General features: G+C 50.0%; 9 protein-coding genes, 2 long non-coding RNA genes and 1 pseudogene across 15 annotated transcripts; 3 read left to right on the top strand and 9 right to left on the bottom strand.

The window, feature by feature from the left end:
- Positions 1–3,572: 3,572 nt before the first annotated feature.
- On the bottom strand, positions 3,573–4,783 carry LOC112878736. Its single transcript, XR_003225859.1, has 3 exons — positions 4,584–4,783; positions 4,418–4,489; positions 3,573–4,331 (listed from the first exon to the last, which is right to left on the bottom strand). It is a non-coding gene; the product is annotated as an uncharacterized LOC112878736 (long non-coding RNA).
- Positions 4,784–9,403: 4,620 nt separating this feature from the next.
- LOC112880419 lies at positions 9,404–9,840 on the bottom strand. Its single transcript, XR_003226320.1, has 3 exons — positions 9,764–9,840; positions 9,598–9,669; positions 9,404–9,510 (listed from the first exon to the last, which is right to left on the bottom strand). It is a non-coding gene; the product is annotated as an uncharacterized LOC112880419 (long non-coding RNA).
- Positions 9,841–10,955: 1,115 nt separating this feature from the next.
- Positions 10,956–34,615, bottom strand: LOC112880397. Of its 5 annotated transcripts, none has more exons than XM_025945016.1 (5): positions 34,358–34,615; positions 31,727–32,142; positions 11,475–11,538; positions 11,307–11,378; positions 10,956–11,219 (listed from the first exon to the last, which is right to left on the bottom strand). In XM_025945016.1, the coding sequence occupies exons 2-5, from the start codon at positions 32,093–32,095 to the stop codon at positions 11,152–11,154; spliced, it is 573 nt and encodes a 190-aa protein (XP_025800801.1). In that variant the 5' UTR covers positions 32,096–32,142; positions 34,358–34,615; the 3' UTR covers positions 10,956–11,151. The 5 variants fall into 5 exon arrangements, 4 of the variants coding, with proteins under 4 accessions (XP_025800801.1, XP_025800808.1, XP_025800793.1 ...); XM_025945023.1 differs by having other exon boundaries at positions 11,475–11,508; XR_003226311.1 differs by lacking the exons at positions 10,956–11,219; positions 11,307–11,378; positions 11,475–11,538 and adding exons at positions 30,533–31,030; positions 31,123–31,465.
- A 1,941-nt stretch (positions 34,616–36,556) lies between these two features.
- Positions 36,557–41,805, bottom strand: LOC112879481 (protein ECERIFERUM 3-like). Its single transcript, XM_025943743.1, has 9 exons — positions 41,626–41,805; positions 41,293–41,516; positions 40,474–40,712; positions 40,128–40,347; positions 39,355–39,745; positions 39,031–39,138; positions 37,433–37,639; positions 37,226–37,336; positions 36,557–37,140 (listed from the first exon to the last, which is right to left on the bottom strand). Exons 1-9 carry the CDS (start codon positions 41,674–41,676, stop codon positions 36,811–36,813), a joined length of 1,881 nt encoding a protein of 626 aa, XP_025799528.1. The 5' UTR covers positions 41,677–41,805; the 3' UTR covers positions 36,557–36,810.
- Positions 41,806–44,642: 2,837 nt separating this feature from the next.
- On the bottom strand, positions 44,643–45,465 carry LOC112884985 (annotated as a pseudogene).
- A 1,601-nt stretch (positions 45,466–47,066) lies between these two features.
- LOC112877556 (transcription factor IBH1-like 1) lies at positions 47,067–48,334 on the bottom strand. The gene is made up of 2 exons (XM_025941889.1): positions 47,711–48,334; positions 47,067–47,568 (listed from the first exon to the last, which is right to left on the bottom strand). The coding sequence occupies exon 1, from the start codon at positions 48,272–48,274 to the stop codon at positions 47,726–47,728; it is 549 nt and encodes a 182-aa protein (XP_025797674.1). The 5' UTR covers positions 48,275–48,334; the 3' UTR covers positions 47,067–47,568; positions 47,711–47,725.
- A 14,693-nt stretch (positions 48,335–63,027) lies between these two features.
- LOC112888942 (RING-H2 finger protein ATL56-like) lies at positions 63,028–64,345 on the top strand. Its single transcript, XM_025955353.1, has one exon. The coding sequence runs from the start codon at positions 63,239–63,241 to the stop codon at positions 63,818–63,820; it is 582 nt and encodes a 193-aa protein (XP_025811138.1). The 5' UTR covers positions 63,028–63,238; the 3' UTR covers positions 63,821–64,345.
- A 16,211-nt stretch (positions 64,346–80,556) lies between these two features.
- LOC112888935 (protein CYPRO4-like) lies at positions 80,557–84,041 on the top strand. The gene is made up of 2 exons (XM_025955340.1): positions 80,557–82,470; positions 83,526–84,041. Exons 1-2 carry the CDS (start codon positions 80,809–80,811, stop codon positions 83,805–83,807), a joined length of 1,944 nt encoding a protein of 647 aa, XP_025811125.1. The 5' UTR covers positions 80,557–80,808; the 3' UTR covers positions 83,808–84,041.
- A 240-nt stretch (positions 84,042–84,281) lies between these two features.
- On the bottom strand, positions 84,282–85,744 carry LOC112888951 (protein transport protein Sec61 subunit gamma). The gene is made up of 3 exons (XM_025955364.1): positions 85,515–85,744; positions 85,296–85,425; positions 84,282–84,517 (listed from the first exon to the last, which is right to left on the bottom strand). The coding sequence occupies exons 1-2, from the start codon at positions 85,606–85,608 to the stop codon at positions 85,310–85,312; spliced, it is 210 nt and encodes a 69-aa protein (XP_025811149.1). The 5' UTR covers positions 85,609–85,744; the 3' UTR covers positions 84,282–84,517; positions 85,296–85,309.
- An 8,999-nt stretch (positions 85,745–94,743) lies between these two features.
- Positions 94,744–95,717, top strand: LOC112873717 (protein GLUTAMINE DUMPER 4-like). The gene has a single exon (XM_025936745.1). The coding sequence runs from the start codon at positions 94,895–94,897 to the stop codon at positions 95,465–95,467; it is 573 nt and encodes a 190-aa protein (XP_025792530.1). The 5' UTR covers positions 94,744–94,894; the 3' UTR covers positions 95,468–95,717.
- Positions 95,718–98,091: 2,374 nt separating this feature from the next.
- Positions 98,092–99,888, bottom strand: LOC112895005 (zinc finger protein CONSTANS-like). Its single transcript, XM_025962898.1, has 3 exons — positions 99,251–99,888; positions 98,996–99,133; positions 98,092–98,875 (listed from the first exon to the last, which is right to left on the bottom strand). The coding sequence occupies exons 1-3, from the start codon at positions 99,770–99,772 to the stop codon at positions 98,498–98,500; spliced, it is 1,038 nt and encodes a 345-aa protein (XP_025818683.1). The 5' UTR covers positions 99,773–99,888; the 3' UTR covers positions 98,092–98,497.
- A 9,084-nt stretch (positions 99,889–108,972) lies between these two features.
- Positions 108,973–110,371, bottom strand: LOC112884977. Its single transcript, XM_025950639.1, has 2 exons — positions 110,136–110,371; positions 108,973–110,047 (listed from the first exon to the last, which is right to left on the bottom strand). Exons 1-2 carry the CDS (start codon positions 110,369–110,371, stop codon positions 108,973–108,975), a joined length of 1,311 nt encoding a protein of 436 aa, XP_025806424.1.
- Positions 110,372–122,707: the final 12,336 nt, after the last annotated feature.

The following is a 122,707-nucleotide window of genomic DNA, read 5'->3' as shown; positions in this document are numbered from 1 at the left end:
GGTAAAGTGCGTATCTAAATTCTAAAAGTTTGCGTTCTCATTCTGCGCGCCCAGTTTTGTTGCAAGCTACAACATAGTCAGCTCTGACTATACGTGAGCAAGGACGCTGACTCTAATACTAGTCGTGGTCAGTCTGGTCACCATCTTCCGGTCAGCTGTTGCCTGGAGGTATTCTTTTGCTTGTACTCAGATTTGTTCACTTCCAAGTCAGATGAACCGCCAGGCTGCTGCTCACCATTGAGCAAGCTAGATAGGCCTCTGCAGAAATTCTTATAGATCAAAGCATTGCATTGCTCATCGATGAAATGTGAATCCTATATTCTCACGGTAAGTTCGATTTGAGCTGAACCTGAAACAGAGCGTGGAATGAGCCTACCTCTCTATATGCTCTCAGATTCCACGTAAATGAAGACCTAGTGGAATGGCTAAACAAAAAGCGGAAGTGAAACGAAGGACACATGGCACAATAATGCCAATGGCACTGTACACGATTTCTACCTATGCTATTCAATACTGACAGATATGGCCATGCATTCAGAAAGTTAAAATACTATATGCAAAACAATTTTTTCCCCAACCCAACGGGCCAAGAGCCCTAATCTCATTACTTCAAGCAACAAATTCATAGGAGTTCAAAGCACAGAGGGCTGATATCACGTGGTGAACACCAGCACGCCTAACAGAAAAAAGAGTACGGAGAGCCACCACTAAAATCCAAGGAAAAACGATCAGACACCTAGAAAACTAGCAGGCTGTTCAGTTAGGCGAACTGTAAAATGCCTAGAAAATAAAAACTGTTTCTGCTAGCAAAGTAAACGGTCTTCAGAAAGCCAACACATAACTTCGCCAATGTAGGGGTCCTCTGCCATTGCTGTAAAACAAAATTATAATCGACATGTTTCTAATAACTCGTAACTGCCACTGGAATTCTAGAGCTATTTATTTACCAGTCACTCACCTGCTAGCAAGGAAAGGCATTCAAACATGGTGTAAGTTGTCAAAACTCCTCTTTCCGGGTCCTATGTGGTTTCTGATCATTATAAAATACAAGATTAGAATCAACAATTTTCTTATAAACCGTAACTACAAATGGAATTCTAAAACTTTATTCACCCGTCACTCACCTGGCAGCATGGGCATGTCCTCGAACTTGACGTACTCTACGGCGCCGCATCCAAGATAGGTGGGCTGTGAGAGGAAGTTCATCTCCAGCTCTGCGGTCCCCTCCACAAGGTTGTTGCGCATCTCAGTGAGGACATCACGCTTCATCCTCAGAACAGCCAGGTAGAACTCAGTAGCAGCCCTCTGCTCGAGCCGCTCACGGCGCTTCATATTACCTGCTGAGCGGCGTCCCCTGGTGGGGGGGCTGCCAGCGGATGTTTCGCGCATGAGAGCTCGGAGTGCGTCGATGTGCGCCTCAAGACCCCTCGTCTTCAATCTCTTGCGATCCCAAACCAATTCAACCCCCAATCCAAAACAAACACCAGAACAAATCCGAATTGCAACCCCCACCCCCTAATAGACCCCGATCACACCAATTTTACCTAAATTGCATGAATGTACCTCGTCTACATTGTCTAATATCTGCAACTTTACCGAAATTGCATGAATAGCAGAAAGCAGGCAAACAAGGTAAGATGACCGTTGTTACAGGAACGTGGAACCCAGAAGTTCGTGTCATGTTAATAAAGGGAGGAGGTGATAAACGCGTGCTATGTAAATGAATAAAGATATATTTCTGGGTAAAGTGCGTATCTAAATTCTAAAAGTTTGCATTCTCATTCTGCGCGCCCAGTTTTGTTGCAAGCTACAACATAGTCAGCTCTGACTATACGTGAGCAAGGACGCTGACTCTAATACTAGTCGTGGTCAGTCTGGTCACCATCTTCCGGTCAGCTGTTGCCTGGAGGTATTCTTTTGCTTGTACTCAGATTTGTTCACTTCCAAGTCAGATGAACCGCCAGGCTGCTGCTCACCATTGAGCAAGCTTGATAGTCCTCTGCAGAAATGCTTATAGATCAAAGCATTGCATTGCACATCGATGAAATGTGAATCCTATACTCTCACGGTAAGGTCGATTTGAGCTGAACCTGAAACAGAGCGTGGAATGAGCCTACCTGTCTATATGCTCTCAGATTCCACGTAAATGAAGACCTAGTGGAATGGCTAAACGAAAAGCGGAAGTGAAACGAAGGACACATGGCACAATAATGCCAATGGCACTGTACACGATTTCTACCTATGCTATTCAATACTGACACATATGGCCATGCATTCAGAAAGTTAAAATACTATATGCAAAACAATTTTTTCCCCAACCCAACGGGCCAAGAGCCGTAATCTCATTACTTGAAGCAACAAATTCATAGGAGTTCAAAGCACAGAGGGCTGATATCACGTGGTGAACACCAGCACGCCTAACAGAAAAAAGAGTACGGAGAGCCACCACTAAAATCCAAGGAAAAACGATCAGACACCTAGAAAACTAGCAGGTTGTTCAGTTAGGCGAACTGCAAAATGCCTAGAAAACAAAAACTGTTTCTGCTAGCGAAGTAAACGGTCTTCAGAAAGCCAACACATAACTTCGCCAATGTAGGGGTCCTTTGCCATTGCTGTAAAACAAAATTATAATCGACATGTTTCTAATAACTCGTAATTGCCACTGGAATTCTAGAGCTATTTATTTACCAGTCACTCACCTGCTAGCAAGGAAAGGCATTCAAACACGGTGTAAGTTGTCAAAACTCCTCTTTCCGGGTCCTCTGTGGTTTCTGGAATCAACAATTTTCTAATAAACCGTAACTACAAATGGAATTCTAAAACTTTATTCACCCGTCACTCACCTGGTAGCATGGGCATGTCCTCGAACTTGACGTACTCTACGGCGCCGCATCCAAGATAGGTGGGCTGTGAGAGGAAGTTCATCTCCAGCTCTGCGGTCCCCTCCACAAGGTTGTTGCGCATCTCAGTGAGGACATCACGCTTCATCCTCAGAACAGCCACGTAGAACTCAGTAGCAGCCCTCTGCTCGAGCCGCTCACGGCGCTTCATATTACCTGCTGAGCGGCGTCCCCTGGTGGGGGGCTGCCAGGGGATGTTTCGCGCATGAGAGCTCGGAGTGCGTCGATGTGCGCCTCAAGACCCCACGTCTTCAATCTCCTGCGATCCCAAACCAATTCAACCCCCAATCCGAAACAAACACCAGAACAAATCCGAATTGCAACCCCCACCCCCTAATAGACCCCGATCACACCAATTTTACCGAAATTGCATGAATGTACCTCGTCTACATTGTCTAACATCTGCAATTTTACCGAAATTGCATGAATAGCAGAAAGCAGGCAAACAAGGTAAGATGACCGTTGTTACAGGAACGTGGAACCCAGAAGTTCGTGTCATGTTAATAAAGGGAGGAGGTTGATAAACGCGTGCTATGTAAGTGAATAAAGATATATCTCTGGGTAAAGTGCGTATCTAAATTCTAAAAGTTTGCATTCTCATTCTGCGCGCCCAGTTTTGTTGCAAGCTACAACATAGTCAGCTCTGATTATACGTGAGCAAGGACGCTGACTCTAATACTAGTCGTGGTCAGTCTGGTCACCATCTTCCGGTCAGCTGTTGCCTGGAGGTATTCTTTTGCTTGTACTCAGATTTGTTCACTTCCAAGTCAGATGAACCGCCAGGCTGCTGCTCACCATTGAGCAAGCTTGTTAGGCCTCTGCAGAAATGCTTATAGATCAAAGCATTGCATTGCTCATCGATGAAATGTGAATCCTATATTCTCACGGTAAGGTCGATTTGAGCTGAACCTGAAACAGAGCGTGGAATGAGCCTACCTCTCTATATGCTCTCAGATTCCACGTAAATGAAGACCTAGTGGAATGGCTAAACGAAAAGCGGAAGTGAAACGAAGGACACATGGCACAATAATGCCAATGGCACTGTACACGATTTCTACCTATGCTATTCAATACTGACAGATATGGCCATGCATTCAGAAAGTTAAAATACTATATGCAAAACAATTTTTTCCCCAACCCAACGGGCCAAGAGCCCTAATCTCATTACTTGAAGCAACAAATTCATAGGAGTTCAAAGCATAGAGGGCTGATATCACGTGGTGAACACCAGCACGCCTAACAGAAAAAAGAGTACGGAGAGCCACCACTAAAATCCAAGGAAAAACGATCAGACACCTAGAAAACTAGCAGGCTGTTCAGTTAGGCGAACTGCAAAATGCCTAGAAAACAAAAACTGTTTCTGCTAGCAAAGTAAACGGTCTTCAGAAAGCCAACACATAACTTCGCCAATGTAGGGGTCCTCTGCCATTGCTGCAAAACAAAATTATAATCGACATGTTTCTAATAACTCGTAACTGCCACTGGAATTCTAGAGCTATTTATTTACCATCACTCACCTGCTAGCAAGGAAAGGCATTCAAACATGGTGTAAGTTGTCAAAACTCCTCCTTCCGGGTCCTATGTGGTTTCTGATCATTATAAAAAACAAGATTAGAATCAACAATTTTCTAATAAACCGTAACTACAAATGGAATTCTAAAACTTTATTCACCCGTCACTCACCTGGCAGCATGGGCATGTCCTCGAACTTGACGTACTCTACGGCGCCGCATCCAAGATAGGTGGGCTGTGAGAGGAAGTTCATCTCCAGCTCTGCGGTCCCCTCCACAAGGTTGTTGCGCATCTCAGTGAGGACATCACGCTTCATCCTCAGAACAGCCAGGTAGAACTCAGTAGCAGCCCTCTGCTCGAGCCGCTCACGGCGCTTCAGATTACCTGCTGAGTGGCGTCCCCTGGTGGGGGGCTACCAGGGGATGTTTCGCGCATGAGAGCTCGGAGTGCGTCGATGTGCGCCTCAAGACCCCACGTCTTCAATCTCCTGCGATCCCAGACCAATTCAACCCCCAATCCAAAACAAACACCAGAACAAATCCGAATTGCAACCCCCACCCCCTAATAGACCCCGATCACACCAATTTTACCGAAATTGCATGAATGTACCTCGTCTACATTGTCTAACATCTGCAATTTACCGAAATTGCATGAATGGCAGAAAGCAGGCAAACAAGGTAAGATGACCGTTGCTACAGGAACGTAGAACCCAGAAGTTCGTGTCATGTTAATAAAGGGAGGAGGTGATAAACGCGTGCTATGTAAATGAATAAAGATATATCTCTAGGTAAAGTGCGTATCTAAATTCTAAAAGTTTGCTTCTCATTCTGCGCGCCCAGTTTTGTTGCAAGCTACAACATAGTCAGCTCTGACTATACGTGAGCAAGGACGCTGACTCTAATACTAGTCGTGGTCAGTCTGGTCACCATCTTCCGGTCAGCTGTTGCCTGGAGGTATTCTTTTGCTTGTACTCAGATTTGTTCACTTCCAAGTCAGATGAACCGCCAGGCTGCTGCTCACCATTGAGCAAGCTGATAGGCCTCTGCAGAAATCTTATAGATCAAAGCATTGCATTGCTCATCGATGAAATGTGAATCCTATATCTCACGGTAAGTTCGATTTGAGCTGAACCTGAAACAGAGCGTGGAATGAGCCTACCTCTCTATATGCTCTCAGATTCCACGTAAATGAAGACCTAGTGGAATGGCTAAACAAAAGCGGAAGTGAAACGAAGGACACATGGCACAATAATGCCAATGGCACTGTACACGATTTCTACCTATGCTATTCAATACTGACAGATATGGCCATGCATTCAGAAAGTTAAAATACTATATGCAAAACAATTTTTTCCCCAACCCAACGGGCCAAGAGCCCTAATCTCATTACTTCAAGCAACAAATTCATAGGAGTTCAAAGCACAGAGGGCTGATATCACGTGGTGAACACCAGCACGCCTAACAGAAAAAAGAGTACGGAGAGCCACCACTAAAATCCAAGGAAAAACGATCAGACACCTAGAAAACTAGCAGGCTGTTCAGTTAGGCGAACTGTAAAATGCCTAGAAAAAAAAACTGTTTCTGCTAGCAAAGTAAACGGTCTTCAGAAAGCCAACACATAACTTCGCCAATGTAGGGGTCCTCTGCCATTGCTGTAAAACAAAATTATAATCGACATGTTTCTAATAACTCGTAACTGCCACTGGAATTCTAGAGCTATTTATTTACCAGTCACTCACCTGCTAGCAAGGAAAGGCATTCAAACATGGTGTAAGTTGTCAAAACTCCTCTTTCCGGGTCCTATGTGGTTTCTATCATTATAATACAGATTAGAATCAACAATTTTCTTATAAACCGTAACTACAAATGGAATTCTAAAACTTTATTCACCCGTCACTCACCTGGCAGCATGGGCATGTCCTCGAACTTGACGTACTCTACGGCGCCGCATCCAAGATAGGTGGGCTGTGAGAGGAAGTTCATCTCCAGCTCTGCGGTCCCCTCCACAAGGTTGTTGCGCATCTCAGTGAGGACATCACGCTTCATCCTCAGAACAGCCAGGTAGAACTCAGTAGCAGCCCTCTGCTCGAGCCGCTCACGGCGCTTCATATTACCTGCTGAGCGGCGTCCCCTGGTGGGGGGGCTGCCAGGGATGTTTCGCGCATGAGAGCTCGGAGTGCGTCGATGTGCGCCTCAAGACCCCCGTCTTCAATCTCCTGCGATCCCAAACCAATTCAACCCCCAATCCAAACAAACACCAGAACAAATCCGAATTGCAACCCCCACCCCCTAATAGACCCCGATCACACCAATTTTACCTAAATTGCATGAATGTACCTCGTCTACATTGTCTAATATCTGCAACTTTACCGAAATTGCATGAATAGCAGAAAGCAGGCAAACAAGGTAAGATGACCGTTGTTACAGGAACGTGGAACCCAGAAGTTCGTGTCATGTTAATAAAGGGAGGAGGTGATAAACGCGTGCTATGTAAATGAATAAAGATATATTCTGGGTAAAGTGCGTATCTAAATTCTAAAAGTTTGCATTCTCATTCTGCGCGCCCAGTTTTGTTGCAAGCTACAACATAGTCAGCTCTGATTATACGTGAGCAAGGACGCTGACTCTAATACTAGTCGTGGTCAGTCTGGTCACCATCTTCCGGTCAGCTGTTGCCTGGAGGTATTCTTTTGCTTGTACTCAGATTTGTTCACTTCCAAGTCAGATGAACCGCCAGGCTGCTGCTCACCATTGAGCAAGCTTGATAGCCTCTGCAGAAATGCTTATAGATCAAAGCATTGCATTGCCATCGATGAAATGTGAATCCTATATTCTCACGGTAAGGTCGATTTGAGCTGAACCTGAAACAGAGCGTGGAATGAGCCTACCTCTCTATATGCTCTCAGATTCCACGTAAATGAAGACCTAGTGGAATGGCTAAACGAAAAGCGGAAGTGAAACGAAGGACACATGGCACAATAATGCCAATGGCACTGTACACGATTTCTACCTATGCTATTCAATACTGACAGATATGGCCATGCATTCAGAAAGTTAAAATACTATATGCAAAACAATTTTTTCCCCAACCAACGGGCCAAGAGCCCTAATCTCATTACTTGAAGCAACAAATTCATAGGAGTTCAAAGCAAAGAGGGCTGATATCACGTGGTGAACACCAGCACGCCTAACAGAAAAAAGAGTACGGAGAGCCACCTCTAAAATCCAAGGAAAAACGATCAGACACCTAGAAAACTAGCAGGTGTTCAGTTAGGCGAACTGCAAAATGCCTAGAAAACAAAAACTGTTTCTGCTAGCAAAGTAAACGGTCTTCAGAAAGCCAACACATAACTTCGCCAATGTAGGGGTCCTCTGCCATTGCTGTAAAACAAAATTATAATCGACATGTTTCTAATAACTCGTAATGCCACTGGAATTCTAGAACTATTTATTTACCAGTCACTCACCTGCTAGCAAGGAAAGGCATTCAAACATGGTGTAAGTTGTCAAAACTCCTCTTTCCGGGTCCGCTGTGGTTTCATCGATAGAATCAACAATTTTCTAATAAACCGTAACTACAAATGGAATTCTAAAACTTTATTCACCCGTCACTCACCTGGCAGCATGGGCATGTCCTCGAACTTGACGTACTCTACGGCGCCGCATCCAAGATAGGTGGGCTGTGAGAGGAAGTTCATCTCCAGCTCTGCGGTCCCCTCCACAAGGTTGTTGCGCATCTCAGTGAGGACATCACGCTTCATCCTCAGAACAGCCAGGTAGAACTCAGTAGCAGCCCTCTGCTCGAGCCGCTCACGGCGCTTCAGATTACCTGCTGAGCGGCGTCCCCTGGTGGGGGGCTGCCAGGGGATGTTTCGCGCATCAGAGCTCGGGGTGCGTCGATGTGCGCCTCAAGACCCCACATCTTCAATCTCCTGCGATCCCAAACCAATTCAACCCCCAATCCAAAACAAACACCAGAACAAATCCGAATTGCAACCCCCACCGCCTAATTTACCCCGATCACACCAATTTTACCGAAATTGCATGAATGTACCTCGTCTACATTGTCTAACATCTGCAATTTTACCGGAATTGCATGAATGGGAGAAAGCAGGCCAACAAGGTAAGATGACCGTTGTTACAGGAACGTGGAACCCACAAGTTTGTGTCATGTTAATAAAGGGAGGAGGTTGATAAACGCGTGCTATGTAAATGAATAAAGATATATCTCTGGGTAAAGTGCGTATCTAAATTCTAAAAGTTTGCATTCTCATTCTGCGCGCCCAGTTGCAAGCTACAACATAGTCAGCTCTGACTATGCGTTAGCAAGGACGCTAACTCTAATACTAGTCGTGGTCAGTCTGGTCACCTTCTTCCGGTCAGCTGTTGCCTGGAGGCATTCATTTTCTTGTAGTCATATTTGTTCACTTCCAAGTCAGATGAACCGCCAGGCTGCTGCTCACCATTGAGCAAGCTTGATAGGCCTCTGCAGAAATGCTTATAGATCAAAGCATTGCATTGCTCATCGATGAAATGTGAATCCTATATTCTCACGGTAAGGTCGATTTGAGCTGAACCTGAAACAGAGCGTGGAATGAGCCTACCTCTCTATGTGCTCTCAGATTCCACGTAAATGAAGACCTAGTGGAATGGCTAAACGAAAAGCGGAAGTGAAACGAAGGACACATGGCACAATAATGCCAATGGCACTGTACACGATTTCTACCTATGCTATTCAATACTGACAGATATGGCCATGCATTCAGAAAGTTAAAATACTATATGCAAAACAGTTTTGTCCCCAACCCAGCGGGCCAAGAGCCCTAATCTCGTTACTTGAAGCAACAAATTCATAGGAGTTCAAATCACAGAGGGCTGATATCACGTGGTGAACACCAGCACACCTAACAGATAAAAGAGTACGGAGAGCCACCACTAAAATCCAAGGAAAATCGATCAGACACCTAGAAAACTAGCAGGCTGTTCAGTTAGGTGAATTGCAAAATGCCTAGAAAACAAAAACTGTTTCTGCTAGCAAAGTAAACGGTCTTCAGAAAGCCAACACATAACTTCGCCAATGTAGGGGTCCTCTGCCATTGCTGTAAAACAAAACTATAATCGACATGTTTCTAATAACTCGTAACTGCCACTGGAATTCTAGAGCTATTTATTTACCAGTCACTCACCTGCTAGCAAGGAAAGGCATTCAAACATGGTGTAAGTTGTCAAAACTCCTCTTTCCGGGTCCTCTGTGGTTTCTGATCATTATAAAAAACAAGATTAGAATCAACAATTTTCTAATAAACCGTAACTACAAATGGAATTCTAAAACTTTATTCACCCGTCACTCACCTGGCAGCATGGGCATGTCCTCGAACTTGACGTACTCTACGGCGCCGCATCCAAGATAGGTGGGTTGTGAGAGGAAGTTCATCTCCAACTCTGCGATCCACTCCACAAGGTTGTTGCGCATATCAGTGAGGACATCACGCTTCATCCTCAGATCAGCCAGGTAGAACTCAGTAGCTGCTCTCTGCTCGAGCCGCTCACGGCGCTTCAGATTACCTGCTGAGCGGCGTCCCCCGGTGGGGGGGCTGCCAGGGGATGTTTCGCGCATGAGAGCTCGGAGTGCGTCGATGTGCGCCTCAAGACCCCACGTCTTCAATCTCCTACGATCCCAAACCAATTCAACCCCCAATCCAAAACAAACACCAGAACAAATCCGAATTGCAACAACCACCCCCTAATAGACCCCGATCACACAAATTTTACCGAAATTGCATGAATGTACCTCGTCTACATTGTCTAACATCTGCAATTTTACCGAAATTGCATGAATGGGAGAAAGCAGGACAACAAGGTAAGATGACCGTTGTTACCGGAACGTGGAACCCACAAGTTCGTGTCATGTTAATAAAGGGAGGAGGTTGATAAAAGCGTGCTATGTAAATGAATAAAGATATATCTCTGGGTAAAGTGCGTATCTAAATTCTAAAAGTTTGCATTCTCATTCTGCGCGTCCAGTTTTGTTGCAAGCTACAACATAGTCAGCTCTGACTATGCATTAGCAAGGACGCTGACTCTAATACTTGTCGTGGTCAGTCTGGTCACCTTCTTCCGGTCAGCTGTTGCCTGGAGGCATTCTTTTGCTTGTAGTCAGATTTGTTCACTTCCAAGTCAGATGAACCGCCAGGCTGCTGCTCACCATTGAGCAAGCTTGATAGGCCTCTGCAGAAATGCTTATAGATCAAAGCATTGCATTGCTCATCGATGAAATGTGAATCCTATATTCTCACGGTAAGGTCGATTTGAGCTGAACCTGAAACAGAGCGTGGAATGAGCCTACTTCTCTATATGCTCTCAGATTCCACGTAAATGAAGACCTAGTGGAATGGCTAAACGAAATGCGGAAGTGAAACGAAGGACACATGGCACAATAATGCCAATGGCACTGTACACGATTTCTACCTATGCTATTCAATACTGACAGATATGGCCATGCATTCAGAAAGTTAAAATACTATATGCAAAACAATTTTTTCCCCAACGCAACGGGCCAAGAGCCCTAATCTCATTACTTGAAGCAACAAATTCATAGGAGTTCAAAGCACAGAGGGCTGATATCACGTGGTGAACACCAGCACACCTAACAGAAAAAAGAGTACGGAGAGCCACCACTAAAATCCAAGGAAAATCGATCAGACACCCAGAAAATGCCTAGAAAACAAAAACTGTTTCTGCTAGCGAAGTAAACGGTCTTCAGAAAGCCAACACATAACTTCGCCAATGTAGGGTTCCTCTGCCATTGCTGTAAAACAAAATTATAATCGACATGTTTCTAATAACTCGTAACTGCCACTGGAATTCTAGAACTATTTATTTACCAGTCACTCACCTGCTAGCAAGGAAAGGCATTCAAACATGGTGTAAGTTGTCAAAACTCCTCTTTCCGGGTCCTCTGTGGTTTCTGATCGTTATAAAAAACAAGATTAGAATCAACAATTTTCTAATAAACCGTAACTACAAATGGAATTCTAAAACTATTTATTCACCCGTCACTCACCTGGTAGCATGGGCATGTCCTCGAACTTGAGGTACTGTGCGGCGCCGCATCCAAGATAGGTGGACTGTGAGAGTGAAAGACATCTAGGCCCCTAAGTGGGTTTTGGTGATAAATGACAAAGCACATGTATATTCAATCGTGTTATTAAGCATGTTTGCAGGTGCTAAGGGTGACTGAGCAAAGCATATAACAAAGCATAAACCCTCAAAAAGGATATGAAAAGCGGTGTTCTCAAGAGTACTAATAGACTAGATTTTATTTTTGAAATTGGGTATAGGAACACCGTACTATCAAGAGAAACTTTGATCCACAAGCGTGGACGTGGTAGTTGTGCTCAAGAGAACCTACAAAAACCATGAGAAACAATCCTACCACTTAAAAAGGGACTTCCTGTGAAATTCATTATCTAACCCGGAGTGTCCGGGTTCCAGTCCGGAATGTCCAGACAGAATGTCCGGAGTATCCAGACGTATACCCGGAGTCTCCGGGTTACTGTTACCTGTCCGCAAAACCTTACTGGTCCGGAGTCTTCGGACACCTATATCCGGATACTCCGGACATATACCCGGAGTTTCCGGGTACCCCTCTCCCAACGGCTAGTTTCTGTGTGAGGGGGTATAAATACCCCCCAAACCCCTTCATTTCTCTCCCTCTTGCTCATTTTGACCAGAACTGCCTATAAGCAAAAGAGAGCCCTCTCACTTTCCATTTGCTCCATTCTTGAGTGATTTTCTTAGAGGATTGAAGTGAGATTGTCGCAAGAGCTAAGATTTGTGCAAGTAAGCCTTGATTCCATCTCTTGAGCACATCATCCCAGTCTAGCCCGTGGATTCTAGTTTGTTACTCTTGGAGCTTCAAGCTCCTAGACGGCTAGGTGTCGCTTGTGATTGCGAGATTGAGTTGTGAGCATCACAGCAAGTTTGTAATCATCATTCCTCTCCGAGGAATTTATAGTAAGTGACCTTGGGTTTCAGCGTTGGTCTCATCCTTGGGAGAGGAGCATAGGGTTTCTTGAGCACCGTCTCTTGAATTTTTCCTCAACGGAGATGTAGCTCCTTTGGAAGTGAACTTCGGGAAACAAATTTTGTCTCACTCTTGCAATTCTAGCTTATCATTGTGGTTGTTTGCTTGTGAGACTAACTTTCTAGGGTTTGACGTCGATCTACTATTACACAAGTCTCAGGAGTAAGACAACTGGTGAGAAATACTCCAAAGGTACCTCTAGTTCCTCTAAATTTACAGGATCTAATTTACAGCATCATTATCTTTATTTTTGTGTAGGTTGTTTCACATCCGGATATTTCGGACACTATCTCCGGAAACTCCGGACCTGATATCCAGAGTATCCGGACATATATCCGGACTATCCGGACATCTGTGTTACTAACCGTGTTCAAAGTGTTTTAAATTTCAGATTAGCCTATTCACCCCCTCTAGGCATCTTGAGGTCCTTTCAATTGGTATCAGAGCAAGGTTCTCCATCTTTGAAGCTTAACCGCTTGGAGAATCAAGATGTCAAGTGACACTTCATCCAAGGCTCAAGTCGATCCGATCGTTGAAGTTGAGAAGGAGAAGTCGTTTGAAAAACCTGAGGAGAAGAAAAAGAATAGGCAACAAGAAGAAGATTTGAAAACAACCGATGACGAGATGTTATTCCAAGAATGGAAGGCATGGAAGATGAAGAAGAAATTGCAAAGAAGGAAAGAAAAATCCAGCATCAAAATTATAATCAAGTCAAGTGATGACTCGGACACCGATTACAAGAGAAGATCCTCAAGCTCTTCAAAAGTGAAGAAAAGAGTCGACTATCACCAAGTGGCTCATGACTACACATTTCAAATCCCAAGTGATCATAATGATTCAATACACATGGGAAAGCCCCCTTATTTTGATGGAACGGGGTATAATCAATGAAAGATCAAAATATTTGGTTATTTGAGTGCAATTCACAAGGATCTTTGGAAGATCATTGAAGTAGGTTGTGAAATCCCGGAAGATGGAGAAGCCACAACGCCGGTGCAAGCATATGTTTTACAAAGAATTATCAAGCAATGAACGTTCTTCATTCTTCCGTGAGTCCGGAAGAGTTTGACAAGATAGAAAATTCTCCCACCGCCAAGGATGCTTGGGACACACTCCAAGTAAATCATCAAGGGTCAAGAAAAGTCCGAGAGTCAAGAATCAAGCATTTGGAAGATGAACTAAGCCTATTCTCCATGAAGAAAGATGAAACCGTCAAGGAGATGTATAACCGCATGAAAAAGATCACCAATCAAATCAAGTCTCTTGGTGGAAATAAATGGGGTGATCGTGAGATAGTGGACAAGCTCTTGACCGTCTACATGGCTAGGGATGTCACATTGCCTAGTTTGATAAGAGCGGAGAGGGGTTTCAAACATTTCACCGCCGAGAACGTTCATGGAAGAATTGAAGCTCATCATGATCAATTAAAGAGGGTCAAGATAAATCAAGATTTGGCCGACCTGCAAGAGCAAGCTCCAAAGAACAATGGGTTGGCTCTCCAAGCTAAGTTGAAGGGCAAGAAAAAGGCTACCCAATCTTCAAAGAATGATGACTCTACCAATAGTGAAGATGATGAGCTTGATGATGAGCAAATGGTCTTTTTCATCAAGAACTTTAGAAGAGTTCTAAGGAAGAGCAGCTTCCGAAACTTTGGCAAGAACAAGCATGAATCAAGAAGAAGATCAAGCAAGCCATGTTTTGGTTGCAACAAAATTGGGCATTTCATTGCAGATTGTTCGGAAGAAAAGAAGAAAAACTAGGACACGAAGGAGAACTCATTCAAGAGAGATAAGCCAAGATACAAAAAGCATGTCGGTGAAGCTCATCTTGGTCAAGAATAGGATTCAAATGAAGAAAGCAACTCCGACAATGAAGATGTTGCAACCATGGTATTCAAGATCTTATCCTCACATCAACCAAGCTTGTTTGAAGATCTCACTGATGATGAAGATCAAGGTCCAATCATGTGCTTGATGGAAAAGAACTCAAAGGTAATATCCCCAAACTCATCGGATGATGAAATAGATGAGGAAGATAAAATTGCTAATCTCATTAAATAATATAGCAAGAGTGCAGCAACTAAAATAATGAAGTTAATAATGAAACTAGATGACCTAGATGAGACTCTTGAATCACAAGAAGAATTATTTAGGCTTGAGAGAGAAAAATCCGAAGCTCTTAAAAAGCACCTTACCAATGAAAGGCAGGAAAATAAGAGACTTGAGGAATCTCTAAAAGCCAAGCATAGCATACTTCTTGAGTTAGAAGAGTCATTTACTAGTGAAAAGAGGAAAGTGAATATCTTAACTAAAAAACTCATCTTAGTTGAAGACACTCATGCTAACTTGAAGAGAGACAATGAGAAACTTCAAGAAAGCTTAACAAGCTTGCAAGCCATTCACACGGCACTTGAAGTTAACGTCAATACTCTCTTGGAAAGCTCCTCTAACACTTGTAAGTCATCAAAGTCATCTAGTCCTTCAACTAGTAATGGTTGTGCACGATGCTTTAATATTGATATTCAAACTTGTGCTACTAACCATGCCGAAATGCAAACCATGAAGAAAGAGATTAGTAGACTCACTCAATTAGTACAAGAAGAAGAAGCACCATCTTACAAGCAAGTACTCAAGACAAATCCCTCACCAAGGATAGGTGAGTTTGAGAAGCATACCAAGAGATTTGGATCAAAGTACTTGAGCAAATATGGATTTGAGAAAGCTAAGGGACTAGGAAAGAATGAAGATGGTGCATCTCAAACCATATCTTTTGTCAAGAATAACAAGAAGGCCGCCTTAGGGGCAAAAGGAGGTCTAGTGAACATGACTACTCCCATCCATAAGAGAATTGGTGAAAAATAAGGGATAAGTCATATCAAGTTTATCAAGAGAGGCACAACATGTGATCAAGGTGCCAACATTATTGCATCTTCATTAAAGCAAGACAAGTTCCAAGCACCTAAGACACAAAAATCATTATCTCAAATATCTTTTTATGCGGATTATGTCTTAACAAGGAACCACCATGGTAAAGTAGTTGCTATATTTGTGGGTCACCGCTCATGGAACACTAAGGTAAAAAGCCATGTGTGGTTACCCAAGGTACTTTTGACTAACACTCAAGGACCCAAATATTGTTGGGTACCTAAAAAGAAGGAATAATCTTGTTTTGTAGGAATACTTCTCCGGTGGATCAACATGGGTGATTGATAGCGGGTGTACAAATCATATGACCAGAGCAGGAAGTGCGGCAGAACCAACCTGAATTATACCGGCTCAAGTACGTGAGTCCATTCCTGAGGGCTCCAACGTGCTTCAAACGGTATAATCCCTTGGCCTGTCGGGTAACGTCCCGATAAACCACCGATACACAGGATCAAATAAGGTTACCTCACACGAAGGTGAGTCTAGAGATACAGTTACCATCATATTTTACATCATAGGGAATTACATTACAAAAGTTTCCAAAAGCAGTACGAAGTTTCAAATTTAGAGAAAACATTACAAACTGTTAGAGTTATGGTTTTTAGCAGCGGAAAAACATACACGATGATTACAGCACGTCGTCAAGACAGATGTCATGCTAAGCCCAGGCACGACATCACTCAAGGTCATCAGTGTTGACCGGGAACGGGTCCCATTCCAATGACCAACCATCTGGAAGAGCACAGGACCAAGGCAGGGGAAGAGTAGGGTCTTCAAAGACTTTACCTGAAAAACATATAACTAGTAAGACTGAGTATACTAATACTCAGTAAGGCTTACCGGGATTGGGTATACTTTAGCCCGTAACTAGACTCATGAAGGCATTTCAATGGTTCTGGGTTTATTTTTAGCTGAAAAGCAACAAAGAGTAGGTCCTTAATTTTGATTTTTAGCTTTCAAGTTCTATGTGATTATTCATTCTAGGTAGACACCTATAGCTATTCAGGCATGGTAAATACTTTAGCCAAACATCATCTTTGATAATCATGAAATTTCTCTTGTTACTCTATGTGGTAAAGGGATCAAGCAGTCTCAATCTTCGTGAGAAGCGGACGATTTTGAATCGAATTTAACCTTGCAAGGTAAACCTAACTCACACGCTTGGAACACCAAACGGTCGTTCCGAAACAACCGTTTGCCTTTCATTCCGACTCGTGGATCAGATCCACCACAAGCGACTGCAGGACCATACGCACTTCCAAAGTGCAGGACGTACGTCTGTAGCGCGACTACAAAACCCGTACTCCTGGTTGCCCTTGCAACACGTATTCCCACACGTCGAACTTAAGTAACCAGAAGAAGCAAGACGAGTGGTGGGAGGTATGTCCACTCCTCGGGCCGATTGGTTACTAGGCTTACCGCTTACCATATTTCGCGGCATGTGGTTAGTACTTTCAAACGCTTAACCCGCACTACCACACGCTGCGACCTTATTAAGTTCAACAACACAGATGGGGTATCATCTCAACCATGATACCTCACAAAACTTCCGTCCGTCATCCTTATAGTGATAACAGGAATGTAAACAATACAACTCCTATATCGCGCGAGTGACAGGAAATCACCCGACTTCTACCGGTCCTATTAGCATAGCAGCTAGTCGGACTCAAGTGCTAACATTCAATACATTGGTTCCTAGGAAAATGCAACTAGGGTTTTCATACAATTCCTAAGAACTTAATGCAGTGTAAATAAAGTAGGGTTTATGTCCGGGGCTTGCCTTTACTGGTGGGGCTGAAGTCAGAAATGTCAATATCTTCCGAAACTTGGTTCAGGGCTTCAGTTAATCCCTTGGTGACGTTCACTTAGTCTTTAGAAACATCCTCTGCAGACTTCTGGGAGATCTCGTAGGTACCGTTTGCAGAAGTAGTCGTATCTACATGCAATGCAGCATTACATTCAAGGTGTGCACATAAAACTATCTTACTTCACAATAAAGCTGCAATCCAACACTCATTTAACATACTACTCACATAACAACCAGAAAGATCTGAACTAAACTTAGACAGAGCTTTAGGAGGAAAACTAATTAGAATTGGCTACTTGTTGAAGATTACAACAGAGCCGATTGGAACAACAGGGGTTTAGCCGATAGAATTGGCAAAGGAGAGAACCATCTACACAGTACTAAGAGATCTGCTGATTTCTGTTTGAAAGAGAAATCAGTAGGAGCAATCTCGGTACATGAGTAGAAAAGATTAGCTGATTTGATTCACCTGAGGTTAAATCGGCTGATATGGAGAGGAACGTTGAAGGTATAATACTTCAAGGACAGAAAAAGGGAGGATTTTGCCGATTGGATTATCAGCATGTTTCTGGTCTATCTAACTGGTTGGTGTATCGGCTTGCCTTATTCGACGAGGGTGCATCAGATTTAGCCGATTGATGCGTTTAGGTCGTGCCTAACAGAGGTGTGTCTACTGTGCTATCTTGCTGATCCAGGGTTGTGTACTTTGGCCTATGTAGCCGATTTGATAGGTGCATCGAATTCCTAATTAATCGATGAAAGCATCGATTACGTTAGCAGAGGGTGATTCCTAAAGCAGCTGCGTCTTAATTGAGATGTACTTAAGTGTTATTCTAGGTAACTAGGTGTGGTTGTGTCGGCTCGATTACGTCAGCACAACAATTGAGTGACGTACAGCCGATTGGAGTGTGGTTGAGGGTATGTGACCGATAGATATATAGCCGATCTCTGTCGATAAATCGGCTGGTAGAAGTGTGTGGATAAGGATGGGAAAACTAAGGATTAATCGGCAATAACCGATATGGTAAACAACTAGAATCGGCTTGGATCAGTCGATAGCAAGAATCTTAAGATCGTGTGTGCATCTTCGATACATCGACTATGTGCAGCCGATGTAGGACAGAACAAAAGAATTGTATCGGCAGTAGCTGATATGAGAAAGATAACAACCGTATCAGCTAACCAGCCGATGGTAGAAGCATATCAAAAGAAATGCATCGGCTGACAGCTGTTACACAGAAACATCATAAACTCAAAGGAAACGGAAGCTTAGCGGCTGAGCTGATAGCTGACGCTGAAGCATAACTGCAAAGATGTATTAACTAAGCAGCAGATACACACGGACTAATAAGGATTCCTATACGAAAGTGCCTTAAGGAAACTGCAATCAAAACAAGGACAAAGTCTTGATGGCAGGGACATGAGCACTCATGGGAAACGATTAACTAAATATCACACATCTCTACTTAAGACATACATCCTATGATTTATCCTTTTAGCCACAACACATGCATATCATACAAGGTACAATAAAGCACTCATTCCCTAATACTTAACCTAGACCACACTTCAAAGACTTCAACTCAAGATCACAACATAAACTTGTGAACATTGACCTAAAGAATCAAATAAAACTGATTTTGTATTTTTATGAACTTCTTACTAAAATCTATGAAATGTAGTTGTTCACTGGTTTGAAATAAGGAAGGCTCTGGAAATTTTACAGAGAATACCCTAGAACTTTCTAAATCAAAGCAATTAAGTTCCTGGTCAGGGAAAACAGAGAACAGTAAGATAACGACGATGTTCCGGCAAAGGAGTCGCCGGCATTAGGAAGATTCAGTGAATCAGGGCAAACCTTGGGGTAGCCTTGGTTGAGGAGGAGAATAGGTGGAAAGTGAATTCCCGTGGCGAGTAGAATCAACGATAAAAAGAGCTCGACTGTGGCGAAGTTCCGTGGGTGACGAAGAAGCTTGCCAGGGAATTATAGTGGGTGGAGGATAACCGGAGAGGTATTCCTCACGGTGATACGTGATGATGGCGGTTGGCTTTGCCATGGCGATGATGTTTCAGCTAAGGGATCCGAAGAGGCTCGATAAGAGGGTCCAGGAGTTTCTTCGAGGTGTTGTGGTCTTGCTCGGTGATCAACGAGGGAAAGGTACTGCTGGATGTCGTGGACTCATGGAAGAAGCCGATAGGGCTGGATTGGCTCGCTATGCCGACTCCTTCGCGAACCTCAGGGTTTTCCTGCACACGGCTAAGCCTTCTCTGCTCACGCACGTGTGCCGCTGAAGCATGGCCGGTACACCCGCGTAGCTTCCTACAGCACCGCCGCGTCTGGTCGCATCTCCGGTGCGCCGCTTCTGCTCTGCTCTCACACCACTGGCCCTCAACTTGCTCGCGCGTGGTCTGTTGCTTTGCATACGCACGCACCTGCGGAAACGAATCGAGTCGGCCACTGGCAAAACACTTCCGCTCGCACTCGCGAACGCGCCGGTTCAATTCCGCTCGAACCTCCGGGTCCTGCAACTTCGCCGTCCTCTCCACCTGCTGTGATGCCATCAGGGCCGGCCTACCGCCGCCGCCGGTCTTGCGCTGCGCGTCAAATCTGCGCTGCGTTGCTCCTGCCTCGACCTCCGTATGGATGAAGGGGGCTCGTCGTGCCTGGCTGCACCGCATCTCCTCCGAGCTCATCACGCCCGACCGCCGCCTTCGCTTCGCCGCTTCTCCTTCCGGCTCGCTTCGCCATAACCGCTCCTCCGCCTCTGCTGCTCCTCTACTCTCTTGCGCGTGTCTCTGCTGCACGCACGTCCACTCCCTGCTACTTCTCTTCCTCCTCATCTGCTGGACCCGCGTTCACCTCGGCCTTGTTGCGCCGCACCTGCGCACTGTCGCATTCTTCAGCACCGCACGCGCCAGCATATCGTCAAACACCTTGGCTGCGTCCTCGATACGGCTAAACTTGCACCACCCAGAGATCACCGTGGCGTAATTAGGGTCGACGCCACCGCGTTCCCGCATCTCGCGCATGACCTCAAGAGCCGCCTGGACTTGGCCGTGCGCCTGCACCATCAGCCGCTCGCCCGCTCACGCGCGCCTGTCCGCGCTGCTACTGCTCCACCCGTGCGCCTAGGCTGCTTCGCTCCTGCACCGCCCGCGAGCCGCTCCTGCGCCGCCGCCGCCGCGCACGTCTGCTGCCTCACCCGCGCCAGCGCCGCGCACGCCTGCTGCCGCTCGAGCGCCCCGCTCTGGCGCTTGCGCCGCTCGTCCACAGCCGCGCGAGCCGCGCCCATGCGCCAGCGCTACGCTTCCCAGCCGAGCCGCCGCCGCGCGCCCCTCCATCACTGCGCTCCACGCCTGCGCATGCTACCGCCCGAGCCGAACTACAGCCGCGTCGCGCACGCCCTGCGCCAGCACGCTCGCCCGCGCCGGCGCCTGCTCGCGCCGCGCGCCGCCGCCTGGGGCAGGAGCGCCCCTGGGCGCCGCCCTGAGTGAACAGAGGGAGGGAGGGAGGAAGCAAATGAGCGCCGCCAGTGGAAAGGAAAAGAAAGCGCCCGGGAGAAGATAAACAGAGAGAGAAAGGAAAAACAGAGAAGAAGGAGGAATGGAATTCCCCAAGGACTTATGCGCAATTTCAGAAAACTGCAAGGGCCTTTCTGTAAAGCATAATTTCCCATCAATCTACAACCCTAATGAAGAAATGCCCAAAATGAAAGTTGGAGAGTTTTTCAAACTCTACAACATTGCTTTAGGGTCCATGTTCAAAAACTCAAAACTTGCATCTTTACACGTGAAATTTTGAACAAAAGTTGGATTTGAATTACTTTTGTCCTAAAGAGTGAAATTTTATAACATTTAGGACCTAAATGCAAGCATTTATGACACGTCATGATGACGGAATAGACACGTCATAATGATTGGATAGACATGTCATGATGACTTGCACCTTTTACACTTTAGTCTTAAGTAATTTTGAAAGTTACTTTTGTAAACCAAATACTTGCATAAAAGGACTTGTACTTTTATAAAATTACATAAATACCCCTATTTTCACAACTTTACCCAAATTTTTATACAATTCAACACATGCATTTCTAATGCAACTTTTGGATAAATATGTATTTTTTTACAAGACATAAAGTAAGAAAAACATATTTGCAAAACCACCCTTCACTTATTTTGAAGTTACCTTCTATCCAATTACATTTTACAAAAACAACCCTAGGTTTTTCTGTAATTACAAAAATACCCCTTTTATTTGCACTTTAATTTTTCAAAAGCTTCACATAAACACACACAAGCTTTACACTAACAAGCACATACTTCACACTAACAAATTATGTGCCTAGTTTACAAGTATTTGACTGTCACAGGAAGTATGTTTGAAACCTTGAAGGAATTCAATGATAATCATTACATTACTTTTGCCGAAAATCAAAAGGGAAAAGTGCTTGGCACCGGTAACATTGATCTAAACTTAAAATTTTCTGTTTCAAAGGTTTTCTTAGTTGAATCTCTTGGGTATAACTTGTTATCTATATCACAACTTTGTGCGTCGGGTTTTAATTGTCTATTCACTAACGAAGGTGTCACCGTCATTAGGAGAAGCGATGGCTCCGTTGCCTTTAAGGGTGTACTCAAGGGAAAGCTTTATCTAGTGAATTTTTCACAAGAAAAGGCTCAACTTGATACATGCTTGGTGGCAAAGTCTAGCTTGGGTTGGTTATGGCATCGCTGACTAGCCCATGTTGGGATGAGAAATCTCAACAAACTCCTAAAGGGGGATCACATCATAGGACTAACCAATGTTTCTTTTGAGAAAGATCGTATTTGTAGTGCTTGTCAAGCCGGAAAACAAGTTGGTGTTCCTCATCCATCAAAGAGCATCATCACCACCGTCAAGCCATTTGAACTACTACACATGGATCTCTTTGGCCCGATGGCTTACATAAGCATTGGTGGTAACAAATATGGCCTTGTCATTGTTGATGATTATTCTCGTTTCACGTGGGTATTTTTTTACATGATAAAAGTGTAGTGCAAGATACATTCAAGAAATTTGCAAAAAGGGCTCAAAATGAATTCGAGACCAAGATCAAAAAAGTGAGGAGTGACAGTGGCACCGAATTCAAGAACACCAACATTGAAGAATTCCTAGAAGAAAAGGGCGTTGGTCATGAGTTCTCCGTTCCATATACTCCACAACAAAACGGAATTGTTGAAAGGAAAAAATAGAACTCTCATTGAAGCCGCAAGAACAATGCTTGATGAGTACAAGGTCTCGGATCAATTTTGGACGGAAGCAATCAACACGGCGTGTCATGCCATCAACCGTCTTTATCTACACAAGATCTTCAACAAGACAGCCTACGAGCTTCTACTTGGTAAAAAGCCTAATGTGTCTTACTTTAGAGTTTTTGGAAGTAAGTGTTTCATTCTTAACAAGAAGCCTAAGAACTCTAAATTTGCACCTAAAGTTGATGAAGGTTTTCTTCTTGGTTAAGCCTCAAATACTTATGGCTATCGTGTCTTCAACAAAACCTCCGGTTGTGTTGAAGTTGCGTGTGAGGTGACATTTGATGACTCTAATGGCTCTCAAGCGGAGCAGGTTGATGATGTTGTAGGAATAGAACAATCTCCAAGCAAGGTGATAAAGAAGCTAGCCACTGGTGAAATAAAGCCACAAGAATAAGAGGATCAAGATGATGATGATGTGTTGATGTTCAAAGGGTCATCTACATCCACTTCCGCAGCGCAACCCGAAAACTCCGGTAATATGTCCGGAGACTCCGGATATCCTGTCCGGAGTATCCGGACAAAGGACCGGAGTATCCGGGTAACTAAAGATGAACCTTCATCTCCACATCAAGATCAATCTCAAGCTGAACAAAAAGTTGAGCCAATACAACATGAAGCTCAAGTTCCTCATCCAAGAATCCATCAAATTATTCAAAAGAATCATCCCGTAGATAACATCCTTGGAAGCATAAACAAAGAGGTAACTACTCGTTCTCGTTTGGCAACCTTTTGTGAACATTACTCGTTTGTTTCTTCCTTGGAATCACTTAAGGTAGAAGAAGCTCTGGATGATCCGAATTGGGTGATGGCCATGTAAGAAGAATTGAACAACTTCACATGGAATAAAGTCTGGTCCTTAGTAGAAAGACCTAAGTAAAATGTTATTGGAACAAAGTGGGTTTTTCGGAACAAACAAGATGAACATGGCGTGTTGATAAGAAACAAAGCAATGCTGGTTGCTCAAAACTTCACACAAATCGAAGGTTTGGATTTTGGTGAAACTTATGCACCCATAGATAGGCTTGAGTCAATTCGTATATTGCTTGCCTTTGCAACTCACCATGATTTCAAGCCATACCAAATGGATGTGAAGAGTACTTTTCTTAATGGACCAATCTCCGAATTGGTATATGTTGAGCAACCACCGGGCTTTGAAGATCCTAAGCTTCCTAATCACGTCTCCAAGCTCCATAAGGTGCTCTATGGGCTTAAGCAAGCTTCTAGAGTATGGTATGAATGCCTTAAGGATTTTCTCTTAAGGAAAGGTTTTGAGATAGGCAAAGCTGATCCTACTCTTTTCACTCGCAAAGTTAACAAAGAAATTTTTGTGTGCCAAATATATATCGATGACATTATATTTGGTTCTACTAATCAATCTTGGTGCGAGGATTTTAGTAGGATCATGGCGAAGAGATTTGAGATGTCCATGATGGGAGAGTTGACATTCTTTCTTGACTTTCAAATCAAGCAACTCAAGGAAGGAACTTTTATTTGTCAAACCAAGTATACAAAAGATATGTGAAGAAGTTTGACATGGACAATGCCAAGCCTATCAAGACACCTATGCCGACTAACGGATATCTCGATCTAAATGAAGATGGCAAGGCCATGGATCAAAAGGTATATCGCTCCATAATTGGATCCCTTCTTTACCTTTGTGCATCTAGGCCCAATATCATGCTTAGTGTGTACATGTGTGCAAGGTTTCAAGCTAATCCTAAGGAATGTCATCTTATGGCTGTTAAGAGAATTCTAAGATATTTGGTTTACACTCCAAACCTTGGCTTGTGGTATCCCAAGGGCTCCACTTTCAATCTACTTGGCTACTCCGATTCGGATTATGCCGGTTGCAAAGTAGATAGGAAGAGTACATCGGGGATTTGTCAATTCTTTGGCCGGTCCCTTGTGTCTTGGAGTTCTAAGAAACAAAATTTTGTTGCCTTATCCAATGCCGAAGCTGAATATGTTGCTGCAGGTGCTTGTTGTGCGCAACTACTTTGGATGAAATCCACCTTGAGCGATTTTGGTTGTAAGTTTAGTAAGATTCCACTCTTGTGTGACAACTAGAGTGCAATCTAGCTAGCTAACAACCCAGTAAACCACTCAAGAACCAAACACATTGATATAAGGCACCATTTCTTGAGAGACCATGAGACCAAAAGAGATATCGTTTTGAGTCATGTAAGCACCGATAAACAACTACCCGATATCTTCACTAAACCACTTGATGAGCAAAGGTTTTGTACCTTGAGGAGTGAGCTAAATATTTTGGATTCTCGTAACTTAGTTTGAGATCATGCACATGTTTGATTGTTATAGAGAAAACTCTTTTGAAAAACCTACTACAATTGTTAGGAGTGTGATTTTCAAAGTAATTTGAATCTTTTCTTGCTTACTTGAGACTATTGTTCCCATTCTTGATTGTTGGCTAGTCTCAAGTTAACTGAGCTTCTTACATCACTAGATTTCTCACATCGAAATTCAATCCTATCCTTCATCAAAATCCTTCTCTGATTTAGGGGGATCCGGATATTCCGAACATATGTCCGGATACTCCAGACACCCGGATACTCCGGACATATATCCGGATACTCCGGATGGTTAAACCATCCCATATATACCGTGGGGGGTCGGTCAAAACGCCAGCACATTCCCTTTTTCACCGCCACCGACCCCTTCTCCCTCTCCACTGCCTCCTTCTCGCCCAAGGGGCGATTTCCACCATCCTCGCCCATAAAGATTGCAAATCGGTGAAGGAAGAGCACTCTCCCGTCCGGAATCTCCGGAGAACGCATTGGATTTGAAGTTTCCCGCGTTTTCAACTCCATTAAGGTATTCAAACTTCAAATCGCCCGATCTCTCAATGTAGTTGATGAAATTGGATATCCTTTAGGGCATTATCTTCCCTCATGTCCAGCAGCTTGTACCTCAAATTTCATTCAAATCTCATGGTCGAATCTTTAGATTTCTTGAAAGTAGGTTTTAAAAATCGATGCCCGGAGACTCCGGATATTCTGTCCGGATACTCCGGACAGTGTGGCTGGAGTATCCGGCCATATACCCGGACTCTCCGGTTTCTCAAAATTCCAGCCTGCACATTCTTCTCTATTGTTTGTAGATTGATCCTAATCACTCCATCCTATGTCTAGGCAATGCGAAGAGACCGTGCATATGCTTCCACTAGGCAGAGCCGGCAAAAATGCCGACATGATCCACAAATTCAAGAGGAAGAAGTTTCACCTCCTAGTCCTCCTCCAAGGGAACTACGACCACGTCATCGTCCTGGCAAAGAGCCCGCAGGCAGTAGCTCCCACGCTCAACCACCTCGTCAAGCCCCATACATGATGGCTAGCATGCTAAATCCTCTAGCCCGGGCTAACCCTTCCAGACGGGGCATCGCAGCGGACATTTGCCCGCGGACTCCTCCCCGCCTGGAGGTTTCTTTCTCTGCTGATCAGACTCGGTATCCCTTCTGTCCCAAGCTTACCCGTCCTCAGATTTTGTCCGAGTTTACTGTTTCTTTGGGGACAAATTATTTCAAGCAAGCTGTGGCCCTCACAAGTGCTCGTACCGAAGACATATATCGGTATGAGAAGGCTGAAAACCTGGAAAGAAGAGTTTGGTGTCAGTTGCATTAAGATTTATATTGCTCTGTAGTTTTGCGCAAGGGCAAGGCACCAATTGTCCCCTGCAAATTTGTGGATTGGGCTTACTTTGAGAGACTCGATGACCCGTTCTTCAATGAAGCAATTGCAAAATGCCGAGAATTTAGTCTTTATGATATCATGGGTTTTCGGTATGATTGGAATGAAGAGATTCTTGCTCAATTTCATTCTTCTCTCTACTATGATGCAAGCAAGGTTGCCTTCTTTTGGACCACAGAAGGAGTTAAGTATGGTGTAGATTACATGACCTTCTCTCGGATTCTTGGACTTGGCTCACAGGATGAGAAGAGGAATCCAATTCATGTTGAGCATCAATTGAAGCCAAGTCAATTTCCGGCTCTTTTCTACAATCCTATCCTAGCCGAAGCCGGTAATGCAAGCACCCTCCAACCCTTCTACTACATGATGAATCAATTCTTTCGTGCCACCATTGATGCTAAGGATGGTGATGCTACTGCACTTAGATATTTTGCTTGCAATCTCGTTGCTCGTACTATGCCCGGAGGACAACCATTTTGCCTCATGGACTTTATTTGGAATGAGCTGCGAAGAACCATGAATGATCCCAAGAAGTTTCTGCCCTCAGCTCCTTATATTATGTATATGATTGAGAGGGTCACCAAGATCACCTTCCCTAAGGACTGCAAGCATGAGCCTCTTCGCATTCGTCCGCGCTCCGGCGATGCACCATGGGCACCTCCTCTTCATGCCGGCGCCACAAGGAACCCGGGGTTTGATCCAGCTCCATCTTATTCGGGTCCATCATCTTCCCACCGTGGTCACCATGACTCGTTCATCAAGAGGGCACTGAAGAGCATTTTCTGCATGTGCAAAACCGCCACTCAGGAAATTAATGAAAACCGCCGTGACATTATTGAGATCAAGAGTCACTTGGGGCTTCCGGCGGATCCCTACCATGAGTTGCCCGAGTTTGATGGGATGCTGCGGATGAGGCTGCCACTGCTGCTGCTCATGCTCCACTTCCTCGCCCACGTTGACGCACCCATACTCCTACTCGCTCTCGTCGCTCTCCTCCTCGTGGCCAAGAGATTTTTGATGAAGAGGAAGAGACCGAGGAAGAAGAACCCCCCAACTACTGAGAAATCCCCGATTCGGATGAAGATGAGGATACCTCCGATGAGGGCGCCCAAGATGATGATGAGTAGAAGACCTCCTTGCTCTTTTTCATTCCCTTTTTTGGCACTTGATGATAAAGGGAGAGTGAAAATGATCATTTATGTACTCATTTGGGTTTTCTATCAAACTTAATGTTGTCTTATCGTTTCGCTTGAACAATCTTCATGTAAGGACTATGTGGTGTGAGGAAACTTGTAATGTGTGCTACTCTGTGTTGATTATTAGTTTGAAATTTGTTTTTAAGGCTGAAGTGATAGTGTGACTCTTATTTAGATTGTGCTGCAATGTTATTTTTTCTGTGTTCTGTGCTGATGGTCCGGACCTCTTCACGGATGAAGTTCTGCCGCTCGATGGACCGCTTCCGTGGCTTCTGCCGAGACCGGCCTGGCGTCGGGGTGGATCTTCAGATGGTGCTCAATCACCTCCCTAGGGATCCCGGGCATCTGTGACGGTTCCCAGGCGAACACGTCAACATTTGCCCGGAAGGCGATGAGCGCGCTTTCCTATTTCTCTCCCAGATTCCCACCGATGTGGGTGGTTTGGGAGGCCTCCGCTCCGACCTGGACGGTCTTCATGGCTACATCGTCCGTATCAGACGGACGAACCTTGGGTGTCTTGGCCGGAGCCTTGGCACGCGAGGATGAGGGGTCGGACCCCTCGGCGCCGACTGCGGGGGCAAGTCCTGTTGCCAGCGCGTGGAGCTTTTCAACCGCCACGACGGCAGCAGCCCGATCGCTCTAAATGGTGAGGACGCCTGCTGGGGAAGGCATCTTCAGGACCAGGTACCCATAATAGGCAACGACCATGAACCGGTACAAAGCCGGTCTGCTAATGATGGTGTTGAAGGGGAGATTCACCTCCGTAACTTCGAACTGGACGTTCTCCGTGCATAAGTTCACCTCCGCCCCGAACGTAACCGGCAGGGTGATGGTCCCTACCGGGTAGACGGAATTCGGGCCCACTCCGGAGAATGGGCGCGAAGGAGCCAACTTGAACTCCAGGATCTGCAGGTGCTTGAACGTTGCATAGCTGATGACGCTGAGGCCTGCACCTCCGTCAATCAGCACGTCGTGGAGGCGGACGTTGGCGATGGTGGGTGCCGTGACGAGCGGCAGCACACCAGCGCCCGCCATGTTCTCCGGACAATCAGATGGCCCTAAGGAGATGGTGGTGCTCTTCCACCGCTGATGGGGCGCCGTCTTCGGCGTCCCCGGCTTCATCGAGAGGACCTCTCGGCGAAGAGTCTTGACGTCCCGCCGGGAGACGAGCTCCGAACTGCTGCCGTACATGATGTACAGCTTCTTGCGGCGCTAGTCACCGCTCGTCACCGCCGGACTCGGAGTCGAACTGGTGGAAAAGACCCTTGAGGTCTTTATTGGGGGTTTGATACCCCAACTCTCTCTCCGTCGCGGCCGCGTCGGCATCGGAGGCTTTCTCCTTACCGGACCGCCGCGGAGGAGAGCAGCCTTCCCTAGAGATTTGGTCGCGCCTCTTGCTAAGCTGCTCCGCGAGCTTCTGGATCTCGCGGCACTCGGTGGCGCTGTGGCGAGCCCCAGGATGAACAGGGCACGAGCCGGGGTCGGTGCGCTGTTGACGTGGGCGCTTGCCTCGGGAGTTCTGGCCCCCGGTCGTCGCAGCAGCAACGGCCGGACCCCCGACCCGTGATTTGTCAAAGCCACAGTTCTTCTTGTTCTTTTTCTTACCGCTGCCAGGGGCAGCGCCACTGGACCCGCTCGTCTGAGCGGGTCCTGCCTAAGTTGCAGAGTGCCACGCACGGCTTTCTGCAGCCCGGGCGTATTTGTTCGCCAAAGCGAACAAGGTGGTGACGGTTTCTACCTGATGAGTCGCCAGCTTCTCCAGCATCTTCTCGTCACGAACCCCCTGACGAAAAGCCGTGATGATAGACGCATCGGAGATACGTGGAATGGTTCCACGTACCTTGGTGATCTCACGTGGGGAACACCAGCACACCTAACAAAAAATAGAGTACGGAGAGCCACCACTGAAATCCAAGGAAAATGACCAGACACCTAGAAAACTAGCAGACTGTTCAGTTAGGCAAACTGCAAAATGCCTAGAAAACAAAAACTGTTTCTGCTACAAAGTAAACGGTCTTCAGAAAGCCAACCCATAACTTCGCCAATTTAGAGGTCCTCTGCTATTGCTGTAAAATAAAATTATAATCAACACGTTTCTAATAACTCGTAACTGCCACTGGAATTCTAGAACTATTTATTTACCGGTCACTCACCTGCTAGCAAGGAAAGACATTTGTCGGAGGAAATCTCCAACCGGGTGGTGGAATGCACCCGCCTAATTCTAGTTAAGGAAGAGTTTGGGGGAAATCTAGGAGCGCTTGATAGATAGGCGGATGAACACAGGAATAACACAAGGATTTTAGAGTGGTTCGAACCGCCGGAGCGTAATACCCTACGTCCACTTGGATGTTGTATTGATTGTGGAAGTCTGGATGGAACTTAAGATGGATCCTTTTCTAACAAGTACACTCTTTCTTTTATAGTCCAAGGGGTGTACTTACACTGTACGGGGCTCCGACAGATGGGCCCGGCCAACAGGAGCCTATTCTACGAAAGATATGAAGATCTTCATCTCCAGCTCCTCTTCGTAGTTCTCTCGATGGGGAAGTTGATGTGCGTATTTACAGCCAGGATATAGCCGTGTGCCACCATGCCGGCACAGTGACTGCTATCAGTGTTACCCAACAGTGGAAGCCGTGCTGCCACTGTTAGGTCAGGACCCTCTGACAGATGAAGAAGAAGCGCTGACCCTGCCGCGCCGTCGCCTCCGCGCGCACTGTTGCGGCGCACGCCTCAGCACAACTGCAGCAGACCATCATTACTCACGCGCGCGGCGCCGTGATGTGACTAGACACCATCTGCCCACGCATAGAGCACAGTGATGCGCCGTCTTGGTAACAGGCGGGCTTACCGTGGTGTCAGTTGGGCAGACCATGCTTTGACATGATCACGCACAGCCCACCTACCAGCATTTAACGTGGTTGTTGGGCTGGCGTCCCTCGGAGGGCCTTCTGCCACAGGCACGTGGCAAGGCCGGTCCTAGAGTCGCCACCTTGGTGGCATGTGGCGGCGCCGGACCCTTCCCGGAGGAAATAGGGGGGTCCGGACCCCCGAGGCCAGTTGGAGAGACAGGCCCATGGGGGTCTGGCTCCCACAGAGGGTCCGGGCCTGTGGAGGCAATCCCCAAGTACCTTGCCCTCCTGGGCACGTGGGGGCGCCAGACCTATATGAGCTCAGGGGAGAGGTCCGAAGACCACGATCCCAGCTGTGGTCCGGACCGTACACCCCGTCTCACAGAGAATAAGGGTGAGGCCTTGGAAAACCCTGTGCCCACCAGGGTGGACAGTCTGTCAGATAACTACATGGCGGGCTAGGCCCGCGGAGAGGCAGATCTCCTTATAGTGGACTATTACGACCTTCTGGTCGTTGAGCAGTTCCTTGGAGACGATGGAGGATAGACGGTCGAGCAAGTGGTAGCGTGCGTTCACCACGATACGCTTGGCGCACACGCCGGAGCCTGACACCATCGCGCCCTCCTGTGAGGCAACAGCGAGACGCTAAGGGTCTGGACACCCTAGCAGGAGGTACTCCTGTCCGTATGTACCGACAGCATTCAAACATGGTGTAATTGTCAAAACTCCTCTTTCCGGGTCCTCTGTGGTTTCTGATCATTATAAAAAAAATTAGAATCAACAATTTTCTAATAAACCGAACTGCAAATGGAATTCTAAAACTATATATTCACCCGTCACTCACCTGGCAGCATGGGCATGTCCTCGAACTTGACGTACTCTGCGGCGCCGCATCCAAGATAGGTGGGCTGTGAGAGGAAGTTCATCTCCAGCTCTGCGATCCCCTCCACAAGGTTGTTGTGCGCAACTCAATGATGAAGGTTGTTGCGCATCTCAATGAGGATATCACGCTTCATCCTCAGAACAGCCAAGTTGAACTCAGTAGTAGCCCTCTGCTCGAGCCGCTCACGGCGCTTCAGATTACCTGCTGAGCGGCGTCCCCTGGTGGGGGGGTTGCCAGGGGATGTTTCGCGCATGAGAGCTCGGAGTACGTCGATGTGCACCTCAAGACCCACATCTTCAATCTCCTGCGATCCCAAACCAATTCAACCCCCAATCCAAAACAAATCCCAGAACAAATCCGAATTGCAACCCCCACCCCTAATAGACCCCAATCACACCAATTTTACCGAAATTGCATGAATGTACCTTGTCTACATTGTCTAACATCTGTGTTTCCAAACCAATTCAACCCCCAAACCAGTTCAACCCCTACTCATCCCAAAACAAAACCAACCGAGTTGCAAGCCATCACCCCAATCGACTCCGATCGCACCAAATTTACATACCTGGTCCACGTCCATGTAGGGGTTAGCCCCGCAATAGGCCTTGGGGTCGTACGAGGAGGGGAGTCCAGGGCCGCCGGCTCCCAACACGGCCTCCAAGCGGTCCACCACGGCCACGAGCTCGCCAATCCTCTTGTCTGAACCCACCACCAGGCGACGAAGCTCCTCGAGCTTCTGCTGCACGAAGTGGAAAGACTCGTCCTTACCGGCGAGCAAGTCGACGTCGAGGAAGACACCATGGCCTCCGGTGTTGCTTACGATCCGCCATAGCTGGCGCGCGTCGTTGCGGGCGGTCTCCTCGTAGGTCTCGGCATCCTTGATGATGCGGCGGACCTCACAGATGGAGCCGATTTTGTGGGCCTTCGCGGCCATGGCTGCTGGGGTAGGCGACGGGGAGGTCTGGAGGAGATGTGAAAGCTCTGGAGGATATAACTATACATGGTTAACATTTCTACAATTCTACTGAAAACAAATAGAAAACATAACATGCACACAAGATTTAGGCAAAAGAAAATAGGAACTACCGATAACTTTGTGATATATTTTAACAATCCCCCATGCATTAGCTTTCTTCTTTACTAGATAGACCACATAAAGTACAATGGGAAGGCATCTGGTCTTGTATGCCTGAAAGAAAGGAAGTTCATGCAAATATAATCTATGTACTGCAGGAAAGTAGTGTATATTCTCGTAGTATGATTCTCATGTAGAACATTGAAGCCAATACAGCTATTTTTTTTTACTTAATGCTGAAGCCGATACAACATGCTAGTATACTATTTGTTAGGGAAAACAGTCCCCCTAACAAATTAGACCCAAATTCAAAATAACATTACAAGCAATTCACTCTAGTAAAACATTCACCTACATATAAACAAAAATCAAGTCGTGCTCATACGATTTCAATGGCAAATGCAGCTACCCTCCAATTCCATATAGACTGATCACTGATCAGTTACTGAAACAGTATACAACTTCCATGCCCAAAATTGTTATACCTAGGTCCTCACATAGGTTAAAAAATACCTCCGAGCTCTTGCTACAAGAACCAGTATATCTTGATCGTGCACTCTAGGGCCAAAACAGAAGAACACGATGTTGCATTTGTATCTAATTATCAGAAAGCAACCACAGGCAAACATGGAAGGACAGCACGCTGAACCCATTTGACCAAATTTAGAATGGTACTACATGCAAATTCAATCAGACAAAATTAAATGGCAAATCAGAGATTTAAATGGCAAATGCAGCTTACTCTCCTATCCCACAAAGACTGATCAGATACCCGGTCATATGTATCGAACTAACTTCGGAATTGGGCACCATTAGAAATATTGCGAAAGAAAGTGAAATGTCCTATCGTCGTCCCAATTTTGTTACACCTAGCTCCTCTCATGGGGGAAAAGGACCCTAAGTTGTTGCTACAATAAGAGTATATCTTGGTCACACGGCCATAGGGCCGAAAAATAAGAACACGGAGTTGCATTTGGATCTAACTAAGTAATTATCATTATGCAAACCCCAAGCAAACACCAAGGATATCACACTGAACCTGTTTGACCAAATTTTTAATACCACTACAAGCAAATTCAATCAGAAGAAACATGTTCAACTGCATAAAGTAAACAAACAGTCATTGAGTCAATCCACCTTCACCCATCCAAACCGTGACGCCCGACCTTTGACATGAAGTCCTAAACTGGGAAATGGCGAGCCAAAAATTGCAGCAGAACAACCACTAGACCTCCCTGTAATCTCAGCCGATAATAATCCAAAAATAACCACAAATTTACGCGTGGGATTTCAAACCAGCAGATACCACACCAACAATATTTGGGGGAAAAACGAGCGGTAGGCAACTGAATTTCGATGAAACCAAGCGCTTCCTAGCACGCAACAATGCGCGATCGAATCTCCGTACCGCGACTGAGGACCCAACAAAACAACAGGATAGTTTCCCCCCGAAATCTGATCAAAGCAGCACTCAAAAATCACAAATAAACACTCGCAAAATTGGGATGCTGCTCGAACAAAAAAAACGCCGGCAAGTTTGAAGGGGGATTCAAAATGTTCCTTCAAAACAGAGAAATGAAAATCCTCAGAAAAGGCTTCCCCACGAATCGCCAGACGCCGCTGATTAATTTGGGAGCAGAGAGCCGCAGGTGCGGCTCGGTAAAGGACGAGAAGGAAGCTCGATCGAGCTTCTAGAAGCTCCCCTCCCCGGTTCCCACCAGCATTTCCGGAAACCAAACCGCAAACAAAAAAAAGTATAACAAAAAATAGCGAGAAAATCCTGGATGAAGGGTCACCCAACGAATCGCTGGTCGCCACAGATTTTGGAGCAGAGAGGCGCAGGGTGAGGTCCGATATGGCCACGAACAGCACCTCCTAGAGCCCGCTCCGCTTCGAGAAGGAGGCTCAATCGAGCTTCTAGAAGCTTCCCCAGCTTTTCCCCACCCACATTCCCGGAAACCACATCAAAACCCCAGCAAAACCCCCGCAAAACCACCCAAAAAATACCCCCAACGAGAAGGTCCGAAACGGCACGGCGCGGCACGGATTCGGAAGCGGACCGAGGACGGACGATTCGGGGCAAGCGAGCGGGGAGATCGGGCAGGAGACGAGGCCTCTCACCTTGAGCTTCTTCCTCCAGGGTCCAGAGGCCTCCCGAGTGGTTGAGGGGAGGGAGGGAGGGAGGAGCGAGTGGGGGAAAAAGGCGATGCGGCGCGGGGCGGCCGGGCCGTGTGTATATTGATAGAAGGTGGGCAGGCGGCCTCCGACCTCCGTCTCCCCAGTCTTCTCCCCTTCCTCTCTCTCGCGCGCACGCCGCAAGGGGCAAGTGGCGGCGTTGGCCTGGACGGACGGGGACTGGTTCTGACGGCCTGAGCTTTGGGCCCGGATGCTAAAACGTTGCCAAATTTTGTTTTGTGGGAGTAAAACATATAGAACTATCCTGAACACCTGGTCTAAGACAACTTCCGTCTTAAATATATTAAATATATGATACTATTAAATTTTTATCAAACTTTGGCTAACAATATTTATTTAGTCAACTAGTTAGCTAAAGTAAAATGATTGAAATATCATTAATGGTACTTTATATTTAACTTGTATATTTATCTATTTGCATAAAATAAAAAAATTAATGATGTTATATATTTAAGGGCGGAGGTAGTATTTGTTAATTATTACTATTGACCTAGTATACATTCTTGCGCGCATATGACCTGTTTGGATTGGAGGATTTCCAAGGAATTTTGCAGTTTTCCTTCCCTTTGGAAAGGAATTGGCTGAGTGCGTTTGGAACAAAGGTTTGCGGTCTTCCGTTTCTAAGAAAAGGCAAAGGTGCACGTTCATTTCATAGGGAAATAAGAATCCAGTCCAACCTAAAGGAAAGCATCTTTCTCAGTCTCCGTCTCACAACTGCTCTCTTCCATTTCTTTTCTTCTCCAGTCCCTCGGCCTTGACAATGGCAGGGTCCTGAAGAAAAAAAGGCGCAAGCCAAGGTGAGCCATCAAGCTTGCAGCGAGAAATCATTCAGCCCGATTTCTCCATCTCCTCTTTGCCTGCTAGCTCGGTAGATTTTTTTTTTTTTTTTTTTGCTATTGGAAGAGAGCAGATAGTGCCCCCCTTCCATCTTTGTTTGATTTGCTTTCTCTCTTCACAGGTAGAGCAGATCGTTTGGACTTCAATAGGCAAAGCAAGGGCTACCTTTCCTGCAATCCAAATACCAAATTTTGATCAGGGAGGAGAGCTGTCTATTATATTAAAAGATTAAAAGGAAGAAATAAACGTCTAAATTGGGCGCAACAACAACGATAATGATACCGGCCGGTTAAACTGGGTGGGTGCTGACTACAAAATTATGTGGACTGTGGGTGGGTGCTGCGGTAGTGCTTCGGCTTCGGCTTTGCTGCCGTCGTCGAGTGGAGTGGTGCAGCCGCGTTGATTCATCTATATTTTCACTTTATGTTATAACTTATTCCCGCGTTTTTTTATGTTCCTCTGTTTTCTATTCCTGCATTCCAAACGGACCCGTATTTGCTAGTCTAAATTAACCATGATATTAATATTTGGCTCCTCCATTTTAAAAATGTCGCTACTTGGCCATCTCTACGAGACCACGATTTCCTGCTTCGGCTCACACCAATCATCTGCAAGACTGCACCTGTAAAACGGCACGCGTGGCTGCTCTGTTCCACTCGCTTGCCGGGCCGCGTGTTGCTGGGCCTATTTATCTTTCGTGCGGTGCGATAGAAAGTTGGGAAATCGCACAGCCCGATTGAAGCCCAGTAGCGCACAGCCCAATCGGACAGTTGCCGCAGCCGCAGCCCAGCCTAGCAAGTAGCATGAGCAAGCGCAGAAGCAGCAGTGTTGCCTTCAGGAGCGGAGGAAGGCAAGCCCATCCGCCTACGCATGTTTTTTTTGTTTCTTTATTATATCTCATTTTGTTTTTTTTCTACACCAATCTTGTAATACCGGATTCAATATTTTTATCAACTCATTCAATATTTTGAAAAAAACAATTTAGTACGCTGAAATAGTATATGCTGAAATGTTGAAATAGTATATTGTATATGCTGGAATTACATATTAAAAAATTTGAACTAGTACGCTGAATTGTTGAAATGCTAAACTAGAAGAATAAAAATATCATATTGGATCTCATTTTATAGCATTGATTATAACAAATATTATGATTCAAACATATTTTAAATGAAATATGTGGTTTGAGAGAAAAGATCATTCCAATTTTTGAATCCGTTTCCCTTCCCTTCCACTCCCTCCACTAGCGTCATGACACGTGGGTATCCCATGGTGCTGCCGCTTCAATTTTTATTTTTCCAATTGTTGAGATTCAACTCATCTAAATTCAAATTTACATGGAAAATATTAGATTCCAACAAAAAGGAGACATGACTACTCCGTGAGGAAGTGGTGAGTCTTTATAAATCTTGGCCGGTCTACCGTCAAATCGCGCGCTCTCATTTTTTTTCTTTTTTTACTGGCGTCCACAGTACATGAATAGCCACGGTGAACTAACGTATGGGCGACAAGACCCCGGCGCGCGGGTGGGCGGGGGGCAATCACACGGGCGCGAGGCCGTGCTTGAGCGCCGCCTTCCAGACGACGTCGATGCGGTCGACGTCGATGGCGCCGACCTCGTGGTGGTCCCATCCCTCGAGGAAGTGCACGACGCCGCCGGCGTGGCACGCGTGCACGACGCCGCGCTCCATGGTGTACTCGCAGGAGCTGAGCCCGCGCACGTCCTTGGGGAGCCGCATCGCCGCGAGCTTGCCGTAGGTGCAGTCCCGCCGGAAGCCGATGATGGGCGGCACCACGAACTGGTGGAAGTGCGTCCCCGCCGGCGCCCACCGCTGCTCCCGCGGCGACAGCCACTTGCCCACGATCCAGGTCTGCAAACAAATTCAGCGTGTCAGGTAGGGCGGTAGAGGTGCAGGGGTAGCGCGACGCAGACGTTCAGGCTCATGGCATGCGTACCTTGCAGTTCTGCGCGGCCTGGTACTTGGTGACCTGCACGAGGTACTGCTGGAACTCCGGCGGCGCCTCCCGCTGGATCTTGAGGAACCTCTCCGACGACATCGTGAACATCTGGTGTAATTGGGAGGACCCGAGAACGCTTTACGAATGGCGATGCGTTTGTGTGACAGACTGACACGTGAGCAGCTTTTAGCTGACGAGACGTACCAGGACCCTGATCTTCTTCCTGCAGAGGTAGAGCGCGATGGCCCTGCCGAGCTTGGAGGTGGCGCCGGTGAGGAACACCTCCCTGACGTTGCTTGGGACCTCGTTGAGGATCACGGCCGCCGTCAGCGTGTTGCCGTGCACCACCCGCACCCGCAGGTCCGGGTGCTTGTTCACGAACAGGGTGCCGCCTCCGTTCAGCGCCTCGTTCTGACGACGACGATGACGACGCAGCGCAAGACGAAGGTAGGAAGAAAAAAAAACATTAGCCTCGTGCCACGATTTTTGCCCGGCAGTAAAAACAAATTACCGCGTTGAAAATGGGCCCTGCTCCAACTCAGACGCCCGGTGCAGTACGGGACTGTTTGGATGCCTGCTTAACACGCCACGTCACGCCACACATTTCGCGCCACAGGTGCGGCGGCCAAATCGGCCGCCGCACCTTAAGCGCAGTGTGGCGCCTAAGACAGGCATACAAACAGCCCCTAAAATTTTCGGATCTTCAGTTCGGCTTTTGCCATTCAATTCAGCACGGTACTGTTTCGAATTTGAATCGGGTGAGCAGAGCTTTTGTCTGTCACTCCTGTGCAGATGTGTCATGGGGGTCATATGGGCGGGCGCGAGCACTGAAGGGCGCAGCTAGACAGGTGTGCGGCGTGCCTGCAGGCTGCAGCAGCGGAGCGTGCCGCCCCTGTAGGCTGCAGCAGCTGTGTCTCTCTCCATCTGATCCTACAGTTCTCTCACGACACCCGTCCGATTGGCGCGCAGGGACAGGGCCCGATCTACGGCCCCGCGCTGCGCCACACTGCCGGCCCATTCATGGTGGTGGAGCGCTGGAGCAGGAGGACCACCACGACCACCACCACACACATCCGGATTGGCTGATTCGATCCCACGAAACCGACCCATGACTCACGGGCACGCGGCCGCTCTGCCACGGCGCGCCTCGCCCCGGTCCCGGTGGCCGGCCGCGGGCTGGCATCGCGGCGCGCGACACGGACACGGCTCCAACGCTGCTGCTCTCCGATCCCTTCTTCCCTCCCCTCCCCCGCCAGGAGCCGACGCCGAAGGGAGACGAGGACGAGACAACCCCCGGCATGCCGGCATCCCATCAATGAGCCCTCGCCTGCCTGGCCATCGTAGCTCTCCTCCGCACGCACGCACTGCGGGGTGCGGGCGGTTTGCTCGCCGGCTCGGCCACCGCTGCCGGCCGGCCGTGCGTCTCGTCGCGTACCCGGCCGCGAGGTTGCGTGGCGTGGCCGGCTCGGCACTGCCGCCGGCCGCCGGCCGGCCGGCCTTCAATGCGGCCACATGCGCGCACGATGACTCATCCCCGTCTCGCAATAATGGACGGAACCGGACGGACGGATCATGGATGGATGGATGCCAGTGATCTTTCTGCTCAGCCACTGTGCTCGGCCAACCCAACCCATGCCGCGCGTGCCCAACTGCGACGCGCGCGTCGTCCGTGCCAGCACGCATCACGTGAGCACCGACTCGTCAAGGTAAAAAGGGGACCGATATACAGCTACGATCAGGTACTGATGTACCGGCCGGCAGCGGTTAAAACCCTAGCAGTAAAAACAAGCTGGTGAGCTGACCTTGTTGAGCGCGGCGAGGCTGAGGACCTTGACGCCCATCCTGTCGGCCCGCAGGATCGCCAGCTCGATCTGGTGGTTGATGCCCTTCTTCGCCGCCGGCAGGAAGTACTGCGCGTCGCGTCGCGTCACGTCGACATGCCCACAGACAAGACACAGCATTAGTTGGCAGGCAGACGCCTGTCAAATCCGCCGGCGTACGCCATCGAGAATTAATCGCACACCCATGCATGGTTTGACGCGACAGGCAAACCATGGTTTGCCCGTCGCCATCGGTCCATGACCAGCCCGGCGGACCGCCATTGCTGCCGGCGCGCACGTAAGTACCTGGAAGCCGTAGCGCGGCACGGACCATGTCTGGTGGAGGTGTCCGCGGAGGTAGTAGAAGCTGACGACGAAGGTCTTGGAGCAGCACCACATGAGAAGCATGAATCCGAAGGCGACGGGCCAGAAGGGGAGCAGGATGAAGTGGTTGGCGAAGGGGGCGGAGCTCAGCGACCGGAGCGCGAACGGCACGTGCATCGACGACATGATGTCCACCACGTGCGCCAGGAACACGAACTCCGGCGTGCCCAGCGCGCCGCCGCCCGCCGCGCCGTCGTACGCCGCGCGCTGCAGCGCCCACGCCCGCCCGTCCAGGGTGCCGAACGCCGCGTCCAGCGCCGGCATGAACAGGCAGAAGTTGCCGCGCCTCTCGCGGTGGTGCAGGCTCAGGTACCTGCGTCGCGCGCAGAAGTTGTTAGTTGTTGACGCCATTAATTCTAAGCTTCGTACCGCTAGTGATCAACGACAGGTCAGTCAAAACAAAATCAATGGCGACAGCAGCGTAGAAAGAAAGGAGGACGATGCATGATGAGTTGATGAACTGCCGCGGAATGCCACTTGCAAGTTTTCCGATTTCCGTTGCATTGGATGGGCCCACAGCTTTCTTGATTTCGGCCAGTCTTGGCCTTTTCCTAGCTGCTGCTAGTGTCACATGCCATGGCGGTACAGCGTTACCACCCAACAGGACGTTTCTTCGCCCATCATGTTGTTTTTCTTTTTCTTCTTGCATTTTAGTATCATCACAAAGAAAAAGAAAACATTCTTTTTGTACTCACGAGGGCGTGTAGAGGATGTATCTGAGCGGCGGGAACGCATCGAACACCCTGGGCGACACGATCTCCACGTTGCTGTAGCCCATGGCCCGCAGGTAGTCGAACACGAAGGCGTGCCCATACACCAGGGCTAGGGAGCCGTGGCCCACCAGGAAGGCGCCCGCAAGCGGGGCCCCCATCGCCAGCGTCAGGAGCAGGCTCTCCAGCGGCGTGCCGAACCCGGCTGCACCAAACGGCGGTCAGCAGCGAGAGCTTTTATTGACGAGACGACGGAGAAACAATAATAATGGCGCAATCATGGAGAGATCGATTGATGCAGAGGAGAGCCGGCGCAGAGAGGATCCCGGACCTGTCAGCGGCTGGGTGACGCCGGAGGCGTGGTGCGCGGCGTGGTAGCGGGCGAAGAGCGGGGCCCGGTGGAGGGCCCGGTGGGCCAGGTAGAAGACCGGCTCTGAGAAGCCCACATGCAGCAGCAGGGCCACGGCCCACCCGCGCGGGTCCCACAGGCAGAGCTGCCGCAGGCCCGGGAGCAGTGGGCTGTTGACCACCGTGGCCCCGATCAGCGTTTGCAGCAGCAGAAAGTTGTCCCTGCGAGGTGGGGCCCGCACGGTCAGGGCACAGTCACAGGCAGGCGTCAGGGTCAGGCAGAGCTCAGGAGCCTCCAGGCAAACGAGATTACCGATTTTTACTACTGTACCACCCTGGACGAAGAATTAATAAAGCACCAGATGATATGCGGACAACTCTAGTTATTGACGTGCGGACAAGTACGGTAACTTTTCCTTTTTATTTACCTGAGGTGAGATTGATGGCAGAGAAACGAGAAGGTTGCTGACTGAGAAAAATAAAATCTATTTTCGGACCTTCAACCCCAGCTATAAACGACTCTGAAAATCAAGCTGAACATAGAAGATGCTACTAGAAGCGTAGAAGCTGCCTCAACTGCTACAGCTTACGCGTACGTGCAAGCTACGAGTAGCTGCCATCAATACAAAGTGTGCCCATCCACACACTTTGAATGACCACAGACTCCAAAGTTGTTTGGTGTGGCGCTAGCTGCGGGATGCCATGCAGCTCGCAATCTAACAGCAGCCCCGAGAAGCGTACTAGAGCTCACGAGGAGGCTACGGCTACAGCCAAAGGTAGAAGACACGAGACACGTACTCACCAGTCCCACTCGGCGTCGATCTGGCGGAAGTCGACGCCGTCGGCGACGACGCGGCGGCGGCGGGTGAAGAAAAGCATGTTGCCGTAGGTGAACCAGAACTGGTAGGTGAGGCCGCGCACGGCGAACAGCACCAGCAGGTGCAGCCACCACGAGCCCAGCGGCAGGCCCCCCTGCTCCCGCCATTCCTGCACCACCTTCCACACCAGAGGGCCGAACAACACGTACTGCATATATACATATATGTCAAAGAACTATATAGAGACAGATGTATATATGTGGACATGAAGGCGCAAAAAAAGGGGTGGAGGATGAGGAAGAGTAGTAATCATTTGCCTTGTATTGGCCGAGGCTCGCCCATGGCCAGGAGGAGAGGGGCGGCGCCATGGATTCTGGCCTCGAGAGATCAGTGCCGAAAGCGGCAACGGTGTCCCTGTCTAAGGTACAGGAGGAGTCCCGGGAGGGAGAGAGAGGAACAGAGAGTGTGTAGTTGTGATGCGCTTGGCTACTGCCTTCGTCTCTCCTCTGCGCTCCGGACGCCACCCTGCTGCCTACTTATAAGCAGAGCAGAGGCGCCCAGCAGCAAAGGATGAGAGGATGTGGGGGGGGGGGGGGGGGGGATGGGGCGCGGGGGTGGCCGTGGGCAAAACAAAGACAGCGACCCCGTCCCCCGGTCCCGGCCGGCGGGGCCCGCCTCGCAGTCGCAGGTAGCGGGGCTCGCCGTCCCGTCACGGCTCCCGCCACGCTCGGGGTAAGAAACATGTCAACGAGACCGCGTGGGCCGCCAGCAGGGAAGGAGGGCCTTGAAGGCGCCGATGGACATCGATCCGGCAGCGGAATTTCCCTGCCATTAATCCCAGCAGTGGAGCAACCGTCCTAACGATCGCCCTCGCAGCCGCGGAGCTCGGCTATGAGCAGCAAGCAGCATTCAACATGGCTCGTCGCCTCCGGTTGTTGGTAGCCCTGCTCGGAGCTCGCAAGTCGGAACGCTCCGGCGGCACCGCAGCTCAGTGGCGGTCAAACGTCCGGCCGGTGCCGGCATGGCACGGTGGCGCGGTTGGCCGGTCAGTTGTCGGCCGCCCGATGATGACGCCAGCCGTACGGCGACAGAGGTGGTTTGCTCGACGGCCGACCGCCGGTCGCCGGAAGATAAGGTGGGCACCGCGCGTGCAGGACGTACGACGGGCCGAGGCGCGACCGTACAGACTGCAGAGGCGCCGAGCAGCTGAATCGGGCGGTTCCGGTTGGGCATGCATGCCGTTTTTGACCGAGACCGCCAAGCCGGGGGCACGAGCATGGCCAAAAAACCACGCCGGGATCAGATCACCACCGTCTACCGGGTCGGTTGCGTGCCGGGCTCTCGCGCTCGTGCTGGTGCTGGTTCCCGGGCTCGGGGCGGCGCGCGCACGCCGGCGGCGGCAGCAGCGCATGCCCTGCGCCCGCGGTGTCTGGCCCTGAAACGGACGGCGAGTGGAGTGGGGTGGAGGGAGTGTACAGTAGCTCTGCACACGCTCGTGCCCTGCGTGAATACGCGCGCGTCGTCATCGTCGTTATCATCGTACGACATGTTACGATGCGCCCACGGCGGCCATGTGAGCGCCCATGTCTTGTCGCGCTCAGGGCTCGCCCCCCGCCTGCGCCGGGGAAACGGGGACGTGGCGGCGTGCGCGGGCAGGGCGGCACGGCCCGTGCAGCCTGTACCGTTCCCGTATGCCCGCCCGTGTCTTCGTGTGTGTGTGTGTGTGCGTGTACAGGGAGAGGCGGTGCCGATCAAGCTGGAGCCCGGCAGATCAGACGGGTGTCAGCAAACGCGACGCGAGCGCGCCCGCCGCGGTCGCGCGAGCCGTGCGGGCACGCTGCGTCCTGCTGCTGCGGCGTGGCGGCACGCGCGTCCGGTCTCGCCGTGCCCACCCAGTCCTCGGTATCCCTGGGACGGCCGGGGCGCGCGCCGAGTAAATGCGAGGTGGGCGGGCGCGGCCGGCCGGCCTCCCACCAGCGGCCACCAGATCAGAGCACCCAATCGTCGTTATCCCGGGCTCCGCGCTGTCGCCCCAGCCCGCCCCCGCGCGCGCCGTGGACGGGGACGCGAGTGAGCCAGCCAGCCAGCCTGCGACCACCACCATCACCGGGTGTTGCACGGCTTCTCTCTCGGCTCCCCCAGTCGGCCACGGCTGCGTGGTACACCTTCGCATAATTGGTCCGCTGGGCCCCGGGCCCGGGCTTGCTTTGAGGCTCGAGAAAGTCGGGGTTTAAATTGTTGGGCCCAGGATCTCTGGAGCTCAACCCTGCGGCGTCCAGGTCCTCGCCCTAGGTAGGAGAGACAGGCAGCTGCCTCCGCGGCACCTATGCTGCGTAGGTTAACCCCGCATGTACTCTCGCCCTGGCACGTTTCGGTGCCTCCGCGCGATATGGATGGGCTCGCTGGCGGTGGCGGCTGACTAATCGCGCGCTTTTGCGTGGTTTGGTTACGGCGTGTGGTGATGTGGCCAGCCGCACGCAGTGACCAGTACCCGGGTGTACGCGCGTCCTCGCGTACAAGGCGGACTACGGCTACGGGGATGGCTGATTCCGTTTTCGTTTCCTCACTCTCAGTCGACTGCCTCTCTGGCTCTCCCCCTCTGTCTACTCTACCGTATCACTCCTTATCTTGGGCACTAGTTCATTTTGCAAAAACGCAAAATTTTACTGTTGCAAAGGAATCTTACCAATTTGAAGTACTAAATGAAGTCTATTTACAAAACTTTTTGCATGGATGGGTTGTAAATCGCGAGACGAATCTAATGAGCCTACTTAATCCATGTTTTGCAATAGTAATGCTACAGTAACCATCCGTTAATTATTGCTTAATCATGGATTAATTAGCATCATTAGATTCATCTCGTGATTTACAACCCATCCATGCAAAAAGTTTTGCAAATAGACTTTATTTAGTACTTTAAATTGGTAAGATTTCTTTGCAACAGTAAAATTTTGCGTTTTTGCAAAATGAACTAAACAGGCCCCTTGTATACCTGATGTGATCCGCGTCTAATAAGAAGCTTGTGCGAATGCTTTTGGGCCTGGTCACACGCAAAGCCTTCTGAGCCTGCCAGGCCTGAGCATTCGGCCTAGAAAGCCGACCTCGTTCAGCGGTTGGGCTGACGATGTCAGCGGGGCGCACGCACTTCGTCCTCCCAGTTTGATCTGACGCGTCGTGGTTGCCGTTGCTGCAATTCTCAGCACTACTACGCTCTTGACTGAACTCCTCTCCTCACCCCGCCCGTCACCCGAGGTCACGCCGAGAAGCGCGCCGAGGCTCGAGGAGCAGCAGCTCGCCCGCGGCGCGAAGCCCGGAACGCCGTCGCGCCACTCCACTAGGCACCAGGCACCAGATACTCCCGCCACTTGCCTTCGCCGAGCCCGTCGATCACCTTCTCCACCTCTGCCCAGTGCCCACTCGCTTGTAGACGGCCTTCTCCAGGCTCCTTCCGCGCCGCCTCCCGCCCCTGCCGGAGCTGGAACGCCGCCGGGTTGCCCTTGGGCGTCTTTTCGAGCACCTGTTGGACCTGCTCCAGCGGCGTCCGGCCCTGCCCGTCGGGAGCCTCCGGGTCGGCGCCCAGCTCCAGCAGCGTGCGCGCGACGTGAAGCGGCGTGAGCCCACCGCCGGCGCGCTCCTGGTGGCCCACGTCTGCCCCGGCCGCGGCGAGCGCGCGCGGGCACTCCTCGCCTCCTCGGAGCCCAGCCCCGCGGCGAAGTGCATCGCGGGGTGCGCCCCTGCGCGTCCTCCGCGCCCGGGTCCCGCTGCAGCGTCTCGTCCGCGAGCAGCGCGGGCCACCGGCCAGCGAGTCCGCGTCCGCCTTCTTGGCCTCCGCCCACCACGGCGTCTCGTACCCCGCCACGACGTCCGCGGCTATGCCCTCCGCGGGGAATCCAGGAAGGCTCGTGCCCGTCCTTCCACTCCACGAGGTGCTCCGTGGCGACGGACGTGGTGGCCGAGCCGTCCTCCTCGAGCACAGGGTTCTTGACAGTGCGGCTGGAGACGGTGCGGTCCACCTCACCGTACGCCTCTTCTTCGTTGCCTCCCTTGCTTACTGGCTCTTTCGGTTTCTGATCCTGGAAAACAAATGGCCCGTCGTGAGTGCCGGACAGAGGAAGACAAAACCATAAAACGGCATTACAGAGGGGGAGGGGTAGCATTAGCAAGGATTACGCGTACACAGTACTTGATTCCTCCGTGTATTCTGCAACAGTGCTACAAGTCCACAACTGCAATTGGCCCTTTGTTTGTACCACCAGTCAGTTCATCAACCTATATGCAACAGCAACAGCAACGCAGAAAGATACGGTGGTCCTGTAGTTTGGCTAAGAGCTGTTGTAGTTTGCCTGTAGACATTCATATGAGTAAAGGAGCGCCCCCTCCGTCGCTCCACCTCGCTGCCGCCCGAGAGCCCCCCGCGCGGAAGTCTGCCGGGGCTCAAGGACGGTGGCGGCAGGGCCTTCGATTCGGGCGCTCTTGGATCTACACAAACTGCCGGGGCGTCGATGGCCTTGGCGGGTGGCGAGAAGGAGACGCGGCGGCGGACGGCGGCGGCCGCGTGGGTGCCGCGGGGGCTGCGGCACGCGGGCGTGGAGACAGCGCGGTGGTCGAGCGGTGCCGCCCTGACGGTTTGCGTCGCGTGGCGCCGGCTGCAGCCTCCTGTCCCAGATCTGCGCCCTCCCGCCCTGAATCTGCGCCCTCAGGGCCCGTCCTCTCCATGGCGTTGAGGACAGCCGCCGCCGCCGGTAGCATAGGGCGGGGCCGGCGGCCGCCATTGCCTCCCCTGGCTCCCTTGCGTGGTGGTCTTGGGAGAGGCCAGCGGCCTGCTCCACTCCCCGACTCAGATCGGCCGGTGGGACTTGGTGGCGCTTGGTTGCTCACGGTGGCGATGATGTTTTCTTGCAGGAGCTTTGGCGAAAGCTCTACCTGATGTATGCGTCGGGCTCACACCGGCGGCGTTGTCTAGGCGTGTTTTTCCTGCTTTGAGGCGCAGTTTTGATGTTTTTCTGCAAAGGTTAACAGTTCTACGGGTGAAAATCTAACTCCGGCTTCTCGGATGGGCAACGACGGTATTTTCAACGTCGTGTTCTCTATGGAGGTGTCGTCCTGGAGTTCCGTCTATCTAAATTCATTGCCTAAACGGAGTTTATGTGTGTGGTTTCTACATGGAGGGATCTCGCAAGCAACCGAAGATTCAAACATAAGTTTCTAAGCAGACGAGAGATATGTTGGATTGGTGCTGCGCAGAGCTATTGCAGGATCGAAATGTGAACGAAAAAGAAGATTGAAGCGTAGTCTTCTAGCTTTCTTTTTTTATTTTAGAGCTTTCTTTTTTGTGCCTTTTAATTCCTCATTTTGAGATTTAGAGCCTAAAAGCTCTTGTAGTTTGGCTGTAGACATTGACATACGAACGTTTAAGGTTGGGATTTTTCTTAATTAAAAAAACTTCCCGACGGATCACATGCATGATCCGATGATCGAGCTGTCTGTTATACATTCTCAAGATCACGACGGGAAGCGATGAGCTCGAGTTCCGACGTGTGTGTTCAAATTAGATAAACAAGTTGTTGGTAGTCGTCCTCTGAATTTCGTTGATCTGTCGGGAATCCAGCAGTATTGAACATTTGAACTCAAGTTCAGCCAAATGCTTCGGCAGTTCTTCTGAATTTTGCTGATATTTATCTTCTGACTTTTGTTGTTTTCGCTTTCAGGTAAACATAGTTTCAGTTAGTTACATAAGTACAAATAAGAAGGCACATTATTAGATAACTTACTACTGAAAAGAAAGGGAAAGAGTAAAGGAGTCCTCACTCCTTAGTCCTTACATCATATTAATTGGAACTACATCTAGAAGCATGATTCAGACTAGGCTTCCTCCTTGCAGTATCTCTCTCTTTTCAATTGACCAAAAAAGAAAACAAAAGATACTAGATGTAGAAAAATACTGCCGTCAAAGCTTTACACTGTCGCCACAATGGCATGTGTCTTCGGTTCAAGTACAAAAGTCACTGCCACTACCATATATTTTTTCTACCTGTCGTCTCTCAGCAGCCTACAAGATGTTCGATCTACTCTTCAACATTTCCACATGCTGATCTGGGACACTATGTTTTCTCACATCAACTTCCAGCATGCGGCATATTCTGCGTGATCTTTCTTCCCCTTTCGGAATAGCTGCTACTCCGCACAATCTATCCGCCATTTCGCCTGAAAATTGAACCGCCCTTTCGACTCCTCTAGCCAAGCACTTGGTGCAAAAGCCCCTGCATGATTAAAAAAAAACATCAACAAATTTTTCTTGTAATCTACAGAGATCGGCGTTAAAAGGTAGGATCCATTGAAATAATAGACAAAAGCTTAGTAGATGACCTTTAGATCAGTTGCAGAAAGATTCAGAAAACTAACCTGGTACACCAGATCTCATCGCGCCGCATTCGAGATGCGCCGGAGCACGTCAACTTGCGCGTGTAGGTGCGCGACGTAGTCCATGGCCTCATGAAGCAACGAGATCTCGTCGAGCAGCTCACCTCCAGGTATCATCTTCCGCAGCACCTTGGTCCTCTTCCTCACCAGTCTCCTCGCAACCTCACCGCTACTTATCATCGCCGTCGTGGTTCTCGCAAGAGAACAAGCACCCGCGGCGCCATCTCTCGACGACCTCCTCGTGCGGAAACACCGCCTCACAATCCTCTTGCACCTGCGCGCCTTCGCCGCCGGCGACGACTTGCACGCCAGCCTAGACGACGACGACGAAGCCAAGATGGCCCGGGGCCACCTCGCTCCGCCGCCGCGGGCGGCGGCCATGGCGATGTCGGCCGACGACTTGATGGCGCGCTTCCTCTCCTGGAGGCTCATCACGGCGCTCGCGGTCCCCGCGGACGAGACGCAGGCTTCGCTGCAGGCCTGGAGGCTCAGGATCAAGTTCTTGAGGAAGCCTTGCTGGAAGGCCCTGGCGTTGGGGCCTCGCATCGCGTCGGTTGAGGGAAAGTAAGTGCTCGATGAGCTAGGTATAGGAAGAAGCAATGGAGAATGGACGCTAGCTCCTCGTTGCTTGAGTAGAGCGTGTGTGGATGTATATATACATCTGGCCGACCTGCATGAGGAATGGAGGCGCATGTGGTGTGAGCTAGCATGCATTCCCAGCGCTCTGTGGTCCTCTTCTCAAATCAGCTAGCTAGCTAGCTAGCTAGCTATCATCTCCTCTCCCTTTTCTGCTCATGGCACATGCTCCATTGCTGTACAGTTGCATGCACCGGAAGGCCCCCATTTCGTTTTTAATCAAGGTTGAAATAAAACAGTTAGGAAGTTAGCTGCAGAATAGAGTACAGTCTCACAATTGACAGCTCGGATGCTAATAAGCATGTGGCGGTTCAGGGTTGGAAAGTGCAAGGTGTAGAATTGCTGTGATACTCCCTGCATTTTTTTTTCTAATGCATGTACCTGTATCTCACATGCCACATGATCATCTCCAAGTACAATCACAAGTACGAATGTACAATGCCGATGCAGAGAGTTCATGAACAGTTCTGAACATATATTATATATACATCGGCAGCTGATCTTCATTCCCTAGCTAGTCGTCGTCTCCCCATGTTTTCAGAGATCATGCGTGAGAAGCAGGGTGGGGCCGGGGCTCCCCGTGAGAAGGGGCAAGGCGCACATGGCGGCACATGCGGCGCCACCCCGAGTTGGCATCCTTGCGAGTTATGAAGCGGGAACGTAGATTCGTTGGCATGCATGTTATGTGCCGTTCCGTCCGCCCATCGCGCGCATGTTCAGCGATCCGTCTGTCAGTGGCAAGCAACGCCGTGCAGAGCCTCTCTGAAACTTCTTGCAGCTGCGTTCTTCCCAAACTGCAAGTGTGAGTGTGACACAAAAGTTACGGCCAAATCTACTGGTGAATTCTAGGAATTGGGAATGAGGTTGTCGTTGGGCGTTGCAGCTTCAGATCAGTCTGTAACTGAGAATATGCAGATGAAAGGAACTTGGAGCTGGCTTTATCTGAAAGTCTGAAACTAGTCGGCGGCAATTGGCAACGGTGGTGGCTCAGGTAGATGGGAGCGCTTTTGGGCGGCCAGCCAGGCCAGAGTGTGATCGAGAAAGCAAGGGCCTCCCTGCCGCGGCTACCCCACATGACGGCCACATGGGCTTCTCTCCAGACTCGGAGCACGCACATGACGCTTTCCGGCACGCTCGGTAGCGCGCCGTGCGCAGTAGGCACAGCCGGTTCCTTGGACCTCCACAATTTCAGGTGTCTTTCTTCCCCTCCTGCCTGCCTCTGTGAATTAATTTTTTTTTTCTGGCTCTGATATCATACTGCCTGTGCTTTGGGCCTCTGGGGGGCCCTGGCGTTATGGAGCAGGAGCACCCATGTGAGTGGAGTGAGGTTTTGCTGGTTTGTTCGGGGGCTGAAGATATCTGCCTTTGGACTGGAGGATCACATGATCCAAATCGCAGCAAAAGGTATTGAATTCGATGGGATTGTTGCTGGGTGTTTTTTTTTAATCAGAGTACTCTTGCTCGGTGAGATATCCTAAGGCTGACACATGCAGAAAAGTATTCAGATATGTTTATTTTAGGGCAAAGTATTCAGATATGTTAGCAAGTCTACTTTGTTCTTGTTATCTCTCTTTTTTTATGTCTACTTTGTTCTTCACTGAAAGAACAACGATGGCAGGATCGAACAGCCTATCGATCCAGAGTAATACGGGCCTAGTGTCTCTGCAGAGGAAGAGTATTATGGGCCTTGCTATGGTAGACAATCACACACAGCCCAACGGGTGACCTGCTTTCTCATCACGGCCCGCAGCACCCGCGCGTGGCGGCGAACTCACGCGGCCCATCCGCCAGCCGCGCGGGCGAGGGAGAGAGGGAACAGGGGAGAGATGCCGTGCACGCTGCCGCGCCTGACGCGCGCGCGGCGGCGGCAAGCGGCCGAGGCGGTTGCGGCCGGAGACCAACGCGGCGGCGGCGTCTGTTCATTAAGGTTGATCAAACGATGACGCGATCTCGTTGGCGAGCTGGAGGTTTGCGCAGGGCGGCAAGAAAGTCTCAGGTGGTTTCATCCGTCAATAATAATACAGTGTTATTGTACGTACTCCGCTGACCACCAAGCGTTGTTCAACCATGTAAGCATACAGACAGAGACAGGGCTAGGGCAAGCCAAAGTGCAAGCATGAAGGCCGAGTTTGGTCATGGCAAGCCAAAGTACTCGTTGTGATGGCAAGGCCGATTGGTGCTTTTAGTTTGGCGCATGTCAGGGTTGTAAAGCAAAACATTATCCATTTCTACCTTTAATAGTTTACTAACGTTGTAGCTCTTCTATCCATTCGTGAAAAAGAATGTGCATTGGCTAGCCATTTATGCTCACATGGATTGCCGGCAAAATACCTAGCAAGTAGCAACGATTTGCATTTATAATGATGTGAATCAGGCGGTCGAATTGCCTGTCACGGCTGCCCGGAGAAGAAGTCCCCGCATTCCCGAGGGCTTCGTTGCTTTTCAGCTGTCCTAATCATAGATCCAGTATAAACAACACGTCCCCTTGAAGCCTCTTCCAAGTTTTATTAATCCGAACGGATAGAGGGGGAAAAAAGAGAAAGAGACAACTTTGACTTTGGTTTTCTTTTATTCTTTTGCAAAAAAAAGAAAGAGAGGGAGAGAGAGAGCTGCAACCTTATCTTGGTCAGCTTAACTGAACGCTGCTGCCAAAGCCGAGGATCCGAGTGCCCTCCGAGCTCCCGCCCCGCCCGATCCCCCAATTGAAAATCTTGCCCGCCGAATATACCCCCCGCAGGCCCCGACACCATTCTTGGAAGGCTTTGCCGTCGTATCCTAACCCCACGCTGGCCAACATCCAACGGGGGACAGCGCGGGCCATCGGTCGGCGGCTGAAGTGAAGGTGAAAGGAAGCCATCGCCGTTGCCGCGTGCCGCGGGGGTCTCCGCCGCTCCGCTTCCTGGCCAGGGCCAGTAGCCGGGCGCACGGGTCCGCGTGGACGAGCGTGTCAGCCACCCCGGCCGCCCATTCGTTCACAAGCCTGCAGCGCCGGAGCGTCCGTTCGTGCCTCGGATGGCACTCCTCCAACCTCCATCGTGGCCGAGTAGACCCGCGGAGCTCCAGGTCAATGCACTTTGGGTTTATGTTCTGTTCTTTGCTAACTGATCAAAAAAATGGAGGAGCCTGTCAAGAGGTGCCAGTGTAGACGCGAAGGGTTAGTAGTTCTTTTGCACCCCGTGGATGATCGTTTACTCCTCACGACGGACTATAATGTTGCAATAATTTCATGCTTGCTTTGTAATAATTGTGTACCGATGCCTCCTCTGTGAACGGGTCTGAATTCTGAACTTATGATTATTATTTCCATTATCGAAAAAAATATTTGGCAGGGAAGCAAATAGTTATCTAACTGGTGGATCACCAAAGAATTAAGCTTGAATAAGTATGTTACACTGATGGAATCAGCATATTTAAGAGGGAGAGGAACGAGGGGCATGGCCCCATTTGGGCTCCTCCGCTATCCTCCACCAGTAAATGGCATGATAGGAGTGCTCAATTAAGTTGGTTAAGCGTTGTAATATAATTACTGTACTCCTACATGATCTTGTGTCTAAAATTTATTTCGATTGAAAGGTACTACTCAGGATATAGAGTACTAATCAACTTTTCCTAATGTCTCGTCAAAACATTATTTCCCTAAATGAAATTTGATATCGACATTTGAACTAAGGTAAAGACAGACAGCATGTAAAGGACGGGGCACCTAAAATCTTACAAACCATCCAAAACTTCTGCTTCTTTTTTTTTCAAAAATAAAATCTTTATCATTTTTTCTAGAGCATAGATAATAGTTTTTTCCTCAAACACTACGCATTAAGAATATTTTTGTAATTTCGCTAAATGAGTAGCATGGCAAAAGAAATTCAATTTAGACTCGTCATATCCATCGTTTCAGTTCACACGCACCCCAAAATCCTTGAATTACATATGATGCATCATCGGTTAATCACAAATGGACAGCAATGCCTACGTATACTCAACACGTCCGTAGAAAGACCAGATAGATAGCGACTGATCTAAGCTTTCGTTTGGTACAACTTCAACTTCTCTTAAAACGATTTCTGAAGCAGTTTCTTTGATGAAGCTGAAACTGTTTTTAAAATCGTTTGGCGAAATATGGGCCTCCAGAAGAAGCTAGGTGAAGCTACGATTTCTGACTTCTTCTCCTCGGTGTAGGCCGAAAACAGTTTCACCAGGTGTTTCACGTGTGTATATATATCTTGCATAATCTGACTAATGTGTATCTCACAATTATATATGGTTTATTTTCACCGATTTTTGCGACCGATACGTCATATATACACATACATGTGTGTGTTAATTGTGTCTATGAATTCAGCAGGTCATCGATGGCTTCTTGAGGTTGGAAGCAGTGCAGGTGATGATGCTACGGTGGTCATCAACTCCACGGCATTGGATGGGGGCAAGATCCAACTCATATTTTGTATCGATAGATCGTGTCCTCCCGTGATCGAACGTGTTACTGTTGCGGTACTCTAAAGCCGTATCACTGTTACGACACGAGGAGTGAGTGCCAGACCAAGTGCAGCGTCTGCACTCTGCAACCCCAAATGCCCACCGCATGCAGCTCTTCCACAAGCGCCCGCTGATCGTCTGCAAAGTGCCCGCCACAGACCATCCGGAGCATCGGCTCAACTCTACCTTGCGCAATGCATCCTAATAATATAAAACGTTGTCAAAATAGAGTGATTGTCTCCCCTCCCGGTGACCTAAAAAAAAGGTGATTGTCTGAGAATAAAATCATTTGAGCGAATGTTACTACCATCATGTCTGAGAATAAAACTATGCAGAGAAGCAGATATGTTCGCAAGTCTGCTTTGTTACTGTTCTCTCTCTCTCTGTCTTTTTTAAAAAAATCTACTTTGTTCTCACTAAAAGAACAGCGATGGTAGGATTATCGAACGGGCATCCCTATACATCTTCCGTGCGATGGGAAGCTTCATCATCGCACGGCCTGAGGTCGGCCGAGGAGCAAGCCTCATCCAACCAATCACTATCACCGTTTTTTTCGTTACGTGTTGCTGGATATGCAGTGGTTCTCACTGCTCATCCATCCCAGCAGAATGTAAGTTCCTTTATTTTCTTTTGCTTTTGTTTCCTAATAAATATTAATAAGCAATGCATTATCTGTAACTTTTTGCTTCGGTGCATGCCAAAACATTAGTCATTTCTACCCGTTAACTTTTACTAACGTGTAGCTCTTCCATCCATTGGAGAGAAAAAAAATCGTCAATCGAGATGAAGAAAATACATTGGCTAGCCATTTATGTTCACATGGATTGCCGACATAATCCCTAGCCTAGCAATCGATCTGCATTTATAATGATGTGGATCAGGCGATCGGATTGCCTGTCACGGCTCCCTGGAGAAGGAAATACTCTGCATTCCCCATGGCTTCATTGCTTTTCAGCTGTCCTAATCATTGATCCATTACAAACAACACGTCCCCTTGAAGCCTTTTCCAAGTTTTATTTATCCGAACGGATAAATAAAAAGAGAAAAAGAGACAACTTTGACTTGGTTTCCTTTCCTTTTATTTCCTTTTGTTCTCTTGCCAAAAAAGAGAGAGAGAGCCGCAACTTTATCTTGGTCACCTTAACCGAACGCTGCCAAAGCTGAGGATACGAGTGCCCTCTGTACTCCCCCTCCCCTGTTCTGATCCCCCAATTAAAAATCTTGCCCGCCCGAATATACCCCCCACACCATTGTCTGAAGCCTTTGCCGTCGTATCCTACCCCCATGCTGGCCAGCGGCCAACGGGGACAGTGCGGGCCAGCGGTCGGCCGGCGGGGTCAAGGTGAAAGAAAGCCATCGCCGTTGCCGTGTGCCGCGGGGGGGCTCGGCGTGACGCTCCGCTTCCTGGCCCTGGCCCGCCGGGCGCACGGTTCCGCGTGGACTAGCGTGTTGGCCACCCCGACCGTCCATTCGTTCACAAGCCTGCAGCGCCGGAGCGTCGATCCATTCGTGCCCCCGATGTCACTCCTCCGACCTCCATCGTGGCCACGTAGACCAGCGGACACCGGACAAGGAATGGTTTGCTTCACGTGGTTGATGCCTTTTTTTAATTACACAAAACAATTCGTACAGATATACGCGAACTTTACCTGTATAAATATCTTCGAATGCTGAACCGTCTCGCTATCGTCCCGTCTCGCTATTGACGGGAACATGGTCTACCACTGAAAGCACAACGCCATTAAATTTTAAAAAATTCATTTTTATGGAAAGTTAAACCCAAAACCTGAGAATTACTGAGGCTCTAATAACCATTGGACTATGGATCCTTTCACCACGTGGTTGATACTGGACGATAGGACAAAAGATGCACCAGACGTGGTGCCCACACACCTCGTGCATAAGGCTGAGTCCAGTGGTGGGGGAAGATATCTCCCCGCCACGTCAGCTCTCACCCCCACTCTCACTCTACTCTCACCCCATCCCTCCAATGCAGGAAAAAAATTCTGTGCGGCGGTGCCGCAAACCGCCCCTGTGCGACGCCGCCTCCGATTGCTGCCGCGTGGACCTGTATTCTCATCTAACAGAGAAGCTAATTAAAGAGCTGCAAATGACGGAACCAGACGGCCGGCTCCGGCTCACATGGCTTCGGCTTGCATTAGGAATTTGCGGCTTGGTCCAGGTTGCAGGTTGCCTTCCCTCGTAAGATGACCAACCCTGGCTCTAGCAAGCACGCCGCCGTCATCGCCTTGGCCGCGCCGTTGCCAGGTGATGGTGCTGCTATTGCCACCACAGCCATGGAAATTAATCCATCCTCATCCTCACCTCTAGCACCTGACATGGAACCCCAACCCGTGCAATCTCCAACCAACATGGTCATTGGGCTTGAAGATGGGCTTGGTGACGGGTCTGAAGACAATAGGATCAGTGCAACTATCGGGTATCATGGAGATGAAAGGAGGCAAGCAACTCACGTAAGACTACCTAGTTGTTTGATCATTCATTATTTTTCATTGATATTGTCTGATCATGCATGAACGTACTTACATCTTGTTAACCCACGTACCACAGATCAATGATAAAATCAAGGAAACTTTGATTGTTCCTGAAGTTGGAATGGCTTTCGATTCAGAGGTCAATGCTTATGACATGTACAATAATTATGCTGGTAAAATTGGATTTAGTATTAGAAAGAGCACGACGAGGCACCGATCAGATGGTACCATATATCAGAAACATCTTGTTTGCAGTAGTGAAGGACATGCGAAAGATGATTCATCATCGAAAGGCATGATAAGGACAAGGTGCGGTGCTCGTATTCAATTTAGTGTTAGTAAGGAAGGGGTTTGGATGGTGCAAAAGGTTGTATTTGAGCACAATCATTATCTTGCTAGTCCAAATAAGACGAAAAATCTAAGATCCCAACGACGTTTCACAGAAGCAGATAGGAAGCTAATTGGACAGATTAGAGAAGCTGGGATGAAGCCTGCCCAGGTGTTTGAGTTCATGAAGGAGTTTTATGAAGGAGCTGGTAATATGTCATTTACTAAGATAGATTGCAATAATGAGATTGGTCATGAACGGAAGAAGTATTTAGAATCCAATGATACACAAACACTATGCAACTATTTGAGGAATAAGCAAATAGAGTATCCCATATTTTTTATGCAGTTGATATTGATGAGGAATCTGGTCGTATAAATAGCTAATTTCTTTTAGGCAGATGGCCAGTCTATAATGGATTATGCATGCTTTGGTGATGCTGTGTCATTTGACACCACATTTCAAACTAATAAGTTTGAAATGACTTTTTCTCCAATCCTCGGCACCAACCACCACAAACAAACAATAATTTTTGGAGCTGTATTGATATTTGATGAATCAATTCCATCATTTATATGGCTGTTTGAATCCTTTTTGGAAGCAATGTCTGGCAAGCATCCGAGCATAATTTTCGCAGATCAAGATGTGGCTATGGCAGGTGCAATTGCTTATGTATTACCAAACACAAGTCATCGTCTTTGTATATGGCATATTTATCTAATGCAGCTAAACATCTTGGGCATGTAATTCAGAAACACCCTGAGAAGTTTCTACCTGCTTTTAAGAGTTGTGTGTATGAAGATAGATATGAATTTTACTTCAACAAGAAGTGGCATGACTTGTTGCAGGAATACAATCTTGAGGATAATGAATGGATGTCAAACCTATATGCTTTGAGAAGAAAATGGGCAATTATCTACCGTGACTCATTTACAGCTGATATGACCTCCACTCAAAGGAGTGAAGGAATGAATAATATTTTCAAGAAAAGATTTCGTAGGAAATTCGGTCTTTCAGAGCTTCTTGTAGAATGTGAGAAGGTATCTGCTAGTCTCCGTGAAAATAAGGTGAATGCAGATTTTCATTCACGTCAAAAGATTCCAGTTACTTACAGCCCTAATTTACCTATGTTGAAGACTGCAGCTGAATCATATACAAGGAGAATTTTCTTAGAGTTTGAGACAGAATTTAAGGATCAATTTCTATTAACCGGGTAATTGTTACAAACAGAGGGGTCAGTTTTCACATACATGGTCACACATATGCAATCTTCTTATGGAGCAACAGTTGTATTCAACACTACAGATATGACCATCAAATATTCTTGCAGAAAGTATGAATCCGTAGGTGTGTATACTAATTTTGAATTTTAATTTATTTTGATAATAAAAAATGATGCATAACGGCTTCCATATATTTTAGGTATATTATGCAAGCACGCCCTCAAAGTCTTCAACATAAAAGATATTTTTATTTTTCCATCACAATATATACTTAATAGATGGACAAAATATGCAAAACGAGAATTTTTTGTTGAGAGCCAAGGAACAAAGAAGAAAAATTTGACAACTCAAGCTGCACGTATCTCACGAAAGGCAATATCTGTTTGCATTGAAGTGTTCGCTGTCAAAAGAGCTTCTTGATGATTTGGAGAAAGCCATAGATAGGTTGGACTTGGAAGCAGATAATTCTATAAGCAAGGTGCAAGAAAAAAACAATGAGGTTCCTCCAGTTTTACCGGACTGTTCTACAAATACATTAGCAGGTAAAATATCGTTTAGAGTGCCCCGTGTGGTGAAAGGTCCAAAGAATAAACGGTCTACCATATCACTTGAAAAGAGAAAAGGGAAGAAAAAGAAAAGTAGCAACAACAAAGGTAATGATTCTACCGATTATAGCAGTTTTCCCAATATGTAGTGCTTTATTCAATTCATTGGCTGTTTTAACTTGTATTGTTGGTTACAGGAGAACATGAAAATGGCACAAATGAAAACATACATGAAGCCACTTATATGTGTGGCCATCCTTCAGCTGTGCAATTCCATCATTCCAGGGCGGTTATACTAATGTCACAATGCCAGACTTTAATATGTATGTGAGTTCTTTAGGAATTGATGCTTCTGCTGTACAAGAAAGATACACAAGTCTTCTACTTGGAGTTGATCAAGTTGTTGTGTCAGCTGTTAGGAAATTACATTTTGATAGTGTGCCAAATAATGAAAATATTTGATAGTTGCTATTTTGGTTATTTGTAATATGATGCAACCATTTTCATTGTAAGATGACAGATTGGGCTGCTGATTCTGTATCAGCTAATGCTATTTATTATTAGTTCAATAAGTTGAGTTGTTTCAATCCACAATAATCTTGCCGACCATAATAAGTCTGACATGTATTAAAGAACACAACAATCTTGCTAACTAGAACAACCAGAATAATTGATTTCAAAACTCAATATTTATTTCTGTTGCAGGATCCAAATTTACATGCTCTCCATGAGTTTTCACACAGATCTCTGCTAGTCTTATATATGCGGCCAAAACCTACCTACAATCACTTCACTTTCAGGAAGCGCAGAGGAAGCAATATATTTGTTTGTTGCTTGTTGTCTCAGGAACACACGAATCAAATCTGATCCGAACCAAAAAACAATGCTTCTACGGCCACAGCTTTGTACTTCAGCTAGACAAGACTCACACAAGGACTTTTAATCAACACATCTTGCTCGATCCTCACATCAGACTCACAGCAGGACTTGAAATCAACGCTTCGTGGTCCATCATCTAAGCAATGCCTCCTGAGAGTTTCTATTGAAGCTGCAAGCACCATCAACTCGTTAAAGTCACAGAGAACATAAAAAATTTACACATCAATTTGTGCAAAAATGATGATCCAATTTATTGAACTAAATACCGCGTCATACTAATGTTTCTCTTACTTGGCATTTCATCGAACACTTACGGGTGTGAGAACAAGCCACTGCAGAGCTAATGGAAAGCTGAAACTATTTCACGGCAACAACGGCTAAATCAGGTACAGATGATGGCAGGGAACACACTTGGGGCTGGGGCGAAGGTGGGGAGGCCTAACCTGGCAGCGGCTTAAACACGGCGAAGAGTCCGGTAAGAGGTGCGTGCAGGACCGAAGGCGAGTCTGATTCCGGTTTCCAGCCGAGCTTCTGAGGAGGCGTACGAGGCTGAGGAGCCGTGGCCGGAAATCCTGATGCAAGCCGATGCCGTGCGAGCCGGAGCTGGGAAATCGGTAGATTAGTTTCTCCGTCCGTTAGATGAGAATACAGGTCCACGCTGCAGCAATCGGAGGCGGTGTCGCACAGGAGCGGTTTGCGGCACCGCCGCACAGAATTTTTTCCTCAATACACAGGCTATAGTGCCAGCTCTCACTTCTCTCTCCTCCACGTCAGGTTTTTTTCAGATTTAATTATTTCAACCTCCTTTGTTCGAATATGCAAAAGATTTCAAGAAATAAATTTTATTCAACTTAAAAAAGTTACCGATTACATAATAAATAAAAAAATTAATAAAAAATAAAAAATTACATAATAAATAAAAAAATTACATAAATCTAAGTATGACTATGTGCCCACACATGCTCAACCAAATCCTGCTGGAGCTGTGCATACATCGGTGAGTCCCTCATCTCGGTGTCCATCTGAATTCTGGCAGCTAGGGTTGGTGGTGCATCGTTGTGGATCGGCGGACCGACATTAGATGCAACTGTCTTATAGATCTCGTCCAAATCGGTATCACGCTCGTCATCTATGATCATGTTGTGTAGGATGACACATGCACGCATGATCAACCCAAGAGTACGCTGTGAGTAAGAGCGTCCGGAAACTGCTATAATGTTGAACCTAGACTTGAGCAGTCCAAACGAACACTCAACATTTTTGCGCCAAGTTGCTTGAGCATTTGTGAATACCTGAAGCTTCTCACACTGCGGAAGAGTAATACCCTTCATAAACACCGGGCAAGAGGGGTAGATGCCGTCGGCAAGGTAGTAACCCCTATTGCACTCATGTCCATTAACCGTAAAGTTCACTACGGGTGCTTCTCATCTAAGCACATCAGTGAATAACGACGACTGATTGAGTACATTGATGTCGTTGTTGGACCTGGCCACTCCAAAAAAGGCATGCCAGATCCAACGATCATACGATGCAACGGCTTCTAAGATAATGGTGGGATGTTTTATGTCCCCCCTTGTGAATTGCCCCGCATGTGCCACCGGACAGTTTCTCCATTGCCAATGCATGCAATCGATGCTCCCTAGCATGCCCGGAAAGCCACGCTCCTCGGCTTTCGCTAGTAGACACTGAGTATCCACGATATTTGGTTGACGGCAAAACTCATCCCCGTAACAGTCAATGATGCCTTCATAGAATTTTTCTAGACAATCTAATGCAGTTGATCTAGCAAGCTCTAGGTACTCATCTATCGAATCCGCAGCGCCTCCATAAGCTAACAAGCGTAAGGCCGCGGTACACTTTTGTAGCGGAGAGAGACCATGACGGTTGCAAGCATCTTCTTTTTGGGTGAAATATGGAGAGTATTCACCTAATCTATGCATAATACGTAGAAAAAGTTGACGCCTCATTCGGTATCTTCGCCGAAAGTAATTAGGAGGATAAACGCAGTTGTCGGCGAAGTAGTCTTGGAACATCCGATCATGGGCACCCTCACGATCACGCCTGATGTAGCGTCGACAACGTTGCCTTCTGCTTGACTCCTCTTCAAGATTGAGCATCGCCTCCTCATACTCCGCTTGGAGCGCATCGATCATTTCAGCCTCCATTCCTTCACTCGAATTCGTGGTAGATGAAGACATAGTGTCGAGAAGAGTGAAATTGAAGTGTGGATGGGGGAAATGAGCTCAAATGGGGTGAGCAAGGAGTGAAACTCGGGTGGGGTATTTATAGGGGGGTTAGGGATGAAATTTGGATTTTTTTGCAATTTTTTTTAAATTTTTTGAGTTCAAACGGTCAAATAACGGCTAGTTCAACGGATAGTCCGCGTGAACCAATAGAAACGCGCCACATCACTCCCGTCCCACTCCTCTCGCCCGTGCACGCCGACGCCAGCGCGCCGCCTCGCTCCCGCCCGCCTCCCGCCCCCGCGCGCCTGCCAACGCGGGCGAGAGCGGGGCGATAGCGCCCGCTCCCGCCCAGCGGGATCCATCTCGCCCTCTCTCTCCCACCCGACCGCCTCCCGCCCGCCTCCCGCCTACGCCACGCTAATAGGGGGGCGGTACCGCCCCCATTTGGCACCAGCCTAAGAGCGGAGCATGACTCAGATCAATGTGTTTTGGGTTTAGGTTCTGTTCTTTGTTTGCAGCAAATTAAACCGATGACAAAATGGAGGAGCTTGTCAAGACGTGTCAATGTCTAAAGTGTAGAGTTACGAAGTTCTTTGCATCCTATGGATGACTGTTCACTCCTCGCGCTCGCCAATAATATTGGACTGTTATGTGGCGTAAGCTTCGATCTTATTTTGTACTAATTGTTCTAATTGTGTATCCATGCCGCCTCCTCCATGAAGGATTAGGAAAAAAAATTAATTTACCTTCAAGTATAGTTAAAGTCTGGATAATTCTCTAAACTATAACTTGATTCAATTTACCCTCTAAACTATACCATTTAGTTCATTTTAACCCTAATACAATTTATTTTTTTCCATACACAAGTTGAATTTTAATTTCAAGTTTTGCTGGGAAGCAGCGGACATCACAATGTTCATAAATAACTTTGAACTCCAATAATTAATTTATTATTAAATATCCTAATCTATCAAAATAATGATAAAAATTATGATGTATTTTTTCTAACATGTATTATGATGTGTACTGTCATCTTGTAAAAATTTAACTTAAAACTCCACCTATACATGGAGAAATGAAAATATATTATATTAGGGGGTGATTTGAACCAAAGAAAATAGTGGGGGTGGGGGTTAAAAATGAGCCAAACGATAGTTTAGAGGGGGTTATCTGGACTTTAGCTATAGTTGCGAGGAGTAATTTAATTTTTTTCTTTCATTATTGGAAAAAAATATTTGCCTGGGGAGCCTGCAGTAGTTATCTAATTTGGATTACCAAGAATTAAGCTTAAATATGTTACACTTAGGGGAATCAGCGTACCTAAGAGGGAGTGGGACGAGGGGCATGGCCTATTTCCACTAAGGTTGTGTTTGGATCTCTTCTTTTTAAAATTTTGGAATCTACTTAAGTAGACTATTTATCTTGGAATATGATATTCCACAACTTTGCAAAGTATACATATAAATTTATCTTAAATTCATAGAGGTGGGAGATGCAAATTGATTCTATAGATTCTCAATGCACAATTTATAACACACTCTTCGATTTGCATCCCTATAGCAAAAGTGCAGTGCATAAGTATCTCTACCATATGGCCAACAATAATATCAAATATATTATACATACAACTATGTTAGCTTAATTAATTTATATCTAAATTATGATTATTAGAATGGAATTCAATTCCAATAATCCAAACAGAGCCTAAATGAAATTTGATATCGTGGTTTGACCTACTCCCTCCGTTTTTATTTACATGTCGTATTAGGTTTGTCCTAAGTCAAAGTTAATTAACTTTGATCAATTATATAAAAAAATATAGCAACAACTATACTATCCAACATATGCATTATCAACGTATACTTTATGGTCGATTCAATAAAATAAATTTGGTATTGTAAATATTATTATTATTTTTATAAATTTGGTCAAACTTAACTAAATTTAACTTAGGACAAATTTAATACGATATTTAAATAGAAATAGAGAGAGTACGTAGAGAGAGATAACATGTAAGTTAAAGGACGGGCACCCAAAATCTTATAAACCATCCTAATTTATCGTTTTTTCTAGAGAGTATATATAATACTTCCTTTATCCTAAATTAATAGTCATTTTAATTTTTCTAGATTCATAGTTTTTTATGCATCTACGTATATATTATGTCTAGATGCATAGCAAATCCTATAAATTTAGAAAAATTAAAAAGACTAATAATTTAGAATAAAGGGAGTAGCCTTAAGAATATTTTCATGATCGCGTTTCAAAATATAGGTTGTTTTAGCAAATTTAGATGCATAATTTTTGCTAGATATATATCTAGATTTGCTAAAATAAACTATAATTTGGAACGGAGGGGTAGCATGGTAAAAGGTAAAAGAAATCAATTAGACTCGTGATATTCATCGTTTCAGTTCACATGCACCCCAAAATCCTTGAATTCCAGATGAGGCAGTCATCGGTTATTCACCAAATGCACAGCAACTCCTACGTATTCAACGCGTCTGCAGGAAGACCAGATAGCGCCTCATTTGACTTGCATTAATTTCCTCCTGGTTCCTACAAAAACCGTTTGCCCTCACGCCGACCCGCCCGCCAAAAGCTCAAGGTAGGGGGAGCCCTTCCAATTCCCGGCTTGCCCACCGATCCCCAGAAATCTTTCCCCGCCGGATATTCCAAGCCCACGCCGCGGAGCCCGTGCTCCCGCGAGCCGCGCCAAGGACGCCGCCCGCCTCATCCAAAATGGCCCCGCCCGCCCCGGCCGGCGCGCGCGAGCTCGTCGTCCCCGCCGCGCCCGCGCGGCCGGAGGAGCCTCAGGCTCCCCCTCCCCCTCCGCATGATCGGGACGTCGCCAAGCGCGGGCGCCCCGGCCCCCGGCCCCAGGGCGCCGGCGCGCGCATCCTGTCCCTCGGCGTGCGGGCTGCGGTGATGGCGGCCGCGATCGCGATCTTCCTCCTCTTCGCCGCCGCGTCCGCCGTGCTCCTCCTCGTCCTCGTCGTCGCCGCGCGCGCCTTCCGCCACCACCGCGGCAGCCGCTACCGCGTCCCGTCGCCCGGCCCGCCGTCGCCGCTCCGCGCGGGGCTCTCGCCCGCCGACCTCCGCCGCCTCCCGACCTTCGCCTTCCCCTCCCCCCCGCGCGGCTGCGACGGGACCCCCTCCGCCTCCCCGTGCGCCGTGTGCCTCGAGGCCGCGCGCGCCGGGGAGCGGTGGCGCGCGATGCCGGCCTGCCGGCACGCGTTCCACGCCGCCTGCGTCGACCGCTGGCTCGCCAGGTCGCCCGCCTGCCCCGTCTGCCGCGCCGCCGTTGCCGTCCCGGCGAGGTGATGCCGCGTCCTGCCCACGCGTGGGCAATACACCATACAGGTTTGGTTCTCGTTCGGTGCTCGGCAGAGTGCTCCGTGCCGTGCCGTGCCGTGTACGATTGATAGCTGCTGTACACTCCGCCATGAAATTTCTGCTTTTGTAAAGAGAGATGCAGAAAAGGAAATGAACCCATAAAAGATTGCCGTTTCTAAGAAATTTTCGATGTTAAGTTTACAACATCGGGAATTCCATGCTCTGTGTTGTAGTGCACCATGTGAATTCTGAAGCATGAGGATTGGTTTGCCGCAACATCCTGTACGGGGATTAATGTCTGATGGGTACTGCTTAACAATAGAATTTGAATGATGTGATCCTTCTCCCGCGCAACAATATAATAGTGGTGTAGAAAGCTGGAGACTGAAGAAATTTTGGAACTTCTGAATAATTCCGAATTTAGTTGCACACTCAGGTACTTGAACCGAGGCACCGAGCATTTATATTCTTGACCCATTTATTTCCAACTGCTAACTGCTTTCTTTCTTCCTCTTTCGGTCGTATACATCATTTATGTTCTTGACCCAAAGTCTGGATTTTGTGCTACCTTGGGACTACTATTCAACATGACGATGGATGAATACGGACTGATTTCAGTCCACTGAAACTTATCCTAAAGCAACAAACCTAGTTTCAGCTGATTCTGAATTCCGCGTAGATAAGAACTCGCCGTACCCCCTTTAGAAGACTTTTTTTTTTAATGTTTTTGACTCCATGCGTTTTGCTTTCCCAGTACCAGCAAGATTGCAGTTCTGGTTACACAGCATCTCATCTGAATGTTGTTAGGAGCTAGCAAGTAACATTTTGCATCTAATCCTGTCCTGTTAATCACCCATATATACCATAAATCAGGCATCGCTTATGCATGTATTGTTACCTTTTAACCAGTGCAGAGATGGTTGAATATCTCAGGCCGTCTGGCTCCATCTATTAGAGCTTTGTTCCAGACTCTCTGTGAGAGGAGAGATTGCTCGAGACTTTCAGTACTTACTGAGCATCAGTTGCCATATATTTTCAGTCTGAAGAGACTAGCCTTCAAAAGGGTCTTTGTCCATATTGCAGAACACATTAAATTTTCTGCTTTTGAGTAACTAATAGGAGTAGTTAACAGTTTTCTTCAGACATGACCATCAACGTTGCAGGCTTGCAGACTTATGATGGAAAGTGGGGTGACTCCCAGCCGCAGTGGGCAACTGGGCTATCGTTGCTGTTGCAGCCACTTTGCAGGCCCCTTCCCTGCAACTTCAGTTGTCTGAACTCTGAAACCTGAACGACTGCCGATTGGTTGTTATCTATGAAGGTTGCTGCCTTACTGGGGTAAGTCTCGGGCAGTAATGATTTTGTGATTTGCCAATAATTTCCCTCTTACTTGTCATAGATCTTCTGTGAGCGATGCCTTCCCGGCAATCACAAGCTGAAAAAAGTCTCTTCTGGTTTCCTGGCAGTGGCCGGCAACGGCAGCCTCGCTTTTGGAAAGTAGAGGCTGCGAGGAAATGATGAGCCAGGGTGTTCAAACTTTCTTCATGCTGGATTCGCCCGTCGACTCGAACAGCAAGTCCAGTGTTCATTGTTCAAGCCCGTCGAACGGACCAGCGGTCAGGTCAGCAGTCAGCGGCGGCGAATTCCGCATGTCCGGTCAGGCCAGCAAGCGTAGCGGTGGAAAGATCGGTGCGCTGATGCGGAAGTGATGGGCTAGCTAGCTTGCCATCGCGTGACGTGCCTAGCCCGGAGCTTTCCCTTCCCTGTAAACGTCGGTATCAACCACACCACGCGCACTTCTTCTTCACCTCACCCGGCACGGTGGTGCAGGACTGGCGGACGGCAGCAACGCTTATCTGATAAATCCGGCACCATTTATGTTGCCTTTTGATCGGCGCAGATTGGATCTGATCACGAGCCGACGGACCCGACAAACCCGATCCGACCCACCCGAAAAACTCGACACGGCCAATATATGGGCCAAGCTCATGCTGAAATTATTGGGTTTTACCTGATCCGATCCAAACCCAACCTAACCCCATCACGTGCCGGTCAGCCTCGGGTCAAAAAATCCGGTCCGGTGGTCGAGTCAGCTCGGGCTCCGACCGAAGTAAAAAACAATGGGTTTCTTTTGACCCGATCTGAACCTAACAGATGATCAGATCTAGTGCAGATGGAGCAACCTCTTTTTATACCGTCTCGAAACATTTCAAACTGCCTTCTAAGAAAGGAGATTATTCGCCACTTTTCACTACTTGCTGAACTGATGACCAGCTATCAGAAGTTTTCAGCCTGAAGACCTTCAAAAGGGTCTCCTCATATCCCAGAACACATCGATGGTTAACAGCTATGTTCAGATATAACCATTGATTTTGCAGCCTTATACTGTTCTAAAAAGCATAGCTTCCGGTTGCATTGTGCGGTTTTTATCCCGGCAACTTTAGTTTTCTGAACCGGAACCCACGGCGATAGGTTATACGAAGGTTACTGAAGCGTCCCCCCCAATCAGGGAAGACTTAAAAGTGTTGAATTATCAGTCCCAGGAGGCTGATAACACTTTTATTACATCAGATGGTACATCACCGTACAACTCTGCGCGGTAATGGGCAGTGAAGCGCCACTATCGCGAGGATTACAACTAAAACCCACACTAATATACTAGCTACGAAAAGAGGATCATCAGAGTCTTGCGCCATACGGAATCCAACGGGGCCTCAACCACAGGCAAGACTGGGTGCAAGACGAAACCCTACTCGTTGTCTTCGGGGACGTAGTCTGGGTCTTCCACTGTAAAAGTAAGGAAGGGGTGAGTACAAACGTACTCAGCAAGTCCAATCACACCCACGGAGGGGTATAACAAAAATTAATGCACAGGACAATCCAAGGAATAAGGTTATGGTTCGTTTGCGGAAAACTCTGTTGTATGCAGGGGTTTGTTTTAAAAACATTTTTAAAACGAGTTTTCCTTGTACCAAGGAGCACACGGTGTTGATCCACACGGATCCAAGTTTTAAACTGCTACCGGACTCCCCGTCCGCCGTAGCACACGGCACAACTGCCGGACACTTTCCAAACAACTCACACCAGCCCATCCATTCCCAGAGATAAACACCAGTTATGTGACCACACCATAACTTGCCCAGTACCGTGGGCACGGCTATTCGAATAAATTTTAACTCTGCAGAGGTGTGCAACTTTACCCACAGGTGGGGTACCACAGCACGATCACCGTAGTGTCGGTGCAGATCCCAACAAAGCCATTACCCACCTTAGCTAGACCTGACTAGCCATCACGGGATCCATCAAGGGGTCATTCGACCTACCTCCGAGGTTTAACCAGGGCATAAGTCACACAGAGCTTATCCCTTCTCCTTGGTCACCCGTTGCTCTCAGCTCTCCTGATGACTATCAGGCTAACTAGTGGGATTTATGCTAAGCCGTTGCCCATACAACGGTCAAGTGGTTCGCACGACCAGAAGCTAGGTGAGATGTCACATCAACTCGGTCCTTAGGGGTGACAGGATGGATATCTCCCTCCTTTGCCCTACCACACAAGTACGAGCACACCAACGGCAATTCACACAGAAATGCCATCCACCCCGTCTGACTCGTCTTTCGAAACCACATTTTTATCCCTTCCCACACACACGCATTTTCTTTATAAATCAGGCGGTCAAGGTATGGTTATTTCAAACAAGGGTGGCTATCCTACCAGGTTTCCAGCATGCAAAACCATGCAATTCTATAAAACCGGCCACTGGGTTGTGTTTATAAAAACTAGGACAAAAACATGCATCAAAGGGCGGAATTGAACTTGCCATCGTCAAAGCCTTGCGGGAAATCCTGATCGAAGCACTGTCCCACGGGTTCGGGGTCGCAGCACTGGTCCTCGTTCACTTGGTCACAGTCGGGACCTTCCTCGTTCACTCCGTGTCCTACGACGCAAACAAACAGACACACAACCAAGCACAAGAATTAAAAGCTTTTATCGTTGAGCTTGAATCAGAAATAATTTAGCTATGGAGGTAGGGGTAATATTTTTGGGTGGTTTCTTAATGGCATGGCTAGAACTATACTAGAAAGGGCGTGGTAAAGTTTCGGGTCGATCGGAGGTCGTTTCGCACATAAAATGACGAGTTAAAGACGGTTTCAGGGACTAAACAAGGGTTTAGGGGCCTATTCGTAACTATACGGAAAGGACAAGGACCTATTTGCGAATCCTAGAAATATTCAGGGTACGCTGAAAGGTGTCGAGTGTATTTAGGTTTACGTAATCGAGGGGTTTGGTTCGAAATGCTAGAAAGAGTAGGGTCTTTTTAGCAAAAAGGGGGCATCTAGAGAAGGGGGGGGTTCCTTTGGGGTATTACAGGAAAAAGGAGGGGGCTTCGGGCAAAAAGGCCCCTTTCTTCCTCCTCTCCCCCGCACAAAACAGAGGAGGGAAAAGGGGGCACCGGCGGCGGCCAAATCCGGCCGGCCCGGGGCTCGGTGGCGGCTAGGGGGTGGGGGAAAAGGAAGAGGGGGAGGAGGAGAACCGATCCCCGGCCTCACCTCGGGCCGGGGTGGCGCGTGGAGGCCGGGCGGCGGCGGACCGAGGGCGGCGGCGGCGCTGGAGGCGAGGGAGGTGGCAGGCGGTGGCAGTGGAGGCCGTGGGGAAAGAGGGGCGGGGTGAGGGCCTATTTATAGGCCCTCAAAGGCGGCGGGTGGCGGTGGCCGGTGGGGAGGCCGGCGAGCGGCGCGGAGCGCCTTAATGGCGGCCGCGTCGTGGCGTCCGTGTCGCCGAGTGGTGGCGCAGGCGGCGAGGCCGGGGCGACGTGACGCGTGCGGGCACGTGGGGCGACGCTGTGCAGCGCGCGCGGCACAGCAGCGGCGGGCGGCGCGTCGTCCGTGCGCGCGTGCGCGCGTAGCGCGGCACGGCGCGGGCCAGGGCGAGGGCGCGGCAACGGGCGGCGCGGCGCGGCGGTCAGCGCGGTACGCGGGGCACGCGGAGCACGAGGGGTGGGCGTGCGTGCGCAGCACGGCCGGGGCAGCGCGGGCGGCTTGGCCGGCGTCCGGGCGTGCGCGGTAGTGGCAGGCGGCGCGGCGTCGCGGGCGCGCGTGCGTGCCGGGTAGAGCGCGAGCGGCGGCTGGCGCGGCGCGGCACGCGGCCACGCGCGGCGTGTGCGCAGGAGGGGAGGGGGCCGCAGCTCGGGGCCAAGCAGGAGGGGCCGGCGTGGCAGAGCGGCGCTCGGAAGCAGGGGAGAGGAGGAGGGAGGAGAGGGGGAAAAGAAAAAGGAGAAAGGAGGGAAGAAAGGAAAGAAAGAAAGAAAAGGAATGAGAAAAGAAATAGAAGGGAGAGAGAAAAGAGAAAAGAGAAAAGGGAGAAAAGGGTGGGGCGCGTCGGCGCCGGTCGCGGCGGCGACCGCGGCCGGTCGGCCACGCGCGCGCAGGATTCGCGCGCCGCGCGAGAAAGGGCTTGCGCCGGCGCTAATTGCGGAAAGCGGTCGCGCGGTCGTCGTGACGCGGTGGCGAGGGTCGAGGCGGTGCGCGTGGGGGAGGCCGGGCATTGTGTGGCACAGGGCGGGGAACGCAACGCGCACGTGTGGCAGAGAGGGTCAGGGTTTTACGGTGAATCAATTTTTAGTCGGAATACTCTATCGCGTAGTTTAGGCTTGAAATTTTTTTTCGGGGCGTTACAAACCTACCCCACTTAAATGAATCTCGTCCTCGAGATTCGGCTGGCTTCTAAATAGATGGGGGAATTCTTTCTTTAGGGCCTCCTCGCGCTCCCAGGTTGCTTCTTCTACTCCGTGTCTGCTCCATTGGACTCTGCATATCCGTACTTCGGAGTTTCTTGTCCTCCTGGTGACAGTGTCCAGAATTTTGACCGGTACTTCCTGATATCGCAAATCTGGCTGCAGGTCTATTGTTTCCACTGGTACATGTTCTCCCTCGGGTACTCTCAAACACCTTCTCAATTGCGAAACATGAAACACTGGGTGTACATCTGACATTTCTTCTGGTAACTCTAGTCGGTATGCCACTGCTCCGACTCTCTTCAGAACCCGATACGGTCCAATGTATCGGGGGGCTAATTTTCCTTGTACCTGAAATCTTCGTGTCCCTCGAATGGGTGAGACTTTGAGATAGACAAATTCTCCCGGATTGAAACTTATTTCCCGCCTCTTCTTATCTGCATAGCTCTTTTGTCGGGACTGAGCCGTTTTCAATTTCTCGCAGATTTTCGCTACTTTTTCCTCTGCTTCTTTTATAAGTGCGGGTCCTACTAGGGCCCGTTCTCCAACTTCCGACCACATTAGAGGAGTTTTGCACTTTCTTCCATAAAGGGCTTCGAATGGCGACATGCCCAAGCTGGCTTGGTAACTATTATTGTACGAGAATTCCGCATAGGGCAGACTCTGCTCCCAGTCCTTTCCATAGGTTAGGACACATGCTCTTAGCATATCTTCCATAATCTGATTTACCCTTTCGGTTTGACCATCCGTCTGTGGGTGATATGCAGAGCTGAAATCCAACTTGGTGCCCATGGCTTGATGCAAGCTTTTCCAGAACCTAGAGGTGAATTGGGTCACTCTATCCGAGACAATTCGGCTAGGCACTCCGTGTAACTTTACTATGTTTTCTACATAAAGTTTTGCCAGCTTTTCTCCACCATAAGTGGTTCGTACAGGTATAAGATGAGCCGATTTAGTGAGTCGATCCACTATTACCCATATGGAATCGTGTCCCTTCTGTGTTCGGGGTAGACCCACTACAAAGTCCATTCCTATTTCATCCCATTTCCAGACCGGGATAGGCAAGGGTTGCAATAATCCTGCCGGCTTTTGATGTTCGGCCTTGATCCTTTGGCAGGTATCACAATGAGCCACAAATCGTGCAATATCCGCCTTCATCCCATTCCACCAATATTTTTGCTTTATATCCATATACATTTTGGTGGATCCTGGGTGGATGGAGTAGGCCGAGTTATGGACTTCGTCCATGATTGTCTGCCTGAAGTCTCCATCCTGGGGTACACAAATTCTATCCTCATACCATAACGTTCCTTTGTCGTCCACTCTAAAACCTGGTGCTTTGTTTTCTCCAGTTTGCTTGCAGATCTTTACTAGCTCTTGATCCGAGTTTTGAGCCTCTCTAATTTTATCCTCTAGTGTTGGTTGGACGTTCAGCACATGGCTGGAACCTCGCGGGACAATGTGCACATTTAATCGTGCCATCTCCTCGCGCAGATGATCAGCTTTGGGCCCATAGGATTTCCGGCTTAAGGCGTCGGCTACTACATTTGCCTTTCCGGGGTGGTAATGGATCTCTAAATTGTAGTCCTTAACCAACTCCAACCATCTCCTCTGCCTTAGGTTCAAATCCGGTTGGGTGAAGATATATTTCAAACTCTTATGGTCGGTGTAAACCTCACACTTATTTCCAATCAAATAATGTCTCCAAATCTTAAGGGCATGCACTACGGCTGCAAGTTCCAAATCATGGGTCGGATAGTTCTGCTCATGGGTCCGGAGTTGGCGGGAAGCATATGCAACGACTTTCCCGTCTTGCATCAGCACACACCCTAACCCTTGTCGGGATGCGTCACAGTAAATGACAAAATCCCGGTGAATGTCCGGTAGGGTCAGCACTGGGGCGGTTGTCAGCCTTTGTTTCAACTCTTGAAAACTTCTTTCACAACTTTCTGTCCAGGCGAACTTCTTCTCCTTCTTAAGAAGCTCCGTTATGGGTCGGGCTATCTTAGAGAATCCCTCAATAAACCTCCGATAGTATCCGGCTAATCCAAGAAAGCTCCTGATTTCACCAACGTTAGTTGGCCGCTGCCAGTTGGAAACTGCTTCGACCTTTTCTGGGTCCACTGCTACACCTTCCGCGGTCAGAATGTGACCAAGGAAAGCTACTCTCTCCAGCCAGAATTCGCACTTGCTAAACTTGGCATATAGTCTATGTATTCTCAGCTTTTCTAATACTACTCGCAGATGTTGCTCATGTTCCTGAATACTCTTGGAGTAGATAAGTATGTCGTCGATAAAGACTACGACAAACTTATCCAGCTCGTCCATAAATACCTTGTTCATGAGGTTCATAAAATAGGCAGGGGCATTGGTTAGTCCGAAGGACATTACGGTGAATTCAAACTGCCCGTAGCGGGTGACAAAAGCTGTCTTAGGGATGTCACTTTCTCTAATCTTGAGCTAAAAATATCCTGACCTCAGATCGATCTTTGAAAAGTACTTGGCTCCTTTTAGCTGATCGAAGAGGTCATCAATCCTGGGGAGGGGGTACTTATTCTTAATGGTAACTTCATTCAGTGCTCGGTAATCTACACACAACCTCATACTCCCATCTTTCTTTTTAACGAATAGGACTGGGGCTCCCCATGGCGACGAGCTTGGTCTGATAAAGCCGATTCGTTGCAGTTCTTCTAGTTGCTTCTTTAATTCTGTCAATTCAGAGGCTGCCATCCTATAGGGTCTCTTGGCTATAGGGGAGGTTCCGGGGATAAGGTCGATGACGAATTCTATATCTCTGTCTGGTGGCATACCGGGGAATTCTTCGGGAAAAACTTCTGGGTATTCGTTTACTACCGGGACTCCTTCTAAGGGCTGGCCTTCCATGCTAAACACCATCGGGTCAAACTTACTATTCCGGGTATGGCAGATCACTTGTACTCCTTCAGGGTTTGTTAGGTGTACCACTTTGTCGGTACAGCCTATGAGACCATTGTGTCGGCTTAACCAGTCCATTCCAAGGATCATGTCTATTCCCCCAGACTTAAGTACTACTAAATCTGCTAGAAATTCTACCCCACTTAAATTGATCCTTACCCATGGACAACCTAATCGACAATTGATGTCGCCCCCAGGCGTCCGGGTTAGTAGGGGTGTTTTTAGTAGTACTGTGGGTATTTTGTGTTTCTCCACAAAGCTTGAGGATATGAACAAGTGCGATGCTCCAGAATCAAATAGTACTATTGCCAGGGCTGAGTTGACTAGGTACTCACCGAGCACTACGCCCTGAGCTTCTTGGGCCTCCTGCGCGTCGATGTGATTGACGCGGGCTCGTCCAAATGATTGCTGAGGCTGTTTCGTCTGCTGGCTGTTGTCGTTATTGCGAATAGGCACTCGGTTGGCGCCGGTTAGGGCTGGTCTGGACCCATTCACCGTGTTGGAGAAGGCTGATGTAGCCGGCTTGTTCTTGGCATAAGGGCAATTGGCAATGTAATGCCCTATCTCTCGGCAGTTGAAACAGGCCCTAACATTGTTGTTGTCGGGGATGACCTGGCTTGCATTGCTCTGCGGGGCCCTCGTGGTATTCTGGCTCTTAAGCGGGGCCTGTGATCCTGTCACTTGAGACTGAGTTCTATACTGCATCGGGGCCTGAGATCTTGGTGCAGTGTAGTTGGAGTTCCTCGGCTTTTGATAGCGGTCTTGTTGGCGGGCCTTACTTTCCAGGAATTTACGTTTATTATCCTTCCTCTCCTCGGCTTTGGCCCTTTCCGTGAGGATAGCTTTGTTCATCAGGGTGTTGAAGTCCGGGTAGATCTGTGGGGTAAGCAAGGTTCGGAGTTCTGGGTTTAACCCCTTCTTGAACATGTCTTGCTTCTTATCGTCGTCGCTCACTTCTTTCGGCGCATATCGGGCCAATTCTATGAACCGGTGGGTGTATTCTTCCACCGTCATGCTTCCTTGCTGCAGTGCGCGGAATTCATCCGCTTTGCGCTTCATGGTGGCCGAAGGGATATGATAGCGGCGGAACTCCCTCACGAATTCCTCCCAAGTAATGGTAGAGGCATCCTCGGCTGCAGCACAATAATTTTCCCACCAGGATAATGCTGTTCCGGTGAGTTGGTGGGCTGCCAGAAGGACTTTGTCTCGGTCCTGGCACTCGAATGGATCGAGTTTCCTTTGAATTACTCGCAACCAGTCGTCTGCATCCAAAGGGTTGCAAGATCCGGCAAAGGTGGGCGGCTTGGTCCTCAGAAAAGCTGTCAGCTTGTCATTCATGTTTTGCCCTCGTGGTTGCCGGTTAACGAGGGCGTTGGCCAATGTTTCCAGTATGAGGGTCTGGTTGTGGATTATCTGTGCCAAGTCTCCGAGGGGTGGGGGTGGTGGTAGTTGCTCTCCTCCTTGATTTTCTCCTCGGTTCTGGCTTACTTCCTGTTCTGCCTGAGGAGGGTTTTGTCCGGCAGGCTATGCTCCGGCACCAGCGGTTGCGGGGTTCCGGCTACGGGAGGCCCTCGTGACGCTCCGGGGAACCATCTGTCGATTGGGTAGAGTGGGGTTAAGATTAGGTGATGTTTAAGTTGTTTAATTCGTATATAGGGCAGAATCTACCTCCTGCCAGTAGTTATATAACACGTAGCACACAACAAACCAGCACAGAACATCACAAACAACAAGCACAAACAACTGTAATACTGCAACGGGGGTACAGCTTGGGGTAAGGCTAGGTCTCGTACTACTCGTCCGGGATCAGGCACAATTTAAACAAAAGCGGTTGGGGACACATCACTAGGGTGGCGTCGGTCATTCTACTCGCGGGGCGTGCCTTCTTCTGGGGCGAGGAGCGCGAGTGATCCTTGCTCGCCATCCTCTGGATTTCCATTGGTCGAGGGTTGCGCTGCAGCATCTCCTTCGGCGGCGGCGGCGGAACTTTCAGGGTTCTCGGGTGGGGCTTGTGTGTTCCCAAAGAGCGTTCCCCATCCTATGACGGGTGTCCCGAGTAGAACATGGTCTTCTCCAATTGCCGGGACTGGTGTTCCACTTCGGGTCCAATCCTGCATACACCGGTCTTGGGCTTGCCTGAGGCCCTCTTGGGCGACTGCTTCGCTACTGACCGCGGCTGCAGCTCTTGCCTCGGCGTGGGCGGCTCGGATCTGCTGTAATCTCACTGCGAGCTCCGCTTGCTCGGCTCGATGGGTCTGCTCTCTCAGAAGGTTGGCTTGCTCATCAAAGAGTTGGTCTAGGGCGGCTAGGTAAGTAGCCACTTGGTACAGGGGACCTTCTTCGTGGCGACGTCGTTCCAGATTCCTCATGCGTGCTTCCCAGACTGGGGTTCTGATGGCCGGCGGGAAGAACTTTGCTGGTGTGGGGGCGAGGTGTTCTTCAAAAATCCGGCACAAATAACGGAGTGTTTTTCTGATGGCCAAGGGGTAGGCGTCCTGGTGTCTAAACCCTGTGGCAGTCACTCGCCAAGGCTGGAGGTCGGGGTAGCGGTTGCTCCTGGCGACGACCAGGATCACCCTGCAGCGGAGGGTACCATGGTGCATGTACTCTCGGCTGTAGTACCTTGGGCGCTCCGTAACGCCAAGGCCTTCCAGGGTGTTGATCAAAAGGCTGGGGAAGCCAGGTACAGCTTGGCAATCGCCCTGGGTCCATCCTTCCTCAGCCATCTGAAACAAGAATAGGGTAAACAATCTGGCACAGGTGCAAAAGGAGTAGATAACAGTTATTATTACAACAGTGATGGTACAGTTTTCATGGATACGTGGTCGTTAGGGTAGGGTTTTAGCTCGGGGTGCTAATCCTATCATGGGGATTCTTCCTCGGTCCTGATAGAGCGCTTCTTTATTGGAAGGAACCGATCCATCTCATTTTCGGTCTGAGTACCCTTATCCCAATGGGTTTCCATGGGTTCTTCTTCTTCTTCTTCTATCCATCCACCTATTCCGTTGCGGTTCTCGTATTCTTGCATCTGGGCTTGAAGGGCGGCTAAGGAATATTCGGCGTTTGCAGCTCTTGTCCGTTGTTCCTCCAGCTCCTGGGTTATCCTTTCAATCCCACTGATTAGCTGCTTCAGTTGTGCCGCCTGTTCGCGGCAGAGTGCATCCAAGCCAGTAAGGTAGATGGACAGGTGGGAGACCGTATCTTCTAGGTCTTCTTCTTCTCGTCCAAGTCCTCTCATCCGGGCAATCCAAGTGCGTCCTCTTCCTTCAGTGGGTGGGAAAAATCCCATAGGAGTCCGCTGAAGGTGGTGCCTGTAGAGCACACGCAGCCGTCGCAGGGCTTTACGGGCGGCTTTTCGGTAGGTGTCGGGGAAGCGAAAGCCAGTGGTGGAGATGAACCAAGGGTCCACATCAGGGTAGCGGGTGCTCCTCTCCACAAAGATCATCGTGTCGCACCGAAGGGTGCCTCCGGAGGTGTATTCTCGGTAGGCGTACTCGGGCGGTTCCATAACCCCAACGCGTTCCAGGCTGAGTAATAGTAACTTAGGAAGGCCGGGCTCCGCGTGGCAGATCCCGTTGACCCATCCATTGTCAGCCATCTGGAACAGGGCAAGAACCAAGGGTGAGTGTTTGTGCAGGAAAAAGAACTAAGTTAGCACAAGTCCTAGGGCTTGAAAAAGGGTCTCGCTCCTAGGGTCACGTCCTACGGCCAGCCTCCGGCTCTGATACCACCTGAAGCGTCCCCCCCATCAGGGAAGACTTAAAAGTGTCGAATTATCAGTCCCAGGAGGCTGATAACACTTTTATTACATCAGATGGTACATCACCGTACAACTCTGCGCGGTAATGGGCAGTGAAGCGCCACTATCGCGAGGATTACAACTAAAACCCACACTAATATACTAGCTACGAAAAGAGGATCATCAGAGTCTTGCGCCATGCGGAATCCAACGGGGCCTCAACCACAGGCAAGACTGGGTGCAGGACGAAACCCTACTCGTTGTCTTCGGGGACGTAGTCTGGGTCTTCCACTGTAAAAGTAAGAAAGGGGTGAGTACAAACGTACTCAGCAAGTCCAATCACACCCACGGAGGGGTATAACAAAAATTAATGCACAGGACAATCCAAGGAATAAGGTTATGGTTCGTTTGCGGAAAACTCTGTTGTATGCAGGGGTTTATTTTAAAAACATTTTTAAAACGAGTTTTCCTTGTACCAAGGAGCACACGGTGTTGATCCACACGGATCCAAGTTTTAAACTGCTACCGGACTCCCCGTCCGCCGTAGCACACGGCACAACTGCCGGACACTTTCCAAACAACTCACACCAGCCCATCCATTCCCAGAGATAAACACTAGTTATGTGACCACACCATAACTTGCCCAGTACCGTGGGCACGGCTATTCGAATAGATTTTAACTCTGCAGAGGTGTGCAACTTTACCCACAGGTGGGGTACCACAGCACGATCACCGTAGTGTCGGTGCAGATCCCAACAAAGCCATTACCCACCTTAGCTAGACCTGACTAGCCATCACGGGATCCATCAAGGGGTCATTCGACCTACCTCCGAGGTTTAACCAGGGCATAAGTCACACAGAGCTTATCCCTTCTCCTTGGTCACCCGTTGCTCTCAGCTCTCCTGATGACTATCAGGCTAACTAGTGGGATTTATGCTAAGCCGTTGCCCATACAACGGTCAAGTGGTTCGCACGACCAGAAGCTAGGTGAGATGTCACATCAACTCGGTCCTTAGGGGTGACAGGATGGATATCTCCCTCCTTTGCCCTACCACACAGGTACGAGCACACCAACGGCAATTCACACAGAAATGCCATCCACCCCGTCTGACTCGTCTTTCGAAACCACATTTTTATCCCTTCCCACACACACGCATTTTCTTTATAAATCAGGCGGTCAAGGTATGGTTATTTCAAACAAGGGTGGCTATCCTACCAGGTTTCCAGCACGCAAAACCATGCAATTCTATAAAACCGGCCACTGGGTTGTGTTTATAAAAACTAGGACAAAAACATGCATCAAAGGGCGGAATTGAACTTGCCATCGTCAAAGCCTTGCGGGAAATCCTGATCGAAGCACTGTCCCACGGGTTCGGGGTCGCAGCACTGGTCCTCGTTCACTTGGTCACAGTCGGGACCTTCCTCGTTCACTCCGTGTTTTACGACGCAAACAAACAGACACACAACCAAGCACAAGAATTAAAAACTTTTATCGTTGAGCTTGAATCAGAAATAATTTAGCTACGGAGGTAGGGGTAATATTTTTGGGTGGTTTCTTAATGGCATGGCTAGAACTATACTAGAAAGGGCGTGGTAAAGTTTCGGGTCGATCGGAGGTCGTTTCGCACATAAAATGACGAGTTAAAGACGGTTTCAGGGACTAAACAAGGGTTTAGGGGCCTATTCGTAACTATACGGAAAGGACAAGGACCTATTTGCGAATCCTAGAAATATTCAGGGTACGCTGAAAGGTGTCGAGTGTATTTAGGTTTACGTAATCGAGGGGTTTGGTTCGAAATGCTAGAAAGAGTAGGGTCTTTTTAGCAAAAAGGGGGCATCTAGAGAAGGGGGGGTTCCTTTGGGGTATTACAGGAAAAAGGAGGGGGCTTCGGGCAAAAAGGCCCCTTTCTTCCTCCTCTCCCCCGCACAAAACAGAGGAGGGAAAAGGGGGCACCGGCGGCGGCCAAATCCGGCCGGCCCGGGGCTCGGTGGCGGCTAGGGGGTGGGGGAAAAGGAAGAGGGGGAGGAGGAGAACCGATCCCCGGCCTTACCTCGGGCCGGGGTGGCGCGTGGAGGCCGGGCGGCGGCGGACCGAGGGCGGCGGCGGGGCTGTGAGCGGCGGCGGCGCTGGAGGCGAGGGAGGTGGCAGGCGGTGGCAGTGGAGGCCGTGGGGAAAGAGGGGCGGGGTGAGGGCCTATTTATAGGCCCTCAAAGGCGGCGGGTGGCGGTGGCCGGTGGGGAGGCCGGCGAGCGGCGCGGAGCGCGTTAATGGCGGCCGCGTCGTGGCGTCCGTGTCGCCGAGTGGCGGCGCAGGCGGCGAGGCCGGGGCGACGTGACGCGTGCGGGCACGTGGGGCGACGCAGTGCAGCGCGCGCGGCACAGCAGCGGCGGGCGGCGCGTCGTCCGTGCGCGCGTGCGCGCGTAGCGCGGCACGGCGCGGGCCAGGGCGAGGGCGCGGCAACGTGCGGCGCGGCGCGGCGGTCAGCGCGGTACGCGGGGCACGCGGAGCACGAGGGGTGGGCGTGCGTGCGCAGCACGGCCGGGGCAGCGCGGGCGGCTTGGCCGGCGTCCGGGCGTGCGCGGTAGTGGCAGGCGGCGCGGCGTCGCGGGCGCGCGTGCGTGCCGGGCAGAGCGCGAGCGGCGGCTGGCGCGGCGCGGCACGCGGCCACGCGCGGCGTGTGCGCAGGAGGGGAGGGGGCCGCAGCTCGGGGCCAAGCAGGAGGGGCCGGCGTGGCAGAGCGGCGCTCGGAAGCAAGGGAGAGGAGGAGGGAGGAGAGGGGGAAAAGAAAAAGGAGAAAGGAGGGAAGAAAGGAAAGAAAGAAAGAAAAGGAATGAGAAAAGAAATAGAAGGGAGAGAGAAAAGAGAAAAGAGAAAAGGGAGAAAAGGGTGGGGCGCGTCGGCGCCGGTCGCGGCGGCGATCGCGGCCGGTCGGCCACGCGCGCGCAGGATTCGCGCGCCGCGCGAGAAAGGGCTTGCGCCGGCGCTAATTGGGGAAAGCGGTCGCGCGGTCGTCGTGACGCGGTGGCGAGGGTCGAGGCGGTGCGCGTGGGGGAGGCCGGGCATTGTGTGGCACAGGGCGGGGAACGCAACGCGCACGTGTGGCAGAGAGGGTCAGGGTTTTACAGTGAATCAATTTTTAGTCGGAATACTCTATCGCGTAGTTTAGGCTTGAAAATTTTTTTCGGGGCGTTACAGTTACTGGTCCTGACTCCTAAAGTCTCAAAAAGATAATGAGATTTGAAGTTCTAGGAGCTTTTCATTGAAATGCCATTAATCTTTGTGTGAGCGATACCGTAGCACCAACAGTCCAACAGACGGAGGTATCTTCTTGGATCTTTACGATTTAACCTGAGGAAAAATCTTTGCATGCTGCCGTGTTGATGTCTCAATCCAACCGGATGATGTTGAGTCGAGTTTGAGTGGAGTTGTGCGGCTGTATTGATGTCATCATTCAACCACCAGCAGCAGGTGAACCAGGTGGTGTTGTTGTTCGTTGTTATACCCAATTTAGGCTTTACTTTTTTTTAGTATAATATTTTTTTAGTGTTTTTTAATATAATCGGCAGCTCTTTTACCTGGTTCGTTAAAAAAAATGTATGCATACTATGATTAGTTTCAGCTTTAGCCGAGACCAGGGTAGGTCACCTAAGTACTAAACCCAACTCTGATCCTGCTCATCGATTTTCAGTTTCCATCTTGAGATCATTGGTAAAATAGTAGTAATAGATCGTGAGACTGCAGTAATATAATTCTCACAGTTTTTATTTGCTATCTTGAGAAATATCAAAACTTGAAAAAAATATAAACACCCAATTTTTTAAAAAAAATCCGGGAAACTATTATTCATCTTATGAATTCGAGCTGCATTTTCACTCTGAAATTTTGAATCACTGAGTTCAGGCTGTCTCCAACGGGAGACTCTGAACCGTTCTCTACCCTATATACAGAGAAGATTCCGTTCTCTATATGCTCCAGCAGCGTTCTCTAAATAGTTCTCTAAAATAGAGAACGCTACATGTTTTCTCTATATATAGAGATTCTCTCTCCTCTTCTCTATTTTTTCTTTACGTTTTAAACACTGGATTAAATAAAAATAAATATGTCCATAGCATTTGAGGTATGATAAATATGTACGTACAAAAATTTGGAACAAAATACGTTTCTAATATAGAGTTTAATGTATAGAGAACGAGATTTAGAGAATGTTGTTGGAGAGAAATGAGATATAGAGGAGAGAATTTTATAGAGAAGTGTATAAACGACGGATATAAAGAATGATGCAGAGAATGATGTTGGAGATACCCTCGGATCGAGCGCTTGGGTGTCACTGTCACGGTCCTACGGATTTCAGTTTGAATTGCGTACCGTTTGGCCTTCCGTTCTGAAGGCGCGTTATTCTATTCATCACTTCATCTCCCAGATCCCCTTCCCCACTTGCAACGCAAAACCCCACCTCCACCTTCCTTCGCCTCCCCTCTCCGCCCCCAAATTTCAAATCCCCGCACGCTCCTCCTCCGCTCCCCCCATCCACACCTCTTCGCCGAAACCCTAGCCGCTCGCCGCCGCCGCCATGGGAGGTTCGCACAGCCGCGAGGACCTGGACCTCTCCGACTCCGACTCGGAGGACGCGGAGTCCCGGGCCTCCGACAACTCTTCCGACTACGGCACGCCGCCCCTGGCCTCCGCCTCCTCCAAGGCGGCAGGCGGCGCGGGCGCGGCCACCCCCGCCTCCATCGATGCCATCGACCGCCACCTCCGCAGCCTCCACCTCAAGTACAACGAGCCCATCTCCCCGAACCCTAGCCCCGGCCCCGCCCCCACCGCCAACCCGGCGGCCCTCAACGCCGTCAAGCTGTACCTCCACATCGGCGGCTCCTCTCCGTCCGCCAAGTGGATCGTCTCCGACCGCCTCGCCGCCGCATCCTTCGTCCGCACCGGCGACGACGAGGACGACGACGCGCCCACCACCGGCCCCTGGTGCCTCGTCGTGGGGTCGAAGATCCGGGCCAGGGTCGGGCCCGAGCTGCAGCTCAAGACCTTCCCCGCGCAGCGCCGGGTGGACTTCGTCGCCGACGGCGTCTGGGCCCTTAAGTTCCTCCACGCCGACGGATTCGGCGACTTCTGCGCCAAGTACCATAACTGCTTGTTTGAGAACAGCTACGGCGTCGCCGCCACCGCCGAGGGCCGCGCCAAGGTGTTCGGGAAGGACTTCGCGGCGTGGGCACGCCCGGAGGATGGTGACGAGTCCATTTGGGAGGATGCCACCGATGGGTTCTCTCCGGGGGCCAAGGGCAGCCCGATGCCGCCGCGGACCCCCACGCTGAAGCCACTGATGGAGGATCTGAGGGAGTTCGAGGAGCCGGTTGAGGAAGGCAGTGGGATTCAGAGTCTTGCGCTTGGTGCGCTAGATAACAGCTTCCTGGTCGGAGATTCGGGCATTCAGGTGGTTCGGAATTTCGAACACGGGATACACGGCAAGGGGGTGTCTGTGAAGTTTTCTGGGGGGAGCACGAACTTCTCAACTCCTAAGAAGGCACTTCTGATGCGTGCAGAGACTAACATGCTGTTGATGAGCCCTGCCACTAATGGGAAGCCTCATGCCAAGGGGGTTCATCAGCTCGACATCGAGACTGGGAAGGTGGTGTCAGAATGGAGATTTGAGAAGGATGGAGCTGATATAAACATGAGGGATATCACAAATGATAGCAAAGGTGCACAGATGGATCCGTCAGAATCCACCTTCTTGGGCCTGGATGACAATCGATTGTGCCGGTGGGATATGAGGGACCGGAGGGGTATTGTGCAGGACCTGGCAAGTGCAACTGAATCACCAGTATTGCAATGGACCCAGGGGCATCAGTTTTCCCGGGGAACGAACTTTCAGTGTTTTGCTTCTACTGGTGATGGTTCCATAGTTGTTGGATCATTGGATGGGAAGATCCGATTGTACTCGAAGAGCTCTATGAGGATGGCGAAGACAGCCTTTCCAGGGCTGGGTTCGCCAATTACTCATGTAGATGTGACTTACGATGGAAAATGGATTTTAGGGACAACCGATACATACCTGATTCTAATATGCACCATTTTCATTGACAAGGATGGAAAGGAGAAGACTGGATTTAGTGGGAGAATGGGGAACAGAATTGCTGCTCCAAGGTTGCTGAAGCTCAACCCATTGGACTCTCATCTCGCCGGCGCAAACAACAGGTTCCGGGAGGGAAGGTTCTCTTGGGTGAGTATACCTTGCCACTTTCTTACTATGAAATTATGTTCATATTACCACTGACTATACAAATGGTCATTGCACTTCTTTGGTAGCATTCCGATATTGTGCATGATCAAAACCGACAGAATTGGTTATACTGCTATATTCAGTGACCTGTAACTATCAATTTATAAGAGTATAGATCATGTAGAAGTGCTTCAGTTGTACATTAGTGTTAGGTTCCGTTATGTGGCCTTTGCTTACAATGATTGGGCATTTTTCCCTGTTTAATTTAATCACACCCCTTGACATTCAATACATGTCTCCTGCGGTTTTACAGTTGTGTATGCCTCTGGTTTGTTAATGTTAAGCATTGCCTACTCTAGGATGTCGTGACTGATGCATATTAGTTCGGTGTAGCCTTTTAGTACTATAATAGTATAATGCATACCAACTTTCACTTTCCATGGAAATGGAGTATGCTAGAAAAATAGTGTGATGCTGTATCATACTATAAAGACAGTAAATTCAGTTCCAATTTAGTATAGGTTGGATGACATTCATCAGCATTGTCAAGCTAGCACAGCAATGTGTCTACCACAAATTCATCTACCTTTTCATGCCTGATGTTTGCTAAAACTGTTACTTGATTGAGCTCACTGCGGAGTACCTAGGATCCAGATTTGGTGCTGGTAACCTGCATGTGCATATGATGCATGTTTTGTTAAGAAACCACCTTGTATGCTTCCTTGTACTATTTCAATACAGTTCAGTGGAGCATGTTGTTTCAGCTGCTTTGAAACTATTAGTACGTGTACTTGAATATTTATCTAAGATAAACTAGAAATACCCCTAATGCCGATGAAACATTGCTGTATCTGATACATCTTGAATCACCTGCTGTGATGTCCATGCCACTAATTGCAGAGACTATGATCAAATGGTTAATGTAATTTCAGTAACTTGAAATACCCCTAATGCTGTTTTCTGATTAACGAAAACCCATTAGCCACCATCATGAGCGGTCGGGTGCATTTGTTGACTGTTGAGACTAGCCCTCATCCCTTGTCATGACCGTGCAGGTGACAGAGAACGGGAAGCAGGAGCGGCACCTTGTGGCCACGGTGGGGAAGTACAGTGTGGTGTGGAACTTCCTGCAGGTCAAGAACAGCCACCACGAGTGCTACCAGTACCAGGAGGGTCTCAAAAGCTGCTACTGCTATAAGGTGATCCCGAAGGACGAGTCCATTGTGGCAAGTCGCTTCATGCATGACAAGTACGCCATCAGCGACTCCCCTGAGGCACCACTGGTGGTGGCCACGCCCATGAAGGTCACTTCCTTCAGCATATCCAGCAGGCACTAGCTCCGTGCTGCTCTTCCACCTTGTCGTCCGGGCCGGTCGATTGGTTCGCATGTTGTGCCGTGTAACTCACACCTACAGATAATCTGTTTCTATTTCGTTCTGTTTTGGTAGTCTTACTGTTGAGCTTAAGCTTGGTGACTGTCTTTGATGGTCAGTTGGAAGATTGAGAATTCTATGTATGCTGTCGAATTGATTTTTTTTTTGTGGCTCTGAGTAAAATCTGGAATGTGGTCGTTCATTGCTTGTTGACTCGGTAGTGATGTGCAGCTTTGTGGCCCTTGCTGCTCAGATGTACTAACATTACATTCACAAACAGAACCCTTTAAACCAACCATGGTACCACCAAACGTCAGAGACTTGCAAGCAATTCACAAATCTAAAACCTATCCTGGTTAGACCAACATGCTACGGTAGCTACCACTGAACAGAAAACGTCAACCTGTAAGGAATCAGGAACAGACCCAAACCACAAAATAACCAAGAAGGCAGGGTAAATGGGTGCGGAAACTGTAACCATTGGATTTTGTCACCTGTTAGCTCACGCATGCCTAATTGGTATCAGGTTACAAAAGATTTTCAAGTCTACCAATACATTCTTTCGAGACAAAACAGAAGGAGCGGTCCTTAACAAAAAGATTGCCTAAATGATTCTTTACGATATTAGGGCTGAAAACTGCTTCCTGGCATTGTACAGTCCTGCAGCCCGTCATCTGCACCAGAGGAAACAAAATAACCATTAGAACTGATCATGATGCTCTATTGGGCTCAATACGTTGATCCAAGTGCAAAGGAAATTTGGGTGAGATTATGATTACATTGGGGGTATCCATGGATTGTCATTTCATTATGTTTGCTAGGAGGTAATAGCACAAAGCATCAATCACTAAAACACAAATTTGCAGACTCAAGTACAACTGGCTAAGAGTTTGAATTGCAGACTCAAGTACCCAACACTTAATTTCTGTGTTTTTGGAAAGTGCAACTGAAGAATTTGCAGGATGTTAAAAAGAAATAGCATTTTGTTTATCACCATCAGCTATAAATTTAACATCAGAACTTCCAAAATCTAGCGTGACTGGATCATCACTTTTCTGGAGCCAGAACATAAACATAGTGAAAAATCAGGTTAACTCGTCCAATTTAGCAGATTCGTCCAATTTAGCAGATACCAAGTGAACATCACGAGAGTATTTTAAGGCCACAGGTACTCATTTGAGACTAAAAATTGGCTTCAAGACCAAGCTACTAGTAGTCTACAAGCTAATCATACTGTATAGCACAAGAGCCAATCAGGTGAACGCATAAGCACAAGCCTTATTCGACCTCTGCGGGGATCAAATCACATGACTCGATATTAAATTGAAATCGTTCTAAGCAGAGTTCGATCGATCTAAAGAGATCCATCGAATTGCACATATGGGGCACAAAAAAAATGAGCGAAGGCGGCTAGAAACCAGATCGGGGAGAGGCGTGAGGCGCAAAATATACCTGCCGGGACCGGATCAGCCTGACCCGACGATGATGTTGTTGATGGGGATGAAGATGAGCTTGACGAAGAAGCCGACGAAGCCCATGACGACGAAGCCGATCGCCGTCCGCGCCGCCACCTTGGTGAACTCTGCGCGCGTCAAAGCCAGCCCATCAGATCCGGCGAGATTTCGCAGCCAGCAACGTACCGGGGTCGGGGATCTGGGGCTCGGCAGTTACCCTTGCGGTCGGGCTTGTGGCAGCGCTTGACGAGGCGGATGCTGTCCTTGGCGAACTCCCGGAGCGGGTCGACCACCGAGTCCACGGCGTCCATGGCGGCGCGGAGGAGGAGATCTCGAGGCCGCTTCGCTCGCTTGGAGAGGAGAGGAGACGACGACGACGACGCGGAGGTGGCTTTGCGCGTGATTTGCCTTCTCGAGGTGAAAGCGTCCAATGCTAATGGCTTTGGATATCTTTTTTTGAGAGGAATGGCTGTTGGATTGGATTTTTTTTTTTTTTTTGAGATTGCGGCTGTTGGATTGGATGGATGAGTCATCCATCGGGCTCGGACGGACTGGGAGTGGGCCTCCTTTTGGATCGCGTTATAGGCCCAGTTTATTGGGCCCCAAGCAATCCAACCCATCGGGCCCTGGACAAGCACCCATTTGCGTCCTCGGCCTTGTAACGGAGGGCCGATCACCCGGAGCAGCAGCGCACGCCCTATCGCGTCTGGCTGCAACATGGCCGAGGACGCTGCAAGGCATGAACGTCGGCTCAAGGCTTTCGCGGAAGAGGTTAGGCGTCCCATCCGCTCTCCTCTAGCACCAAAGCCTGCCAAAAACAACGGGTTGCCCCCGCTCAACGGGAACAACCCGTGCTGCCGAAGCGTAGTGAGCGCCTAGCCAATCACCCTCTGGTCAATGTTGCTTCCTCCAAGTGCGCAGAAGTAGTGCTGATGCGCCACTTCAATGTCATCCTGGAGACGGCCACGGCAAACTCAGACTCCAAGAAAGCCTACTGAGAAGCTTGACGACGGCCTCTTCGAGGCTGTCAGGGATCTCCTGCCGGCGCTGCGCAACAGTTCGCCGGCCGAGGGCATCACGGCCTGAGAGTTGAGCCCGGCTAATGATCAACAATTGTTTTCATTCCATGGATCGGCTCATTTTAATATCCTAGAATGTTGTGTGTTGTTAGGGTTGTTTAAATCCCGAGTAGTTAGCTGTGGGTTGGCCTAATGGGTATGTCTGAGTGGGTGAGTACGGCAAGTAGGGATTCGTGGAAACTCTCATTTAGAGATTCGGCCAAAGGATAAATGCGCAGCAATCTTCTAGAATAGCTTGTGAAAAATAAAAATAATAACCCTACATCCTATTTTATTTATATATATTTCTAGAAGTGGATGAACCGGAGAATACATGGAGCAGAGCTCCGAGCTACAGCTCTGGAATCCTCAGGAGGAGGAAGAAGTCTCCCTCCTTTTTCCCCGCCTCCCTTTTTTATCACCCAGCCCTCAGGTGTAAGGCGGTATATAGAAAGTAGATGACGCATCCCTATTGAGGAGACGTGGTCTTCATGCATGTTTGTAGTCGGCGCCACTTTCTCTCTCCTTGACTTTTACTCGGGATATACGATACATGCATGCCTCCAGAGTTATTTAATACTCGCTGGGTACATACATCATGCAGGCTGCATGCATGATCCTTTCTCCACTTGCTTGGTATTAACATGCATGTGTGGCAGGAGCCCACGCCTCCTTGGGTCATGTGTCCGAGTGGATGAGAGGGAGGGAACTGGCTGCCGGGACTGATGTGGCTAGGGACCATTTATATCACCTGTTGCCTTGCCTTCAGATCGAAAGCAGCCTGCCTGCATTCCGGGGTCCTCCTATGGTGCCGTCCCGGCGTGCCGAGCTGCACCCCGGGATCATCCGGACTCCCGGGATATGGGAATTAGGTGGGCCCATCTCACAAGCCATCCTTTCGTGCATCGTGGCGGTTGGACGTCTTCACGAATTGTCTGCTCAGGGGACCTGTTCTCTATACGCTGACAGTAGCCCTGGCCCCATGTATGACCGACGACCCGAAGATCAGGCGTGGGACCAATCTTCTCCTGTACGGCGCCTTGAATGCTATTTTATCATGACCGGTGCCAGCCTTCCGCCGGAGTGGTGCCACCGGGGTGGACTTGTTGCGACCAGAGGCGGCCATTTGCGACCGGAGTCGGTTTTGCCGGCGGAGCATGCTTTAGTACGACCGAATTTGGCTCTGTGCGGTTGGAGTCGGCTTTACTGCCGGAGCAGGTTTTAGTGCAGCCGGAGTCGGCTTTGCCGCCGGAGAGGGCTTTAGTGCGGCCGGAGTCGGCTTTGCCGCCGAAGCGGGTTTTAGTGTCACCGGAGTCGGTTTTGTCGTTGGAGTGGGTTTTAGTGCGACCGAGTTGGCTTTGCTGCCGGAGCGGGCTCTAGTGCGATCGGAGTTGGCTTTATGCGATCAGAGTTAGCTTTGTGCGACCGTAGTCGGCTTTGGTTAGAAACTTAGAATTGACTCTTTATTTAAACTGCAGCTTACAATATGTGCTTGTTGAGAGGGAGATAGATAACAGTCTGGCCATGCACGCGCCGTGTCCCATGTCGCGTGAAGCTCGAGGGGTGCCCAGAAATGTTCAGCGAAAAGGCCATGGCGTGTCCGAGGCGTCGCGCGAGGTCAAGATCGCCGCGCAAGTCCGGGGTCGTGGAGCTGTCACCGCAAACGTCTCGAGGAGCTCCGGGCCGCCGCTGCTGATGCTCTGAGCTGCTCCGGGCTGCCGCCCCGAGCTGCTCCGCGCTGTCGCTGCCCCCCTCCCCCCAGGTGCAGGCCGATAATATGGTTTCTTTTTTAGTGCTCCATGAGTACTTATTTATCGCGTGATGCTTTCGGCTCCGCGGGTTGTAAACGAACTTTGTTCTTCATTCTTAATATAAGATGCACAGCTCTCCTGCGTATTCGAGAAAAAAAATTTACGGTTTAATACGAAAAAGCTTGACCTGACGCTCTAACAGTTGTGTTGAAGCCACTTTGATGTGGCTTCGATTCGAAGACGATGACCGTGGAGTGTGCAGTCTGCAGCGGCCGCCGCGCGCCGTGATTCTCTGAACGTGTAAAAAGCAATTGCTCGTCTCTCTGCAGAGACGCTTGGCAGATCTATTGGTTCATGCAGTGGAATCCCTTTGATACTGCTTGATTCCAAATGTTTGCTGCATTATAAGAAATGTTTCTAACACGGAAAACTTTTGCAGAGACTAGATTCTCTGCTGTCCAAAGAAAGCCTATGAATTGAACTAGCTCTGGTTGCAAAATTCTAAAGCTAAGACCACTTTGGAACTGGGCAATGGTGGTTGCAATTGCTCAGCCTCTCTCTATTTTATTCTACTCTTTTAGCATGTGTCTGGGTTGTGGATCAAACTGAGTTTGGAGGGGCTCGATCCACTTCAATCTACGTTTGGTTGTGTTGGGTCTATCATAAGAGGAATATTCCCTCAGATACCGATCGAGATGGCGAGATGGTCCCAAAAATCGAGCGGACCATCCTGCCCCACTTGCACCCGTCAGCACCGTCTCAAGACCGTCCGCGAGCGAGCGCGTTGCCGCTGGGACTGGCCGGCGCTGGGGCGCGCATGGGCGCTGGGGCTGGCCGGCGTCGGGGCGGGCGTGGGCAGGCCACGCCCGGCGCGGGTGGAGGCGAGGCCACGGCCGGCACTAGGGCGGGCGGAGGTGCGGCCGCGACAGGCGCCGGTGCAGGCGGAGGCGGGCCGCGGCCGGCGCGTGTGCAAGCGGAGGCGCGGCGCGGCCGGCGCTGGTTCGGGTGGAGGTGCGGCAGCTGTAGCTGGCGAGTGGGGGCGGGCGGAGGCCGGGAGGCGGTAGAGCAGGGGGTGAATGGCCAGGGGGCGGTGCAGGCGAGCTTGGGCCGCGGCCGGGGCAGGGGTGGTGCAGCGGCGGGCGGCGCAGGGGAGGCGCAGCAGCTGCCGGCGGCCTGAGGTGGGGCGAGGCGTGGATGGCGGAGCGAGTGGAGGGCGATCGACCTGGTGGCGGGCTAGCGACGGGGTGCGGCTGCCGGCGCGGCGGCGGGCGAGCCAGCTGCTCCGGGACGGGCAGCGCGAGCACGGTAGGACGGCGTGAGTAGGATGCGCCTCTGGGAAGAAGAAGATGGCTGACAGATAGGCCCCATGGATGATGACATGTGGGTCCATGAGTAATAGCACTAATGGTGTCAAATTGTCATCCATCGCACCTCACCTCATCCCCATACCAAACCAGAAACTTGGTTAAACTAGGTGGAACCTATCTCTCTCAACCAAATATAAGATGGATTAAAAAAAACTAAGTTGGAGCCGACCCATCTCATTTAGTCCCACATGCTAGGCTTAGGAACTTTGTCAGGTTCTCCGGTACTCTCTTTCTCCCTGTTTTTCTAGACAACATCGAGTTCTCCGATTAAAAATTCTCTCACCAAAACTCCTTAGCAATTAGTGTCAGGGTCGTATTGAGTGAGAGACAGAGAGAGGCTGCGCAGCCCAAACTTGCAGGCGAGTTGGACTGGGTCGGATATGTAAATCAGACTTTCTCCCTCCTTATATGAATTAGCAGTGCTCTACTGCTCCTGCTCTTTTTCAGAAAAAGAAAAAAGATCCTGCCTCACCACAGCCCACCAAATCATCAGCTTGGATCGAAGGTCATTTTGCAGTTAGCAGTTACTGAAACCACAAACAAAATGGTTGTTGTCAACCTGATGCTGAAACCGCAGGATCTCCAAGTTTCAGGTGTTCGACAGGGTTGACGGATCGTCTGAACCTGATGACGACGATTCCAGCTGCCATGTATGGGCCAAAAGCTTTTCACCATCGAAAAATCCTCATCAATTCCGATACTGACAGCACGTAGCATACATCATGAGCATTGCATTGTCCACGACGGAGAAAATGTGTACTTGGACTGCCGTGTTTACCTGCCCTTGTGGATCATGGACCTACCCCTTCCTATCGGCTGGAACGAAGCAAATGAGAGGAACATTTCTACGCTTGGAGGGCTGCAGAAAGATTACCAAGAACAGACTACGGACGGTGAGGCGAGTCCTGGCTGCAGAACCGGCCAACACCCACCTGCAGGGGCATCCAGGACGGCGATGGATGTCGGCTGGCGTGGAGACTCGGGTATGCGAGGACGGTGATGTCAATCGGCTCGGTGTGGCAGCGGCGGAGGAGAGGACCGAGGAGAAACGGACGCGGAAGAGGGACACGGCGGGAGAGGGGGGTGGGGGGAGCGGAGATGCGGAGGAGCAGCGCAAGCCCGTTGCCGGCGATTATTTCTGCAGAAATTCTTCTCTTTCATGCAGTGCAACCCCTTTGACACTACTTGAGTCCAAATGTTTGCTGAACTCTAAAGAAATATCTGTAACTCGGGAGCTTTTTGCAGAGATTAGATTTTCTGCCGTCCAAAACAGACACTGAATTGATCTGATCCTGATTTGCAGTTCCTCTTGGTTTGTATTCAAAACTGCAAATCGCTTTCTCTGCGTAGGACTCTGCCTGATCACATTTGTGTGCGCCAGTGTCGTGCTCGTGCCACCGACGCAGTGCGGTCCATCTTCTTTGTGGAGTGAAGCGGTAACAGGGAGAGACATCTTTGTGCAGCGTTCATGCCAGTAAGGTGAAGTAGGCAACTGGCCCTTTTTCTATGGTTTATGGAAGGGCCCTGGCCGGTGGAATTTTACTGCTTTTATGAAAAAAAATCATGAACTTGGTAGAGCATTCTGACTTGTGGTTTATGAAACAGCGATGGGATTGATTGATGTCTTGCGGCGGCATCGGATCCTGCAACTATTTATTCACCAAGAGGTTGCCAAGAAGCACACAAAGAGGTAACAGCAAAGTTATATATATACAAAAAGAAGAAGAGGTAAGGAAAATCAGGCTGTATATGAGCATATTAGACACTGCAGTTTTCAGCAGCAGTTCCCAATTTCATGCATAGCACCTGAGCACAGCACTTCCCACAGGTGTGCACTACTGTTCTTGAGCATCCAGACCAACACGCATGTCGAGCAGAATCGGCGGCTGACGGCTGACCTAGAGCCTACAGCCCGGATGCTGATTGCTGAATTCCTTCCCGTGTGCACTGAATGTTTATGGTTTAAGGGAAGACCCTGGCTTTCAACTGTGGATTCGGTTGAGCATTCTGACTTGTGGTTTATGAAACAGTGATATATAAGATTGAAGATTGATTGATGTCTCGCAGCAGCATCAGATCCTGCAACTATTTTATTCACCAAGAGGTTGCCAAGAAGCACACAAAAAGGGAACAACAAAGAGGAAGTACATGAACATATCAGATACATTCCTCCTGTCTTTCTTCAGAGACTGCACGAGTGCACAATTCGGCAACAGCTACCACCTGCCATTCGTTAGCACCTGGGCACAGCACTTCCACAGACGTACACTGTTGTTGAGCATGAGCATCCAGACCAACCTGCATGTTGAGCATACTCCCTCCGCGGCGGCGCTGAGGCTGACTGGAGCCTACAGCCCGGAGGCCCAAATGCTGAACTCCTTCCTATGTGCGCTGAACTTCAAGGTGTGCTGTGGGCAGTGACTGACATGTGGATGCAGATTCAGTTCACTCTGCCTGTAACTGTAACTGCCGTTCGATTGGGACTTGCATTGCATGGAGACCAGCTCGTCACCCATCCAGCTGCTTCCATGCATCACATTGCAGGGTTCTTCCACTAACAGCACACTGTAACTGATTAACTGGAGACTGTTTCTAATCAGAACTGAAAACCACTCCGTTTCCTGCAAAATTCCAATGCCATCTAGGCCGCTTATATCAGTTGCTGCGATCAGGATCAACTCCGAGCGGTTGGGTGCTCCAGCGCCCCGTCTCTTCGGCGTCATCCCGGTCGCCGCAGCGCTACAGCACGCGCCTCGGCGAGCAAAGCTAATCGAGCATCGGATATGAGCTCCTTTCCGGCTTGTCTCCCCACCATCTTCCTTTTGGATTGGCATCTTCTCTTCGCTGCCTTTTGGGCTCCGAGCTTATCCCAGAGCGGCAGCGCAGGCGGGTAGGCCTCTGTTGCCGGCTAGCTCCGGTGGAAGGCACACTCATTTGCCAGTGGGACACTGGGTCAGGCGACCTGATCGAGCCGCCGCAGCTGCTGCTGAGCAGCTCGGAGCGCTCTATGCTCTGCATAATGGTTAATCATTGGATGGTTACTGGCAAGTCCCTGGGTCTCAACCGACTGATGAAGCAACATCGAAACGCCCTGTCAGCATCACTTTTCTTTTCCAGAGTTGCCGATGGTATTAGAAAGAAATAGATCAAGAAGAGTACCATGCTGAACAGTGCAGCAACCCTAACGGATCGAGCAACGGGGACAACGACAACAAGAACACACCAAAATAGCAAAGCTAACAGCAGTCACCAACTCAAAGCAGCTGCCATCAGCATCACTTTGCATGCTAGTACAAATAAGACGCAACCAGGTAATCAAAGGGGACCGATCAGGTTAAGCTCTGAATGAATTCCGTCTGAATTAAGCTCGGGTGAGGCCATTAATCGCGTCTGATAGCCCCGTCAGGCAGAAAGGACATGCATGAACAACTAGGGTTGATTGCGATCGCGCAACCAAGTGGCCTCCGGGCTGTCCTGAATTCAGCCGTGTCCGTCTGAGAAAGGTGGCAAAGGTGTGGAGCCGATCGATGGGGATTGGAGCATGCATGCAGATAGATTCTTCTTCAACTTTAGTAACTCCCACCTCTCAATGCAATTTTTGTTTTTGAGGTCATCTCTTTTTCAAAAAAAAAAACTATGCAACATGATCATTTTTTAACGAGTGGACATATATCATGTCGACAAATAAGGAAAAAAATTCTCCTTCATGGAAACAAGGGGTTTCTCCCATCCTAATAGTTTTTCTTTTTCCTTGGCAATGTTTTGATTTGCTCTCACTGTCTCACAAGGTGTGCCCTATTTATTTATCTCACAATTTTGGCATAAAAACAAGTGAGAGTGGGAGACCTTTTTGCGTGCCTGTGATTTTCAAGTGTCGTCACCAACAGTGCACAGGCCAAACACACTTCTTCTCGCAAGAGTCAGGCTCTGATTGCTGTGTATTGCTGTCACAAATGTCACGGTATCCAAAAGCTCGAAAACTTTCAAAAACGAAAGGTCATTGCCTTTCTCTCAAAAATGATAGCTCCGTCGTCGCCTTTAACACAAAGAACTGGAGTAGGGAGAAGTAGAACAGAGGAAGTCACACAATTATTAAAGCGTTTTCCATTTATGAATAAATATTAAAATAGTTTCTAGTGGTCAGTTTCTTTTAAAAGGATTGGGCAGCTTCTGTAGCTTTTGTAAGTGTTGCATATGAATTCCATCATACTTGTCATGTAGTTTCGTATTTTGAGTGGTACGGGCGTTTACGAAATAAACTGAAACTCTACCACTGCAAAAGGTTAATTTCTCTGTAGTGCTCAATTATTGTGGTGAGGTGTGAAGTTACTTTTCCTGAAATCAGCAGAGCCGTCTAATCCATTCCTATATGATTTTTGTAACCGCATTTTTATGATTGATTGCCGTTTAATTTTGTTATTGTAGTTCAGCGTATTTTCATGTTCAAATTGATGTTCGATCTGAACTTTTAGTTATCCCACCACAAGAGAAAGAACAAAGTCAGGCACCTCTTTTATTCTAGATGAGGATATACACTACCATGTCAAGGAATCATTGAAAAGAAGAATAGCATGGATTAATTATTCGTTGCTTTTTGCAGGTGTTTGCAAGGCGTAGGTAAGCTAAAAAAAAGAGATCTGTTGTTGGATCGGTCTCTTCAATCCTTTTGTGGAGTTCTTCCAACTTACAAAATGGGCAAATTGTAAGCCACAGTGCGCACACGTCTGCAAAAAGCCGTATAATGCTGGAGCCACTTATGGAGATAACCTTCATGCTATTATTTGCTCTTGGATAAGAACATGGCTTCAATTTGTGAGAGTTGTAAACAAGTGATAATGCCCACAGATATGCTATAGTATAGTGCCAAGGAAAGCGAAACAGTGGTTGCTTTTCTCACTGATGGATCACTAAGCAGCAATTGAAAAAAGTTATCAGGCTAAACAAGCCAGTGAAGCAACCCAAGGTGCCGTGCTTGGAATATCTTTGCCGTAGGATCAGGGGCAGATCATAATGTACTTTTGCAAAGGAATCAAATAATTCCGCTTTACAAATAACCCGATAAAAAACGGATTTATCGATACAAAGTATATGAACGCAAAATATTTACCTCGCTCCATTTCATTTTTCCTTCTTCGATTTTGATTTTACGGTACTAGACTAAATCCTTTTCTGCTTGATTTGTTACCAACTTATTACCATATTTATGCCTTAGTGAAACTCTATATATAGAGGCCTACTAAGCAAGTACAACCACTGCCTCCTATTGCCATTTCACTAACCCCAAGGAACACTTCTCCATATCTCTCTCTCTCTCTCTCTCTCTCTCTCTCTCTCTCTCTCTCTCTGACAGCAAAAACACAAGCGGCAACAGAGACACTGAGCCTCGTGCCAGTGGCATGCGCTAGAAGATCAACAAGACCAATGTGGCCTGCAGGCGGCGAGCACCCCATGGCCATGGGCCACGGCCCCGCGGCGGCGGCGGCGTCGCCGAGCTCGAGCGCGAGGCTGCCGGCGCCGCACTCGCCGTGGCAGTCCCCGGTGCCGTACCTCTTCGGCGGGCTGGCCGCAATGCTGGGGCTCATCGCGCTATCGCTGCTCGCCCTGGCCTGCTCCTACTGGAAGCTCTCCGGCAGCCTCCTCGCCGACGGCGAGTCGGAAGACGCGGAGCGGCAGGGCGGCGCGGGGAGCCGGCGTGGGGACGGAAAGGCCGCGGCGGCCGGCGAGGCCGGGCCCTTCGGGGATCGCTGGCGGGAGCACGTGGTGGTCATCATGGCCGGCGACGAGAGGCCGACGTTCCTGGCCACGCCGGCGTCGGGCTCGGGCCGGGGCGTGGACGCCGACGACGTCGCCGTGGGCATGGACGCCTACGACCTGGCCGCCGATGAGGGGCGGTGCGTGGAGTGCGCCGCGAGATCGCGGCCGGCCGGGGACGGGCTGGTGAGCCGAAGCGAGCTGAGTGATTATAGTGGTAGTTCTGTTATCAGTGAGAGATGAAAGGCCGTAAGAACTAAGATCTCCTGTTCTTGCATATTCTTTTGTTCTGGGACTGCGTCTATTTTTTTTTGTATATGTAAAAATTAGCCGGGTGCTGGAGCTGCAGATCATCGAGACAATTAGCTCCAAATGATTCAAACTCCAAAGAGTTGGAGCAAAGAACCGAGATGAGTAGCAAGCGAGATGGATCATGGATGAATTCCACTGGAAACAGTTTCAGTTCTAGCGATGAACAATGGAGATTACTGAATCCCATGCCCTCAAAATGCTCTTTCTGGGTTCCTCGAAAAAAAAATGTTCTTACTGAATTCCAAACAGAGCCAAAGAGGTGGCACGCAATTGGCACGGACGTGTACAGAATATGGACAGCTTGAGGATGGACTGATCGTGGGTGTGCGCATGGACAGAGAGGTAGGGTAGCCATCAACATCATCCGTCGAGGTCGAGTCGAGGCGCATCATCATGGACGTACGGAGGGAGGGAGGGTAGTTTGCTCTGACTGGCCTGCGACAAGCTTCGTTCTGGCCTTGTGGGCGAGCCGTCAGGTGCAGTTTTGTCCGCATCGACCCGTCGGTCGCCACAGCAAGCACACAGTACGAGTGTCTTGAACAGTGGTCGTGTCGGATCAAATGGGTGAAAAAAATGAAACGAAAAGAACTTGTTCTGGTAGAGTTTTTTAACCTGAACGAGCAGCTAGTAATAAGGTCGGTTAGAATAGGAATTCCGTAGAAAAAACTTCACCCAAAAAAGTCATCGTGAAACCTTTCGAAATTTCCTTAGATGGCTCAAGCAAAATGAAAGATATTTTTTTTTAAAAAAAACTGCGACCGTTCCAAATGGGCCCTTAAGAGAACCAGATGTTAAGCCACCACGCACTGTCGTATTGGCACTGTTCGATTCAGTGGGAGGGCACCTGAAACGGATGCATGATTAGTAGACCGACAGCATGGATTAGATGCCCCCGTGGCCCGTCAACTCGCGCAGGATTATATTCTTGACGGTTGACAGGTCAATTTTCCTTCGGAAGTACAGATGAGATGCTCGCCATCTCTCTCTGCGTCACCATAGCTTCTTCAGAATTTACAATGTTTAATTTTAATGCTTGGGCCAGTCGGAATCGATTCCTTCACGGGCTTCCTGTAATTCCAGAGCAGGAGGAGGGAGTCTCTTCCAGACCGTAAAGCCCATGGGCCTAACCAATAATTGGGCCGGGCCCATCAGGCAACGGCAGATGGAGGCCTGCCCCCTCTCGTTCAACAGACGTTGTTGCCTCCTTACGAAACGAAAGTGGAAACACGTGCTGAACTGCTACCGATGGTAGGCGTGATCGACTGAGACCGGAAGGATAAGGAAGATACCAGCAAAAAGCTTGAAGCGAAGGCAAAGCGATGGGAGATCAGCGACCAATCACAGGGCCTACTCGCCTACGGCCTTGCCAAGCACTCCACCGATGCAACCGGCTGGACTGCACGGACGGCGGCTCAAAACTGTTCCTTCTCTTGCCGTTTCGCCATCAGGGGAACTGCAGAACACTGGAACACCTGTTTCTGCACTGTTCTTTCTCCAGGATGTGCTGGAGCCTGCTGCATCTGCAAATTGATTCCGATCAGCATCCATACCAAATCTTGGAGACTTTTAGGCATCAGCTGTCGACGAAATTCTTCATGGAAATCGTCGGAATTATGTCTTCGACCACTTGGTCTGCAAGAAAGGGTTTTTCTTTTTTAGCAGAAGCCAGTGTCTGTACATGAATGCCTACCTTCAAGCGCAACTTTGCGTTGGTTATCCCTAGAGCCAAGAAAAAAGTACCTATCATAGAATGGCTAGATTCTTTAAATTAGCTCTTAGCACCTTTTCACCTTTCTTCTATTCTCTGTAACTCCTCTTTTTATTTAATACACAATAAGTAGTAGGGCCTTTTTGGCCCTTCTGTTGCATGAAAAAGTAAGAACTGTGTGATCATATTTGTACATGAGGCATGATTCTTCCATTGACAGGGCCATGTGTTCAGGTAAAATATTAGTGCCACTATCTGACTCTCTTCGGACAAGGGGCATGAATGTTTATTAGTTCGCAAGAACCCAAACTGTAGTGTAGCCAGAAGTTGGATCAAGGGTTCGTTCGAATTCATCCAACTAAGATTTAGCTAGCTAAAATTTTTAAACCAAATTTTAACTAGCTAAAAGTTCTCCCAGCTAAATTTTAGTTGGATCCTTCAGCTAATAGACCCAACTAAATTTTAGCTAGCTTTAGGTGTGTTGAAACAGCTAAATTTTAGTTGGTGTATTAGCTGGACCGTTTTGTAGTCAGCTGGGCCGTTTGGATCCCTAGCAGCTAAATTTTAGCCAGTGGATCCAAACAATCCATAATCGAGAAAATGGTACATGAGTTTATATCGATCTGTCTGTAATAGAATGGCAATGTTGTGTTGAAAACAACTCAAATTAACGGGGACGGGGATTTTTCTCCCCCGTTGGGACGGTATGGAGAACCATTGCTCAAGTCCCTGACCGTTTGATTGAAGGCTGGACTGGTAAGTTGAACTGCGTGCCAGCCTCACAAGCTGCTCGTCGCTAGCTAGGGCAATCAGCCGTACGGAGCATTTTCCCATGCAGCATAGCACATTTTTTTTCCCGACACGAGGCAAGCTCCATTTCCATTACTCAAAACGGATGTAGCATAGCACATGCATGCAACCTTGCAAGGGAGATCCATGGCTTTCCAAATATAGCATGGCGAATCATTCAAAGAGACCGTCAGATGCTAAGCATCTTCCCTTGCCGATCCAAAATTACAGAACTGGAAACTTGCCGTTCCAGCAAACACGTAGTAGGAAGCACGCGCTAGCCTGCTAATTAATTTGACAAGGCCAGCCGATCGCCAACTAGAACTCGCCGTTCCAGCAAACACGCGCGCATGCAGCACGACGGCACGCACGTCGGACACAACGCGCGCGCTACGCCGGCGCGGATCGACCGGCCGTCTAAAAAACGTGGCACGCGGCGCGGCAATCACGCGGCGGCGCGTCGATCAGAAGGTGGGCACGACGCCGTAGCCGGCGGCGAAGTCGAGCACGTAGGGGTGGTAGGCGGCGGGCTGCGGCTGCTTCGGCGGCGCCGCGGCGGCGGCCTCTCTGGGGAAGCCGGCCGCCTCGGCGTCGGCGTCGGCGTCGTTGTCTTCGGCGCGCTTGGCGAAGCGGCCCTTGACGCGCGGCCGCGACTCAGCGTAAGCCTTGCGGGACGCGTAGCGGATCGTCTTCTCGAACCGCCGATTCTTGCGCTTCTCGCGGTACCGCATCAGCCGCGCCTCCCGGCTCTCCGCGGCCGCCGGCGCCGTCGCGGCGACCCTGCCGGCCATGACGCCGCCGTCGCTGCGATCCGGCACCGCCCCCGCGTCCAAAGACGACACCTGCTCGTACCAAAACCAAGTTAGTAAGATCGGTGCACCGATCCTAAAGCTAGCTCAATCTTCCTCGTGCCTGTGGAAGTAAAGGTTCTTGCAGCCACAGCACAGGGCACATGGTCTTACACTGTGGGTAGGAGTGGCGACGTACGGCAGGTAGGCCGCCTTGGACTGCGCGAAGTCGAGCTCGATCACGCCGCCGGTCACGCTCCCGCCGCGGCCGCAGATCGCGTCCGGGACCAGGCCGACCTCCGATGACGAGCCCTGCTCGTCCGAAATGAAAGCGTCAGGAAAATTAACAGCTAGGAAGACGTGCACACGAGGTGGAAGAGATAATAACAAACAGTCAGAGAGGGGCAAGGTAATCAACCAAGTACTTACGCTGTGGCCAAGCGACGCCGCCGTGTAGGAGCTGTAGGACGGCTTGGCAACGACGGCTGCGGCGGCGGCGCCACCGAAGTCAAGGTCCAGCGCGCGGCCGCTTGATCCGTTGTTAGGCACGACGCTGTCGGCGTGCGGGAACCTCGCGAAGTCCTGGCCGAGGAACGGGTCCATGACGTCCGCGAACAGCAGCGGGTCCGCAGGCGCGGCCGCCCCGATGGGCTGCACGGGCACGCGCTCGTGCCGGCGCGCCAGCGGGTTGGCGTCGTGGATGTCGGCATCGCACGCGGCGCAGAGCGCCGCCGCGTCGGCCCGGCACGTGACCGCGGCCGGCGCGCGCTCGCACACCTCGCAGACCCAGACCCTCTCGTGCCCCGCCGGCGCGTGCCCCGCGTCGCACCCCGCGCACAGGTACGCGCCGCCGGGGCACGTCCGGCAGTGCACCGCCGCCGGCGAGCCCCCGCACGCCCCGCACAGCCGCCCGCCCACGCCCCAGTACCTCGTCACCAGCCCCACCTCCATCCGGTCCCCCCCACCTCTCCGAGCTCCCCAACCGGCACCCGCGACGCTGCTTAATCTACTCAATTGCTTACCACTAATGGCAGGATTTACCAGCAAGCTTAGCGAAGCTGGGAGCAGGCCGCGACTATTCCTTGCTTTATAGGGGAAGGGGATCTCCTCTTGGGTCGGGGCGGGCGCGTTTGTCCAGGCGGGGCGGATGGGGGATGGTCTCGGGTAGAGGTGGTGGTGGGCCATGGGGCGGCGACGGTGACGTGGGCTGGGGGGGACACGTGGGCCGCCGCGGGCCAAGCGAAAATGCGCGAAATGTTGATCTCGTGGATTTATCGGGCGGTGGGGGCCCACGTGCCGACGCCGGGTCATGTGAGCCGTGGGGCCCGCGCACGGACATCTCGGAGCCCAAAGAGGGTGTGATCACTGGTCATGCCGCCGGGAATAGGTCATTAGACAGGCAGGGTTGGGATAATCCCTGTACGGATAAGCTATTATATCATGGGCATCCTGCTGCTTATCGCCGCGTGTACATGCCGCGCCAGCTCGATGACTTTTTGCTTAATATTTAAATTTCATACTTTATTTTCCCGGCACGATAGAGCCTGGCTTAACCTTAAGGCACAAGCTAAACTAACCTAGCTGAAAAAACTACAGTAACTTCTCAGATTGAGTAACTTGTTCAGGTGATAAGTGATCATAAATTTACAATAAGTGCACGATGAGATTGGGCAGGGAGAGATATTACCGCGAAAGCGGCGGCACGGACGCGTCGGCCGCCTCACGGGTTCCGCAAGAGACAAGGGTGAGCTTTATGGCGGGGGCGGTTTGACGCCGCGCGCGCCGGGCGGTCAAAAGTAATTATTTTTAAAAGTTGGCCTCAATGAATGCGCTAGCAACCGATTAACTACCTCTCGCGCTCGTCATTAAGCCATGACGGGTCATAGCAAATAGCATCGCTGCCAGTCAACGTCCGTCTAGCTGGCTCCGCCTTCTCGCTCCGGAGGCCACTAGCGCTAGCTGCGACGGCGTGCAGGCGCAGCGCGCGAAATGTCAGGAATAGCCTCGGCGCGTCTCCCTCACCCCTCCTGCATCAACTTTTCCGAGCCCACGACTCGTGTTTAATTGCTCTGGCGTGTATCTACCCCGTGGATTCGAAAGCCATGAGCTGAGGTCAACGACGACGGGAGATGGACTCGCTCTCGAGCATTTTGCATGTATAAGCCACGACTGTGTAGAAAACAAGTGTTGCAGTGTATACAAGTATAGACAAATAGTTTTTTCTTTCTTTCTAGATGAGCATTTTCTGATCATCCTAGGTGCTGATATTTTTTCAAGATTTATTACAAGAATTAATAGTAATATTTTTTTCACCGGTTCCATTCAAGGCGACCCGCATGTGGTGCCTTCAAAAGGTCAGTATTTATGTACATGACGTTCGGCACCTTCCTAAAAAAACAACGTGCTACTAATAATTAGCCATTTCACATATCCTAGTACGAATAATTCAACCCATGAACGAACTTTCGAGAAGAGACTAGAACAGTTTTTGCATTGCAGACACGTCAAGCCATAATCCCCCCGCGATCGCGTGCAGTTGAGTAGCCGGCGCCGTACGTCGAGTCGTCGACCGAGTCCGCGATCCAACGCTTCGCGCCGCACGGAAGACGAACCGTCCAAACCTTGTCTTTCCGGGGGAAAAATCTCCCTCGAACAGGCCACGGCGACACCCGGCCCGGCGCGGCGACACCGACCCGCGCGGCGCCGCCGGGCTGGCGGCCGGAGCCGAGCGCGCGCGCAAGTTGACGACGACGCGGACGCGCGTGGGGCGGCGGCGCGTCGCGTGACCTGCCGCCGAGGGCAGCCGGGACGGGGACTCGGGCCCGTGCGACTCGGCAGGGGCAGGCCGGTCATTCGTGACGAACGGGATGCCGTCATATCCCGCGGGGTTGGACGGCGACAGCGGCGCGGCGATCCGGTGCGGGCATGTGGCCGTGTCGCTTTGCCGAATCGAGCATGCTGCATGCCCCGTCCAGGTCCAGCTGCGCGTCTGGCCGTAGCTGTGGCTCTAGCCCTTGTTTAGATTGCAACAAAGTTGCAATAGTGATACTGTAGCGCTTTCGTTTGTATTTGACAAATTTTATCTAATCACGAACTAATTAGGCTCAAAAGATTCGTCTCGTGATGTACAATTAAACTGTGCAATTAGTTATTTTTTTTACATATATTTACTGCTTCATGCATGTGTCCCAAAATTAATGTGATGGAGAAAGAGTGTAAAAATTTGAAATTTGGAGTGCATCTGAACGGGGCTCTAGTTGGTAGCCGCTTCTGCGATGCGAGCATCTCCACGGGGGGTCGCGCCATTCGCGTGGCCAGTGCTGCCAAATGATCTCCGATGCTTCTGGAGCCAACAAGCATTTTAAAATGAAAGGTCGGATCGATTTGTTTCGGATTTTGTTAATTAAAAGGCATTGTCTTAATTATTGAGATTCTTTGTCCCAGGCGGCAGGCGCAGCCTACTTCCATAATTTGAATCTATGCGTAGTGCGATGGGCTGGATTTCGAATCGCACGGTGCGAGTGCAATGGGGATGTGCCAGTGTGTGTAGCAGATCATGCATGTCCCCGTCAGCTCGAAGTTATGAGCGCGCATTTGATCCTGCGCGTCGTCTCGGGATGGCAGGGAGCTGTGCGCGCGCGTGTGAACGAGCTGGATGCCCGGATGGCGGGGTGGGGCGGCACGGTCAGGTCACCCATCGCCGGGGGGGCGCCCCGATCAACATGGCCGGTGCGCGCGTACAGCTGAGCTGCTTGACCTCGAGCATAGGCTGGGACGGTGGGACCCGGGAAGGTGGTTGCGCTGGTGGGGCCTGGCGGGGCGGGCAGGTTGACGCGCTATGATTGGCCCCGCCGCCAACCCCACAGCTCCCTGGGCGGGGCCCGCCTCGCCGCCGCCCTTGGTCAGGCCGGTCCTCACGCGATCGATCGCTTGCATGCCTGCCGTGGATGCGAAGCCACTCGATCGCCAAGTCCCGTAGCCATCACCGTATGATGTGCGTGATGCGCTACAGCCTGCGGTTCAACTGTTGATAAGCCAGGCCGGCGGTGGGGAGGGTTCCAGACGGTTCCATCTTCCATGCATGTGTAGTGTAGCTCCTGTTCCTCGTCGCGATCGCGATCCATTCCATCCACCGCCACTACAGTTGCATCCGTGCTGAAGGAGGGGAGGGAAAAGTTGAAAAAACACGAAAGAGAGAGAAAAAGAAAGGCGTGGAACTTTGCGAAGGAACTTTTTCTTCTTCTTTTAAAAAAATAAAAAAAGAAAGAAAACGGTAAGACGTGACCCCAACCTCGTGACCGCACAAGAACGAACTCGGCGCTTCTGCTTTCGACAAGGGAAGGCAGCATGGGTCATGGCGGAGGGGGTTCTTGGCTCCAGAGAAACCTGCAGGGCTTCGTGGAGCCACCACGCCGGCGCTTTTGCTGGGCGCTGCGGTGCGCCGCCGCCAGCACGCATGTGCGTTCGGACTGGGCGACCCATCCGCCAGCGGGCACCGGGCGATCACATGTGCACGGGCCGAACACGACTTGGCTGTGGGGGACGATAGATCCATGGATCGATCAGGAAGGGGCATGCGTGCGCGCGGGGAAGAGGACCGCACCGGCGGCGGCGGGTGCCTGCCTCTGCCTGCCCGTGTCCGAGAGCGCGCACGTGTAGGCCGGCAGGCCGGAACCGTACGTGCCGGCCGGCGGCTTTCGGCGCCGACGGATCCCGCGGCGGTGGTTGAGCTGCCTGCCTCCCCCGCCCCCGGCCGGCAGAGAAACGTGGCGAACCTTTTCTCCCGTGCTCCGGTGCTCGTCGTCCGTCCGTTCCTTCGTCTCGTTTCGACGTATGTCATGCTGGGCCGTTCGGTCGCGTGGCCCACGTGTCTTTGGGTAACGATGGGCCCAGGCAGCCGTTTCGGGCCGAGCTGGCAGGCACAACCGGGCCCAAACAGAAGGAGGTCCAGTAACGCGTGGCCGAGGCCCGCGCCGGCGACGAGGGTGGGGTGGCAACTTGCCGGCGACCGGATCACGCTTCGCGCCCCCTCCGCCCGGATACCCTCCCTATTTTATTAAAATATTAAATAGAGAAAATTTCCTATTTGATCCTACTAAACTTACCTCTTCCTGACTTTTTTTTTCAAAACTTCCCTATCTGACACCACAACTTTCATTCTCCCTAAGACTGATATCAGCAGCGAAGCTATCGGGCCTTGCAATTTGAAAAAAGCGGTCCGGCCCACTCCTCAGCAGCGTTGGGATCCGTTTGGCAAAATAGGAGCCCGTTGAAGTGGTAGCAACAGCCCGCACCAGCCACCGACGCATAGCACTTGAGCCACCGACAGGCTAGGGCTTCGCACGGGCAGTTACTGCGCGGCGGCTGCAGCGGCGGTGGCGGCGGCGGCCTAGCGTCGCTACAGGAGGAGGGGTTCAACGGCACTCCGAAATCAGCTCGTCCCCGCGATGATGAGTCGGAGGACCGGGCCGGGCGGAAGGAGCCTGTCGGCGGCGAGGCGCCACCAGCTCCACTAGATCTACCGCGGCAACCTTCAGCCTCAAGCTCGTCGACCTCACCTGCAGCTGCGAGGTACGAATCCGACTCAGTCTCACTCGGTGAGGGCGTCTCTCTCCTCAGGCGGTAGATGCTCTCGAGAAATCTCTCGAGCTCGGGAACGCAAGCCATGCCGGGCCGCAACCTACGTCCTCCGCTCCCCCTTCCTCCCGCCTGGCGCCGAGTTCTATCTCAGCAGCTAGGATTTTATTTGAGTTCATGTAAGGACCGGATAAGAATGTTGCAAAACTCCACATATCCGTGGGTTACGATGTCAATGGTCTCACCTATGCACTCTGATTTGATTTCCCCTTGTTCTCGCCGAAGCTGGAATCGCACCGCCGCTCCCCTAGGTCGCGCCGGGCGCGCCGGGGGACCGCGCGTCCGTCGAGCCAAGAGCCGCGGCACCCCTGCACGCTGTGTCCCCCGCGCAGCAGTGACCGCTGCGAGAAGGGAGTAGGTTGGATGTTTAGGTTTAGGGTGTTGAGTTAGTTTGTTGTCTACATTGTCGATTGTATGTCGTACTTTATATGACAGCTAGTAGAATTTTGTTGTCTTGGTCATAGGTTATCTACTATACCGCTAGTAGCTTTTCATCTTGGTGTTGATGGAGCTTGGCGTTTGGATCAAGTTGGTATAAAGATCCCTGTAATGTTGATCTTTTCTCATAGTAATATGTGCACTGAACATTATCAAAATTATATGCAACACCATTTATAGTTTCACTTTTGTGCAAAACTCAGAATTTGGATGGATTTATAGGGTACAAAAGAATCGTAACTTTCTATTTTGTTATATATCAACACTGACAGTCCATTACAGCCCATGATGAGAAAAGAACATGGCTTTTAAGAAATATACCGGTCCCATGTTAGGACGCCGCGCCTGCAGTTTTTAGTAAATACTAATTGACTCTTCCCAACCAAAAGCTTATTCAGATTTTTCTCTGATACTATATTGCGCATCAAAGTACAACCCCACAAATCACACCCACAAAACACAGTTGAAATTATAGTACTCTCCACTACTCCTACACATGTACTTTTTCAATGGTCACCGTCTTTCGGTAGTTAGCGTAAGACAAGAGACACACTTGCCAATGCCCTTCTCAGCTAATAAGTGTGGTGTACGAGAGTGATGATATAATGATTCTCTAAAATTTACATATTATTTTTTACAAAACATAAAGTATTATTATATTTTTGTAATTTATATTCATATTTATTTTATTAGTTCTTGTTTTCAATAGGAAAAATACGATGATGAACACTAAATAAAAAAATATCATTGTTGTAATTGGGTCACTACTCCTGCGTTCAGCTGTGTTCCTTGTGTAGCCCTGTCAAATTGGGTCACTACTCCTGCGAAAATCATTATTAGGAACTAATCTGTAAAGTACTGAATCAGTTGCATCAAAGTGACAATTGCGTCTAATTCGTATCCTAATTTGTATAATGCACTTGACCTTTACAATCACCTATACCTGATTTCGGCAAAGGTCAAAGCAATTAATTTTCTTCATCTGAACATGTTCCTGATTTGCACTCAGCATTTGCTAGTTTAGAACACTACTTACATAGACTGCGATATCTTTATTCATCTTACTTGTACTAATGTACGTTGTTGACATTCAATGTTACAGAAATCATTCAACCGGCTCAACTTCTCCAATGGATGCGCGTACCGACACCTTCTGTGGTGGTAACCAAACCCCCCAGTACCCACCATACACACCAGCCTTTGACCTCGATCCTATGCCGCCGCCACCGCATTCTTCCGACATGACAACTTTGCACCTGTCTCCCCTGCTCCCACAACTTGGGTCGCCTCAGGCTTGGCCCAACCAAACTGCGTCCCAACAGTTTGTGTTTCCTGAACCTAGCGTGCACATACATCCTGCCTTCAATGAGCCAATTCCCAGCCCACCTCGACGCTCTACCAAAAGGACAAAATCGAAAGCTTCTTCTTCAAGGGGTCCGTCGTACTCTACCGCAGAAGACAAAGCACTATGCTCCGCATACCTAAATGTGAGCCGAGATCCTATCGTTGGTGCCTATCAGACTGCTGAAACCTACTGGGAGCGCATTGCCAAGTACTACAATGAGAACAACAAGTTCAGAGTCCCCCGCACACCCGACTCTTTGGCAACCCGATGGCATAACATTTCCAAGGACACAGCCCGTTTCTGCGGTAAAAAGGCGGAGGTTGATCGGCGAAGGGAGAGTGGGAAAACTGAAGAAGACAGGGTACTAACTTTGTAACATACTTTTATCAGGGCACAACCATCCCGTAATCATACATGTGCACTTAATTTAAGTTGCTGACTTGCTTCTGCAGATCGAAGATGCGCTTCAGCTATTCCTTGGACAGGTTGGCAAGCCTTTCCAGTTCATGCATTGCTGGACTGTTCTAAGGAACACTAGGAAATGGGAAGATTGGATTGCAACCAAAGGAGCAGATTCTGCAGGGGACAGAGAAGCACCGAATGCTGAAGAAGGTCAGGAATTCCATGCTGGAGCAGGGGAGCTTTGTAGGCCTATTGGTCGAGACAAAGCCAAAAAAACGAGACATTCTGAAGGCAAGCAATCGTCCGAATCATCTGCCTGCATTGAATTGTTTCAACAAATGGCCAAGAACAAGGAACTGAAAAACCAGCAAGAAGCTATGTGGGCCAGCGAATACAAGCAGGTGCAAGAGCGTCAGCTTGCATTAAAGGAAGAATCTACGCGGCGGCAGCTTGCATTACAGGAAGAGCAAACTCGGATCCAGCGCGAGCAATTGGAGTACCAAAGGCTGGAACATGATAGCAAGATCATGATGATGGATCTTAGCTCCTTCTCTGATGTCGCCCGTGAGTACTTTTTAGGCATGCAGAGGGAGATCCTAGAGAAGCGCCGGCGAGGGGGGGACAACAATAATGCAAACTAGACCTTATTCAAGCTGAACTATGTACTTCTTGCATGTACCTTTATTTCAGTCGGGGAGCAGTGTATTCATGGCTGTGTTTGTTTGTTTGCTTGTTCTCCGAATGGACTGTAGTCGACAAAGATCATGTCTATTTGATGCACTCTGTTGTCAGAGCAAACTTACTATCTACATACATGTTTATCTGAGTGTTCTATTGTCTGGATTCTGTATGTTCTATTGTCGACAAAGATCATGCAGGTCTGCTATTCTGTATGTTCTATTGTCAACTTTGAAATGGTGATTTGAACATACGATATATTTGAGTGTTCAGTGCTTGCCTGGATAACATGAAGATGGTGTATGGTGATGACTCTGCCGAGCTCAGTAATTTCAGTCGTGTGGTAACTTTACTTTCAAGTTTTGCTTGAAGTTCTGTGCTGCTCCTATCCAATGTGAACTGTTTCATGCGCAAATAGTCATGTCCAGGGTTCAGGATCTTGGTAATTCGTACATTGTATCGAACTTGGGTGATTTCAAAGCAATTCTTCCATTATGCAAGCAACTAGTCACTCTTTTCGGATATGCAAGCAAGCCGGAACTCTTGCATTATCGAATCTTAAGCTAACATGGAAGGCCCCAACACACTCAATTTGGACCCTTAAATTACATAGCAACAACAATTTTCCTCAAACGAACCAGTAATTCGTGAAGTGGCAAATTAGTAAAAGAAGAAGGAAAACAAGCTGTACAAAGCATGGGGATGATACAATCCCCAGAGATAAAGACACTTCAGAGCTGACCCAGTCTATGAGATTGCAGCTTGGCCTCAAAGTCTGTATGCTTGGCACGTCCAGGAGTTAATGGATGGTGTGATGCCCTCAAATATCAATGCATTCCTTTGTTTCCAGATATTCCAGCAAGCTATCATAAAGATCTCCATGAATATCCTTGAACGCAACATGGTGAAATGCTTCAACCTAGGTTAGTAGCATATTCTCGGAATGCTGAATTCATAAGCTAATTGACACAAGCTTGGGCACCTGGAAAATGGGAAAACATATTTGCTCATGGAACTAACTTATATCAGTGCGAAAATTGTAGTGCATGAAACACTATCAAGCTGATTCTGTTAAGTTTCTTTCCCTTTAGCTGTTAGCTAACTTTATGTATATAAGCAAATAACTTCTCCCTGAATTCTCAAACATTTTCACACATATGTAATAGAGAACTTCTCCCTAATAAATAACTTCTCCCTTAAGCCATAACTTCATGTATACATAACTTCACCAAAGTATTAAAGCCATAACCGCAAGTAACACATATATGTGTACAGCAATGTATTAATAGATACCATCAACTGTATAAAAAAAATATAGGCAAATTTACGTAGTTAATTTTGGACAAAGGTTAAAAGCAAATGTCTCATGTGACATAGCAGTTTCTACAAGCAAATGTCTAATGGCAAAACTTTAGAACCTTTATCCCTCCAAATTTCCTGGATAAAAAGTAATATACCTGAAACACCCTGCAGTAAGTGCAGGTCCAATCGCTGAGACAATGAACGGAGATTAAACATAAAGAGTGTGCAAGTTAAAACAAAGACACTATAAAAATACCACAATTCTCAAGCAATGTATCTAAAGCATAAAACTTGAACCAACCAAGCAATGTATCTAAAGCATAAAACTTGAACCAACCAAGCAATGTACCTAACAGAAACAAGCAATGAGCAATCCGTTGTCCTTACCCCAGGTGCTGCCACACTCGTTCCACACATGCTCCATGAGGTCTTCCTGCAGCCGGTGATGCATGCCTCGATCTTCGATTTTTCTGTGGTTTGCTATCAAAGTCTGTATGCTTGGCACGTTCCTCGGGAGAAGCACAGGTGCAGTGGCATCTTCGAAGTCGTCAATGGTCGCCAGCGGAAGTCCTCGCTCATCCGCAACTGCCATGTTGTGCAGGATAATACAACAACTCATGATGTTCTTTAAATCTGCTACCATGAACATTCTGGCAGGACATTTGACAATTGCAAATTTTGCTTGTAGCACACCGAATGCTCGCTCGACATCCTTCCTGTAAGCAGACTGCTTTAAAGTGAAGAGCTTCTGCTTCTCAGTAAATGGACTAGGAACTCCTTTGATTAGTGTCGCCCAATCCGGGTATATGCCATCTGCCAAGTAGTACCCCATGTCGTAATGGTGACCATTCACGGTGAAGTTGACAGCAGGGGCATTACAAGAGGCGAGGTCATCAAAAACAGGGGACCTATGGAGAACGTTGATATCGTTTAGTGACCCAGGGAGACCAAAGAAGGCGTGCCAAAACCATAGGTCGGGCCCGACCACAGCCTCCAGTATAATGGTTGGCTTCTGTGTGTGTCCTCGGTGCTCATCGTGCCAGGCAACAGGGCATTTCTCCCATACCCAATGCATACAGTCTAAGCTTCCAAGCATTCCTGGGAACCCTCTGTCCTCAGCAACCTGCAGCAAGGCCTGTATATCGGTCTCATTTGGGCTACGTAAGTAGCGTTGTTCGAAGAGGTGAACCACACCCTGGATGAAATGCTTGAAGCTTTCCATAATGACAGAGCCAGACATACGAAACTCTCGGTCCAGAGAATCAGGTGTGCAGGCGGTGGCAAGCAGTTTGAAGCAAGCAGCAATCTTCTGGTAAGGATGGCATCCCATCTTCCCGGCAGCATTTTCCTTCTCCTTGAAGTAGTCATCGTACTCAGTAACAGCATCTGCTACACAGCAAAACAGCCTAGGTGACACACGAAACCTGGAAAAAGCTTGACGAAATGTCAACGCAGACTCTCGTCACAACATAGGCATGAGAAACAAATGAAAATTGGCTCATTTGTGCTCACCTCCTCCGGAAGAATACGTCGGGGTAAACTTTATGGGGGTCAAAGTAGTCAAGACGCAGCCGATGCCAACCCTCCCGGATGTTTCGCTTGACCACGATGCGTTTGACACTGTAACGGCTCCGCTTGGCCTGGCTATGAGCACCAGCAAGTAGGCCATTTGCATATGCTGCGAGAACCTGCTGTTCGTCTTCTTCACTCGTCTCCCCATCCGGAGGTAGCCCTTGGTACACGCGCATCGCACGTCGGTAATGGTGACCCATTGCTCGGCTGCAAACTGTAATACATGGGACAAAGAATGTTTATTATAGTCCATGAACAATATGGAAAATGTACAAACACCAATAGAGTGGCTCACTAAACTAAATGCTAAACCCAACAAAGCAACTATACTTCTCAGTTCGCTTAAACCAGATACGGGACAGTAGCAGGGAAATTGAACTTGCTACTACACCGCAGCAGTAGCAATAAGCAACCCTACTTCTGTGCCGAACTAAGCAAACTACTTCCTCCTAAACCACTGCAGTAGCAATTGACATTTGAACTAATTCTATTGCGAAATTAGATACTCTGCTTCTGAGTGTGCATGTACCCGAGCAGTCGGCTAGGTGGGGAGGGGATGTTGACGGACACGAGGGGATGCCGTCGGCCGCCAGCCGCTGCCGGCCTGGCGGGCAAGGGACGGCATCGACCGGCGGGGAAGCTGCTGCTGTCGGAGGAGCGGGGACCCGACGCCGTAGGCCGCAGGGGAGCAGCGGGTGGTCGCCGGTTCGCCGCCGGGGGGGAGGGGGAGGGGAGGGGGAGGGAGCCGTCCGACGCAGGGGTGGAGCCGCTGTCTGCCGGGCGGATAGGGGATGACGGCGGCCGCAGGGGAGGAGTCGTGTAACGCCCTGAAAATTTACTCAATAAAATCATGCACTAGAGTGATTCGGTTCAACGCCAAAACCCTAACCGGAGCGTGTTCCGTTCCGCATCGCTCGCTCACACGCGACCGTCCGCCGTAATTAACACAGACGCGACCCCCCTCCTTTTCTCCTCTCCTCGTGCCGCGCGCATGGCCGACCGGCCGCGACCAATGCCGCAAGTAGCGCCGACGCTCCTCGTGCCGCGAGCGAACCCCCGCGCGCGCGTGGCCGACCGGCCGCGGTCGCCGCCGCGATCGGCGCCGGCGCGTCCTTTTTCCCCTCTCCCTTTCTTTTCTCCTTCCCATTCCTTCCTTCTTTTTTTTTTTTTTTCAACCTCCCTCTCTCTTTTTCTTTCTCTCCTTTCCCTCTCTCCCCTTTTCCTTTTTTCTTTCCCTTTTTCCTTCCTCCTTTCTTTTTCCCTCTTCCCTTCCTCCCCCCCCCTCTTTTCCCCTGGCTCTGCCCCGGGCGCCCGAGCGCCGCTGCGCGCTGGCCCCGCCCGGCCGTGCCGCACGCGCGCACGCAGTGCGCTGCCGTGCCGCGCACGCGCTCGCCCCTGGCCACGCCGAGCGCTGCGCTGTGCCCACGACCCGCTCTGGCCCGCGCCGTGCTGCGCCCTCCGCGCGACGCGCTGCGCCCCGGGCCGCGCCACGCCGCCCCGCGCGCGCACGCGGCCGCGCCGCCCGCCGTTCGCCGCGCCGCCCGCCGCTGTGCACCCCGCCTTGCCGCTCGCGCCGCTCCTGTGCCGGCCCAGCACCGCGTGCGAGCTCGGCGCCCTCCCCGCCACGCCGCGTCGCGACGACAGCGTGCGGCCGAGGCGCCATTAATGGCCCCTCACCGGCCACCACCGCCCCGCCATTTCCCCGGCTATAAAACGGCCCCTCGCGCAGCCCCTCACTCCCCCACAACTCCCTCCGCCGCCGCTTGCCTCCTCCACTGTCCCCAGCGCCGCCGCCGCCTGTGGCCTTGCCGCCGCCCGCCCCCCCACCGTGGGCCCACTCCCTCACCGCGCCCCAAGCCGAGGTGAGGCCGGGAACCGGTTCCCCGCGCCCCCCTCCCTCTTTCCCCCCTCCACCCCGAGCCGCCCGGGCCCTTGGCCGCCGGATTGGCCGGGCGCCGGCGCCCCACCTCCCCTCCTCTGCTCTATGCGGGAGGAAGGAGGAAGAAAAGGGCATTATGCCCATAACCCCCTCCCTTTTCCTGTATTCCCAAAGAGAAAACCCCCCCCCTCTCCTTTAATTATTCTTTTGCTAATGAGACCCCCATTCTTTTTATTATTACAAACCAAACCCCTCGGTGCACAAACCTAGTTATACCCGATACATTTCAACATACTCAGATTATTTCTAGGAATCGTAAATAGGCCCTTTCTCTTTTCGGATATTTACGAACAAGCCCTTGGACCCCCGTTTGAGCCCTGAAACCGCCTTTAGCGCGTCATTTTATGTGCGAAACGACCTCCGATTGACCCGAAACTTTACCACTCTGCTTCTAGTATAGTTTTAGCTATGCCATTAAGAAACCACCCAGAGATATTGCCCCTAACTCCGTAACTAAATTATTTCCGATTCAAGCCTATCGGTAAAGGCTTTTAGTTCTTTCGCTTGATTGTGTGTCTGTTTGTTTGCGTCGTAGGACACGGAGTGAACGACGAGGTTCCCGACCGCGACCAAGCAACTGAGGACCAGTACTGCGACCCCGAACCCGAAGGACAGTGCTTCGATCAGGACTTCCCGCAAGGGTTTGACGATGGCAAGTTCAATTCCGCCCTTTGATGCATATTTCTGTCCTAGTTTTTATAAACACGACCCAATGGCCTGTTTTATAAAATTGCATTGTTTTGCGTGCTGGAAACCCGGTAGGATAGCCACCCTTGTTTGAAATAACCATACTTTGACTGCCTGATTTATAAAGAAAATGCGTGTGTGTGGGAAGGGATAAAATGTGGTTTTGAAAAGCGAGTTAGATGAGATGGATGGCATTTCTGTGTGAATTGCCGTTGGTGTGCTCGTACCTGTGTGGTCGAGCGTGGATGGGAGATGTCCATCTTGTCACCCCTAAGGACCGAGTTGATGTGACATCTCACCTAGCTTCTCGTAGTGCGAACCACTTGACCGTTGTATGGGCAACGGCTTGGCCTAACCCCACTAGTTAGTCTGATAGCCATCAGGAGAGCTGGGAGCAACGGGTGATCAAGGAGACGGGATAAGCTCTGTGTGACTTATGCCCCCGGTTAAACCTCGGAGTTAGGTCGAATGACCCCTTGATAGATCCCGTGGTGGCTAGTCAGGTCTAGCTACGGTGGGTAAGGGCTTCGATGGGATCTGCACCGGCACTCATGTGTTCGTGCTGTGGTACCCCACCTGTGGGTAAAGTTGCACACCTCTGCAGAGTTAAAATCTATTCGAATAGCCGTGCCCACGGTACTGGGCAAGTTACGGTGTGGTCACATAACTAGTGTTTCTCTCTGGGAAGGGTTGAACCCGTGTGAGTTGTTTGGAAAGTATCCGGCAGTGGTGCCGTGCGCTACTACGGACGGGGAGTCCGGTAGCGGCTTGAAACTCGGATCCGTACAGATTGACATCGTGTGTTCTTAGACACTTGAAAACTTGTTTTGAAAAATGCTTTTAAAACGAACCCCTGCATATAATTGTGTTTCCGCAAAAGAACCGTAAATTTATCCTTGGATTATCCTATGCATTTAACTCTGTTATAACCCCCCGTGGGTGTGATTGGACTTGCTGAGTACGTTTGTACTCACCCCGTTCTTACTTTACAGTGGAGGATCCCGACTACAACCCCGAGAACGACGAGTAGGGTCCCGTCCTGCACCCAGTCTTGCCTGTGGGTGAGGTCACCGTTGGAGCCCCGCATGGCGCAAGACTCTGATGATCCTTTGTTCGTAGCTAGTGTAGTTGTGTGGGTTCTGGTTGTGATCCTCGCGATAGTGGCGCTTCACTGCCCATTACCGCGTAGAGTTGTACGGTGATGTACCATCTGATGTAATAAAAGTGTTATCAGCCTCCTGGGACTGATAAAGTGACACTTTTAAGTCTTCCCTGATGGGGGGACGCTTCAGGTGGTATCAGAGCCGTAGGCTGGCCGTAGGACGTGACCCTAGGAGCGAGACCCCTTTTTAGGCCCTAGAACTTATCCTGACATAACCCTTTGCTTACACAAACACTCACCGCTGATTTCTTTACCCTGTTCCAGATGGCTGACAATGGATGGGTCAACGGAATCTGCCACGCAGAGCCCGGCCTCCCCAAGCTACTATTGCTCAGCCTGGAACGCATTGGAATCATGGAACCACCGGAGTATGCCTACCGAGAATACATCTCCGGGGGCACCCTCCGGTGTGACATGATGATTTTTATGGAGAGAAGCACCCGCTACCCTGAAGTAGACCCGTGGTTCATCTCCACAAAGGGCTTCCGATTCCCCGACACCTACCGAAAGGCCGCCCGTAAAGCCCTGCGCCGATTACGTGTGCTCTACAGGCACCACCTTCAGCGGACTCCGATGGGGTTTTTCCCACCCGCTGAAAGGAGTGGACGCACTTGGATTGCCCGGATGAGAAGACTGGGACGAGAAGAAGAAGACTTAGAAGATGCGGTCTCCCACCTATCCATCTACCTTACTAGCTTGGATGCACTCTGCCGCGAGCAGTCGGCACAACTGAAGAAGTTAATCCATGGGATTGAAAAGATAACCCAGGAACTGGAGGAACAACGAACTAGGGCCGCAAACGCCGAGTATTCCGTAGCCGCCCTCCAAGCCCAGATGCAAGAGTACGAGAGCCGCAACGGAATAGGTGGATGGATCGAAGAAGAAGAAGAAGAACCCATGGAAACCCATTGGGATAAGGGTACGCAGACCGAAAACGAGATGGATCGGTTCCTTCCAATAAAGAAGCGCTCCATCAGGACTGAGGAAGAATCCCCATGATAGGATTAGCACCCCTAGCAAAAGCCCTACCCTAATGACCACGTATCCATGAAAACTGTACCACCCTTGTTGTAATAATAAATATCATCTACTCGGTTTTGCACCTGTCCAGGTTGTTTACCCTACTTCTGTTTCAGATGGCTGAGGAAGGATGGACCCAGGGCGATTGCCAAGCCGCACCTGGATTCCCCAGCCTCTTGATCAACACCCTGGAAGACCTTGGCGTTACAGAGCGCCCAAGGTACTACAGCAGAGAGTACGAGCACCATGGTACCCTCCGCTGCAGGGTGATCCTGGTCATCGCCAGGAGCAACCGCTACCCCGACATCCAGCCCTGGCGCGCGACCGCCACAGGGTTTAGGCACCAAGACACCTACCCCTTGGCCATCAGAAAAGCACTCCGTTACTTGTGCCGGATTTTTGAAGAACACCTCGCCCCTACACCAGCGAAGTTCTTTCCGCCGGCCATCAGAACCCCAGTCTGGGAAGCGCGCATGAGAAACCTGGAGCGACGCCGCCACGAAGAAGGGCCCCTGTACCAAGTGGCTACTTACCTAGCTGCCCTGGACCAACTCTTTGACGAGCAAGCCAACCTTCTGAGGGAGCAGACTCACCGAGCCGAGCAAGCAGAGCTCGCGGTGAGGATACAGCAGATCCGAGCCGCCCATGCCGAGGCGAGAGCCGCAGCCGCGGTCAGTAGCGAAGCTGTCGCCCAAGAAAGCCTTAGACAGGCCCGAGACCGGCGTATGCAAGATTGGACCCAAAGTGGAACACCAGTCCCGGCGATAGGGGAAGACCACGTTTTACTCGGGACACCCGTCATAGGGTGGGGATCACTCTTTGGGAGCACACGAGCCCCATCCGGGAACCCTGAAAGCTCTGCTACCGCCGTCGAGGGAGATGCTGCAGTGCAACCCTTGACCAATGGAAATCCAGAGGACGGCGAGCGAGGATCACTCACGCTTTCCGCCCCAGAAGAAGGTCTGCCTCGCGAGTAGGATGACCGACGCCACCCTAGCGGTGTACACCCCAGCCCCTTTTGTCTAAGTCGTGCCCTCGGGCGTGGCCCTGGACGAGTAGTACGAGACCTAGCCCTACCCCAAGTGTACCCCCTTTCCGCAGTAATAAAGTTGTTTATGCCTGTTGTGTGTGATGTTGTGTGCTGTGTGCTGCTTGTTTAATTATCTACTGGCGGGAAGTAGATTCCGCCGTATATACGTATTAAACAACTTGAACATCACCTAATCGTAATCCCACTCTACCCAATCAACAGATGATTCCCCGGAGCGCCACGAGGGCCTCCCGTAGCCGGAACCCCGCAGCCGCTGGTGCCAGCGCACAGCCTGCTGGGCAGAATCCTCCTCAGGTAGAGCAAGAAGTAAGCCAGAACCGAGGGGGGAGTCAAGAAGGAGAACAACTACCGCCGCCCCCACCCCTCGGAGACCTGGCGCAGATCATCCATAACCAGACCCTCATTCTGGAGACACTGGCAAATGCCCTCATTAACCGGCAGCCACGAGGGCAGAATATGAACGACAAGCTGACGGCCTTCTTAAGGACCAAGCCACCTACCTTCGCCGGATCCTGCAACCCGTTGGATGCTGACGACTGGTTGCGAGTAATTCAGAGAAAGCTCGAACCATTCGAATGCCAGGACCGGGATAAAGTCCTACTGGCAGCCCACCAGCTCACCGGAACGGCGTTATCCTGGTGGGAAAACTATTGTGCTGCAGCCGAAGACGCCTCCACCATCACCTGGGGAGAATTTGTAAGGGAGTTCCGCCGCTACCACATCCCTTCGGCCACTATGAAGCGCAAGGCGGATGAATTCCGCGCACTACAACAAGGGAGCATGTCGGTGGAAGAATACACCCACCGGTTCATAGAATTGGCCCGATATGCGCCGGAAGAAGTGAACGACGACGACAAGAAGCAGGACATGTTCAAGAAGGGGTTAAGCCCGGAGCTACGGACCTTGCTTACTCCCCAGATCTATCCGGACTTCAACACCCTGATGAACAAGGCCATCCTCACGGAAAGGGCCAAGGCCGAAGAAAGGAAGGACAACAAACGCAAGTTTTTGGAAAGTAAGGCTCGCCAACAAGACCGTTTCCAGAAGCCGAGAAATTCCAGCTATACTGCACCAGGAACTCAGGCCCCAATGCAGTATAGAACTCAGTCCCAGGTGACAGGATCACAGGCCCCGCCTAGAAGCCAGAATACCTCGAGGGCCCCGCAAAGCAACGCAAGTCAGGCCACCCCCGACAACAACAATGTTAGGGCCTGTTTCAACTGCCGCGAGACAGGGCACTTCATCGCCAATTGCCCCTACGCCAAGAATAAGCCGGCAACGTCAGCTTTCTCCAACACGGTGAACGGGCCCAGACCAGCCCTGACCGGTGCCAACCGAGTGCCCATCCGCAACAACGACAACAGCCAGCAAGTGAAGCAGCAATCATTTGGACGAGCCCGCGTCAATCACATCGACGCGCAGGAGGCTCAAGAAGCTCAGGGCGTAGTGCTCGGTGAGTACTTAGTCAACTCAGCTCTGGCGACAGTATTATTTGATTCTGGAGCATCACACTCGTTTATATCCTCGAGCTATGTGGAGAAACACAAAATACCTACAGTACTACTAAAAACACCCCTATTAACCCGGACGCCTGGAGGCGACATCAACTGCCAATTAGGGTGTTCACGGGTTAAGATCAATTTAAGTGGGGTAGACTTCCTAGCAGATTTGGTGGTACTTAAGCCTGGGGGAATAGACGTGATCCTTGGGATGGATTGGTTAAGCCGACACAATGGTCTCATAGGCTGCTCTGATAAAGTGGTCCACCTAACCAACCACGAAGGAGTACAAGTGATCTGCCGTACCCGGGATAGTAAATATGACCCAATGGTATTTAGCATGGAAACCAAGCCCTTAGAAGGAGTCCCGGTAGTAAGCGAATACCCAGATGTATTCCCTGAAGAGCTTCCCGGTATGCCGCCGGACAGGGATATAGAATTCGTCATAGACCTTATTCCCGGAACCTCTCCGATAGCCAAGAGACCCTATAGGATGGCGGCCTCGGAATTGACGGAATTAAAGAAGCAACTAGAAGAACTGCAACGGATTGGTTTCATCAGACCAAGCTCGTCGCCTTGGGGAGCCCCAGTCCTGTTTGTCAAAAAGAAAGATGGGAGTATGAGGATGTGTGTAGATTACCGAGCACTGAATGAGGTTACCATTAAGAACAAGTACCCTCTTCCCAGGATTGATGACCTGTTCGATCAGCTAAAAGGAGCCAAGTACTTTTCCAAGATCGATCTAAGGTCAGGATACTTCCAGCTCAAGATTAGAGAAAGTGACATCCCTAAAACAGCTTTTGTCACCCGCTACGGGCAGTTTGAGTTCACTGTAATGTCCTTCGGACTAACCAATGCCCCTGCCTATTTTATGAACCTCATGAACAAAGTATTTATGGACGAGCTGGATAAGTTTGTCGTAGTCTTTATCGACGACATACTTATCTACTCTAAGAGTATTCAGGAACATGAGCAACATCTGCGGGTAGTATTAGAAAAGCCGAGGGCACATAAGTTATATGCCAAGTTCAGCAAGTGCGAATTCTGGCTGGAGAGAGTAGCTTTTCTTGGTCACATTCTAACCGTGGAAGGAGTAGCAGTGGACCCAGAAAAGGTCGAGGCAGTATCCAATTGGCAGCAACCGACTAATGTTAGTGAAATCAGGAGTTTTCTTGGACTAGCTGGGTACTACCGGAGATTTATCGAGGGATTCTCCAGGATAGCCCGACCCATGACGGAACTTCTTAAGAAGGAGAAGAAGTTCGCCTGGTCGGAAAGTTGTGAAAGAAGCTTTCAAGAGTTGAAAAGAAGGTTGACAACCGCCCCAGTGCTGACCCTACCGGACATTCATCGGGACTTTGTCATCTATTGTGACGCATCCCGACAAGGATTAGGGTGCGTACTGATGCAAGACGGGAAAGTCGTTGCATATGCCTCCCGCCAACTCAAGACTCATGAGCAGAACTATCCGACCCATGATTTGGAACTAGCAGCCGTAGTGCATGCCCTTAAAATTTGGAGACACTACCTGATCGGAAATAAGTGTGAGGTTTACACCGACCACAAGAGTCTAAAGTACATCTTTACTCAGCCAGATTTAAATTTAAGGCAGAGAAGATGGTTGGAGTTGGTCAAAGACTATAATCTGGAAATTCAGTATCACCCCGGAAAGGCGAACGTGGTAGCCGATGCCTTAAGTCGGAAATCCTATGGGCCCACGAATGACCCTCTGCGAGAGGAAATGGCACGATTAAATGTGCACATTATACCTCGAGGTTCCAGCCAAGTGCTAAACGTCCAATCAACATTAGAGGATAAGATTAGAGAAGCCCAAAGCTCGGATCAAGAGTTAGTAAAAATTCGCAAACAAACTGGAGAAAACAAAGCACCGGGTTTCAGAGTGGACGATAAGGGAACGTTATGGTACGAGGATAGAATTTGTGTACCCCAGAACGAAGATTTCCGGCAATTGATCATGGACGAAGCCCATAGCTCGGCCTACTCCATCCACCCGGGATCCACCAAAATGTATATGGACATAAGGCAAAAATACTGGTGGAATGGAATGAAAGCGGATATCGCACGATTTGTGGCACACTGTGATACTTGCCAAAGGATCAAGGCCGAACATCAAAAGCCGGCAGGATTATTGCAACCCTTGCCTATCCCGGTTTGGAAATGGGATGAGATAGGAATGGACTTTGTAGTGGGACTACCCCGAACACAGAAGGGACACGATTCCATATGGGTAATTGTGGATCGACTCACTAAATCAGCACATTTCATACCCGTAAGGACCACTTATGGCGGAGAAAAGCTGGCAAAACTTTACGTGGAAAATATAGTGAAGTTACATGGAGTGCCCAGCAGAATCGTCTCGGATAGAGGGACCCAATTTACATCTAGGTTTTGGAAAAGCCTACATAAAGCCATGGGCACTAAGTTAGATTTTAGCTCCACATACCACCCACAGACGGATGGTCAGACCGAAAGGGTGAATCAGATCATGGAAGATATGCTGAGAGCATGTGTACTAACCTATGGGAATGATTGGGAATAGAGTCTGCCCTACGCGGAATTCTCGTACAACAATAGCTACCAAGCCAGCCTGGGCATGTCGCCGTTCGAAGCTCTCTACGGAAGAAAGTGCAAAACTCCCCTAATGTGGTCGGAAGTAGGAGAACGTGCCCTAGAAGGACCCGACTTTATAAAAGAGGCAGAAGAAAAAGTAGCGGAGATCCGCGAGAAACTAAAAGCAGCTCAGTCCCGGCAAAAGAACTACGCGGACAAAAAAAGGCGAGAAATAAGTTTTAACCCAGGCGAGTTTGTTTATCTCAAGGTCTCGCCTATTCGAGGGACGCGAAGATTTCAAGTGCAAGGGAAATTAGCCCCTCGATACATCGGGCCGTACCAAGTCCTAAAGAAAGTCGGAGCCGTAGCATATCGGTTGCAATTACCAGAAGAAATGTCAGATATACACCCAGTATTTCATGTCTCGCAATTAAGAAGGTGTTTAAGAGTACCCGAGGGAGAACACGTGCCTGCGGAAACGATCGATCTACAGCCGGATCTGCGATATCAGGAAGTACCGGTCAAAATCCTGGACACTGTCACAAGGAGGACACGAAACTCCGAGGTACGGATATGTAGAGTTCAATGGAGCAGACACGGAGAAGAGGAAGCCACCTGGGAACGCGAGGAGGCCCTAAAGAAAGAATTTCCCCATCTGTTTAGGAGCCAGCCGAATCTCGAGGACGAGATTCATTTAAGTGGGGTAGGTTTGTAACGCCCTGAAAATTTACTCAATAAAATCATGCACTAGAGTGATTCGGTTCAACGCCAAAACCCTAACCGGAGCGTGTTCCGTTCCGCATCGCTCGCTCACACGCGACCGTCCGCCGTAATTAACACAGACGCGACCCCCCTCCTTTTCTCCTCTCCTCGTGCCGCGCGCATGGCCGACCGGCCGCGACCAATGCCGCAAGTAGCGCCGACGCTCCTCGTGCCGCGAGCGAACCCCCGCGCGCGCGTGGCCGACCGGCCGCGGTCGCCGCCGCGATCGGCGCCGGCGCGTCCTTTTTCCCCTCTCCCTTTCTTTTCTCCTTCCCATTCCTTTTTTTTTTCTTTTCTTTTCAACCTCCCTCTCTCTTTTTCTTTCTCTCCTTTCCCTCTCTCCCCTTTTCCTTTTTTCTTTCCCTTTTTCCTTCCTCCTTTCTTTTTCCCTCTTCCCTTCCTCCCCCCCCCTCTTTTCCCCTGGCTCTGCCCCGGGCGCCCGAGCGCCGCTGCGCGCTGGCCCCGCCCGGCCGTGCCGCACGCGCGCACGCAGTGCGCTGCCGTGCCGCGCACGCGCTCGCCCCTGGCCACGCCGAGCGCTGCGCTGTGCCCACGACCCGCTCTGGCCCGCGCCGTGCTGCGCCCTCCGCGCGACGCGCTGCGCCCCGGGCCGCGCCACGCCGCCCCGCGCGCGCACGCGGCCGCGCCGCCCGCCGTTCGCCGCGCCGCCCGCCGCTGTGCACCCCGCCTTGCCGCTCGCGCCGCTCCTGTGCCGGCCCAGCACCGCGTGCGAGCTCGGCGCCCTCCCCGCCACGCCGCGTCGCGACGACAGCGTGCGGCCGAGGCGCCATTAATGGCCCCTCACCGGCCACCACCGCCCCGCCATTTCCCCGGCTATAAAACGGCCCCTCGCGCAGCCCCTCACTCCCCCACAACTCCCTCCGCCGCCGCTTGCCTCCTCCACTGTCCCCAGCGCCGCCGCCGCCTGTGGCCTTGCCGCCGCCCGCCCCCCACCGTGGGCCCACTCCCTCACCGCGCCCCAAGCCGAGGTGAGGCCGGGAACCGGTTCCCCGCGCCCCCCTCCCTCTTTCCCCCCTCCACCCCGAGCCGCCCGGGCCCTTGGCCGCCGGATTGGCCGGGCGCCGGCGCCCCACCTCCCCTCCTCTGCTCTATGCGGGAGGAAGGAGGAAGAAAAGGGCATTATGCCCATAACCCCCTCCCTTTTCCTGTATTCCCAAAGAGAAAACCCCCCCCTCTCCTTTAATTATTCTTTTGCTAATGAGACCCCCATTCTTTTTATTATTACAAACCAAACCCCTCGGTGCACAAACCTAGTTATACCCGATACATTTCAACATACTCAGATTATTTCTAGGAATCGTAAATAGGCCCTTTCTCTTTTCGGATATTTACGAACAAGCCCTTGGACCCCCGTTTGAGCCCTGAAACCGCCTTTAGCGCGTCATTTTATGTGCGAAACGACCTCCGATTGACCCGAAACTTTACCACTCTGCTTCTAGTATAGTTTTAGCTATGCCATTAAGAAACCACCCAGAGATATTGCCCCTAACTCCGTAACTAAATTATTTCCGATTCAAGCCTATCGGTAAAGGCTTTTAGTTCTTTCGCTTGATTGTGTGTCTGTTTGTTTGCGTCGTAGGACACGGAGTGAACGACGAGGTTCCCGACCGCGACCAAGCAACTGAGGACCAGTACTGCGACCCCGAACCCGAAGGACAGTGCTTCGATCAGGACTTCCCGCAAGGGTTTGACGATGGCAAGTTCAATTCCGCCCTTTGATGCATATTTCTGTCCTAGTTTTTATAAACACGACCCAATGGCCTGTTTTATAAAATTGCATTGTTTTGCGTGCTGGAAACC

The sequence above is a fragment of the Panicum hallii genome, chromosome 1 (assembly GCF_002211085.1).
Source record: "Panicum hallii strain FIL2 chromosome 1, PHallii_v3.1, whole genome shotgun sequence".
Taxonomy (NCBI): Eukaryota; Viridiplantae; Streptophyta; class Magnoliopsida; order Poales; family Poaceae; genus Panicum; species Panicum hallii.
This window is presented reverse-complemented; position numbering and strand designations above follow the sequence as displayed.

What these genes read in the sequence shown, in the direction of transcription:
- LOC112880397 (XM_025944999.1), bottom strand. Translation starts at nt 32,095, where the DNA reads ATGGCCGCGAAGGCCCACAAAATCGGCTCCATCTGTGAGGTCCGCCGC. An exon ending in CCTACATGGACGTGGACCAG is followed by an intron (nt 31,466 to 31,726) that starts GTATGTAAATTT and finishes TTGGGATCGCAG; the next exon opens with GAGATTGAAGATGTGGGTCT.
- LOC112879481 (XM_025943743.1), bottom strand. Translation starts at nt 41,676, where the DNA reads ATGGCGCCGCCCCTCTCCTCCTGGCCATGGGCGAGCCTCGGCCAATAC. An exon ending in CGAGCCTCGGCCAATACAAG is followed by an intron (nt 41,517 to 41,625) that starts GCAAATGATTAC and finishes GTATATATGCAG; the next exon opens with TACGTGTTGTTCGGCCCTCT. An exon ending in GCCTCGCCGCGCTCAACAAG is followed by an intron (nt 37,640 to 39,030) that starts GTCAGCTCACCA and finishes CGTCGTCGTCAG; the next exon opens with AACGAGGCGCTGAACGGAGG.
- LOC112877556 (XM_025941889.1), bottom strand. Translation starts at nt 48,274, where the DNA reads ATGCGAGGCCCCAACGCCAGGGCCTTCCAGCAAGGCTTCCTCAAGAAC.
- LOC112888942 (XM_025955353.1), top strand. Translation starts at nt 63,239, where the DNA reads ATGGCCCCGCCCGCCCCGGCCGGCGCGCGCGAGCTCGTCGTCCCCGCC.
- LOC112888935 (XM_025955340.1), top strand. Translation starts at nt 80,809, where the DNA reads ATGGGAGGTTCGCACAGCCGCGAGGACCTGGACCTCTCCGACTCCGAC. An exon ending in GGGAGGGAAGGTTCTCTTGG is followed by an intron (nt 82,471 to 83,525) that starts GTGAGTATACCT and finishes ATGACCGTGCAG; the next exon opens with GTGACAGAGAACGGGAAGCA.
- LOC112888951 (XM_025955364.1), bottom strand. Translation starts at nt 85,608, where the DNA reads ATGGACGCCGTGGACTCGGTGGTCGACCCGCTCCGGGAGTTCGCCAAG. An exon ending in CCACAAGCCCGACCGCAAGG is followed by an intron (nt 85,426 to 85,514) that starts GTAACTGCCGAG and finishes TGACGCGCGCAG; the next exon opens with AGTTCACCAAGGTGGCGGCG.
- LOC112873717 (XM_025936745.1), top strand. Translation starts at nt 94,895, where the DNA reads ATGTGGCCTGCAGGCGGCGAGCACCCCATGGCCATGGGCCACGGCCCC.
- LOC112895005 (XM_025962898.1), bottom strand. Translation starts at nt 99,772, where the DNA reads ATGGAGGTGGGGCTGGTGACGAGGTACTGGGGCGTGGGCGGGCGGCTG. An exon ending in CGGCGTCGCTTGGCCACAGC is followed by an intron (nt 99,134 to 99,250) that starts GTAAGTACTTGG and finishes TCGGACGAGCAG; the next exon opens with GGCTCGTCATCGGAGGTCGG. An exon ending in TCGCCACTCCTACCCACAGT is followed by an intron (nt 98,876 to 98,995) that starts GTAAGACCATGT and finishes TGGTACGAGCAG; the next exon opens with GTGTCGTCTTTGGACGCGGG.
- LOC112884977 (XM_025950639.1), bottom strand. Translation starts at nt 110,371, where the DNA reads ATGCGCGTGTACCAAGGGCTACCTCCGGATGGGGAGACGAGTGAAGAA. An exon ending in GACGTATTCTTCCGGAGGAG is followed by an intron (nt 110,048 to 110,135) that starts GTGAGCACAAAT and finishes AGCTTTTTCCAG; the next exon opens with GTTTCGTGTGTCACCTAGGC.